At 56.9% G+C, this 136,808-nt stretch overlaps 2 protein-coding genes and 1 pseudogene across 4 annotated transcripts in view; 1 reads left to right on the top strand and 2 right to left on the bottom strand.

The window, feature by feature from the left end:
- CHRNA7 (cholinergic receptor nicotinic alpha 7 subunit) overlaps positions 1-32,690 on the bottom strand; it is a 43,051-nt gene extending 10,361 nt beyond the window's left edge. The window contains exons 1-4 of one of the 3 annotated variants that reach the window (XM_036232068.1): positions 30,344-32,690; positions 29,537-29,676; positions 10,230-10,274; positions 5,500-5,609 (exon numbers count right to left, since the gene is read on the bottom strand). In XM_036232068.1, coding sequence (XP_036087961.1) covers positions 5,500-5,609; positions 10,230-10,274; positions 29,537-29,545 — 164 coding nt within the window. In that variant the 5' untranslated portion in view covers positions 29,546-29,676; positions 30,344-32,690. Of the gene's footprint in view, positions 1-5,499; positions 5,610-10,229; positions 10,275-14,632; positions 17,519-29,536; positions 29,677-29,844; positions 29,910-30,343 lie in introns of those variants that run through there. The other 2 variants (XM_016154870.2, XM_036232069.1) reach the window with 2 other exon arrangements.
- A 4,388-nt stretch (positions 32,691-37,078) lies between these two features.
- Positions 37,079-37,197, bottom strand: LOC118611664 (annotated as a pseudogene).
- A 28,003-nt stretch (positions 37,198-65,200) lies between these two features.
- OTUD7A (OTU deubiquitinase 7A) lies at positions 65,201-129,377 on the top strand. Its single transcript, XM_036232067.1, is given in 14 exon segments — positions 65,201-65,238; positions 92,384-92,477; positions 93,970-94,124; positions 107,397-107,579; positions 107,865-108,083; positions 112,369-112,470; positions 114,030-114,157; positions 114,618-114,730; positions 116,757-116,884; positions 117,516-117,665; positions 125,681-125,795; positions 125,910-125,994; positions 127,955-128,922; positions 128,924-129,377. Coding segments are annotated over 12 exon segments (2,796 nt in total). The 5' UTR covers positions 65,201-65,238; positions 92,384-92,477; positions 93,970-93,973.
- The last annotated feature ends 7,431 nt before the right edge of the window (positions 129,378-136,808 follow it).

The following is a 136,808-nucleotide window of genomic DNA, read 5'->3' as shown; positions in this document are numbered from 1 at the left end:
GAACTGCCCCCTTCCTCACCCGCCAGGCCCAGCCGGTGTCTGCAGATGGCCAGCGACGTGCCCACGAGTACGCCTTTCAAACTCAGGCCGAGTGGTCCTAGCCCCCACCCTGACGGACCCCTGACGGGGCCCCCATGCTCCAGGACACTGCCCGCCTGCCCTGACCACCGGAGCCACGGGCCAGGCGAAGGCCGTCCTTAGGGCCCCCGAGCCGAAACTCTTCCAATGAGCTGATCCCGAGCCTCCTGACCCTGCCCTGTCCATCCCTGTCCCCGGAAACCACGACATTGGCCCGTGCCCACACCCCCTCCTGCCCCCCCCCAAGCCCCAGCCCTGCCGGCCACTTCCCCAGGGGGCTCAGCATGGAGCTGACACTTCCTGTTTCTAGGCAGCCATGAGTGACAAATGTCCTCCTTCATGATGGTCACCTCTGTGCCTCGTGCCTCGCCATAGTTGATTAATGCAAATCCTGGGGCCCTTAAAACAGCCTTATACATTAATTAAAGAAACAATTTCTGCAGAACATGGAGACAGCCACTCCCGGCTCTGGCGCCAGAGAGTAGAGCTCCCTCATCTCGGCACCGAGGGGGCCTCCGGCGAGGTCTCCCCACTGCCCCAGAGCCCGAAGCAGCCTCTTCCCTTCCCGAGGGGCTTCAGATGGAAAAGCCAGACGCGGGACAGTTGAGAACAGCCTTTGGCACAGGAGCCACCGTCAGGGACGGACGCAGAGACATCCAAGAAGGCACAGTCCAGGGGAGGGACAAAGAATGACTTCCCAGACAAGTGACAGCCTCGCGCACACTCGGGAGGATCGCGCGTGGCGAACACAGGAGGAGAGACGGAAGTTAGGACAGGATTTAGGGGAGAGAGTTTTCCTTGAGCGCCGAGGGCCTCGGACGCGGGCCAGGGCAGGGCTGGGGACGGGGAGCGGAGACGGTGACCCGGGAGGTCACGCGGGGGAGGCTGCTCGAGCCGAGGGGACCGCTCGAGTGGGCGGGAACGCATTCGCAAGAGCATCAGGTCCTCACAGAGCTGGATCCCACCGGTCAAGGTCATGGATCAGCCCCAGGAGAGCGAGGGCGAAAGTCAGAAAGAAGAAATGGACATTTGGACTAAACTCGAAGACCGAGAAAAGGGATTTTCTGTTGCTGTCGTTTTTAACAACTAAATCTTGTTTCATTCGTTTTTTTAATTTTTGTTTTTGCTACAGCTGGCGTCCGATGCTGTTTTAGCTTCAGGTGTATGGCACGGCGGTTAGACATCCACGGAACTCACGACGAGATCACCCCGACCAGCCCGGCCCCCACCTGGCGCCACACACACTTGTTACGCTGTTGTCGGCTGTATTTCTCGTGCTGCGCTCCACACCCCCGTCGCTGTTTTTATGGCTGGCGATTTGCACATCCCGATGCTTCCCCCAGAAAAGGAATGTTCATGGCGAGCTGCACGGAGGGCCTGGAGAAGGCGGGGGGAGGGCAGGGCAGGACAGCGGGGTGTCTGGGGGACGCAGGGTGGGTGCAGAGAAGGCGCGACAAGCCGGAGAGCTGATAGGTTCAGGACGGACACGCAGATTTAAAAACCTCACAATAATAATGATAATAATAAAAGGCGACCAGAGACCGCGGGGGGGGAAAAACTGTCCAAGAAAGTCAGAGTCTGACTATGGAACAAAAACGGGAAGAGGCTTAAAGGGAGAAGGAAGCCGGGGAGACCGAAGCCGTCACTAAACGATAGTCCTTCGCAGCGAGGAAACACACGGTCGCCGCTCCAGACGCATCAATGCAGGAGGCGGCGGCGGGCTCAGGACACGAGCATCCCCCACGCGCAGGCGGCCTGCGCCCCGCCGTCTCCACGCGCCCCACTGCAAACAGCCCCTGGCGCCGCCGAGCACCTGGAAATGAGGCCTCACTGAGCTCACTGCGGACCACGCGGCGGCTCGGAAGCCGGGTTCTCTGGAGCCCCGAGGTTCCGTGGGGCGCAAGCGTCTGATTCCACCGTTGTCCTCCCCCCGCATTTTGAAAATTCTGACAAAAGTCCAGACACGCTCAAATGACTGTCGACAACTTTGCATCGCCTCAGGGACCATCAACATATTAATCCGTGTGGCCTGATAACGTCCTTTCTTGGGTGAGAATTCGACGGAAACATCTCTTGCCGTGACCGTGCGTAGATTTGCACATCTTACGGACGAGTCGCCCCGTGAGGCTGCCGTTCTTCACTGTCCTTCTAAACATTCTGTGTCAGAGCCCAGCTTCCCGGCACGGAACCTCCACCCGGCGGCCCCTGGTCCCGGCCCCTGCAGCGGCGAGGCAGCATGCGCGACACCGTCCCTGGTGGGTTTTGTCGTTTCCCCCAAATCCCTCCGTGTCGCCGGACACGGAGCCTCGTTTGGTGAGCACGTGTCCTGTTGGGGGCCCGTGTCTCTGGTCTTCCTCGCTGTCTGGCCCCCCTGTTCTCTCTCGGAGTAGTGGCGGCTGGATTCTGGAGCCTGGTGGCTCCGTCTCTGCAGCTGACATGGTCACCTTCTGCTTTCCCGCTTCACAGCTGGGCCCCTCCGTGCTCAGCGGGGAGCCGAGTGGGGGTGGCTCACAGAGATGAGTCAGCAGTCCTGCTCAGGGGTGGGACCAGACCCTGCCTGGGGCCCTCGGGGTGGAGAAGAAGGCGAAGTGTAAGCCCAGACCTCCAGGTCAACCTGTGCCCTGCGGGCTCGGCCGGCTTGTGCCGCCATTGATGTCTGAAATCACAGTTGGCACCCCACAAGGACTGGGCCCTTGTGACCAGGCCACCACTTCCTCCCAGGCCCCTGTTCTAGCCTTACTACTCAGGGACTTCCTCACTTCCGTTTAGGGGCAGGTGTGCGATCAGGCCACGCCCTCTGCTGGGGACCCGCCCACCTGGTACCCCTGTGGGGGTTCTGGAGCCTGACCAGATGCCCTCACCTCCTGACCACCTCACTATAAGCATAGGGCCTGCACTCCAAAGACTGGGGTTAAATACCTCTCCTCTCCACGGTCACTTTTCCGTGGCTGAGGTCTTATTGTCCTTGTCACCCCATCAGGGTAGGTGGGGCTGGCCCAGATCTCCCTCGTGCCGGCCGCTCCCCTGTGCACAGCTGGCCGGATGGGGGCTGAGGCGGCTGCGGGGGAGGACCTGAGGGGCCATGTGCCCATGCCACCCGGAGCCCTGGGCGTGCACGGGCGCCTCCAGGGTTCCGCGGCACCCACACGGCCCCCTCCCGAGTCCTGGCGGCGGCGTGGCCGCGTGTGGCCCACGGGGAGTTACCCAGACTCAGTGTTTTGACATCAGGACCCTTTTTCAAACAAACCTCGTCTCTGATGGCCGAAACGGGTGAAGTGGTATCAGAACACGTTTCTTGTTAAGTGTTTACGTGTCTAGCATTTATGCAGAAGATCAATTTCCTAATGGGAAGGAACCCAAAACGGCCATAAGGTGCAGTAAGGTTCGGATCTGGGTGACGGGTGACAGTGTTACTGTTTTGTCACCCTCACTTTTCCGTTTGGGTCACCGGATTCCGAAATCACTGAGTCCCAGGGGTAAGCCGCTGCCAACGGTAACGGATTTTTACCTTGTTTTTTACCCATTTGTCTCGTGATCTCCAGAGTCTCCTCAATTAAAGTGATCCAATTACGTGGAGGAAGAGCTTGGAGAAGGTTTTTATTTTTTCCTTCCCAGAATTGAATCACGGATCTAGCAGATGCTCAGTCTTTATGATAAACACAGAAATCGGACGAGAAGAACCCCAGGCTTAAAACGAGCAAACCCGAGCCCAGGAGAGGGGCACCCGCCAGGAGCGAGAGGCGGGTGCCCCTCTCTGCGGGACGCTCGGGGCCTCGGTGGGGCCGCGAGTCCGGCTGAGGTCCGAGGTCCGAGGCGGGGCGCGAGTGAGCGCCTGTGGCGGGCGGGGCGGAGCGTCCTCACCGAGGCTGCCCACAGCTCTGCGGCGTGAAGCGGACGGCGCAGAACGGGACGCTTCACCGTCGGCTCCCGGACATGGGTGGGGTCAGCTCCGAGGGCAGCTCACCAGCGACGAAGGACAACATGGGACAAACGGGCGCTACCCCGGGGCCGGCTGGACAGGACGAGTCCGCCTCGGCCCTGCCCCTCCCCCAGCCCTGACCGTGACCTTCCCGGTCCGCCTGGGCCCTTCCTCGGCGTGGGCAGCTCTGCTCTGTCTCCTTGTCCCCAGGTGCCCTGGGGCATCAGGGCCGCCTTCTCCTCCCTCCACCCTGGGCCCTTGTCTCCTCTGACCCTGAAATGTGGTAAAGGGGGTCTTCTGGGGTCCCGACGCTCAGTCCCCAAGGCGCCGTCGAGCTGGGGGATGCCCGCCCCGCGGTGAGAAGGCTCACGGAGAAACCGCACCTGCCCAGACCTCGGCCGTGGACCTGCGGCCTCCGGGGGAAACGAATTTCCCGGAGAAAATGAACTTTCGTTATTGAAGTCACCCGGCCTGCGGTCACGGTCGGTGGGGACACTTTCTCTGACGTTGACATGTTGCAAAGCTCAGTTGTCGGAGTGAATTTAAGAAGCCGAAGAGTGTCAGTAAATTAGAAGGGGGCACGTTGCTAGAGGCAGGCCCGTCGATTCCGATTAAACGCGGTCACCGGCCAGGCGACAAACGTGGACGCGGGGAGAGGGGACGCGGGGAGAGGGATGGGGATGGGCCCGCTCTCCGGGCGCAGGTCCGGGGGGGCGGGTCGCCACGGGACCGCGGAGGCCGGCGGCCCGCGGCCGCACCGTGCCCGGGGTCGGGAGACATGCGGGGCGCCAGCGGCCGCCGTCACGACGCAGGGACCCCCTTTCCGTACCGTTTACCGCGCTCTGCGCCTTGGCGCAGGGACGCTCGTTTCCTCACGCGGCTGCGCAGTCCGGCAAAGCGTTTCCGCGCTGCTCGCAGGTGACCCTCGCCGGACACCGGCCTCTCGGGCCTCTGCGAGTCACACAGCCTGGGGTGATGACCTCGGGGAGGGACGACGCCGCCCGCATCCCTCCCGTCCTGCACGCGGCCCGCGTGACGCGCCCGCGAGCCCAGCTCCAGGCGCCGGTCCTCACGCCGCAGCTCCGCCCCCGCCCACGCACGAGGGGGCCGGGTCCGAACCGCGGGCTGCAGCCCCCTCCCACGGCCGGCAGCTCCCCCCACGGCGGCGCGGCCGTAACTGCCGCCACCCAGGGACAAAGGTCCTGCCGCGCGCCAGGAGGCCTCGGCCGCAGTCCGCACCGCACTGCTGAGCTCCGGCGTGGGTGCCCCAGGGCAGCGTGTGCTGCGGGAGCCTGTGTGCCCGGTGGGGGACGCCTGCGGGGGGCGCAGAGCCTCCCGGAGAGGCCTGGCCGCTCACGCAGCCTCGTGGGGAGCGACGGTCCCGCAGCGCCGACCACGCGGCCCGCACGCCCACCGGATGGACCCGCGGCGACGCTCGGTTAACCGCGGCAGGAGGAAAGCCGCCGCCCCCTCCCCCCCCCCCCGCCGTCCCACGCGCTCACCTGTTGTAGAGAAGGATGTCCGGCTTCCAGATCTGGCCGTCCGGGAAGCGCACGGTCTTCACGCCCGGGTACTCCGACACGTTCCACTGCAGGTAGTGGTCTGTCCAGTACTGAAAGACACACGGACGCGTCAGCGGCTGACGTCGCCCGCACGCGGGCACCGGGCATGCTCACAGCCAGACAGAGTCCCGGACCTCTATGCACACAATCGAGTGCTATCTGCGAGACAGAAAGCGGCTGGGAACGTGACACTCCCTCTCCACGTGACCACAGACAGCGTGGAAACTGCACTTAAGTTCACGCTGTCACCGGCCGCCCTCGGAGGTGGCGCTGAGGTTAACTCCCATCCAGGGCGAGCTCTCCCTCCCTCGGCAGACAGTTCACGTCCTCGCCAAATGAATAAATGTGTTCCTTTCAAAATCTTCTATGAGGACACTTTGTAAAAATAAATTTACTTATTTCCATCGAAATAGGGACCAGGCTGAAGAAGGCAGACCAGGTTTCTGAGGGGACACCTCAGAAACAGCTGCGGGCCTGCTAGGGGCTGGAATCCCCTTTTCACGGGGCAGTAGCGCTGCCGACGCCACGGCCCCACACACGCCCACGCTTGGCCCTGGCCGGACACGCTGAGCCCAGACACGCGCGTTTACACCGAGCGAGGCCAGAATCTGCTTCCCTCGCTCGCCAGCCTCAGCATGACCTGAGACTCAACGAGTCTGGTGCAAAGTTACGAAACCAACATCAAGGAGGAAAAATACGAGTTCGCATTCGGAGCTGCAGAGATCGGGGAGTTGCAGCCGCGATGCCCGGTCCTGAAAGGGCGGGAGAGGGCCGGCCAGCCCCCGGAAAGCCTGCCCAGCCTGCCCAGCCTGCGGCGGACACGGGGGCCGGCTGTCCGGGGAGGGGGCAGCGCCAGGAAGGGCCGGCTGTCCGGGGAGCTGTGCAGAAATGCCCGCCGCCTCCCGCAGTGTGTCGGCTCCTCGAACCCGGCACGAGCCCGGCCCAGCGCCTGCCCCCCCCCGCGAGCTCTCGTCTCTCCCTCTGGATGCCTGTCTGGGCTGGTACCTGATAATCACAGAGCTCGTCACTGTCATTATCACCTGCTGATCAGAGCCGAGCTGCAGGGAAGGCAGGAGTGGCAAGCGCACGTCCCCGTGCCGGCTGAGGAGGCCAGGCCCCGGCCTCTCCTGGTGGCAGGACACCCCCCGTCATTCCCCAGCTCCTCCTGTCGCCCCCCCGACTCGGGCACTAGCTCAGCAGCATGCACTCGAGGGCCTGGACCCCGGCCATTGTGCGGGCTCCGTGTCGCGCATGTACCTTGATCACCAGACTCAGGATGTCATACGGTGACTATTCTGTCATATGATTGCTATTCAATAGATTGGGGCGCAGAGATCTCAGGGGAGGGGGCGCGGTGGGAAACTCGGACTCTGAGGTCAGCTGGATGGAACTGTGGGTGGCCTGGGTACTCCGTCTGCAGCTGGCATCCGAAGTGGGGGGGCAGTCCCATGGGATCCAATGCTCGCTCTGATGGTGTCAGGGTAGAACTGAATGCTTGGCCACCCAGCCAGTGTCCGGAGAATCGGAGAACTGACTGTCGGTCAAGGTGAAGGACACCGGGAATTGGGAGTGACGAGTCCATACATACACATGTTCTGACAATTCTTCCAGTCGACTATTTTGATCCCAGAGGAAGGGGGGCTCCTCCTTCCCCCTGCTTCCCCCGACTTTGTCCCCCCACACTGCGACTTAATGAGAAACATCTCCCTTAACCATGGGTGGCTGTCACGGCCCCAAGCCAGCCAGGGGCTGGCTTATCTGTGGGCAGGATGTGGCTTTGGTATGTGCCAAAGACGAAGTGATAAAGAGCCCAGAAACAAACATGGTTTACGATCTAACGTCCACCGTGAGCTGTTAGGCTCATCATTACAATGAGGAGGAAGCAAATAGAGAATAAATAGAAGACGGATGGGAAACCAGGAGCCAGAACTAAGTGGCTCAGTCGTCCCTTCAGAGACTGAAATGGCTTCTGCCGTTTCTTCTCACAGATTGTCAGGTCACGTCTGACAGGTCTCCGGAAATAAAAAAAAAAAACTGGCCGGCAGAGAGAAGCCACCGCCTGCTCCCTCCCGGGCCCGCAGCGGTGAACAGATCGGCCGCCGCCGCCGCCGCCGCCGCCGCCTCCTCCTCCTCCTCCTCCTCCTCCTCCTCCTCCTCCTCCTCCTCCTCCTCCGGGCTGAGCAACTGCGAAGCCAGAGGGCGGGAAACGAAAGCAATAAACCGCACGTCAGAAGAGTTTACTTTTTTCCCTTTCTGAGTCTTCTATGTTAAATGCATAGAAAAATCTATTATTCGCAGAATATCGACCCCAGGTTTTAAAATACCCTGGAGTGAAGATTATGGGGATTCAGATTTTCGGGAATGTAGCAGCGTGGAACTCTGGGAGAGAAAATCCAATTTCCCGGGGCTGCCTGTCCCCACCCTGTCTGCGCGGCCCTGTCCCTCGGGACTCCGGCCTGTTAGGCTTCGAGATGGAGCCACGCTTGTGCCTGCCCATTAGTCGGCCTGGCTCAGGCGGCTGGTCGCCATGGCAACCACAAAGAGCAGGGACCACGGTGGCCACTGTCTTATAAATGGCCCTGGGGCAGCTTCCGCGTCCTGCCGTGGTGACATCTGAGGTCCCCGGGTCCAGGCTGTGGCCGCGGCAGAAATGCTGGGGCCCTCTGGATGGACAGACGCACTTGGCGGGGCAGAGGTTTTGATCAGAGAGCCACCAAGGTCTGTTCCACACCCAAGATGCTTATGATTCTTTGAAATTCAGCCAGGAGCCGGTGGTGCAGCCGCCACCCGGCCTCACGAGGACACGTGTGCGTCCCATATGGTGGGCACTTGTGCGGGTGTGGGTTACTGACGCCACCCCTGCGAACGCCTCGGCCCCTGACCTTCGTGCCGGGGGGCTCCGGGGCTGCCCTTCACCGCCTTCCGCTTGCGCGAAGCTGAGGGGTCCCCTACCTGCCAACGCCACTGTCCACGCCACCCACCGTGGCGGTCAGGCCGCCAGAGCCCGCTGCAGGTCCCACGTGGGTGCCAGCGGCGGGAGTCACGGCGGGGTCGGGGGCTTTTGGTCTGAGCAGAGGAGAGGGGGGCGCGAGTCGGTGGGCACGGCGTGAGGGTCGGATCTGCCTCGTGAAGATGCCGCTCTGCCTCCTGCCGCGGAAAGCGCTGGGAAGTGTCTGCTTTAGTATTCATCACGGTAGGTTCCGCGAGGGGTCTCATGCGGGGCTCAGGTTCCCGCTGGGACCAGCCGCCGATGGCGTGGAGTGAATCCGTCTCCCGCCCCTCCACCTCACCTGTGTACCTGTGTTCCCCGTGGAGCCCACCTGCCCGAGGCAGCCCGGGCGCCAGCACCGGCCCCACGAAGACAGCTCTGTCACCTCCACGCTTCCCCGGGGCAGGCGCCCAAGAGCCGGACAAACGGACCAATCAAAACACTGTGCGAATTATGTCACAAAGACTTTTAAAGATGAAGTGGGATTTAATTCTCCCCTTTCAACGAAATTAAAGGGAAAACTAATCAAGTTGTCAGCTCATACGCTTCGGTGAAAATTATACCATTTTTGGCATGTGATCTGGAAGAGGTTCAAGGAACTGAATAATATCGTTGCCGTGACAAAGTGTCTTTCATTATGAACTGTACATATTACTAGGTCTATTTTTAAAAGTGATGGAATGGGTGAAATCTCTAATTACTCAGTTCCAGTGATAGGAAAGTCATCTATGAACGCAGAAATGACTTTAAAATAAACTCCCGTCTTTGGTGGAGAAATGAATTTCTAATTCCACGTTTAACAATTACTTATGAAAATTTGCAATTAGCGTCAACCTTGATGAATTAGGCACCAATAATCGTGATCTTAAGTTAATGCAGAAGAGAAAACGTAACGGTTACTTTCTGCAGGAATAATTTCTATGCAAATATTTACACTGGAGAAAACCAAAAACCAGGACAGAAGGATTAATCAGACACTTCCAAACATAAAACCGCGTCGCGTTAGGGTAAAATCCTGTGGAAAATGTGAAAAGAAAGGAAAAGAGACCGTGTGAACCAGCAATAGCTCACGAGGTGCTTGTTTGTACTTCTTGAATGACGAGAGTGACATTCTGTGTTATTTAAAGAGATTCCATTTAAAAGAGAGACCCACGGTTTTGTTTTAAAATGTCAATATTTGTAATTTGATGGGAGTGGCAACATTTGCAACTAGTTTAAATGCAGGTTAGAATTTTCTACTAAAAACGCACAAGGGGGAAGAATACGGCATTGCAAAATGCTTGCAGGGGTCAGCAGAGCAGGGAGTGTGAGGACCCCCGGCTCAGGCCTGTCAGGAGGGCACGGGGGGCGGGGCAGGGGGGCCTGAGTCCGGGGGCCAGTGACCTTGCAGACTGCGGGCGCCTGAAGGCGGCCCTGTCTCATTATGACTTGTCTCACACGAAGAGCTTTAGAAATTTCCCAAAATCACCGTCTTGAAACGCGGGCGTGCACGGACCCTCGCAGAATACAATGCCACGCGCCGGAGGGAGGGACTTGCTCCCTCACTGCTGGCGTTGGTGGAGTCAAGGACAACGTCCTGGCCTTCGTCACGGGACCTCCGCTGTCCCCACACTTGAAGCACGCGCATCGCGAGGCAGAGCGGGGCCACCCGGGGGTGAGGACTGCCACCGCGTCTACTTACCATTTGCAGCCAAATGTTGGTGGTTAGAACTTGATTCTTCTCATCCTTTAAAGGAAGACAAAAAAAAAATCATAAATATGGTTTCCACAGGGGAACAATCCCGCGAGCGTCTAAGAACCCGCGCGTGGGGTTGTGGGGAGGTTACAACGCGCCGAGCCTCCCAAACACACCTGGCCCGCCACCCCCCACCCCCGAGCAACACTTTTCTGCTCGTTACAAAGAAATGCCATTTATTACAGAAGCTGACAGAGATGGAGAAACAGAAGAAAACGAAAACCCTGTAACCCCACCGTCCAGAGACGCCCCCTGCCCCTGCTTTAGCTCATCCTCCTTTCTATTTAAAAAAATAACAATTTATACACTTAAAAAATGAAATTGGGTCCAAGGTCCAATTTTTTAAAGTTAAATTCATTACCAGAATGAATTTTTAAATGAATATAAATGTTCGACACTTCCCACCCGCGGAAGAGAGAGCGTGGCTGTAGCAGCCGCCGGGCCACACGCTGCTGAGTGGTCCATGTTCTTACTGGTCCCTGCGCGTCCGCCCACCTTTTCCCTCATCCTCTATCTACCAGGCAGCACACCTTGACACACACCTGTCCAGGTAAATTCTGTCCACGTGAGCAAACAAGGGTGAAATGCAAGGCGACCTGATGAAGGAGTCATTCGAACTTGGATCTCATTCAAGGCCCCCTGTCTCCACGTCTGCGACCTGCCCACGTGTCGGACACAGCCAGGCCGGGCCCCCGTGCTCCTGCCAGGGAGCTCAGGATGGTCCCCCGACTGTGGCCTTTGCAACAGAGATGTGGCCAGTGTTTTATCATGTCTAGTCAAACCCAGCATGGCCGAGCAAAAGCCAGCCCACGCGGAGACGAACAGGCGAGCTCTGAGCAAACACTTGTCCAGAGAACGCTGTCACTCAGCATCTAGTGCTCGAGGGCCACCGGGAGGACTGTAAATGACCAGTGACACCCCCTCGGGGAGGCAGCGTTTATGAACGACCTCGCGCGGCGGTGCCCAGGGGCGGAGACCAAGACTCCGCCGGGAGCTGCCGACCGGGTTGGCCAAGGCCAGGCAGAGAGGACGGGACATCTGCGGGGGCGTGGCTGAGGCCAGGCATGCAAACGAGGCCCGCGTGCGGCTTCTCATTAAAGTAAAAACGCGTGAAATGTGCAAGGAGTCGGCAGAGACTTTGACGTATCGATGCACCTGCTCCAGCCGCTCGCAGCCCGGGCACTTGTGAGAGGTGACACTGGAAGGTGTGTGTGTGTGGCGGGGGGTGGCTATGGATCCCGCAGAGAGGCTGGGGCTGCCCGTGGAGGGGCAGCGGACGAAGCCCCGGGGGTCCCAGGCCTGCGGCTGTGTCCATGAACAGCCGCCCATTTGGCAACAGGAAGAATACAGCCCATTTTGCAAAATAAGACGAGCTGGGGTTTCTGATGGAAAAAGTCGACACTAACACATCTCTGTCCTTTTTACCGAGCAAACAGCCACGACAGAGCCACACGCCTGAATCGCACGGGTCCTCCGGTGCCGGTTCCAGTGACACTGCCAATATTACTAGAAAGCACCAAAAAACCCTTCTGGGACGTAATTCTGTTGCCTCGACTTGTTAAGGAGTTGCTGTTTTTAATGGATTTAGCTCCGAGGAGGCGGGTTTCTCCCTTAATTGCGTCGGAGTCTTCATCGTCTTAAGAAAGGCTTCTGTGGTTTGGGAGTTGGGCCACCGCCGATCTAATTAAACGCCTTTCTTCTTCCCCGCCTTCCAAACCGACACCTCATTAGAGGGAAGCGGGGTTTCTGTGGACACGGCACGTGGGACCTCAGCATGGCACCGCGAACTGTAAGCAACAGCCAGCAGCAGCCAGCCCCGGCCCGGGAGTGTCCCGAGGCCGGGCGCAGGGGACTCGGGGGCCGGGCGCAGGGGACTCGGGGGCCGGGCGCAGGGGACTCGGGGGCCGGGCGCAGGGGACTCGGGGGCCGGGCGCAGGGGACTCGGGGCCGGGCGCAGGGGACTCGGGGGCCGGGCGCAGGAGACTCGGGGGCCGGGCGCAGGGGACTCGGGGCCGGGCGCAGGGGACTCGGGGGCCGGGCCTACAGAACCAGCAGACAGGTCTCCCACCCACTCTCTGGCTGAGTCTCGAAGCTGTCTCCGTCTGCACCATGCCGAGGTACCCCACATTCTTGTCACCCCTGTGGACAGTGTGTCCCCTCCCCCTGCAAATTCATGTGCTGAAACCCTAGTCCCCAGCTGACAGTGTTAGCAGGTGGTGTCAGGAGGGTGGAGATCCCCGATGGGCTCAGAGCTGTCACAGAGACCCCAGAGGCCCATGGTCCCTTCTGCGTGTGAGGACGCAGCCGGCGGACAGCCACCCATGAACCCGAAAGCCGGGCCTCAGGAGACTCCACACCTGCCAGCGCCTCGATCTCGGACCCGCCCCCAGGACCGTGAGACGCAAACGTGCGTTAAGCCCCCGCGTCAGGAGCAGACTCCAAAACAGACATTGTCCCTGCGCTCGTGGAATATGACACGTGGGCGGGGGGCGTAACACCTGTTTCAACGACGATACACCTGTGACCACGAATGGCGACAGTGTCACAGATGAAGGGGCCAGGGCACCTGCAGACACGACAGGAAGCCGGACCTTGCTGGGGGACAAGGGCGGAGTCCAGAGGTGACCCTTCGCTCTTACAGCCTGCGACCCCGAAGCGCGGGGCGGGGGACAGGGGGCGGTCAGCATCATGCCCGCCGCGCACCGCGCATCCCTCGAGACCCACCTGTCTGCCCAGCAGCCCGGCCTCAAAAAGGACCTGGCGACCGGGCCCGCGAGCTGCAAACCTAGCGGACAGCGCGGCTGCGGGGCACCGACCCCTCCGCGCCCGCCACGGGGACCGCGGGTGTCCTGCGCCTGCGCGGTCGGCGGCGGCCGCGACGCGGCGCCCACGGCGCCCTGGCACCTCCCCGCAGGGGCCCTGCTGCCCACGCGCACCCACGGAGCCTGCGTCCTGAGCGGGTGTTCTCCGAGAGGGCCCGGGCATTCAGCCGCGGGCCAGGCCTGCACCCCGCTGCCCCGGGGGAGTCGGGGGGCTGCGGACCCCTTGCATTTGTGGGGTGCGAGTGCGTCTGCAGCACCCCGTGTCCCTGTGGCCTTGGTGAGAGACCTCCGGGCAGCGCGCACGGGCGCCCGCTGCCACTGCCCACGGTCCGTTCAGGGACAAACCCCGCGTCCTCACCCAGGAAGGACGATGCGGTCTGTCGCACCGAACTGTCCTTCGCCGACGACGCCAAAGCCACCAGCCCCCGCGCTGCACCGAGCTGGTCTGAGGCCACGAGGCCGCTCCCTCCGCGGGCGGGACGGCGCACGGGCGCTGCGGCTCTTCGGGGGGCCAGGCCGCTGCAAACCTGGCCCTGCAGCCTCTGAGTAACCAGGTGCACCCCAACGGCAGCACACGGTGCGGGGCCCAGCACAGGCTTCAGGGATTCCAGACCTCTGGGCCACATCTGCGCTGCCCCCACCCAGCAGAGCCCACGCACGGAGACCCCCGGGGCTCCCCTCCGCTCCCCCTGGTCAGGCACCCCATGTCTGCACGGGAAATGGGAGCTAGCCGCCGCCCCCACCTCCTAGTGGGGTGCCAGTGGCTGCCCCTGTACGGTTGTTGACACACAGGCTGTCCCCCAAGACCAGCACCCCTCCTGGGGTCACACGGGAGGAGACACGGCTGCTAGAGAACCACAGAGGGCCGGGGAGGCACAGCGCCCCAAAGCCAGCACGTCGGATGCTGTCCCGTGTTTTTAAGGTGTCCCCTTCGTAATATTATTCACCCTTAGAAAAGAGAGAAATGCCATTGACTGCAGCACGGACCGGCAGGACATTACGCTCGGGGCACCAAGCCAGACACAGACGGTCCAGGATGCGAGAGTCCACCTGTACGAAGGACCTAAAATGACCGGACTCGTAGGAGCAGCGCAGAAGCGGTCACCAGGGCGGGGGTGGGGGTGGGGCTGGAGGGGGGAATGGGCGGAGCTAGCCCAAGGGCACAGAATTTCGGCTCTGGGAGAGACAGGTCCCCGGGGCAGTGAGCCCACAGTTCATACCGTGCATGGTGCACTTAAAAATGTGCTAAAAGGCTGGATCTCTGGTTGTGTTCTTATCACACAAATGATAATAACAGTGATATTAACAGTAATAAAGAGGCCAGGAGGAAACTTCTGGACGTGATGGCCAAGTTCAATGCACAGATTGTGCCCAGGGTTTTAAACTCATCAAGTTGTATGTACTAAATACCTATGGCTTTCTCTGTTCATCAGACCGCAATAAAGTGTTTTTATTATATTTTTTTAAGTATGCTTTGATTTAAGTGGCCACGCCTTCAAAAATCAATCTCCCGGTATGGTCATGCACCTGCTTTAGGAGGTGACTCCCCTGACGATGTATAACGTGCTGGCTTGCATTTCCACAGCCATTATTCTTCCGGAAGTCCTAGGGTGACATTATTCAGCATTATCTTCAGAGGCCTCTGTACTTTTTCTTTGCTTTTTTTTTTGTAGATGCTGAAAAGAAATAGACAGCAATAGATCTAACTGCACCTATGTTCTTGTTCGCGGAGAAAATTGCTGGATGATATAAATCCATACCGGTGGAGCACTCTGTAATTTATAACAAGAATTACTCCTTTTATCTCATTTGGTCTTTGTACCAATCACACTTCTGTCCCGGTTTTACAGGATAATATATGGAGAGTCTGTGACTTTCCCCTGAGTCAGCGAAATATCAGGTGTGACGAAAGACTCCTATCCAGAATACGAAATAAATTCCCACAAATCAATAAGAAAAAAGCATAGAAAAATGAGCAAAAGATGAAGACGCACATGCTTTTCACCAGCGAGGGCGGCGGCGAACGGCCTCTCACTATCATCACGTGGCTAAACCTTCAGCAGTTTGCATTTTTCTACATGAGCTGCACAGACAACCGCCCCTAGCGGAGGTGACCCCACTGTTTTCACTCAGTCTCGGGGAGACGGGAGAACCCCCACATTTATCCCTATGCGTCTCGGTTCTGTGGACATTTTGTGGGCAGCGCGTATCACCTTTGCAGTCGGGGGGAGGGGGCACGAAAAAGCGTCACACTGCTGGCCCCGGGTCGCACGGCTCAGCGTGACAGCCGAGATGGGACAGCCCTGATCTCTCCCGCTCGACACCTGTGTGTGAGCCACGCGGCGACTCCGCCCCCAAGGCCGGAAGTGACCACTCTGGTTCCAGTTCCGGCTGTGAGGCGCGGACGACTTCGCGGTGCGGCTCGGGGACCCCAGCATTCCCGAGCTACTTTTGCAGGATCGGTGAAGTCAGAGCATTTTTCAAAATCGTTAGGAGTCGGGAGCCTGTGCCACGGTCGCTTCCTCGTGGGCGTTTGGCTGAGCTTTGCCAAGGCCACAGGACATGTATCAGCAGCAGAAGCCACGGGGAGGGGGGGGAGAGCGGGGGACCCCGCTGCCCTGCGTTAAGCTGGGGGTTCGGAAGATCCGCAGAAATGTAAAACGAGGCCGCCCTTCTCGCCAGATTTGTTTTGCCTGGGGAAATATTTATTTTATCAAATGTTATTTATGCTAACACGGTTTATTAGAATTTCACATGAATTAATAGACTTCAAAATATTTCCTTGGGTTTTATTTCTAACCCAGTAAATATTGATATATATAACCCATGTACAAAAAGAAATCAAGGGGACCCTCAGTAATTCATGAGAGTAAAGTGTGGGAGCTGCTGGCGTCTGGAGTGGCATTCCAGCCCCTCCCTGGCTGTCACACCCCAAGGCTGGGCCCTCCTGGGGTGCAGTGCCCTGCTGCCCCGTTCTCCTCCGGGGCCTGTGTCCCAGGGGTACACCGCGAGACACCTGATGTCACCGGCGGCTCTGGGCTCTGCTACTCAGGAGCTGCGGACTTGGGTCACGGAGCTTTCCGGAGACTCAGTTTCCTTGTTTATAAAAAGGGGCTGATCACGACCTCTCCAGAACGACGAAAGAACCTAAAATGTAACAAACTTCTCCACCTTTCAATGACCAGAAACAAGTTCCTCCAATACCAAAAAAAATACAAAAGACTTAGAGAGTTGAGCCAAACTGGCCACCTCCCTCCACCTGCCCCCGCCTGCTCTCAGGACGGGCCCGTAATTATGCTGGTTTTATTCTCACTGAAATCCAGGCTGGGAAGGTCTGCTGTTCTCAGTGGGGTTCACCGCTGCCCTGAGGGGCCCGAGCAAGCAGATGTGTCTCTTCCTAAAGAGCCAGGCCTGCCTTCGAGCTTCGGGACCTGGCCCTGGCCCCTGGCCCGCAGCCGGCACGACCCCACCTAAGACACGTCTTAACACCTGGTGGGCAGCTGGCCCCCCGGGAAGTCTGCCTGCCTGGTGAGCAGGGACTCTGTGTCTCCGGGCTTAGGACCTTGCTCCAGGCAATGCCGACTGATTTTCTTGCCCTCAAGAAGCCCACTGCCCAGGGCCATACTTCAGGGGACAGGGCCCCTGGCCAAGCTGCTCCAGGTGCCTGTGTGTGTGGGTCTAAGAGGATCCCCAGGGAAGTGACTGACCCCTGCGTTGACCTTGTGGCCATTTGTCCCTACTGGGTGGACCCCATCCCCAGCATGACCCTGTTCTCCCCAGGGAAGGGACAGGGGTTCAAGAGCACACCTTTAACCTGTCCACCCTTGGAAGAAGCAGCGCCTCCCCGTCTCCCCTGAATGACACATTTGGATGACAAGGCCTGAGAAGCGGAGGTGAGTGGATCCTGAAAGAGGAAAAAGCCACCTCGACTTAGCAGAGCTGGAAAGTGGGGTGCAGGGCAGACTAAGGGGGAGAAGGACTCTGGTCACTCCAGGGGAACCGCGAATCCAGTTTGGTCTAAACCCTCCCGGACAGACACAGTAAATGTCCCTTTGTGCTTAAGCCATCGACCTCACTGCATCCATGCGGCACGTGACTTACATCATCCGACTGTCTGCACCCCGGACCCCTAAACTGTGCCCATGTGACATGAAGGCACACTGTGTCAGCATCGATGAACTCTGTTGGAACCTGGGTGGCAGTGTGTCCCCTAAAGAGACTGAGGTCCCCTAAAGACATGAGCCGGAGGTAAGGGGACCCCAACAGAGCCCTGCCACACAGGCGGGTCCAAAAGGCCAGCGGGAACGGAAGGGAATGAGACCCCCAAACGGAAGACAGGAGCAGGATGCGAAAACCTTTCCTGTCGTCACACGAAGCTTCTAACATTCCCACCAGCACTGCGGATAACCTGGTTCACCATGTTAAGAAAAAATAAATAAAGACCATATATCAGGAAGGAACGACATAAAAATAATTTATCACCATCGGAGCGCAGAAAATTAAAATTATGAGTAGACGCGCCCTCATAAGCAAGATGGAAAAAATCTGGAGTGAGTGATGCATGCGCGTAGTGTGGCTACGAGAGAACGAATGAATAAATATTTTAAAAACTGCAGAAGCAAAAGAAAGGAATGCTAGCAGACAGACAGACTGAAATGCAAAGCAGAGTCTGGAATTACGACCTCGCATTACGGACATGCTTGCCATGAGCTCTTGATAACTTAATAAAGCCTGGGATCAAATTAGGCATGATTTCAAAAACAAGACTAAAAAGTAATCAAATGAAGTGAAAGGAGACTGCACAGCTAAACAAATAAACTTAATCAAAACAGCACTATCACATGGCTGATAAATTAGACACAGCCAAGAACAAAACAGACCCGGCTGAAAATCGAGTTCGGACATGCAGGCCAGGCATGAGGTAATCGTGCTGTGCGCGTAGGAAGAGCACCAAGAGATTAAGTCACTTAGGGAGGCGGCCGGAGGGTCAAACCATGGAGGCACCACCGGAGCTGAAATGGGGGACGAGAGGGGCCTGGTGTCCCAGGATGCCGCAGAGCAGACCGACTTCCGGTGCCAGCAAAACAAGTCTCTGGAGCCCAGACGCGTCCCACTACCACACATCGGTACCTGCGGGCGGAAGTCAAACCATCGTCCTTTTAAGTGAAAACCCAATCTCGCAAGAAAGTAAGAGAGATCCTCAAAACAAGAAATCCAAGATGCGCCTGGGTCGTCTCAGAAAGGAAGCAAATGATCCGGGGGAAAAAAAAAATGCCCACAATGATGACGGGCCATCAAAGGGGACAGAAAGGAACTGGACGAGCACCCAGGAGCCAAAGCTGGAACGATTCACGAAGCAAAAGGAAAAAGTAGCACTGGATGACAACGCGGAGTAGAAAAAAACATCCATGCGTCTGGGCCGACGTACGTCAACGACCGAAGAAATAAAGGCACGGGAGAGGAAGGACAAATCTCTCACGCAGAGGAAATAGTTAATGTGGCTATTTCACCCTTCAAGGGCGGAGAACTACACTTCCGTTTCTTACGTGTGGGCTGCACGCGGTGCCTTAGTTCCCAAGAGCGAAGCCGCCGGCGTCCACTCCGCATCCGATACTGAGCACATTCTGACGTACCGCTCCACACGGCACGGCGAGGAGCCAAACAAACCGAATTCAGACTGTTCCCGGGCCTCCTCCCTTCTGCAAAAAGCCGTGAAGTGACTTGTGTCACAAGGCCACCGTGCCAACGGCCAGGGAGGACACTCCGAGCGCAAATCGGGAACGAAATTACTCTGAAACTTTTTCGTGACTCAGGCGACTAAACAGTTAGCATAAGGGTCCAGTAATTCGTTCCTTCACAAATTACCCCTTGTCACATAGCGTGGCAGGGACCGGCTCTCATCGTACACGCTGAGGTGGGCGGGAAGGAAGTGTCCGGTGCAGCAGGCCGTGGCGTTGAACCCTGTGCAACGGCTGCAGCCGAATCTGTCCACAGCACCCCCCCGCACCCCCTTCCACCCGCACTCAGCCCCCCACCTATGGACCTACGCAAATCTGCACTGAGTTTCAGATTCATCATCACCCAGAACAATCGGTTCACTTCCGAATAAGGGAAAGAGGCGTTTGCCCTCACTCGGATCCTTTGACGGTCAGGTTATTAGAGGATTAAGCTACGAAACTACGGAGGAGACCCAGGGAAAGGCGTGCCTGGCACAGTGCAATCGAGCTCCAGAACTCTGCGGCCTGCCAGAGTGACTCGTCCTCTTCCCCCTTCTCACCCCTCGAAGACACTTCCTGACCCCCGCCCCGTCCCGCCACACGCCAGCATGCTCACCCCACTTCTGCCCCCGGGGGAGCCCCTGCATGCCCACCTCCATAGTCCCGCCCCGAGGGGAAAGTCGCCCAGGCTCCCGCGTCGACGCGTCCCCGCGGCCGGCTGCACCGTGAGGGCGCGGGGGAGGGGCGGAGACAGCGGTGGCTCTCGCCATCCAAACGCAAGGCACTGAGCAGGAGTGAAAATCTCGCCAGTCAACTCACACAGAAAGTGGGAAGAAGCGTACTACGAAGGATGAGTGCGTGTGTGTGTGTGTGTGTGTGTGTGTGTGTGTGTGTGTGTCTATCACTGCTTCGGTGGGAAGGGGTAACGCGAGGCCCCCCAAAACGTACAAGTGAGGGGGAAAAGTGCCCGCTTGCCACTCGATGTGTTTGCCTCGTCTCATTTCACTGGATTAATCCTGACGCCAAATTCATAGATAATGCGCACAACAGTCAAATACTGCTACACTGTCACATTCTGGAATTTTCTTCCTCTGGGTGGAGTTTTCACCAAGGACTGTAGGGAATGATCGGCTTCCATAACAGTGGACCATTTCCTTAAATCTGCACTAAAACAAAGGTAAGTGCAAAATAAATAATAATAAACCCCATTATCTAGTAAGTATTTCAAAATGATAAAACCAAGAGCTGACGAGCAGACAGTGAGACGGGCAGATTCGAACGCCGTGAGTCAATGCATAAACTGTTACACACTTTCCTCAAAGCAACCTCTAAGTTACTTTTAAGTCAAGAAACTTGAAAAAATTATGAACGTTTCAGGCCACATCCACATCTAAGAAATGATCCTAAAGAGACAGCCAGATATCAGAATAGACATGGAAATCCAAAGATGTTGCTTATGATGCTCCTTACAGTGGCAACAACGTTCCATGTAAACAAACTAACTGCTCCACAATAGCTGTGGCATCCCCATAAAAGGGGTAACTATGTAATTACTAAACTGTTATCGACGGAATGCGACCCTGTGCAAAATACATTACAATACGAGGTGGGAGACAAGCACTGTTGTATCACAGCGTTCTCTGACTGTGCGAACGGTTATTTAAATCACATTCTGCGATGCTCAGGTTTCTCCTCCTGTTTGCAGGAAGACGACCGGATCGTCGCATCATGAGCTGCTCTCCGCTGTCTCCTGTCACGTCCAGCCTGCTCTAAGAGTCAGAAGCTACGCAGATGTCACGCTGACCTTGTGACACACGTCGCCGGAGGGCAGGTGACCAGGACTCGAGGCCGTCACCGATCTTTGGGGAATGGCTGGAAATGAAAGATGCAGGGCAGGGCCCCGTGCTTTACCGCCGGCTCCGTCAAGGCCGCGTGTGGGCCGACATTTTGGTACTAAGCAATGCCACAGCCCATAAGTTTTTCCATGTTGTGTACACATTAGATAACTGAAATGTTCACTTATGGGCAGACACAGGATAAAACGAACACGTCTTCCTGGCTCCCCGCGCCTCCCCCCTGGATGAGACCCCGCCTCTCTCACAGCGGGACAGGGTCCGTGACGCGTCATTTGCTTTCAGCAAGCCGAGAGAGAATTTCCCACTTGGAAACTCGTCTCACAGGTGGCATTCATTAACCGTGACAGCTGCGATGTCCGCCCCCTTCGTCACCGCCACCTGCAGCTGGGAGAGGCCGGCGCCTTCCTCTACCCCCCGACTCTGAGCCAGGAGCCGGCCCCACGACTAGGCCCGTCTTCCTGCGGTGAGTTCTAGGCCATGATGCAGGATTCTGTACAATTCCGGATTTAATCTCACATTCGCACCAGTCAATTATTCTGGAGTTCTGGGACTTGCGAGTCCACAGCTTCTGCTGGAAGGTCAAGATCGGAACCTTAGCAAGCATATTATACAATGTTTTCCAAGAAAATTTAAAAACCCGAGAAGGAGAGGTACGAGTCAGAGGCACATGTGTGTGCGTGTTCATACACACACAAGTATGCACACGGACGCACTGTTTTGCAATAGTTTCAGATTTTTTTGTTGTTGCTAAAACAGTTTATAGCTGATGTTGACTGCAAATAAGGAAATTACTGGAATAAAGGTCATGGGAATTGCAATGAGAAGGCTCCACGTGACTCCTGTCTCCTCTGAGGAAAACACAGGCTAATCCCAGTGATTTTGAAAGGGAACAGAGGTTTTCACTGGCTTCCCTCCATGACAAGACTATATCTCTTCCCTTAACAGCATGTCAGGGACGATACAGGAGCTCGGAGAGAAATGAACACTTTGGGGAATAGTTTTGGGGGTAGACTTGAAAGGCAACATTTACAAGAAAGATTCCTCGGGTAAAAGTGCCCATAATCTTCAGTCTATAAAACTAAAAGAATTGTGCACATCCCAGAGCTATAAAGAGTTCTGAGAAGAAGGCGACTTCCCCACCGTAAATCTGGATCGATTGTAAAGGTGTGTTGTAAACACATTTTAATTTAGCAATTCGGTCCTGCCGTCGGCAGTGATGGACGAGGTCACTCTCGCCGGCCCTGCACTGAGTACAATTAGGAAAGCTGGAGAAATGTGACAGACACGTGCCCGAAGGCATCAGAGGACTGAGGGGTGATGTGGGGTTGCAGAGCCAAGACTCAGGAGGGGAGGGAGTGCTGGAGGGGGTGCCAGGATTTGGGGCCACTTTTCCAGAAATCTGGTGGATCCTAAAGCAACATTGAAGAGGCCAAAGGTTTAAGCAGATCCCGACAGACTCGGAAGCCAGGCGTCAGAAAAGGGGTTCAGGGTCCACGGACAAAGGCCTCTAGTCAACTGTCACCATTTGCAGCCTAGAATGTAAATGCAAAAGTCAGGAACAGGGACCACAGCCCATCTCGACTCAACTACCCACTCACTGGATTACAGTGACTGAACATCAAACGTTTCCAAACATCTTCTAAAATAAACACTGGACTAGGGATGGAATCGGCCGTGATGATGAGAGTTGCATAACAGTGGAGAAGGAATACAATTTTATTTTAAAACTTTTATTCGTTTGCAACTTCACCCATTTGTGCCATTTTGAAATTAATGCCTCTAATTAGTGTTTTAAGGCTCCATAAGGCTTTTATACCGTTTCAATATTTAAATATTTCTCTGCATATCCTACAAACATGGAGAAAAGATAATATGAACTTCACCAGGATGGCTCGTGTGAGGTGATTTGGGCGACTTTTTTCCTCCCTCAGTCTTTTTTGTTGTTGTTTAATTTGGTTTGTAGTCAGTCTTAAGAAATAATAATTCTACAAACATCATTAGGATAACTGCTTAATTGAACCTTGGGCTTTCTCATACACTGTGTTCAAGGCGTGTGATTTTTACAGCTAATATTTGATAACATTAACTTAGAGTTGTAGCCTTTTAGACAGTGGCCAGTGACTGTAAAGTCCTGTCTGATGAACCTGAGTGGAAGGCTCCATTTAAGATTTCATACTGGGCCGTCGGTCTCCACGACCACGCCTGTCACCTGCAGTGACAAACCCAAAGGCACGGGCACTTGCTTCTCCTGCCTTGTAACGAAAGCTTCTAAAAAGGTGAACCCACAACCTGGAAAGCACCCCAAATCCTTCACGCGCAATGGCGCGTTTTACATTTGCATATGTGTGTGTTGATTCACATTATTCATTTTAAATGCTTTGCCTTCCGGATATGCTTTCATAACTGTGTCCATTTGTCTTATGCAAATCAGCACCGAGAATGGCCTTTCCATGCGTATGTACAGCAGGATGACTAAATGGCACGAATAAAGGAGAAATATTGTGGCAACTGTTGCCAGATTAGAACCTGACATCTGCAACACTGCGCAATGATCTCGTACATGTTATCTCATTCCCAGCCCATGAAATAAATGAATAATCACCATAAATCAAAGTATGTGTTTAGAAATAAGTTAACATATTTGTCTGTGTAGCCACGTGAAGCTTACGTACGCAGCTGTCTATCAAAATGTCCTAGAATCTGTCCTTTTCTGCACATGCTCATCGTGGCCATTCTGGGTCCCACCTCCTTGTCCCTGCCTACGCTAATCCATCTCCCCCACACTGCCCAAGCATCCTCTGTCTAAACACAGACCTATTTACATTCCTCTTATGCTTGAAACCGCACCCAAAACCCCCACTCTCCACCCCCTGCTCCCCGAGACGCCGGCAGAATAACGAGAACAGACCGCGGCAGGTAAAGCAATACTTTGAAGATACATGTTTTGTCTTCAAAGTGTGTGCACGTTTTTGTTTTTTTCATTCTAACTTATAATTTGTTGGATTTAATACAAATATCATGGTTTGGAATTGTTTGCATGTCCAGGAAAATGGGCGATGGCAAGCTGACCTTGCAGCCTCACAAAGCCCCTGGCACACGGCACCCTCCTGTCCTCGGAGACTCCCAGACGAGGGCTCAGGGCACAACCAACACTCCGCAGAGACCCGCAAGACACCTCACACTCCACGCCGCTCCTGCCCCTGAACTCACCCCCCGAGTTCACCTCCTCCCCAAAACTGGCCGATCCTTCGTCTTGCACGGTGTGTTCCTAGAACCCAACTCTCATGTTCTATAAAGAAAAGGTAGTATTTTGGCCCACGCCACATCCCTCTTTTAGAGATTCTCAACCAACAGAAGCACATTCAGGGACCCGCACCCAAAATCAGCTGGGAGCCGGCGTGCCTCGGCACACACCTTGGTGAAGGTGAGCTGACCTCTGCCACACCTCCTGCCACACCTCACCCTGTTCCTGCCCCTTGGAAAGCTATCGCTGCTTTCTCAAGCTGGCAGTCTCCTACTCATCTTTAAAAATACAACTTTGAAACCATTCCCAGCCAGCCCCACTGGAAATAGATATTTTCTCTCGCGTGCATCTGTAGCATTTTGCATGGCTATTGAAGCTGAATGACACACGGCGCAATCCTGGGTTTACGGGTCAGCCCCCCCCCACCCCAGCCAGGACGTGAGCTTTAAAAGGAGAAACGGTCCCTTCTGCATGTGTGAACTCCCGGGGTCTAGCCAAGTGCACGAGCCAAGCGCAAATACGAGCGGAATGAGCTGATGAAAGAGAAAGGCTCCCTCAGGAAGATGGAATGCGCGGCACGGCTCGCCATCACCTCCCCATCGAGAAATCTCTGCTGGCAAAAAAAGGGAGCAGTAGGAAGCCTGGGGGTGGGGCGAAGACGAGGCCTGTGAAACAGCCCAGTCGGAACCGGCTGGGGCAAAGGCCCTCCTGGAACTGAATTTGTGAAGAGCCTGGTGCCAGCAGGCGCGTCACGTGCCCCGGCTGGGCGCCTCTGTCCATGGTGCTGAGAAACGCAGGCCGCTTTTACACCAGGCGGGGCCCAGTCCCGCCCGAGCGCAGGGCTTGCGCATGTCACTGTCTCTGATGCAGAGACTCTCTCTCCACCCAGGAACTCAGGGCAGCCGCATGCTCTCAGTCACAGCACAGTTTAAACAAACCGAGCCGACCTCGTCCTGCGAAACGAGACACCAACCGCGAAGGAGGCAGGAGAGGCCACTGACCTCCGCGGCAGCTGGGGGTGTTCCTTGCAGCCCGGGGGCAAGTGACCACACCTTTGTGGGCCTCCACCTCCCAACCTGAGAGCCAAGAAGCTACACAATTAACATGGAGCAAACCTGCAGCGAATCACCAACGTGCGGCAAGCACTTTCTCTCATTTAATCCTCTCGAAACCATGTGAAGTGGGTATTACCGTTCTCATTTTACACTTGAGCAAACAGGGTTTAGAAAAGCAAAGTAATTTGCTCAAGGCCATTTGACCGGCTTGAAGAATGGCCTGGCTGGGAAGTTCAAGGGCTGGCTTCATGGCTAGACCTACAGTGAGACCGAGACTTTCTGCCCGGCACGCCATAACCGCCGGCTGCCAATGGCGTTCACACGTCTTTCAGTCATACTGGATGTCGGTGACACACAGTGCTTGTGATTTGTCGCTTTTACATTTCCTAACTTTACCAAAAAGAATGTGTTTTCATGTGTTTGCAAATGTTTGTCTTTAATTTTTGCACCCTGTAACCCTACCTTATGCTTAAATTTCTCACAATAGCCCCAAACCTTCATATAACCTGGTTCCTTAAGGGTCTCTTACTAAGGTTGAGGTGACCGGCAAGAAGCTTGCAGCTTCTCGTGAGTGGTGTCACCCCTCCGACGGGCTGCTACAGCCTCAGGAAGGCTTGCCTCACTGGCTTGCTGCTCCCGCCCCTCGGCCGAGTGGCCGCTGCAGGCTCGCCGCCCCCCGCCCCCAGCCAGCTCAAGGACCACACCGCGAGGGGCAGCTGTGGGGCATGCACGAGGCGAGGCAGTCTGGCACGGCTGGGCCTGGGCAGGGTGGGTGGAGGCCATCGTTCCCACCGTAGCCTCTCCAGTCCCGGAGTGTGGGCTGGCTGCCTAGTCCTTGGTCACTGGGGGAAGGAGGGGGAGGCCATTTTTCATTTTGATGAAAATGACTACGGTCATGCGCCTGGCTTTATGGTCTCCCAAAGTCACCCTCATGTTCTTTAGGTCATCACAATGACCGATGTGTTGCTACCATGTCCACTTCATCCATCAGCGAAGTGCAGACTCAGGACGTTGAAAAAACTCACCCAAGACCAACCTTGCAGAAACGAGCTAAGCCAGAACCTACCGAGGCCCCCGAGTACAAATCCTGGGCTCCGTCGAGTGACAGAGAAGTTGCTCACACTCCTACCATGAAGTACCCGTACCCCAAACCCCCAGAGCCTGGGCACACCGCCATCTCTCCGACCTAGCTAGGCTCACTGCGAGAGCTTCTTCGGCCTCTCTCCCCTAACTCAAAATCTCCCTCCTTCCTCCCCCCCTGCAGTCTGAGCTCCGTGCACAGCGATTTTTTTACTCTTTTATAACCTGTGTGACAGCACATGCATTATTTTACCGTTTTCTTCCCATGATCACTTGTCCCCATCACCACGTACGCACTGGATATTTTAAAGCATAGTTCTACCTGTTCACATGTAACACAGGTGCCATGAGCTGTGTGGGACTGTTTTGTTTTGTTTACCAATTTTTTAGGATTCCACATATAAGTGAAATCATATAGTACTTGTCTTCATCTGCCTTATTGTGATTGGCATAATACCCACTAGGTCCACCTGCGTTGTCACAAGTGACAAGATTTTGTTCTTTTTTTATTGCTGAATAATGTTCCATGCTCCCTGTATGTATATATACATACATATATGTGTGTGTGTGTGTGTGTGTGTATTTCATTCTATTGATGGGCACTTAGGTTGCTTCCATATTTTGGCTTTTGCTAGTGATGCTGCAATGAACATAGGCATGCATATATATCTTTCTGGATTAGGGTGTGTATTTTCTGCAGATAACTACCCAGAAGTAGAATGGCTGGGTCACCAGGTAGTTCTATTTTTAATTTTTTGAGGAACCTCCAGACTGTTTTCCATGGTGGCTGCACCAATACGCAATCCCGCCGGCAGCGCACGAGGGCTCCCTTCTCTCCGCATCCTCACCCACACTTGTTGTGATTTACGGAGGGTGCCATTGCGACAGGTGTGAGGTGGTAGCTCATTGTGGTTTTAATTTGAATTTTCTTCTTGATGAGTGACTCGAGCATCTTTTCATATGTCTTCTGGCTATCTGCATGTTCTCTTGGGAGAAATGTCTATTCATGTCTTCTGCCCATTTTTTAATTGGATTATTTAGGATTTTTGGTGCAAGTTGTATGAGTTATTTATATAGCTTGGATACTAACCCCTCATGGGATGTATCATGGGTGGATACCTTCTCCCATTCAACAGGTTGTCTTTTGTTTTGTTGGTTACTTTCAATGCGAAAAAGCTTTTCGGCTTGAGGTTGTCCTGGTTTTGTTCGTTTGTTTGTTTGTTTCCCTTGCCCGAGGCAATGTATAAAAAATGATATTGCTAAGAACAATATCTACGAGTTTACAGCCTATGTTTGCTTCTGGGGGGTTTATAGTTTCAGGTCTAACATTTAAGTCTTTAACCTCTTTTGAGTTTGTTTTTGTATATGATGTAAGAAAGTGGTCTGATTTAATTTTTTTTTGTATGTATCTATCCAGTTTTGCCACCACCACCCATTAAAGAGACCATCTTTTCCCCATTGTATTTCCTTGCCTCCTTAATGGACCATATAAGCGGGGATTTATTTCTGGGCTCTTTATTCTATTCCATGGATCTGTGTGTGTTTTTATTCCATGCTTTTTTGATTATTATATCTTTATAACATAGTTCAAAATTAAGGATTGTGATACCTCCTACTTTGTTTTTTCTCAAGATTTCTTTGGCTACTTGGAGTCTTTTGTGGTTCTGTATAAAGTTGAGAATTAGTTGTTCTAATTCTGACAAGAATGCCATTGGTATTTTAGTGGGGATTGCGTTGAATCTGTATAGTACTTTAGGTAGTAGGGATATTTTAACAATATTAATCTCCAAACCATGGGCAAGGTGCAGCCTTCCATTTATCTGTGAATTCCTCGGCTTCTTTCTTCAGCCTCTCACAGTTTTTTTTACCTCTTTGGTTAAATTTATTCCTAGGTATTTTACACTTTCTGATGCACTTGTAAATGGGATTGTTTTCTTATTTTCTCCCTCAGATCGTTCATTATTGGTGTATAGAAACACAATGGATTTTTGTGTATTGATTTTGTGTCCTGCAAATTTACTGAGGTCCTTTATTAGTTCTAATAGTTTTTCGCGGGAGTCTTTAGGGCTTTCTATATACAGTATCATGACATCTGCAAATAATGAGCATTTTACTTCTTCCTTTCCCATTTGGATGCCTCCTGGTCCTCTGTCCTTTCGGGGTGCCCTGGCTTGGACTGACGGGCACTGCGAGGACACTGCAGGCCAGCGTCCCAGCCCTCGCCGGGGAGGTGGGGGGGTGTAAACAGTGGGGTTCGTGGCCCCTTCAAACCCCAGAGAACTCCCCCAGTCCCCGGCCTTCTCTGCACAGCCTGTCTGGTCTGTTGCAGAGAGGGTGGCCCGTGCAGAAGGGACCTGCCTGGGCCTCTACCTGCCCGGTAGGTGGGCAGCGCGGGAACTGGCGGAGCATGCGCTCTGGGCTCGTGGCGCAGGGCCTGTCGGGAGGGCCGCCCTGGGTCCCATCAGGGAGGCAGGTGCAGACGGAGGCAGGTGTGTGAGGGAGGCAGGCGGGGGCGCCAAGCCACTCAGCTGAGGACCCACAAGCTGCAGCAGATAGGCTCGAGCCCCCCGCGCCCCGAACCCCCCGTGCCCCGCACTGTGCACAGGGCACTCCGGCTCCGCAGGCTGGGGTCCCACGCCCAGCCTCCCCCGTTGGGGTCCTTCTGTGTTTGTGGCTGGAGCCGGTCACTTGACACCGGCTGTCCCCGGGAGGGATTGCTACCTCAGCAGGTGTGGATTTGACTTGCCCGTGGGCGGCGAGGGCAGCATCGCCGGGTGACCCCGTCTGGGGCGGCCTGGTCTGAAGCACCACGGCCTCGCGCCCCGCCATGCTGAACCCCTCGGGCGGCTCTCCGCACAAAGGCCTCGGAGCTGTGTCCCCCGCACACGTCTCCCGCATGTCCCTGAGCGGAAGCTGTCGCCTCGCACGGGCGACCCCCCAACCCATTCACACGCAACGAAGCGTTTGCGGAAGTGCCCGCGCGGCGTGAGCGACACGGCTGCGACACGCGTGTGCCAACCGACATGAGCCTGCGGGGCGCGCGAGGCGGCGACCCCGCGTGAGTCCGTGTCTCCCTGCTCGTGGCAGAGCACGCCCGCCCGAGCGGCCCTCGCCAGATGCCCGTCGTTGGAATGGGGGGTCCTCAGTGCTCGCAGCCAGCACCCCGTCCTGGGCGCCTCACTCAGCTGCGAAGCCCAGAGCCTGGCCCCAAGCTACGCACCGCCGGCCGCAGAAAACTCCAGAAATGACCAAAGTGACCCGGGACGTCCCCAGCACTGACAGCACGCGCGGGGCGGAAACGTGACCTCCCGCCGGGGACCCCGCTCCTACTGAGTGCCGGCTGGGGGTGCGGCCGCCCCGAGCTTCGCGGCTGAGGAGGTTCCCCGGCGCAGGTGGTCGGCAGGCGGGGAGGCTGAGGCGCGCGGCAGAGGGCGGGCGCCCCGGCCCGGGGCTCCCCGCGGGGACGCGCGGGGACTCACCACGTCCATGATCTGCAGGAGGCTCAGCGAGAAGTAGACGGTGAGCGGCTGCGTGTCGTTGGCCACCGGCCTCTCCAGCGGGTTGTAGTTCTTGACCAGCTCCCTGTACAGCTTCCTCTGGAACTCGCCTTGCCGGGTCGCTTCGGGGGACGAGAGCGGGCGCGCGGCTCAGGGGGGCCGGCGGCGGGGCGCCCCAGACCCGGCCCGCCAGCCCGGGGCGCGCGCCACCCTCCCGGGGCGCCCCCGAGGCCCCCCGCGCCGGGACCCCGCGGGGCAGCAGCGGGGCGCGCGCAGCCCCCCGGCGTTACCGTGCAGCAGCGACGCGGCCAGCGCCAGCCACAGCGCGCGGCGCATGCTGAGCCCGGACCGCGGCGGCCGGCGCGCCCGGCTCTCCGCGCTCCGCCGGGCCTGCGCCTGACGCCCGGGCGCCGCTCCCCGCGCGCCTTTAAGGAGCCGGCCGGGCGCGCGCCCCCGCCCCCCGCGCCCCCGCGCGGCGAGCCCCGCCCCCGCCCGGCCCGCCGGGGGGCCCCGGGCTCGGCCGCGGGGAGCGGCCGCGCGCGCTGCGAGTGGGCGGTGCGCCCGGCCCCGCCCCCGGCCCGGCCCCGCCCCCCGCGCCGCGCCTCCCGCCGCGCGGGCGCTGTCCACGTCCACGGCCGGCCGGGCTCTGCCGGTCCCTCCTGTCCTTTGTTCCCACTGCGCCCCCTCCTGCCCTCAGCGGCTGCGCCTGGCCATCGGGAGAATCCCGGGGCTCCCCCTCTTCCACGCGGGCGGCTGGGTGACAGCCACCAGGGCCCGGGCGGGACGGACCTGGGAGGAAGCAGGTGTTCTTTCCGCATCAGCATCCTGATCTCCGCAGGGTTGCGGACGGGCCAGGTTGGCCAGGAGGCGCCCTGCAGCAGGGAGAGAGCCGCAGAAGCGCGTGGTGGGGTCCCGGAGGAAGACGTCCTCTTTAGGTCTCACTTCTTCTTTAAAAAAGATTTGAAAGTTGACAGCCAGGCTGTCCCCGGGGGGCCAGCCAACACGGTAGTGAGATCCGGGCTCTTTGTGATCCTGGAGACAGTTTAGTGCCAAGGGGAGGCTCGGAAGGGACAGCCAGGCCAGCGAAGGGCCTGGGGCTCAGTCCGTCCTGGGTGTTGGGGTGGGGGCGTGGTTCTGGAAGAGGTGGGGAGCCAGCCTGCTGAGGAGGGGGCTTCGGGCCGGCGGGAAGCTCTGTCCCCTTTCTCCCAGCGAGCCTGGTGCAGACAGCGGGAGCAGCGGGGTCCTCGGGCGCAGGGAGAGGCACCCCTGTTCACCTTCCTTCAGCCCCCAGGTCACCTGAGCTGCACCAGCGGCTCAGCCCCTGGCAGAGGCAGCGCCCTCAGCTCTGAACTGCACGAGACACCAGAAACTGGGGGACCGCTCCCCCAAACCTGACTGCCTCTGAGTGTGCCTAGGAAATCAGGACCGGGCTTGGATGACTGAGCCTGTTACTTGATTTGGAAAAACGAACGTGACAGCGACGCAACGCACAGCTGCGGGCGCGGGCATGCGTAAACGGTCAGTTCCGGCCTCGGCAGCCGTGAGGGGCCCCTGGAAGAGCGAAGGAAGGATCCCCGCCGGGAGAAGGGCTCACAGACCCGGCGACAGCTGACCTAGGCACTCAGCCAGGGGAGGGGGCACCAGGGCAGTGTCCGCTGGCGAGCAGACAGCCGTGCTCGGAGCCTCGTCTGGCTGCTGGGGCGCACGCCATCTGTGACCGTCCGGGTACATGGGGAGCTGGCACGTGGGGAAGCAGTGAGCTCTGCGGCCTGGGCTGCGGGCAAAAAGAGAGTCAGAGAAGGCAGATGAAACCCCACAACAGAGGACAGGAAGCAAGGGACGCCGCCGCTGGAGGACTCGCTGGCCGCCACTCCTGCAGGTCACATGGCTATAGCACCTGCCCCTGTACCCCTTTCCTGAAGGTACCTTCCGATCACGAGGGGTGCAAGCCCACGCAGTTCACGCATGCTGAGCACGGTCATCGGGACCATGTTCCTGAACGCTAACGACTTCCTCATGTCCCTCGTACCCCATAATATCAGAAACTTCTAAATAAACCCATCTCCAGCGGGACAACAGGCCAATAGTATTTATTTATGACCCGTGTTCTGCAGGGCGCCTGGAGAACCTACAAACACAATCCACTCACTCTACAATTTAGAGCTGTCGCATGGCAAATAAATTGCAGTCTGAGTTGTGCCAGAAGGTAGGTCCGTGAGTGAGGCTGCACTCAGCCCCATCTGGGGACCCCGCTTGCCCGTTTGAAAAATGCAAGGAGTAGGGCGTTCTGGGAGTAAAGCTGATTGAGCTATTCCCAGTTTATTCCCAGCACAAAGAAATGATAAATAAAACAAGAGAAAATGCTCAGAAAGGCGGAAACCAGAAACAAATCCAGAGGAAGGTGCTCGTGAGCTGATGCTGCTGCTGCCGTAGGCCAGGAGGGGGTACAGGGGCCGACATGGGCCCCGCGGGTAGGAGTGTGAAATTTTAACACCCCCCAGGGAAGCAGCTGGGCCTGGAGCCTGTGCGAGGCGGGGCCTGGTAGAGAGGTACAATGTGAATCCGAGGCCTAGTAACCAACCCCCCTACTCCTGTGCAGGAGACCAGGAGCCCCTAACCATGGTCCAGGGAGCGTGATTTCTGTTTTGGTTCTGGGTAGGGGAGCATTCGTACGTTTAAAATCCCAAATGTGCTTGGGCTTCGGCATAAAGCCCAAATATCCACCGCCCGCACAGGTTAGAACTGAGAAATCCCTCTGGAGGGGGGCTGCCTCATGCGTACATGGGACTCGAGAAAGTTACCACCTGCAGGAAAACGGAGCCCAGCTGAAAAGCACAACACACCCAAGGAAACAGCCGTCGGTCCTACGGCCAAGAGGGAGGATGAACAGGAGAGTCAGTGCTCACGGTCTGAGCGAACAGGAGAATCAGAAAATCAAAACCCAGTGCGATTACAGTGTTCAGTTATCATTGGTCATGACAAGTAATGTTGGCTGCAGCCCCAACCTCAGGGAAGGGGAGTTGGGGAGCACAGTCTTCCCGGGGTGGCCTGGGGGAGAATGCGGAGCTAAGGGTGTCGGTGACCTGGCATTAGGGAAGTGAAAGCAGGAACTGACTGGAAACACAAGGGAAGAGAATCAAACAAAATAAAACAAGAGCCCCCAGGGGAAAAAAAATAAAAGCTGTAGCAATTAAAATGCGAAAAGGCCAGCCAGTGTGTGGAAGGGCGGAGGAGATGCTTCAGGAAGAAAGGGCGGAAAACGTGCCCCGGGGAATGGCACAGGTGACAGCTGAGGCCATTGTGAGCAATGCGGCCGTGACTTCCTGAGCATACCTTCTGGGCCGTGATGGCCAAGCCCGCGTGCCAGCTTGGGTGTTCCGATGGGTGTCCCCACTGTCCTGGGTGTCCCTGCGTGGGCGTGTTTTTGCTGAGAATAGCATTTAAATCGGCGAACGGAGTGAACAGGTCGCCCTGTGTGGTGTGAGTGATGCTCATCCACCCGCTCGGCCGAAGGCCCCGCTGTGGGCCCTCCTGGTGCTCAGCCCTGGGACCGCCACCGCCCGCCGGCTCCCCGCGGCCAGCTTGCTGGGTCACCCTCGGATCTTGAAGCTTGCCGGCCTGCCATGATCACGTGAGCAGATTCCCTACAGTAAGTCTCCTTACATATATGTTTATTATAAGGGATCCGCTCACGCGATTATAGATATGTACAAAAATAACGTGGGTACTCACACGTGAGCCGTGCGGGTCGTATGCGCAGCTGACGTGACTGTGACTCTGTAGAGATGTGGACATGAGCGTGGGCACGGATCTGTATATGGACGTGGCTATGGACACAGGTGTGCACGTTTCCGGTCACTTCTGCTTGTGTGGCGATCCCTGCTGGGTCCTAGAATGCGCAGGTGTGCGTCTGTAGTAGACACGGTCGCTTTGCTAACCATCTGTTCTGGTGACCAGTGACCCAGGTGCGTTGCGTCCTCACCCCCCTCCCCGTCTCTGATTTAACGTCAGACGTGCGTGCTTGTGGGTAATTTGATCTCCCCGTGGCTTTGAATGTGCATCTCCTTGATGACGAAGGAAGTCGGACAGCTTCTTCATATGGTTATTGGTATTGGGCATATCCTTTTCTCATGAAATGATTTTCAAGATTTTTGCCCATCTTTTCTGTCTTTTTCTTAATGCATTTTTTGTTCAGGACAAGAGTCCTTTCTCAGGCATATGGATTGTACATTTTTTTGCAATTCTGTGGCTTCCTGTTGACTCTCTTAATGGTATGTTTCGAGAAACAGATGTTCTGAGCCTTAGCGTGATCCAGTTTGCCAGCCTTTCCAATCGCAGTGTACGCCGTCTCTGTCCTGTTTCAGGTTTCTCTGCCTCATGGCCCGAGGCCGTGAAGACACCATTCTGTGTTTTCTTCCGCCTGGAGACTTTTCACACCTCCCACTTAACTGCCGGGTGTGCGCTCAAGTGCGGTAGGAACAGAGTCATTGTTTCATGTTGATATTCATTGTTGACCCCATTTGATGAAAACGTGACCTTTTTTCTCCCTGTGACCTCTGTGCATCAGATGACGCAGTCCAGGTGGCTTGTCCTGGCACGAACATCACACCTTCTTCACCACTGTAATAAGAAAATGGACTTTGATTTGGTGGTGTGCTCCAGAAAATATATACAAGAAGCTGCATGGTAAAGAAGTTACGAGTCACGGTAATGTGACCTCATTTGGCTAGACAGTTCTGGAAGCCAGTCAAGTAGCTGTCGGCATTCATCTAAAAGACGTGGTCCATTTTTACAATGGAGCACTACTCAGCTATGAGAAAAGATGAAACGCTGCTATTTGCAACAATGTTGTTGGCTCTGGAGATTGTCATGCTAAGTGAAATGAGCCAGATGAGAAAAGTCAAGAACCATATGATCTCACTCATATGTGGGATATAAAAACTCAAAGCAACAAACAAACAAGATGGACAGAGACTCAGAAGCAGACAATAGCTTAGGGGTGACCAGAGGGAAGGGGGGAGGGGGAGGGGGAGAGGGGGAAGGGGGGTGTCACATACCGTCACGGAAGGAGATGTGACTTTGGGTGGTGATCACACAATGTGATGCGCAGTTGGCGTATTATTGAATTGCACATTTGAAACCTATATGATTTTATTAACGAATGTCATCCCGATACATTTAATAAAATGAAAAAGTAACATCGTAGTCATTCGAAATGTATCGTTTGTATCCTTTCATACCGTTCGTGGTTTTCTCGGCATACCCTTAATTGCACTTATATGTTTCTAAACTGGCCCTTATTTCTGGTGGAAATGTGAAATGACACAGCTACTCTAGAAAACGGTTTGGCCATTTCTTATAAAGCCGAACGTGTGATGCCCACGTGGTCCAGCGGTTGCGTTTATCCCAGAGAAACGAAAACTCACGTTCACACATCTATAGCAATTTTATTTTTAATAGCCCCAAACTGGAAACAACGCCACCATCCTTCAGTGGGTAAATGATTAAATAAACTCTGGTAAATCCCTTCGGAGGACAGCTACTCAGCGGTAATAAGGGACAGCCCAGGGACAGGTGCACAGGGAACTGAGTAGACCTCAGAGGAATCATGCCGAGTTTTGAAAAGCCGACCCCAAAAGGCTGCCTCCTATATTGTTCCATTTATAACTCGTGTATCCTTTAAATAGCCAAGTCATAGACATGGCGACCTGATTAGTGGGGGGGGGGGCAACAGGGGGCCGGTGGGTGTGGTCATAAAGGCGCCCCTTGAATGACCCTGGTGGTGGAGGAGCTGTTCTGTGTCTGGGTCGTGGCGGAGGCTGCGTGATGCTCACACGTGAGAAGATTGTGCAAGACTGAGGACACACGTACATAAATGTGCACAGACGCGTAAACCCGGCAGTGCCTGAACTCGGCAGGCGGGCTGTACCAACGTCTGAGATGTTGTTTGTAGTTTGTCAAGATGCTGCCTTTGGGGCAAACGGGTGATGGACACCCAGGGTCTCTCTGTATTATTTCTTGCAATGGCACGTGAGCATACTACTATCTCAAAATAAATAAAAAGTTCAATCAGAAAAACAGTCCCTAATAGAGTGATCCTCTTTCTACGCACAGACTTCTTTGTTGTTATTCTAAATATTTTACAGGATTTGATTCTCTTGTGAGTTAAACTTACTGTCTATTATGTTTTAAAAATAGTTATTACCGGTTTAAGAGAATGAAATTCACTTATATCTGGCGGTTTTACTACGTTCTCTTTGTTCTTATAGACTGTCTATTGAGTCTCTTTTCCTATGAGTTTTCCATTTAAACAGACATTGAACTTTTTTTAACGTTTTTAATAATACATCGAGATGATCATGTCGTCTTCGTACTGCATTCGTGTAGTAGATTACACTGGTGAGTTTTCTGGTAATGAAAGACTCTGACGTTGAACCTTTCCTGATGGCTTCTTTGCTTTTCTGGGGTAAACTCAAGGTAATCATCTCCTTCTGTTAATTTAAAAATACACTACTGTGTTTAATTAGTTAACTTTCCCCTTCTCATTTCTGAATGTGTGTCCATCCGTGAAAGTGTTCTGCCATTTTCTTTGTAATTTGCTGGCTCTGTCACGGTACCAAGGTTATTAAGTGCCTTCCTCTGAGGAGTCTGGAAGTTCGCGTCCAAGTCCCGTGTGCTCCAGCAGACCACGGGGGGCGGGAGGTACACGTTCCTTTGAAGTTCAGCAGCATTTACCTGTGTCACACCGTCACAGGCTGGAAGGGAGAATTTGGCCACCGTTTCAATATTTCTTACTGGTCTTTATCCTTTTTCTTTCTTCTGCCACCAAATTTAGTACCTCTAGTTTCTATCAGAAAATTTCTCACTTCACCTAGGTTTTTATACTTACTTAGTCCTGCATAGTTGTTCTTGTGAGACCGATCGACATGCTTGCATAAGAAAATCTGGGTTCCAAATACTTTTTCTTGGGGAAGGCAAAGGCGGAGTTTCTTGGCTGAGGTGATTTTCACGACTCGTCTTTTGCATTCTTCATCTTTCTGTCCACGTTGTTGTCACTGTCCCACATGGGTCTCAGACACTGGCGGGTAGTATCTTGGGGTTCCCTGTCGTTCATGGCCCCAGGTCTTTAGTGGGACCTTTCAATCCAGAGATCCATGCCCTAAAGTTCCACGATATCTAGGATTATTTCGCTGCGATCTGTGGTCTTTTCCTCGCCTGTTCTCATTTTTCAGTACTCTTAACTATTGGCGAGCCGGCCTTTCCAGGGAGCTCTCTGCCCCTCGCGGGACATTGCTTTGTGCTATGAACTTGAAGAATAAAAATAACTCCACTTTATTCTCCAGCTCATCTCCTGAATGCGTTTGTTTTCCCATCGTATTTCTATTTATTTACTTACTTATTTTGTATTACTTTTAATTTTATTATTATTATTATTATTTTTAGGTGAGGCAACCCTTGGTGGACCTCACAGATTGCAAGGACCTTGTCAGCTTTCAATCCCTTATTTATTTTTTTTATTTGTTACACCTACGGTACCTGGTCTTCCTAGGTGGTCTCCCATCCACATACTCACCAGGCCCGACCCTGCTTAGCTTATGAGATCGGACGGGGTCAGGCGCGTTCAGGGTGGCGTGGCCGTAGACCCATCATATTTTTAATTTCCTCTGCTACTGGCTTCGCTCCCCACAGGCACTGAGCTTCCTCTGGGTTGGTGACAGTGCCATTATTGGTCTCTTCCACTTTGCCGCTTTTAATAGTTTCTAACTTCTATTAGGTGATGTCATCTTATTTACTCTGATGCCGGTGGAACATTTTTAAAAATCCTCTAACGAAAAAGCCCTCTCGTCTATCTCTGTTAATTTCCCTTCATTTCATAGGCCATTTATTTGCATGTTTAGTATTTTTGGAAATAAACCAGAAAGTAGTCCATATAATAATCATCCTCCTTCTAATAGCCAGGTTTTCTTCTTGTAACCATCTTATTTGGGGACAATGGGAAAATCGGTTCTGGAAGTGCTCGCTAAGTACACAGAATCCGAACGTGAAGCGGAAGACGAGGGGACTGCCCCACCTGAAAACGACACACGGGGATCTGTAAGGGAGACGACCGGCCGCGCGCCCGGGGGCCCCGTCCGGAGGGGGCCACCTGCACACCGCGGGCGGCGGCGGCACGGCCATCAGCGGGGACGGGTTCGCCACTGTCATTTAGTAAATGCCGGGGGGCTTCGCAGCTCGGGGGCCGGCGTTCTGCAGAGGCAAAGCCAGGCAAGTGTAAGTCTCCAGTATCGTGACCCTGCAGACGACAGGGTTCGCCAGTATTCAAACGCCACCTCCGAGCAATTCTCTGATAGGGCGACCCTGGCCTTCTATCCCCGGCAAACGTAAATCCGCACCTGCAGGGGCCGTGCGAAGTGCGCACCCTGAGCCCCGCGCCCTGGACCCCACGCCTGGAGCTGGCCTGGGTACAAGCGCACGGACGGGGCTGAGCCGGGCGGCAGCATGTGGCTTCCAGGGCTTCTGCGGGAACTCGGGCCCGAAAGGCCAGCTCGTCGGAGGAGCGGCGGCTCCCGGACGGTTGCAGCTGAGACGAGCTGCCAGCTTGTCCTTTATAAACAGGGATGCGGCTCAGGCCGACGACGGCGCGGCCAAGCGTTTGGGCGGTGAGCACGGAACAAGGCTCGCGTGAGGGCGGCTGTCGCCGGGACGCAGGGAGCCTCGGGTTGCGGGCCTTGGGGGGGTCTTAGAGTGCTCGCTGCGGCAGATAACAAGGTGTTATAAAGCAAACGGAAACAAAATTGGTTCAGCGACACGCAGAGAAAAGCCAGAAGCCGACAAGGCGGGAAGACAGGCAGGACGCGGGCCGTGCCGGAGGTGGCCGGAGCTTGCCCCGCACCTCCCTGCTTTCTCGAGGGCTCTGCTGGACACCGTGTCCGGGGGACACACTGCGGGCCGGAGAAGCCCAGCACGCCCTTCTCCTGCCGTCTGTCCTGTGCGGGGCTGATGGCTGTGGTCAGCATGACGCCCGGGCAGGCCGTTACGCCAGGAGTGCAGGCTGGGGACGGCCAGGGAGCATGCAGGCTGTGCAGAACCGGGGGGAGGGGACCCCATTCCCTCCCCCATGCAATGTGCACATACGGTGTGTATGTTTGCGCATGGCCTGGACGGGCCAGAGGCGCAGGGGGGCGCGCCATGCTCCCCCTTCTTGCAGTGGGAAGGTCCCCAACACCTCAGCCCTAGCCCCTTCCCCTCTGGCCCCCGTCACATGGCACAAACAGAGGCAGGGGCCGTGGGCGGGGGACACAGAAGGGTCCCAGATGGGGACGCGCGGAGCTAAGGCCACCGCCGGCCCAGCGAGGCGCTTCGCCGTCCGCTAGCGGCAAGCACAGCGGTCCCTCAGGGCCAGGCACCCGGACGTGGTTGTGCATCCACCTGTCCCCCCATCCCCCACAAAGCCTGTCCCCTCTGCTTGTGGGGGCCGCGGTCTGCATCACCTCTGCGTTTGCTACCCCATCTCCACACCAAGGGGTCTATCGTGGGGCGCCTGTCCAGCTGAAGAGAAAGGGGTACACACGGCTCCCCCTGCAGAGAGAGAGTCCTGCCACCTGGTGGCTGCATCGGGAGCCGGTCACACTCGGCCGGCCCGAGACACCTGAGCCCTATGCCCGTTAGGAGAGGCGGACGCGGCAAACCGGCATCTCGGCGCCGTCCGTGGACGGGGCCAGTGGCTCCTGCCACCCCAGGGACTCGCACGGGGTACGCGCTGGCCCAGGGCGTTCTCGCAGACACAGGCCGCCTCGGGACCCGGAGGTGTGACGGGAAGCGGGGGTCACCACCCCCCGGGAGCCGCAGCATCTCCGCGCCCCACACAGCTGAGGGGCGACGCTGGAGAGGAGGCGTGAGGCGTGAGGCGTGATGCCGCCGCGGGCCAGGACCGGACGGCAGAGGCCTCCCCTGCGCCCGGGGCAGCCCCGCGCTCACGGCACATCACGCACGGGCCACACGCACTGCATCACACACACCGTAACACACGCACGGGCCGCACGCCCGGGCCACACGCACCGGGCATGAGAACCAAGCACGGCGGTAAGCACGGCGGAGCAGGCGACACCAGGCACACGGTGCTGGGGGCACGTGCCAGACCCCACGCCGGGCTCACGTTCACGGACACATGCTGGACAGACGCCGGGAACAGTGGGCAGGCAGAGTCGGATGCGGCGCCCGGTGCGCACGGTCGCACGCTCGGAGCCCGGCTCGCGCGCCCGCGCCGGCAGGAACACGTGCTGGGTGCAGACCCTGGAGCCCGACGCGGTGCCCGCGGCGGCCTTGAGAACCCCCGCGTGAGGAGAGAGGCTTCGCAGCCAGCTCAGGGCCCGCCGTGCCCTGGCCCCGTCTGCCCCGGGGCGGGCGTGGAGGGCGTGGTGGGCGTGCAGGTCACTCTGCTACTGCCGCGGCACCTGGGCCGTTCTGGCTGGACGTCTGTGTGTGGCCGGATGAGCGTTTACGTCATCAGACCCCTGGGAAGGGCACTTGCACTGTTCCCGTCACCGTCACAGAATTCTGGCGCGTGTGGACAGTTTATGTTTGCACACGGTGAGCTTGACCCGCATGGGTCCACGCACACGCAGAGTGTTCAGCACGTTTACTTTTCCCCGGTGAACACACTGGGAAACTCTCTGGCCCTCCCCTCCCTGGGTGAAGTGGCAGCTCGGTGGCCGCAGGGCCACCGCGAGGCTTCACTGGCCACGTGGGGTCCTCACACCTGACTCCGCGAGGCAGTGGCGGCCTGAGCAACCGCGTGGCATGTGCCCTGCTTCCTGTCGCGGGTACGGGGGACGCACCAGCCACCTGCAGTCGGTGGGGCATTTGGGGCGCCGTTCGCGGGCTCGGAGCGCCCGCCGGGCCTGCGTGGGTTTGGGGACGTCGCGGTCCCGCCTGCCGGGGCGCTGTGCATTCGCACGGGCAGCGCCGGAGTGCGGGGACCAGCGACGCCGCGGAGCCGCTCTGCACGTCCCGCGGGGGGCTCTGCGCGGCCCCAGCCCCTGGTCCCCGCCGTCACCGCGCCGGGCGGCGGACAGCGAGACGGCAGCTCCCGCCTTCGGCCACGCGGTGGCGCCACGAGGCCGCCGTCCGGCTCCGCGGGCGGAGACGCGGACCGGCCTCGCCCGGAGGTCCAGGGATGGAGCGGAGCAGACCCCGGGCCGCAGCTGCTGGACCCCGCGAGGGCGCGCCCCGCCCCCCAACCCCGGCAGCTCCGAGCGGCAGATGCGCGCCCGGCGCCCCACGCCCCAGCGACTTGCCCTTGGGGCGAAGTGACTGCGCCCCGCGCGGCACCCTGTCGCAGGCGCTCCCCGAGCCCAGGAACCGGGGCGCAGCGCCCCTCCGTCCCCAGCCCTGCGTCCGCCCCTGCGCGCCTGGGACGGGGGCGCGCCCACCCCGCGGCTCTCCCCGGGAGGCGCCGGCGTCCCGGGCGCGGGCTGCTCGGACCCTCACCGGCAGGTGGCCGCGGGGCCCCAGTCACCGCTCCGCGAGGTTCGGTGTTGCTGGGACGCGGCGCGGCCACCTGTCCAGTGACGGTCCGAGGGCTGTCACCTCCAGGACTGGCGGGTGGTCAGCGGGGACGGCGCGGGTGGGACAGCGGGGCAGCAAGCGCCCGAGCTCGCAGGTGACCCCCATCGGCCAGGCCCTGCCTCCCCGCCTGCTGCGGGAAAGGTGTGGGGCGCGCTGGCCCCGGCCCCGCCCACCTCGTCCTCGCACGGGGATGGGGGTCCCCTGTGCGTCCGCTCGGGCAGCTCATCGGCCATGGTGGCGTCTGCACCTGAGCCCTCCTGGCGCGCGGGGAGCCTCCGGCACGCGGTGACCGCACGGCCCCGCAACCCCAGGCCTCAGTCCAGCCAGCTTGGGTCAAACCCCGCCTGTCACTTACGAGCTAAGTGTTCAGGAGGCTAGCTCGCGCCTCCTGTCCGGTGTCCACGTCTGTGAAGTCCATAGCTCGCGTTGAGAGGGGGTGGGGGGGCGGGGAGGGCGGCGTCGCAGGCCTGGAGCGCTCAGTGCGGGGCCCACGCAGGCGGGGTGTGCTGGCCACGCTCAGCGCTCAGCGACAGGTAAACAAACGCTCTGGTCAGTTAATCCCAGGGGTTTTGTTGTAAATGGAGCTCCTGAATCGATTTTGGTCACTTTTGTTTTCCTTAAAAAACGAGTCCCTATTGATTCTTCAAATGGATTAAAATAAAGCTTACGGATATATGAATTTCATGCACCGCCTCTGGATTCGTAGTAGCCAGATTTCCTTCCTTTCTCTGTTCTGTTTGTTTTTCAATACAGAAAGCTGAGTTTATTCTTTTTCATTAAATTTATTGGGGCAACCTTGGTTAATAAAATGATACAGGTGTCAAGCGTACGGGTCTATAATACGTGGCATGTGTGTTGCGTGGTGTGTGGTCACAACCCAGCCAAACCTCCTTCCGTCACCATCCGCCTGACCCCGACCCCGACCCCTGACCCCGACCCCGACCCCGACCCCTGGTCACCACTGGCCTGTTGTCCAAGTCCAGGAGGTTTGGTCTGTCTTGTTCATGTTTTGCTTTCGGGTTTATATCCCACATGTGAGTGACTTCACGTGTTCTCAACTTTTCCTGGGACCGCGGGGGAAACGCGACCTGCTGCGTCCCCCCAGAAGCGGGAGCCTGCGCCCCACAGCTCTGCACGGGGCCCCATCTTCACTCGGTTCGACATCCTCCTTGATTTCTGCGGACGCTGCCTTTTTGAGCCATGGGCGAGTTCGAAGTGCAGGGTGCCGTTTCCAAGCGTTGGGAGATTTCCCTGTCATTTTCTGTTACTGATTCCTCGTTTGAACCCACTCTGGCTGTGGACCAGGCTGCGTGATTTCAGTTATTTACATTCGCTGGAGTTCATCGAATGGCTCAGGCGGTGGGTCATGCTGGTAAATGTTCCGTAGGAGCCTTGGAAGCATGTGTGCTGTGCTGTTCAGGGTGGGGCGCCCCCCACGTGTTGGGTGGGTGGGGCGCCCCCCACATGCTGTCAGACCGTGGGGTTGTGTTGTTGAGAGAGGGGCGTTGCCGCCCCCAACCATGACTGTTCGTTTCTCCTTTCCAGTCGATGTTTTTTCTTAGCACATGTCGAAACTCCTTTGTTTGCGACCGACGCATTTAGGATCGCTACGCATTCTCGATAGATCGATCCCCTCATCGCTATGTAATGTGCCTCTCTGTCCCTGATATTCTCTATCTGAATGTGTTTCGTGTGATGATGGATCGACCTCCGGTCTCTTTTGATTAACGTTTGTACGTAATATGTTATTTCACTCCTTTCGCTCTAACTATACCATTATGTTTGAAGTTTTTGGTAGCTGCTGTAGAGTTGGGTCATGTTTTATTTTTATTTTTTTTTTTTTTATTTTTTACCTTTTTAAATTTTTAGGCGAGGCAACCCTTGGTTGACCTCACAGGTTGCAAGGACCTTGTCAGCTTACAATCCCTTATTTTTTTTATTTTTTACACCTACTACACCTGCTCTTCCTAGGTGGTCTCCCACCCAAATACCCACCAGGCCTGACCCTGCTCAGCTTCTGAGGTCAGACAAGATTGGGCTTGTTCAGGGTGGCATAGCCATAGATGATTCGTGGTTTGAAAATCTACTCTATCAATCTTTTTTTTTATTTGTATATTTAGGTAATTTATATTTAATGCAATTACTGATATCTAGGGCTTAAGTCTGTCAATTTATTTTATTTCCTATTTATTCTCTCTGGTTTCCTTCTCTGTTTTATTTTTCCTGCCTTCCCATGGCTCACTTGAACGTTTTTAGAATTCCACGTTGATGTATCTTTATTTTTTGAGTGTCTCTCTTTGTACAGATTATTGCTTGGATACTACATCGCCATGTAGACGTCTTTCTGGCAAAGGGGAGACATCGATGATGGGCGCATGTGCCCCCAGCCGTTGCGGCGAGGCGGTGGGCTGGTGTTCTAACCGTTACCGTTATATCGACGGGCAGGATTTCACCAGCAGGCTGTCCTCCCCATTGGTGATGAAAATGCTTCCAGGTGACACTTAGCTTTCGTGCCGCGGACAACGTGCCGAGGCGCACACGCTCCGTACGCCTTCGGTGACTGCCGGCGTCCTGTTCCTGGCAACGCTGGGTGCCTTATTTCGTGTTCGATCGTGGAGCCCTTCCCCACGGCACCCCCTAGTCACGATGAAGCCCGAACTTAAGATTTCCATGTTCAAAATACCAAACTAATCAGAACCACATGGTTTCCATGGGAATTATCCCCATTAGTTCTCATGGAGCTTAAAAAAAATTAGCATAAAAACAATCTAATGCCGCAGCGAGCACTGGTCAACTGTGATGAGCCGGGTCTGAACACAGCACGTAAACTCTGCTGAAATCACACGAGCCGCACAGCACAGGCAGCCTTGTACCTTTAAACCACCCTCATGATGAAGACAAGTGGACCAAAAACTTAATTACCGAAACACTGGTTTTCTCAGTGAAGAGAGGAACCGATGCAATGTTTTTCTCATTCAAAGAAAGTCTGTATAAACGGCAAAGCGGGCATACCTCGTGAGCGCAGAAAGCATCTTCACGCCTTCTCTCCTTTCACTGATTTTCCTAAAACACGCAAGTGACTGGATATAATACGATGACAAATCAGAGGCTTCTCAAAAGAGTTTGAATTTTACAGAATGTCATGAGTCATCCTCTCGATTTTGTTAAAAATCAAACTGTTTTTCTTTTAAAAAAAAATGTGTGGGAAAAGAAGTCAACATCTGTCACTAGTAAAAAGCATCAGAAAAATAGAAGAGGAAAGATTGATTGAGCGGCATGACAAACCCGAACGTTAGAAACACACAGATATGGTGTCTGTTCTGTAAATCGCGTCCCGCGAAACGCAAACCACGAGACGTCCGAAGAAGAGCCAAGAGCGTGGACTAAAAGCACGGAACGCAGCACACAGATCCCTCGCGCTGTTTGTGGTCCGATGTGTGTTGCGGGGCGATGAAAAGTTGAGGGGAAGCCTGCAGACGTAAGGAAAATGTTTGCACACCCTGGGGTGGCTGCATCATAAACGAATCGAGAGAGCTAGAGATCCGGTTACGGATTCAGTGGTGACGAACCTCCACAAAGCCCGGTGGTTAAAGACAGTGAGCAGTGTGCATTCTGCTCGTGACCATGCGCTTTGGGGCGTGGCAGAGCAGCCCGTCCCTGCCCCGTGCCACACCGGCCGGTGCAGCTCCGAGGAGCCTGGAAGGGAGGCCGCCGTGAAGCCACTCCGGGCACGGCTCGGGAGTCGGCGATGGCTCGTGGTGCCTCCCCAGGTTCTGAAGCCACTAGGGAGCTGCAAAGCTTCTGCACCCCCGTCTTCTGCACCCGCGTCTCCTGGGGCCCCTTGCAGGCGAGGAGGCAGCGCTCTGAACAAGCCCCCTGGCTCTCCCCTGAGTCTCCCTCCAGGACGCAGAGTTCCGGGGGCCTGTGGTTTGCTGGCGCCCCACTGTGCCGCGAGAGCTGGACTCGTCCTCCTTCGGGGTGATGAGCCCTCCCGCTGCACGTCCTCTCCTCGTAGGCTGTGGTTCTTCACGCGTCTCTGCCCCGAGGAAAGGGAGCTCCTGGAACGCCGGCGGTGCGGCCTCCAGGCCTCTCCGGACACCTCGGTCAGCAAAGCAAACGTGGTGCCCAATAAGTGTCCTACGCGAGCAGATACCAGGTAACGGCGCAGAGGGAATGAAGACGGGAGGAGGAACGCGTGGACGCGGCCATCTGAAGAGTTCCCCACGAGGAAACCCGGCCCGCTCTGTCTGTCTGTCTGTCTGTCTGTCTCTCACACTCCCTCCCCTCCCCCATTGGTGACACCAGCTTGTTCTCTGTGTCCATGGATCTATTGCCGTTTCGCTTTGTTTATTCACTGGTTTTGTTTTTTCAGACTCCACACATACGTGGGATCATACGGCATCTGTCTCCCTCTGCCTGGCTTACTTCAAACTGGCATGATTTTTAGGATCGTCCACCCAGTCATCGACTCCTCGCCATTATGGGCCCCGCTTTACCTCTGGTCCACTGACATGTCCCCATCCTGACTTCTGCCACCGAGCTCTGCTCACCTCCACCCCCAGCCAGTTCTGCCGCGACGGCTCCTCGCTGAGCCTCCAGCTTCTGGTCTGAGGGGGATCTTTATAAAGCATAAATCTTATTGTTTTCCTTTCTCACTGAGATTCATCGATCGGCTTCCCTCGGGTCTCAGAACGAAGACTGAGCACCTCGCTGCGGCCCGCGAGGCCATTAGTGGCCTTACCCCCTCTCCGTCCATCTCTGTCTCCGACACCTCGTGCACTCCCCGCTCAGGCCATTCAGGACCTTCCGCGCTCAGTCCCTGGACCATGGCAAAGAATCGCCACAGATGCTGTGGCTTAATGGACTGTGGGTTTGTGCGCTCAGCCCAGGCGGCCAGGACGCCGGAGCCCTCGCCGCGGCAGGGCTGGTCACGTCCAGAGGCGCCGAGGCGGAATCCGCTCTGGCCGCGGGGAACCCCTGGCCTGTGGCCGCGCTGTTCTGCCTCACCCGCCCTCGCCCCTCCGCGTGCGTCTGTGGGTCTCCGTGTCCCCCCGCCAGATGAGGACACCGGGGGCTGGATTAAGGGCCCACGCTAACCCGGCAAGACCTCATCTTAGCGCATCTAACTACACCCGCCAGAGTCCTGTCCCCAACTCAGTGCATGCCCCGCGTTTCCGGCTGGGCGTGAATCTGGGGAGATACTCCTCAAACACCTAATATTGGGGTTCCCTCCGCTTTCAGTCATTCCCTTGCCACTCCTTTTGTCCTTCAGCTTTTCACCTACTGGTCTCTAGCTAGTCCTCGTCTTAGAGTGACTTTGCCTGCTTTGGTGATTAATTTCATGTCAATGTCGCTGGGCCATGAAATGCCCAAATGTGTGGTCAGGCCGTATCCGGCGTGTGCCTCGGAGCGTGTTTCTGGATGTGGTTAGCATTAGAGTCGTCGACTGAGTGAAGCAGGCTGCCCGCCTCCAGGTGGGTGGGCCTCGCCCAATCAGTCGAATGCCTGACTAGCACAAAAAGGCCCATCCCCCCTCTGGCGGAGAGGCAGAGCCTCCTGCTGGGCTGTCTCCAGCCAGGACACCAGTCTTTCTCCCGTGTTCAGATTCAAATGGAAACATTAGTGTTTGAAACTACACCGTCGGGGATCCTGGGTCTCCGGCTCACTGACTACGGATCTTCGTGCTTACAATTGTGTGAACCACCTTCTCATAATAAATCTAAATGTGGGTAGACGTAGCGAGAGATGTCATCTCCTCCTGGTTATGGTTCTCTGGAGAAACCTCGCTAGACCACCTGGGAAAACGTCCCCTACTCCCAAGAACTCCTTGGGTGTCCTTTCTGATAACAAAGCTGTCGGGGAGAAGTTACCGCTCTACGCTGTCACTCTGACTGTGGTCACCCAAGGCCCTACCCATAGTACTTTTTCATGGTCACTATTGTATCTTCAGTTGCCAGTATTTTCAGTACCCGCCCGACAAAAGTTTCCTTTTACAGATGAGTGCTCGAACATATGTTACAGCCTTCCCATCCCTCGTTTGTAAGAATTAAGAGAAAAAGCATTTACGAAATTGTGCAAAAACAGTCATGTTTGCAGGTTCTGTTGGTAGTAATGGAATAGGTAATTTTCTGACCGACGCTTCTGAAGAAAACTGTGAGATCTGGATAAAGCATACTGCGATCAGCTTGAGGCTCCTGCCCTGGTCAGAGAGCATGGACCTACTTTTTCTAGTTCCTTCCACCAAGTATGAGAAAAACCCTGGATGCCCGTGTCAGACAAATGTTAGACTCTGGAGGGCGGAGAAGAGGCAGGCGTGTTATGAACAGTGAGGCCTAAGCAGCAACACAGTTGTGAGTTCTCTGAAATTTCCTTAAGCATCATCTATCCGAGGCTCGGAGCTAAAGGAACCAGCAACCCAGAAACACCAAGGGGTTAAAAGAGAAAAAAAATGCACACCAATGTTCGTAGCAGCGTTATGCACTGGGCGATGTCAGCGGTGGCCCGCCTAGGGGGGCTAGAAACCCCGACTCCGTCAGCAGGATGGGGGAGCCCCTTCCACACCTGCGCGTTCACGCCTGCACCCGCCCGCTGCCCCAGGCGAGTCCCGCTACCCCTCCGCCGAGTGACGCCGCCATCTGAGATGGAAGGTCGACATAAGACCCGGCCTCTCATAATGTAGTACCCAAAATGTTTCCTTTTCAGTTAAAAAAACAGAATTAGACTAAGAATTGGGAAATTCGAGTGAAAAAAAAAGACAATCAGTAGATGCCAACACTCACATAATAGTTGTTAAGATTACCCGGCAAGGGTTTCAATGGAGGCCCTGTGAAAATGCTTCAGCGAGCAATGATAAACATGCTTGAAAGCAGGAAAAAAAGGAATTAGAGTATGTCGGCAAAGAAATAAAAGATTTAAAAGAGAACCGAATGACAGCTCAGAATACAAAAATACAACTACCAAATGAGAAAATCGAAACTCTCTCAGCACCAGAGAGAGGTGAACAGAAGAAAAAGATTAATGAACTTGAAGATGAACGTTGAAACTGACTCAATCTGAACAACAGAGGGAAAAAGACTATTAAAAAATGAGCACAGCTTCACAGAGTTGTGGGACTATCACACGGAACTAATATTTATGTCATCACAGCACTGAGAGGAGAAAAATGATGGAGGCGAAAAAGAATTCAAAGCATTATTGATGAAGACTTCCAAAATTTGGCAAAAGACATGTCAGATTCTAGAAGTTGCAGGAACCCCGATTGTTCAACTCAAAAGAAAAGCAAATCAAGATGCATCCTAGTCAGACAAAGACAAAAAATCTTGAAAGCAGCCAGAGAGAAACAACAAATTACCTGTAAGGGAAAAATAATTTGAATTACAGGAGATTTCTCATCACAAATATCGAAGGCCCAAAGGAAATGGGACAACATTTTTCAAGTGCAAAAAAAAAGTCAATCTAGAATTCTACATTCTGTGAAAATGGCTTTCAGAAATGAAGGGAAATTAAGATATTCTCAGATGAAGGAAATTTAAGAGAATTTTTCAAAGGCACACTTACCCTAAGAGAATGACTAAAGGAAGCTCTCTGAACAGAAACAAATAATAAAAGAAAAACCCTTGAGATCCCAGCAAGAAAGAACAACGGAAAGAGTTTAAAAACGGGTAAATATCATACACTTTTTCTCTCCTTGTGTTTCTAAGCCAGGTTTGACAGTTGAAGCAAAACTTATAACACTGTATCGCTGTCTTTTATGGTTATAAACGTACAGGAGGAAACAGCTAAGACCCCTGCGTGTGGGAAAGGCAGAGGCTAAGGACGCGTAAGGGGAGGCGGAGTGTGCACACTCACCCGGCAGCGGCTGGTGCGGGGCGTTGATGGCGGGGAGGCCGGGTGAGCAGGACGGACAGGGAATTTAGAGGAACACTCTGCTGTCCCACCAATGTTGCCGTGAACCCAAAATTCCTCTAAAAAAAAATAGTCCGTTGAAAGATTGCATGTGCCAGACCAACAGGAGCCTTGCCACCTGTCGGAGGCCGCGAGGACCTGCCCCAGGGAGGACACCGCGTCTGTCCAGTGGCGGCTGGAGCTACCCGTGTCTTACATCCGTAACTGGCTGACCTAAGAGTGTCCTTTCTTCTCTCCCATGCATCGCGGCACCGGCCACCGTCGACAGGTCCTGCTGGTCCTTGTGGATGCCACTTCCCACACCCTGCAATAGCAGAGCGCGTGCCCTCGCCAAGACGCACCCCCAGCTCCCGCCGGTGCTTTCTCCCAGTTCACCTCGGAAGGGACACGGCCATCAGCATCCCTCCCGCCCTTGGTGGTGGGGTGCACGTGCAGACCCCCGTTTTCAGAATCTGCTTCCCAGGACCGCTCTCCTACCACCGTTGGGGGCTGGGGGCCCCAAAACAGACGCGGAGGCGGGGCTCCCAATGACAGTGATTTGTGGAGATGCTGCTAGAAACAGGGCTTTCTACCAAGACGGGGCTGAGCAACTGTGGGACTCCAGGCAAAGCCCCAGAGCGTGTCTGAAGCTGGCCCCACCCGGCAACAGAGTCCATGACCGGAAGTGACCAGGCTCCTGTGACTTCCCTGCCCAGCGAGGCCCCAGCTTCCCGATGCCATGGCCACCTCTGCATCACGATGTTAGCAAGAATCCTGCCCAGAGGTTTAGTCAGAACACCCCCACCCCCACGCCTGGCCGCCCAGTGTCCATAACCCTTGGTGTGAGACGGGCTCATCGTCTCCCCCACTCCCCAGGCGACATCTGGCTACTGGCCCATCTTCAGCAAGACTCCCGCCCAGCGGGTTCGGCGGCCCCCTGGCCCTCGCGATCCGCTGGGAGCAACTTCCGGCCGCCGCCGCGCCCTGCGCCCCTCCGCGCTGCACGGCGGCCTGTCCGCTCGGAGCTGAGCCCAGTCGCCCCCTCACTGCGAAACGCCGCTGCAGCCGCCCCTGCGCCCCTGCCCGTCGTACCCCCCGACCACCTGCTGTGCCGTTTAACAAGTGTCGTGAGTATATGCCCTTCTGAGCAGGAGAACCTGGCGTGTGAGTCACACCCCATTGGTGCCCCACGCGGAGGTGTGCGGTGGCTCTCACGCACCCCACCTGTCCGCCCCGGCCCCGGCTGCGTGCGGTGCTGGGGGTGGGGGTCCGAGTCGGGGACCCGGGGCATCCTCTGAAGGAGCCCGGCAGGGTCTGCGGTCAGAGCAGAGGCACGCTGGTGACCGCAGGGGCCCGGTGGTGGCCGCAGGCCCCCCAGGGGTCTGAGCTGCAGAGGGGCCTCCGGCGCTGTGGGGCCCGCCCACGCCTGCGGGCGGCCCCCGTCAGAGCCAGGGCTGAGCCCGTGGAAGGCGGACCTCAACCTGTCACTGCGTCGTCCCCGGGGCCCGGCTGCGTAAGTGACCCACAGCGGGCTCAAGGGACGAGACGGTCCCACCCGACCGGCATCTGTCTGCAAAGCTCGGTCCCACCCGGCGCCTGTGGCCATGGTGGGGACAGCTGTGGGTCCGCGCGCCTGGTGCCGCCTCCTGGGCGGGGCTCACAGCCCGCGGGTTCCGTCTCATTAGCCGAGTCTTAGAGAAGTGTCGCAGGGCGGCCGAGTCACCCCACACCCCCCGCGGACGCTCTGGCTCTGCCCCCGCGTGTCGCGTGCTCCTCTCTGGCTGCCCGGCCACGGGCCACTTCGTCGTAACGGCTTTTCGCATGATCTGCCTCGTGCTCGCGGGGCGCGCGGACCCAGCTGAATTCCTGACGTCCACCCTGCCGCAGCCTGCGCAGGGGGCGACATCGCCCTCTCCACGGGGGACAAGCAGGTTCAGCCGGCGTCACCCCGCCCTCCACTGGCCTCCTCACCCGCGCGGCCGCCGAGGCCCCTCTGTCCCCACGGAGGACACTCAGGCGTCTCCGTCGTTTGCATGTAGCTGGTCACCGGACGTGCCCATGGCCCGTGCTCCTCAGGGCCAGTTCAGGGCGGCGCTGCTGCGCCTTTATTTCCCGTCCGCAGGCCGCGCCCCGCCAGGGCCCGGGCGCCCGAAGTCCGCAGCACAGGCCCCGCACTGCCGGGGAGCACGGCACGGGGCCACCGCGGGGGTGCGCGCCCGGGGCGCTGCTGGCGGCCAGGCCCCGCTGTCCCGTCCTCCCCGGTGAAATGCGTGCGCGGGTGTGAGCGGTGAGCGCCGCGAAGGGTTTATTCGGGGGCGGGGCTGGAGGACAGCTAGAGAACCCCTCTGGTACCCAGAATTGTGTCATTATTAAAAATTAAAAAAAAAATTAGCATCGCCACGGCTAGAACGCTTTTCCGTTCGTATTTCTGTCTCTCCATCAAGCCATCTGCCAGCGCGATTGCGCCGCGGTCTGCTGCCACCCACAGGCGCCCCCGCCGCGCCCCCACGCAGGCCCTGCGCTCGCCCTCAGGAGACAGCAGGTGAGCGGCCTGCAGCGACCCGTCCCCCTGTCTTCGTGACCACCTTTGAGGTCCTTTTCTTATCCGAAGCGAGGTGCTGGGGGCGCCTCACTGACCGCGTTGTTCGGTGGCTGCCGAGGACCCCGAGGACCCGCGGAGCGCCCCGGCCCCCGCTCGGCTGTCCGCCCACGCCGCCCGCCCCCGAGGACGGGCTGGGGGGCGCAGGGCCTCAGGCTCTACCTGGGGAGCAGGCCCCGCCCCTCCCCCTCCCCCCTCACTGGGTCACTGTGACAGAGTCTGTAGCCCTGGAAATTCCTCTCTGCAAGTTGCTATAGAAACCGGAGGGGCTTCGCGGGCTGTGGAGTGACTGTTCCCGGCTGGCGCAGCTGCACCCCCCAGGCCCCCGCGTTTCTCAGAGGACGGCCCTTGTGGGGAGGTGGGGAGGGGGGGGCGGGGAGGAAGCCACGCTGCTCCTTCTCTGTTTAACTCCAGCCTCGGGGAGAGAGGGGGTCCTTCCCGCAGTAGTCCTGCGGCCAGCGGAGAGGGCACAAGCCCCGCCGCCACCTCGGTTTAGAGCTAACGGACCCGAGACCCAGGTGTCCGCCAGGGTCCAGGGTGTGGAGAGGCCCACAGCCGAAGACGGCCGGAGGCCGGCATGCCACACTCCCGCAGCGCCCCATGGAGCGCAGGGAGGAGCCTGCCCTGCGGCGTGGACCCACACCGAGCCTCCTGCCTCCTGCGTCCCCTCCAGGGCCTGCTTCTTGCCCCGAGCCGCCTGGCTTCGCCAGCTCCAGACTCGTGGAGGTGCGCTGCGGCCAGGGGCAGGTCCCCTGCTTCCCTCCGGCAGCACAGCGCCTGGGGCGGAGACACACCACCTGAGCTCAGAGCCTGGCTCCGCCACGTTCTAGCTGTGTGGCCTCCGCGTCCCCTTCTACAGCGAGGTCATAGTGGTTTATGAGGTGGCCTTGAGGGGACAGGGAGGTGACGTGCACAGTCTTCACCCACACGGTAAAAGAGAACTTACGGGTCACACAGGCAGGAGGCCTGCAGAGCGAGGGCGGCCGAGCTCTCTCCTGGAACACGCAGCTTCATGCGTGTTCAGACCCTGCTGACATGTGCCCGCCCACCCGTGAGATCCGCAGGTCCTTGGGGCCCCGAGGACAGGGGCAGTGGTGGCCAGAATGGCTGAAACTCAGGGCGCTCGGGGTGCATGTTGACAAAAGACTGGATTTTCACAGGGTTGCCAATGAAACGTTCTCTTTTCACACAGTGCTTAAAATAAATCTTGCTGAAGGGAGGGTTTCGCAGAGGAGAAGTGACAGATATATCCTGTTCTACATAAGATGACTAATAGCCCACAAATGTTCCCAAGGAGCATAAGCTGGAGAATGTCAGAGACACGAAGGGCCCTGGAGACATGGGGGCCGCAAAGTTCCTTTCATCCGAACACGTGGCGAGTGCCCACTACGGGTGAGATTTTGTGCCGTGGATGGGTGGTCTCAGAGACGCACGCGAGAGATGGTCCCCGTGCCGTGGGCGTTACGGTGCACTTAGGGGTTAAGACACAGTGTATGTGACACTGGGCAGGGCGGTGGGAAGTACTAAGGGCCGCTGGCCACGGGCTCCTGGACGCTGGGGGTGGGGGGAGCCAGGAGGCTCATTCCGAAACCGTGCCCTGTAGCTGTGGGTTTCTGAGACTGAACGAGTCAGGGGCATATTGATGAGAGCCCAGGCTCTGTTCGAATCACGTTTGAAGAAAGAGAAAGGCTGTCTGACCACGATTTCAAATACTGAAAACCGAGGTTCAGAGAGACATTTGAAAAACAATATGTCATGGAAGATTGCATAGCCATGTCGTCGAGGAAGGTATCGGACCAAACGGGCAGCGCCCTGAGTAGCCTCCGTCTCTGAGTGTGACGCTCGAGGCAGAAGCAAGAACACACAGCAGACATGGAGCCGGGAGACTGGAGACCGGCCTGGCCGTTCGCTGCGCTCCCCTCACAGAGGCAGGACCCCGGGCCTTAGAGGACCGGTGGGTCGACGCACACGCTCTGGCCAACAGTGGCCGGCCACCGAGTGACGCTGACCCGTGAGAAACCAGGCTTACGAAGAAAAACAAGACTTTAGAAAAATTAGCAGGGGTATGTTCAGCTGCACGTGTGCTGGAGACCAAGCTAGAGAGTTCTCGCTTGTCCGAACAAGTGAGAAGACGGGCTCACCAAAGAATGCGTGAGACAGAAGCGGCGGCAGCAGTGGGGGGGGGCGGCAGTGGCGCCGGAACCCACAGCTGCCACAACATACGATCCGAGATGCTCAGTGTCCGACAAAAAACATGAGGAGACGTGCAAAGAAACAGGAAAGGGTTACCCAAACGCAGGTGAAAAGGGCTTCCCTGCAGGGGCCCAGGTGTTGGCCTGGGCAAAGACACCAAGCCAACGACAAAGAAACCACTGTGGCTTATCAAGTAGAGACTATAAATAAAGTTCCAGAAATTACATTATAAAACAACCTCAGGGCGGTGATTCCAGACTCGAAAAGTATAGTCGTTGAAATCAAAAATGCACTGGAGGGATTCGACAGCACATTCGAGCTGGCAGAATGAATAGTAAGAAACTTGAGGACATAGCAACAGACATTATCCAATCAGAAAAGCGGAGAGATTTATGAATTAACTGAACAAAGCCTTACAGAAGAAAAGGGGGCCTAAAAGTATTTGAGGGCACAGTAGCCCCAAACACCCCACATCGGATGTAAAGAAAGCGTGAACCTACGCATCCAAGTTTAACAGACTCCGGGTTAGATAAGCTCGAGAAATTACCCAGATAGATCATGATCCAACGGCTGAAAGAGAAAACCCTGACGGCGGGAGGGTGGCTCAGGGAGAGCAGGGAAACCGCGATCAGTAACACCTCGACTCGGGGGAGGAGGCGCGTCAGAAACAACCAGAAAGCAGCAGAAAGGCACATGCAAAGCCGCAAAGCGCTGAAATGAAAAGTCAATCAGGACGAACGGAAATAAAGACGTCCCCAGATAAACAATAACGAACGAGAAATAAAGACGTCCCCAGATCAACAACGACGGGGCTCATTTCTAAGACCTGCCTTTTAAGAAATACTAAAAATAAAACAATTCTTCAGGCCGGGAAGGAATTATGTCAGCGCGACTTGAATCCACACAGAGAAATGGAAGCGCTGGCAAGGGTAGTTAACAGGTAAATATAAATGACGGCATAAATGTGCTATTTCTTTTTTTTCTAATGTTATTGAAAACACATCTGTGTAAAAATAATACTTGAATTTTAACATACGTGTGTGTGTATGTAACATAAATGGTAATAACAGAGGAGGGGGCGGGAATGGGGCTGTATTGGGAAAAAATCCATATTTCACTCTTATTAAGTTATATGATTCTGAAGTAGATTGTGATGAATCAAGATGCATATTGAAATCTCCAGAAAAACCACTAAGAAAAGAACCCCTAAAAAGAGTAAAAATGACAATGCTGTGACGAAGGAATTAAAATGGAGCGAACGCCCTAGAGCGGCTGTGGCTGCTGAGGCCAGTGCTGGGGTAGGAACCTGTCACCTGTGACCGGCGGAGGCCCTCCGGGAGGGAGCGCGAGGCTCAAACCCTGCAGGAGAGCCCTGCGCCGCCACCAGTTTCACCTCCAGGAGGCTCACCTGAGTCCTCACAGTAAAAATCGAAAACTCCCCTCACCCACTTGGCAGAGGGAGGGGGAAAGTCACCATTCTGAAATATACGCAGAGCATTCCGTTCGTTTTAGCAAGGTCTGCCCTCAAGAGGAACCATTTTACAAGAGTCTAACCGACCTGGGGGGGAGGGGGAGGGAAAAACCCAACTCCAACTCCGTTCTCGCTAGCCATCCTGCCTCACCGCAGGGGGGCGGGAGGACTGAGAAGCATTTCTGAAGGTGGCACAGACTCACTCACTAAAAGACTGGCACCTGCTCAGAGGACTATAGACCATGTCCCTTTGCCCCACACCTTGCTACCAAATCAACGGGGCTTCTGTATGATGACGGGAACACAACGGAAACATTGCAGGGATCAGATATTATTTATAAAGAAGTCCCCAGGGGATCCAAAGGAAACAGAGAGGCACAAACGAGGACATCAGAAGAAATTTTAGTCTCCAACACTGCAACTATGGCAAACAGTAAATATAATCTAGTTCCTAGCCAGGTAAACGTCAAATCTCGCAACGAAGTCTGTTTACCTTGGTTTCTTTTATCTAGTACATCATGCCTGACTTTCGACCAAAATTACACAACATACTCAAAGACAAAAAAAAATAAACATAGTTTGATGAGACGGAGCAAACGACAGAACCTGATTTGGATGTTGAGATTTTGGAATTATCAGAATAAGAATTTAAAACAACCGTGATTAATATGCTAAAGGATACAATGAAAAAAGTGGGCAACATGCAAGAACAGATGGGTAATACAACCAGAGAGGCAGAAACCCCAAGAAAGAATCCAAAGGAAATGCTAGAAATAAAAACACCGTGACAGAAATAAGGAATGGTTTGATGGGCTCATCAACAGTCTGGACATGGCCAAGGAGAGAGTCGGCGAATTTTTGGAAATGTCAATAGAATCTTCCAAAACCAAAATTCAAACAGAAAAAAAAGAAAAAGGATGAAGTAGCATATCCCAGAACTGTTGGACAACAAAAGGTGTAGTATATGCATAACGGAAATACCAGAAAGAGAATAAAGAGAGAGAAAATGAAAATATTTGAGGTAATGACTGCCTTTTCTGAAATTTAAGGCAAATACCACACATTTGTCTTTAAATGCAAGCCGCAGAGCCAGAAGCTCAGAAAACACCATGCAGAATAAATACCAAAAAATCTGTACCTGGGCATATTGTATTCACACCGCAGTGAGAAAACAAAAGGAGAAAATCTTGAAAAGATATTTAAAAAGTTCTTACCTACAGAGGAGCAAGGATAAGAATTACATTAGACATCTGTTCAGAAACCAAGAAAATAAAAATAGAATAGAGTGAGCACTTAAAATGTTGGGGGTGGGGAGGATCAACCAAGGATTCTGTGTCCAGGAAAATTATCCTTAAAAAAAAAAAAAAAAAAAAGTGTAAAGACTTTCTCAGACAAGTGAAAATGGAGGGAATTTAAATTTATAGACCTGCCTTGACTTTATAGACCTGTTAAAAGAAGTTCTTCAGAGAGAAGGACAGGTTATAGGTGAGAAATTCTGAGCCAGACTAATAAAGGAAGCACCTAAGAGAAGGAATAAATGAGGTGAAATAACTAAGTGCTCACGATGGTTGAAACACTGGTTTTCGTGCATTCAGCTTGAATCCAGCCCTGCTAACCCAAGTCTCTTAATCTTCTAATGTATTATCTTTAGATGCTGTTGGGTTTTTATGCAACAAATAAACTCGTCTACAAACGGCATCAATTTTGTTTCTAATCCACATGACCCTTTTTCTTCTCTTACTATATTTGCTAAGATTTCTACACATCGTTAAACAGAAATGATCACAGTGGATTTTCTGGTTTTGTCCTGAATTTAGAGAAAATGCTTCCAAAATTTAGTCATGAAGTACAGTGCGTGCTGTCGTGTTTATTAGAAAATATTGTTACATAACATTAATTTTATTATAGACCATGATAAAATCTCTACTCTTATAATAAAATCTTACCAGGAACAACATTTTTTTTTCATATTTTAAGAACTATTAAAAAATAATTTTTTTTAGTCTTATCGTCTTTTACAGTCATCGCTTTTTTCGGTTTCGCTCATTCCTGGGATGAGCCCTCTATGTCAGGCTTTTTTCCCCACATTACTGGATCTAACCGAAATTAGTATTTTACCTTTGTCAGGTTTTGGCATTAAGGGGATAGTAATCTCATGATTCGAGTGTGTCACCTTCGCCTCTCTGGTCATTATTTATGATGTGATAGTTTTGTAAAACCCAGTCGGAACACCAAAAGCTTTGCGCTATTTCAGTGACAACGCAGGAAAGGTCTGGATTCGATTTCTTTTACGCTAATCGGACAATTCGCGGTTCCTATTTTTTTATTTTTATATCTTTTAGTGGCAAATTTGGTAATTTATATATTCTCTAGAAAATCATACATTGTCCTTTTTCAAGTGCAATGTTAAAATGTTATACTTAATTTTCTCTCGTAATTTTTAAATTACTGCTGTGTCTGAAGGCGTGGTGGCTAATTTTAAATGCTTATTGGACCTTCTTTCTCTCACTTGATTAACCTTTCCAGATGTGGCGTTTCTTACTCGTCCTTTGTGAGGGACCAGCTCTTGGCTTGGTGACCGTCTTGCTGACTTCTTTGCGACCTGCTGGTGCCTGCTTGAGTTTGGCTTCTTCCTTCTGCTTTCCGTGGGGTTATCTTCCTCTGACAGTCTGTTTTGAACACTTGATGAATAATGGCCATTCTTTCTTCTCTTCTGATGGGTGCAGTGCAAGCCGAATTCCCGTAGCATCCCTCAGGAATCGCTATGCAGCCCTTTACCATTTGCTAATAAATGTTTTATGATATCCATCGTGACCTCTCTACCTCTTGAATTATTCAGTGATGTGCTTTTTTATTTCCAAAGGAATCTGGCTTGTGGGCTATATTTTACCATTGATTTCTATATTGGAATAGTTATTGGGTACGATTGTGTTATCTATGTGAAGCAGATAACTCGCCATTCACGAAGTGGCCCTGGTGACTTGGTATCTCCCAGCCCCAGTAACTTCCGCGTGGTTGTCAGCTGGGTGCAGGGCTCTAGGCAGCCTCACTCGTTCAAGCTCGCAAGCAACGCTGTTCAGATGCTTTTACCCTCCACCAGTTGACAGCGAAACTCGTGTAGGACTGCTGGGCAGAAAGCCCAGCCTCGCCGGAAGGGGCTGAGAGTCTCCGTTTCATTAGCGAGCTGTCATTACGTTTTCCCTTCCTTCTTCAAGCATTTCCTTCAATACTTTGAACTTCTTTATAATAGTCGCTTTGATGTGTTTGCCAGCTCAGTCCCACACCTGGGCCACCGAGAAACAATTCCTTTTGACTGTGTTCTTGTGGGAAACTTTCCCGTCTCTTTGCAAGTATCCTAATTTTTGTGGAAAAGTGGATGTTCTATGTAATACATTGTACTAACCCCTGGAGTTGCTGATTCTATCTTACATTTTTTTTTTGTCTGAGTGACAAGCCACAGAGACTTGTCTGAATCAATTCTCTAGGTCCTGACCCTCAGTTTGTGCAGCCAGCGATGTCTCTACTCGATGCGGTGTTTGTTTGTTTGTTTGTTTGTTTGTTTGTTTGTTTCATTCTTGTTTTAATCTGAAAGCCTGGCTCCCTAAGGATGCCCCTAGGTTAGCATCACTGAGTGATCAGCCAAGCATGGGTCAGAAGTTTGAGCTTAAACACCTTGATTCAGAGAGCTGACGGGTCCGTGTTTGAGGTGGGGACAGATCCAGGCAGTTCACAGATCCGCCCTCGCTTTTCCTTCCTGTCTTTCAAGAACCCCGCTCAGCTAGAGTTGGGTGGCTATGCAGGGTCCTCTCTGGTCTCTCTCGAGCAAGCATGTGACCTTGAACTTTCTGCCCGCAGTAAGCGGGAGTTTATGGAGGCTCACAGCACTGCCTCGTGCCCCAAATCTCCGGCTGTCCTGCTGGCCTGCTGCTCGCCCCAGCCTTCTGTGTCACCGAGTAAGGTGATGGCCGAGGCTCTAGGAAAAGATCGTATAGCCACACGCTTGACTTTCCTCTGCAGCGCACATCCCGGCGGCGAATCTCCCCCTCCCACGGCTCCCGCCATCCAGATGGGCCGCAGGTTCCTCGAACCATCCCGTCCCGGGTGCTTCTCCCTGAACAGCTTGTCTTCGGCGTCTTTCTCCCTGTGCACACTCCACCGGGGGCAGCAGAGGAGAGCGGGCAGCACCTGCGGCACCTGGATGGGACAGCCCCTCGGCTGGGTGGCCGAGTGCGTCATTTCCAAGTTCTGTGGCAACATTCCCGAGCTGTCGCCAGCCGCGGGCTGCAAGTCCACATCCCCTGCAGGGACATGGCCATTCTCTGCGGGGACCGGCGGTCTCTCTACTGTGCCCTCCATGCCACGGCCTCTAGGAGCCCGCGACACCCGCATTTCCCACGGGAGTCTGTCCGGGCAGCCCAGCAAAATGCAGGGCAGCAAACGTTCTAATGTCAAAGTACCAAAAAAGAGAGAACATCTTGAAAGAAACCAGAACAAGGCTCGGGGTTGGGCTGCAGTTGGTCGTTGGTATAGGAAAAGGGGATGTTAAAAAGACAAAAATTATAGCCAAAATCATGTAAGCCAGAAGAGAGTGAAATAGTTAAAGGATCGAAGAGTTAAGAAAAAAAAAAAAAAGCCTAGCATTCTATACCCAGCAAAATTATCCTCCAAAAGGGAAGGAAAAATAAAAACTTGTTGAGGCATTTCACTATCAGACCTGCCCTTCGAGAAATGCTGATTTTCTTCAGACAAAAGGAAGATTGACATAGGTCAGAAACTGGGATCTGCGTAAAGAAAAGAAGTGTGTTGAAGGCGAAAATGAAGTAAAATAAGATATTTTGTCTTGATTGATATAAAATATAACTGTTTAAAGCAATAATAGTAATTGAAATGGATGACAGCAATGTCCCAGGAATGGACGTCTGTGAAGCTAAATGGTGTTATCTGAAGGTGGAAATAATTTAGTGAAAATTGTATATTGTCCACTCTTAGAACAACCACTAAAGCTGCTTAAGAGAAATACAATGATACTCTAAGAGAGAAGTTAAAGTAGAATAACATAAAATGCCCACTTAAACCAGAGAGGGCAGAAAAATAAACCATGGTCAACCAATGGGAAGTAGATACGAACGTGGTTGATAATAACCCAAATATATTATTAACCGTGTTAAATGTAAATTGTCTAAACATGTCAATTAAAAGATACCGCCAGGGTGAATGACAAAACAAGACCCAACTATATCTTGTCTGTGAGTAGACCGTACTAGTCCTAAAATCTCTGATTGGCTGAAAGTAAAGATATGTAGAAAGATAGAGCATGCTGGCCGTAATCAAAGGTCAACTGGAGAGGCTAAGTTGATTTTAGACAAAACAGACTTGAGAACAAGGAGAATAATCAGGGATAAAGGCGGGGACACTAGATCGTCAGAAAGAGGCCAATCCTCCGGGAGGGCAAAATAATCCTAAGCATGTTTGTGCCTGAAAACAGATCATCGGAATATGTGAGACAAAATACTGATACACCGAAAAAAGAAATGCGCTACTACAGTTAGAGACTTCAACGTCCCTCTTAAGCAGCTGACAGCTCCGGCAGGCAGAACAGCAGTGGGGAGACAGGTGACCCGTGATCAATCGCCTTTACCTAGCTGACGTTTATAGACCGCTCTCTCCAAGGACAGCCTGATGCACATTCTTCCCAAGCTCGCATGGAGCATTCACCAGTATAGACCACACTCTGGGCCGTGAAACGCATCGTATCAGATTAAGCAAGTAATATAAAGTCTGTTCTTAAAGCACAACCAAATTAACCTAGAAATCAAGAACAGAGAGATAGCTGGAAGTCCCAAATTATTTGGAAAACAAACAATACGTTTCTAAATGTATTTGGATCAAAGGGGAAGTATCGAGAGTAATTAAAATGGATTGAACTAAATGACAATGAAAATATAACACTCAAAATTTGTGGTATCCAGTGAAAACAATGCTTATAAAGGAAAATTATAGCATTAAATGAAAAAAAAAAGAAAAGCAATAAAAAACTTAGGCTTCCATCTTACTATACTAGAAAAAGACCAATTGAAGCCTAAAGCGACAAGAAGAAGAAAAAAATTAGAGAAGAAGCAAATGAAATTGAAAACCAGAAAACAGAAAATTAGCAAACCCAAAAGCTGGTTCTTTTATTTAAAAAGTCATTAAAATTGATAAAACTGTGTCGGGATAACCAATAAAAACAGATATTGGACACAATTTGTCAGTATCAGAAATGAAAGATTTATCCCTCCCCATTCCATAGACATTAAAAGAATAATTAAGAATTACGATGAACAGTTCCATACCCACAAATCTGGCTATTTAGAGGAAATGGACCAATTTCTTGAAAGACACAACTACAAAAATTTACACAAGAACAAAAAGATAACATAAGTAGGCCTTTGTCTACAAAGAAATTGAATCAATAATCAATATTCCAAAATAATCAGCAGGGAATGCCACCAACTTCTCCACGTCTCTCTCAGAGAACAGAAGCAGGGGGAATTCTTGCTGACTCGTTCCATGAGGCCAGTGGTACCCTAATGTCAAAATGAGAGAAAGCCACACGAGGAAGGAAAACGGGATCAATATCCGCCGTGAACGGAGATGCGAAAATCCTCCACAAAATGTTAGCGAATTGAGCCCAACAGCGTATAAGAAGAATCATTCTCAGTGATTGAGTGGGGTTTATCCCGGTTGCGCAAGATGGTTCGATGTCTGAAAATCAAACGAGAAATCCGTCACGTCAACTGGCTAAAGAAACAACATGATGCGATCATATCGATGGACGCAGGAAACTCATCTGACAAAATTCAACGCCCATTCATAATTCAAAAAATGAAAAACACTGTCAGCACACTGGGACTAGAGAGGAACGTGCTCGATTTGATAAAGAATATGTGCAAAAAGCCTACAGCTGTCGTCGTAGTTAATGCATGCATCTCCGTAAAATCAGGAACGAGCCAAGGATGCTCTCCTTTACTCGTAACCTCCATCACAGTGGAAGGCCCAGCTAGTTCAATTAGATAAGATGAGACAAAATAATAATAATAATAATGAGAAAAGATACACAGATCGGAAAGGAAGAATAAAACCACGTCTATTAGTGGGTGACAATACTGTAAATAGAAAAAGTCTCAAAAATATAGCAAATGTAGCAATGTCACAAGATACAAGGTTAATGCATAAGAGCTGTCTGCTTTCCTGTATTCTAGCAATCGAAATTAGAAATGGAAAAAATACCATATACAATAGCGTCAAAATAATAAAATACATATAAACCTAACGAAATATGTACAGGACTTCTTTGCAGAAACTATGAAACGGTACCAAAAAATTCAAAGAAGAATTCGTATTTACGGATTGGAGGACTCAATATTGTTAAGATGTCAGTTCTTCCAAATTTGATGTATAGATTCGATGGAATCCCAATCAAAATCTGAACAAGCTATTTTGTAGACATCTACAAACCAATTCTAAAGTTTATATGAAGAGGCGAGGCGAGAGATCTAGACTAGCCAGCAGAATACTGAAGAATAACAAACTTTAAGACTTGCTATAAAGCAACAGTAATCAAGGCAGTGTGATATTCAAAAAATAAACACATAGATCAATACAGCAGAAGAGAAAGCCCAGAAATAGACCCTCACAAATAGAGTCACCTGATCCTTGACAAAGAAGCAGAGGCAATTCAGTGGGAGAAAGGGTAGTTTTTTCCAACAAATGATACTGGAGCTGCTGAATGTACACATGCAAAAATAAACAAACAAACAAACAAAGGATCTTACTCCTCACAAATTTAAATAAAGAGAGATTATACACTTAAATGCAAGACGTAAAACTATAAAATTCTATAAAGAAAAAACATACATAAATCTATGTGACCTTGGTTTTAGTGATGTTTTTAGATACAATCCCAAAAGTATTTTCCATGGAAGAAAAAAATTGCTAATTTAGGCATTATTAAAATTGAAAACTTCTGCTCTGCAAAATACACCATTAAGAGAATAAAAAGATAAGCCTTACATTGGCAGAAAATATTTGCAAAATACATAGCATGTAAAGTATTTCTATCCTAAATATACAAAGAACTCTTAAAACTCAACAAGAAAACAAAAATACACATTTCGAAAATGGGCAAAAGACATGAACAGACACCTCGCCAAAGAAGATAAACAGATAGCAATATGGATGTGAAAAGATGCTCAATATTAATTTTCACTAGGGAATTGAAATGATATAAAGTATTACATCTATGAGAATGGTGTGTGTGTGTGTGTGTGTGTGTGTGTGTTCAAGTACCAAACGCTGGGAAGAATGCAGTAAAAGCAGACTCTCATGTTGCTGGCCATTATAAAAATGGTAGAGACTGGAAAACTGGAGGGGTCCTTTTAAGTTTGAACAACTTTTTCATAAGACCTAGCAATGGCGTTCCAAGGTTTCTGATAACTTTTGTCTACACAGAAGTCTGCATGCAAGTGTTTATAGATTATCTGTTCCCAATCGCCAAAAATCGGACGCCACCCAAGTAACCTTCCGTGAGTGAAGAGAGAGGGTGTGGGACAGAAACTGAGATTGTACCCTACAATAAAAGGGACTACTGACGCACGCGATGTAGAAGAATCACAGAGATATACTGGTGAGTGAATTGTCAGTTTCAAAATGTCGCATGTCACGTAATTACATGTATATGACATTCTGAAAAAGACAACAGCACGGCAGTGGACCGGCTCAGTGGTCACGCGGGGAAGTAACCGAGTGGGAGGGGGTGGCCGTCCCAGGGTGGGGGAGGGGTTCTGTGAGTGACACCTGCCGACTGCGCTGTGGCTGCGCGAATCCGAACAAGTGTTTAGAAACCACAGGACAGTACGTTTGAAAAGTCAGGTTTACCGCGTATTAATTTAAGAAGTCAAATAATATACTAGGTTTTATTAAATATATGTAATGTTTAAAACCACGCAAACGTCCTAAGCTAGGAGTAAAATAATGACTGTCGAGAAGTTCATGAGGATGGCATTAGTCACCTGTAATAAAACGTATTCTTTGGAGGAGGAGGGCGAAGTCCCACCAAAGGAGGATGCGAGCGTGGACAGAGAAGGGGGCAGTGGGGAGACATCCGCGAGGGGAGCCATCCAAAGCGGCGGCGAGGACAGCGAGGCATGGGCGACGGTAGCAGCGCCGAACCTGGAAGGCACAGGGCCCGGTTCTGGCTTGGATGGGCTGCGTGGGGCGCCCGGCCCGGCTTGCCGGGGGGCCGAGGCCGGGTGGGTGGGAGAAAGTTTGGGAGGCTCCGGAGCGAGGGGTGGACGCGGACAGCGCGCGGCGGGCAGCGCGTCCTGCAGCCCCGCAGGCAGGTGGCCGGGCCACCGCGGAGGGCGAGGCGGGCGCGGGGGCGCTGTGCGCTCTGCCGGAGCTCGGGGCGTCGGCGGGAGAGGCGCGCGCACGTCCGCGGGCGATCGTGGGGGACGGGGGCGCGCGCACGTCGCGGGGGGGGGCGCGGGGGCGGGGTGGGGCGAGGCGCGCGCACGTCGCGGGAGGGCGTGGGGACGAGGCGCGGGGCGGGGCGCGCGCGGCGCGGGGGGCGGGGCGCGCGCTCCCGGGCAGCGGGGCGGGGGTCCCGGGGGGCGGGGCGCGCGGCGGGGGCGGGGCGCGCCCGCAGCCGGTGACGTCAGGCGGGGCGCGCGCCGGGCGGCCGCGGGCGGAGCCGGGAGGCGGGCGCTGCGCGCGGCCGCGGGCGGAGCGGAGCTGCGCGAGGGGCGGAGCGGCGCGCGGGAGGAGGCGGGGGAGGAGAGGCCCCGGGACCGCGAGCGGCAGCTGGGGAGGGGGCCGCCGAGCCGGAGCGCGAGCGCCACAGCCGATCCGGTTTCCCTGGGAAGCGAGAGAAAATGGAAGCCGGGTAGCGGCGGCGGCGGCGGCGCTGCGGGCTGGCGAGCGGCGCTGCAGGTGAGACGGCGCTGTCCGCGGTGCTGCCGGCGGCGGCGGGGTCGGGCCGCGGCCGAGCCAGGTGCGCTGCCCGCGCGCGGGCGCCGGGTCGCTCCGGGTCCGCGGCGAGGCGGCTGGGCGCAGAAGCCGGGCGGGCCTGGGGCTGGGGCGCGGGGGGCGCGGGGGTCGGGGGCCGGGGACCCCGCGCGGGGCTGCCCGGCGCGTCTGCATTGCGGGCTCCGCTCCGGACCCCGCGCGCGCCGTGGCCACCGGCTCCGGCCCGGCGAGGCGCGCGGCTCCCGGGCAGGGCGCGGCGCTCCCGCGCGCTCGGGGCCGGCTTGTCCTCCGGCCGCGGAGCCGTCCGCACCGGAACGTGATGGCGGGCGTGGACGGAGCGGCGCCTCGCTCCGCGCGGACGCCCCGGGGGTCCCGCGGCGCCTGCGGACTCCCGGGCACGGCCGGGCGCCAGGACCGTGGCTGCGTGGGCCCCGCGGCCCGCGCGCGCCGCCCGCCCGCTCCGCCGGTCCGGCTGGGCGGCAGGCGAACCGTTCCCGCGACTTGGCTGTGAACCCGGAGGCCTCGTCTCCTCACTGGCGGAGAAAAATCGCATCTGCTGTGCTTTAAGTGCTCCTTTAAATTCGGGAAGCGTTGGTGATGTCACCGTTGACAAAACTTTCCTTCAGCGCTCAGCAGCGCCCGAGTGCGCCCTGCCGCCCGTGCAGCCCGCGGTCGCCTCGGAACCCGTGCGGCGCCGGCGACTTGCCTCTCTCTGCAAACTCGGCCACCTCGCTCGGCGCGGGCGGAAGTGGTTTTCGCTTCTAGTCGCTGGCTTGAGAATGAGCAGACCCGAGAGCGGCGGCACGGGAACTTGGTAGACCCCCTGGATCCGGGGATCGCTCGGTTCCTGGGAAGAGTCTTGTGTGACATTTCCATGCATTGTCTTTTTGGAGGAAAGGGAACCGTGACCCGAACAACATTTCGAGGATATCATGTTTGATGTGGCCGACAGTGTCTCCAAGAGGGGGACAGTGCGGCTTCAATCTCCACAGGCCTCGGTGGCTTCGCGCGAACCTGCGGGGCTCCTTCCTCCCTCCTGCACCGCCGCCCCTCCTCCGGGACATGTCCGCCCTGGGGACAGGGTGGCAGCTTCTGCGGGGACCTCCTTGCTCTTCATTTCCTTAGCATCTGCGCGTCCCACCGCCTCCGAGGCCAGCCAACACCCAGAGAGGGCGGAGGGACTGCAGAGGCACCCCGAGTCCTGGGGGGACGACTCCGGGACGTGCGAGCCCGGTGCCACCATCGTGCGTCCGCTCGTGCCAGCCGTCATGGGAAAAGTGAGCCGGTTCCCGAGACAGGCCGCCTGTCTGCTTCGGCCTGTCGCATCCGAAGGGCGCTCAGGAGGGGCAAAAGTATCAACGTTTTTGTATTTAATAATTAACGACTCCTCCTACTTGATGAAAACATGCTTACCTAAATTGTTAGTGTGTCAGGAACTTAATACCACCTCCACCCAAAAGTTAGAGTCTGGTCAGGAGCATGTGGCTTTTGAGCCCTGGATGGGTGTGGAGGAGGCTTGATCGGAGACCCTTGACTTGCATGGTGGCCATGGACAGAAGCCACTGCTTTATCGCGTCTTGCCAGGTGTGAGCCTCACCTGGATCCTGCGTGGCAGGTGTTTCCAAGGATGTCACCGCTGAGGCCCTAGGCCCCGCGCTGGCGGGGCGGGGAGGGGGGCGGGGGTGAAGACTCGGAACTCTCTGCTCTGGAGGGGCCCCACCCCTGACGCAGGTGCGTTCGCGGCGCCCCACCTCCCCCAGGTGCCGAGTTCGTTCACGAAGGCCAGGCCGGCGGGGGCGGGGAGTCCTGTGGCACAAGGCCCTCGCCGTGGGACTCTCCCGCTGGCTGCGTGACGCTCCTTTATAACTTCAGCTGCTGCGTTCGGCTGAGGTGTTCCCGTAACTGGAGTGCTCTCCTTAGTACGAAAGCGGGTTTTCAAGGCTCTGGGCTGTGAGCCCTTCAGACGCCGAGTCTGCGGGAGCTCCGGCCTCATGTGCATGCTTCCCTCGCTTGCAGTCCCGTGAAAATGTTCACCATGGTGGCTTTCACCCGACCCGCGGCAGCGCAGGTGTTTCCACTGCTCGTCTGGGTGGTCGTCACTCGTGTCCTCGAGCGTTTCACAGACGCTCGCCCTGAGGCCCCTCAAGCCCCCTTTTCACGCCGAGAGGCTCGTGTCTTCCGTTTCCGAGACGCTGCGGCCCCTGGCAGCCTAAGGTCATGCCTTCCAGCCTTGGCCCGGAGGATAAAGCTGAGTCAGCTGCCGCGGGGCCGGCAGGGGGCGCGCGGCCGCGCCTGCACCTGAGCCGCCGGGGAGGGTCTCCAGGTGGGGGAGCGCGCGCCCGTCTCCCCGGGGCTGGAGAGCGAGGGGGCGGGGGGGCGCGCGCGCGCGCCGCTGGAGCCGCCAGGCTGTGGCTTCCAGGACGCGGGCCTGCCGGGTGGGGCGGGACGTGCCCGAGGGGTCCGCGTCTCGGCTGAAAATCCGGCGCCCGCTCCCACCCGCCCCCGGGCCGCGGAGGGCGAGCGGGGCCCCGGGAGGCGGAGCCGGCCCGTAGGGCAGCGGCCTGGCACGGCCCGGGGCGCGGAGGCCCGCGGGGACAGCCCGCGGAAGTCCCCACCCCTGTACCGGCTTCTCTGGGGACCGACACCCGGGACTGTGTCAGCGGCACCGCCCGCCTTGCAGGCATTTCGGCCTTAGGGTGTCTCTGATGGAAAAAATCAAAGGTTTAACCTTCGGACGTTTCTTCGCCCGTGGAAAATAAAAAACGGGGAAAGAGGCAGCCGCGCTTTTCACTTCCCTGTACTTAGTGTGACTCCGAGCACGTGCGGGGTCATTCAATTCGGGGAGTTCCGGGGGGGGGGGCTGCGCCTCGCAGGGCCCCGGCTGGGCAGGTGAGGGCCTGCGCCGAGAACGGGGCGCGCGGCCCCGGCCTCGCCTGCAAATGGGACTGAGAAGCAGGCGGGTCCGTGTGCCGAGGAGCCCGCGTGCAGCCGGGAACGTCGCACCTCAAAGGGGGCGGACCTGCTCGGGAACTGCCCACGCGCTATGACCGCCACTTCTGTTTACTTCTCATTCCATCAAAAATGCATGTTTAAGTGATTGACTTCAAAGGGACAAACGAGGACCGCATGCTTTTCGGCCTTGTGCCGAACCAGGCCCTTCACTTGGACGAAGGTAAATGCTCCTGAGGGAAGTGCCACTGGATTTTAAAACAGCAGAGATGGCCGGATGCCGTTTTAGTACCCGCTGCCTTGGGGAGGCGCCTGGAGTCGGCGGTTTGCACGGGGATCTCTTGACCAGGTGCGGGGTGGGGTGGCGGCAGGAGACCCTCCCTCTCCTCCTTCCTCGGCCTCAGCGGGCCGCTTGGGACTAGGCTGGTCCCGGAAGGCATTAGTCTTCGTGGGGACAGGAGTGTTAGCCTCCCGTGTCCCCAGGGCCGGATCGGGGAGGGTCGCATGGTTCCACGAAGCCACGTCCTCGCTGTCCCCATTCCCTTCCGTCCACCCTGTCGCACCCTGGGGAGTCGGCGGTCCGTTTGTGCTCAGGCAAGTTCCAAACTCACCTCTCTTGGTTTAAGCAAGTAAGTCTTCAGTAAACTCATTTTCTGAATTCGAAGGGTTTTGAGTTTCTCCATCCAAGGATTTGTTTTCTGCTTGAGCCGAATTTGGTCTTACAGTTTTCCTTATAAATATAATGGAAGTCTGATGTCTGAATGCTTATTACATGAGTAAGATGCGGCACCAACTCTCGGGAAATGTAACGGGAGACCGTTGAGGTTCATTTCCTTTCCGCCCGGCGTTCATGCCGTCGCGTTGTTGGACCACTGCAGCTTCGTGTGGCGCTCAGGAGTGAACAGACCTCTCGCTCCGTGGCATTAGGCTGCGTGTCCGTCACTGAGACCAGAGAAGGCGGCTGTGGGGGACAGGGGCGTCTGACCCGGGCGACACCCACCAGCTGAGGCCTTGTCGTCTCTGAGAAAGCCCCCTCTGGGGCTGACACACGCGTGAGTTGCCCGGCGCGTCCGTGTGCTTCCGTGTGAGGAGTCGTCTGGGACGTGGGGTCTCCTGGTCCCTGCGTGAAGCTCGGGTAGGCCTGGCATGTCCTCATGTGGAAGGGACCTCACAATGCGCGGTGCCCTGGGGTGTGGCCGGTGGTCTTGGGGGTCAAAGCCCAGGGTTACAATCCGTTTCCCCACAGGTCCCCATCATTCCCGTAGGGATGATTTTAAGCCTGGAAGAAGTGTGTTACTGCAGTGTGGGCCACACGTTTGCACGTGTGATTCTTTGCGCCTTTAAAAAAGGTCGTTTGACATCCAAGACATACATGAACTTTGTCTTTTTAAAACGTGTGGATCGGAACATTTGTGGTTTAGGCTTCGAACAACATCATGCTGTCTCTTAAGGGAATTGCCCTGGACAGTAAAGATTAGTGAGACAAGCTGCCGCCGACCTGGCCGGGGTGGCCGGCCGTGTGACCTCGGGCACAGCTCCGGACGCTCGCGGGGGGGCAGGACACCGCCCGGCCCTCCCCAGGCTCTAGGGAGGGGCAGAGTGAACCCGTGCAGCGCGGCTTAAGCTCTAAGGAGCGACCAGTCGTCCCAGTGGATGGACTTGGAGTCGCAGGGTCCCGGCCTCTCCCAGTTACTAGACGGGTTTGGTGGTTTGCACTCATAACTCGGGATGCGACTTGGATGAGCTGCTTCCAGTTTGTGGAGGAGGAGGCCAGGGAGGAAGGGTGGATGGCCTTCCAGGGCGCAGTGACCCTGGCGGCGTGTCCAGAATCGTTGGCCCGCCCCCTCAACCCCGAAGGACGTCCCTGTGGACGAGTGGGCCGCAGACTCCCCAAGACCGGCTGTGACGCCCGTCTTGGTGCCGGTGGCCCCGTGGGCTCACTGGGCCGCTGGCTGGAGAACACGTTTGCTCTGCCCCACAGGCTGGTGGAATTAGGCCCTGACATGGACAGCTCAGGGGGGTGGGGCAGAGGAGGCGCCGGCTCTGCCATCCGCGTTAGCGAGGGCGGTGACAGTGGCCGACGTCCTGCCCGGTTCTGTGCCCGAGCCCCTGTGGTCGCTCTGTGCTTTGTCATGTCTGATGCCGTCCGCCCTTTGCGGACGCCGGGGCTCAGGGTGAAGGCCGGCGGCACATGCCGGGTCCGTGTGTGGTCGGGGTGCCCCCTCCCCAGACGAATGCATTTGCTCGGAGGGGCAGTGCTCCCCGATTCCTGCGTTGGAGTCAGCTGAGGCTCAGAGCGCGGCCTCTGTGAATCTGTCTCGGGTTTGCTGCCAAGTCCACAGGCTGAGGTCCGCTTGGTGGCTTTGCTCCCATGGCCACATGACCTGGCACCACCAGTCACGGCAAGGCCAGGCCGCACCTCCCAGAGGGCTCTGTCCCCCGCAGGGCCCAGCGCCGGGCAGCGGCCGGCCGGGTCCATCGCTGGCGGCGTCGGCGGTTTGTCCCTTACGCTCCCGTCCGCTCTCTCCCTAGTTCTGTCTCCCTTTTCCACAGTTTTTGGGGCTTTCGTAGAGAGCGTGGAGGAGTCATCGTTCACCAGGAGTGCGGTCTGGCGACGGTCGTGTGGGTCTGAGGGACTTTGCTGACAACTTTTGGGGACCCCTCGTGCTTTGAGAAAGAGAAACGGGTCCTGGCTTCCCATCGGGGCAGGGCCTCATTTGGCATCTGTGTTGTTGGGGTTCTTCTTCTAAGAAGGGTTGTTGTCTTGGTCCAAAACCTTCCTCACAAAGGCCCTTCTGTGCGGATGGATGAGCCATTGTTAGGGTTTTGGCGTCCCGAGCCCCCCAGGTGCCCCCCTCACAGACGCCGGTTCAGAAGGAGGTGACAGGTACCGTGCTGCACGTCTGGTCCTGGTCCAGGCCCGTCTGCCTCGGAGGCCTGGCCCTGCCGGGTCCTGGGCCTCAGAGATCCGTGTGGCCTTCAGATGCGAATCGGTAAAGCCAGGAATGGGCACCTCTTGCTCTAATGGATATTAAACGACGCCGTGATCCCTAAGTGGAGAGGCCACCGTCACCCATCGTGTGCGCTTTACCACCCTCGTCCGGTGTAAACTTCACGGCCACTGGTCAGGCAGGTGTTGCCATTCAGATGACCCGAGCGTGGGGCTCCCAGGTCACCGGTGGCCAGTGTCATGAGCACGGGCCGTCGCGCTGAGGACTCAGCCTCAGTGGTCAGCACTACCGTGGCGACCTTGAGTGCCCAGGCCGGGCGGGGCTTGGTGACCGTGATCGCCCAGGCCGCGCACATTCTCGTCCACACAGGGCCTCGGCGGTCCCTCCAGGAAAGTCAGGGAGCGGAGGCAGTCGATTGAGTAACGTGAAATCCGAGTCTTCACAATAAACGTCCTGGCGGCAGTATGGATTTTTCTGAACATTTATTCTCAATTAAGTATGGATTTTAACGTTTCCTCTTCGTGTGTGGTGTTTTCTGAAACCTGAGCATTCACCTGAAAAGCGTGTTTTCCAAAACCACGACGTCCATTAATGGAGAAACGTGGAGCAGGCGCACGCGGCCAGCCCCGCTGTGGGCTGCGGGAGCGTCCAGCGTCCCCTGCGGTGGCTTTGGCAGAGGCCACGGCTGACGGTTCGGGGCGGGGGGTGGGGGTGTGGCGAGCGCCGGGCTGGACTCGTGTGACGCCTGCTGCTCAGTACCGTCCCCGGGGTGCCTGCGACACGGGGCACGTTCCCTGCCGGGGGTTTCACTCTGTGCAAGTTCGTTCTCGTCTGACCACGTCGAAGAGCCAGTCACTTGTGTAGGAGCCGAACGCCCTCCACGGCGACCATCAGCGACCGGAACGGAGGGCTTCCAGGGCGTCGTTCGCGAGATCCTGAGCAACCAGGGGCTCCGGCAGGGTGTGGGTTGGGGTGCACGCCCCCCCCCCCAAAGCAATATGACAGCTTCTAGGGTCATTTTCTTCATGCCCTGTAAACACCAAATGTGTTATTCCCATGTTATGATTGATTCTCAGATATCTGCAATTTCCAACGAAGTTCACTTAAAATGCAGGTTAAAATATTCTCACTGACGGGCTCTTTTATTCACTCAAAAGACAGAAGCGAGAAATTTGATCGTTGCTAATATCTCTGGAATTCTGAGGATATTTAAATCTGGCCAGGTTTTAAAATTGTCAAAATGTTATTAATATAACGTTTTTCTGTTACCTATGCTTCATTGGTTAATCTGCACAAATACCTATTTGCTGAGAATCAGTCTTTTCATGCTTAGAACAAATATTTCCCTACAATTCCAATGTTATCATAGAAAGGGAAAAAATTCTCTGCCACCCTATTACAATTTGGGGGAGACGTTTCTGCAGCTATTAAACCCAGATGAAGATTTTTCAAATAGAAATCGCTTGTTTTGTAAATCTTTTCTGTTTCTTAACTTCAACACTTCACCGTGAAGAGATGGCTTCGGTCTCGTAACGGGGAGTCGTGCAGACTCTCACATGGCGTCTGCGGCGGCCGAACCCTGTGGGCATCGGTGCAGCGGGCTCGTCAGAGTCAGGGTTTTGTAGAGACTGAGCCCTGGGCCTCTCCGCCCCATGCCCCCACCGGGAACGTGGGGCTCCGTAAAATCAGCCCTCTTCGTCTTCCTCTGAGAAAGTATTGAGGATGTCGCCTCACGTCTGACAGGCTGTCGACTCTCAGAAAGAAAGGAAAGGACGCGGAGAAACTGGGACCCCTGTGCACGGCGGGCGGGAACATGAACCACGGCATGGTGGTCCCTCAAAAGAGTAAAACACGGAGTCCTGGCTGATGTAGCGTCTTTGCGGACCCGTACCCCAAAAGGCAGAGGGCAGGGGCGGCAAAAGGCATCTGCGTCCCATGTTCACAGCAGAACCAGTCGCGGAAGGTACAAAGGACCCGACATCTGGTGACAGGTGGGCGCGTGGGTGCACGGCGGGCGGGGCATTAACTTGGCAGGGGACAGATGCCGAGCCGGCCGCCCGGGGTGAGCCAGGGGCCCCGTGCTGCGAGCCGCGAACCCGTCGGAGCAGGGCAGAGGCTGCGCGACCCTCCCCAGCCAGACGCCCGGGACAGCCAGGCCCAGACGGGCTGGCCGCGGGGGGCGGTTTTGGGGGTTCCGTGCGTTCACTGGCTTGTCTTTCTTCCAGTGTTGTCACATGCCAGGTGCCCCCTTGCTGTTCCGGCCCCAGGCAGGCAGGCGGACCGCGTGGGCCGCCGTCCGCTGCGCCGCCGTGGAGATGGGGGGGTCCGCGACCCCACCGCGCACCCCTCGCGGCCGCCTCGGGGCCCACTCGGGGCCTTGGTCTTCTCCGTCCCCCTTGCGCACTGCGTGCTCTGAACACAGAGCACTTAGGGCCGCGCTAACCCCGGTGTACACAGATTACACCCAGCAGCACGGTCCATCTGCCAAGGGATTCGCTCTAGGATGATTTTCAAGTCGCGAGCATCTCCGGTCTATACCCAGCACCTGACTCCGGTTTTAAAAAACCTTTCCTTAACTTAATAGTATCAATTATTAAGGGGAAAATCCGACGCGTATTTTAGACTGCTCCCTTCTCTTTCCTGGCCTCACGAGGCCAGAAGGGAATATCTCTCTGTACCTTCTGAGAAAGGCATGCTGGATGCGTACCCCGCGTCCGGGCCCGAGGGGGGCGCCGCCTGCAGACTCCCGACGCAGGCGGGACGGGAGCTGAGGGTCGGAGCAGTGTCCCGGCCTCGGCAGGGCACGGCTCCCCCCCGGGGCTGGCTGGGGCCCACTCGGGAGCACGTGCCCCCCCGTCCGCGCTGCTGCCCAGCGGAGGAGCGTGGCCCAGGGTGTAAGCTGCCACTTGCCCTGCAAGCTGGGAACATGTGAGGGACAGTGCTCCCTGGCGAAGCCCCGGTCCTTTGGCAGCGAGAAGGGGTGGCCACCGTTCCCGGGGACGCTTCCTGTTCTCGTTCTCACAGATGCTCACAGGAGTCCTCGGGGGAGCACTGTCCCTTGTCCTTCTGGGCGAGGGCCTCAGCCTGTGCCCCCATCTCATACCCTGGTGCTGTTTCCGGAATGCGCCGGCCAGACCCCGGCCACGGCCCTTCCCAAAATAAACTCCCACGGAACACTCGTTCCCGGGGGCCTTGGCCGAAGGCCAGCATCAGGGGCCGGAAGTGCTAGACGCCGGGTAAACTAGGACACAGACCAGCCCGGCGACCTTGGGCTGGCTCCCGGCTGGCAGCTGGCCGCTCCTCCGCAGGGCAGGTGACGGCGCGCACCCTGGCCGCCCGGGGGCGGTGGCTGCGATGGGGAGACGCAGGGCAGGCGTGTGGCATCGCCACCCGTGGGCCCCAGGGCCAGGCCCGGCTTCCTGCGGCAGCGTGGGTCCACGGCCTTCCGCGCGGGCCCACTGCCTCTCCCGCTAAAACCGGACGGACGCCTGCAAATGACTGCTCCCCACCCCCGGCACCCCGCCGTCCTGGCAGTGGGCGTGCGGAGGGCCGTGGCCTTGCCGTGTGGCTTTGGGCGTCCCGGGCGCCTCTGATAGGGGGCTGAGAGCCAAGGTGGAGGAAGGCCGTCCTCCCCCTCGCAGCCAGCCAGGGACCCCCGCGTCCAGGCAGGCGGCTCAGGACGCAGGGTGTCCCCCAGCCCTGGCCGGGCGGGTGGCCACCCAGGGCTGCCGTGGCAGAGCGTGGCGTGTGGCGAGCGTGGCGTGTGGCAACTTGGCTGTGAGTGCGCTCGCACCTGCGAGGACCTGAGCCACTCGGGGACAGGGCTAAATGCACACGGTGTAGACAGCTCCACCTTCCATCCCGCTGCGGTGGGGACGTGCCAGCTGGCCGGGGTCCGGCAGGCTGCCCCACACCATGGTTAGCCCTCGGTGTGGCTCTCTGTGTTTGTGGCGCCTGGCACGGCCTTGGGGGAGGTGCCGGGGCTGGTGTGAGTGGGGGTGGCGCGTCCCAGCTCTCCCGCCCTCTGCACGGGGCTGGCAGGTTTCGGGGGGTGGGGGGGGGGGCGAGGGCTGCACCATCAGCCCGCAGCCCAGAGTGCGCTGACCATGAAGACGGGTGCAGCCTGAGCCGGGGGCCCTGAGTGAGTCCGAGCAGCCGGGCTCGGCCGGAGAGGCGAGAGGCGTGGAGCGGAGCTCACCCTGGTGTCTGACACGGGTGTCCGGGGCCTGCGGGCGCCCGAGGGGGCCCCATGCGCATGGCCGGGGGCTCCAGGGGACCAGACGGAAGCGAGGCAGGGCCACCTGTGGACACGGTGGATGTCACAGGGTCAGCAGAGAGCTCAGCCACCCATTCCTCGGGGGGCTTAGAGGGCTCAGACACCCCAGGCCCTGCCCGCAGCTGTGAGCTGGGGGGGCATCGCCTCCCCAGCTGCTCTCAAAGGGACGGGAGGGGCTTAAGCTCTGATGGCTCTGGGGACATGGCGGCCCGCCCTGGGGGGTGGGGGGAGGCAGGGCTCAGCCCAGCTTGTGCAATTGGGACGTGGGCCTCGGGGGCCCATGAGGGCCGGAGACACCTTCAGGGCTGACAGGTGCACCCCAGCAGTGGCGGGCCGTGGGGACTGGGGGGGTGCGCTGGCTGCTCTGTCCCCACTGGCCACATCACTGTGACTCTGAACAAGTGGTGGCCCGGTGGCCCCACTGAGCCCCGGTGGCACCAGCCTGGAGGAAGACAGTGAGCTTGAGGCCCCGCATCCCTCGGCCACCCCAGCACGGAGTGGGGTACGCGGCCTGGGCCACAAAACCCCGGGGCACAGGTGCCCCAGCCTCCCCTCGCCACCGGGGTGTTACCTGCCTGACCAAGCCTGAGACAGCAGCGTGGCCCCTGGGCTCTTCATCTGAGAAGAGCAGTGTGCCGAGCTGTGACACGAGCCAGGTCATTTCCACGCTCCACGTGAAGCTAGGTATAGCCACACACGCATGCACACACACACTCATACACTCACACACATGCACACACATGCGCACACTCAGACATGCGCACACAAATGTGCGCACACACGCACACATGCACGCACGCACGCGCACCCCGCCGGCTCCGTTTCTCGGGAGCCCCCGTGGCCGCGCGCCCTGCTCTGACCGCTCCCGCACCGTGCACGCTCCCCACGCCGCAGCTTGGCCGTCCACGGTGAGGACGAGGCGCCACCCGCATGGTAATGTCACGAGCGTTTCGGGCGACCGGAGTGTTCGTCCAGGTGCCCAGCTCGGAGGGTCTGGGCCGCCAGGTGCGAGGGAGGCACTTCGCGCCACTGAGCACAGTCGCAGGCTTCTCTGTGGGTACACTCCCACGCAGAGGGGAGACGGGCCCGGAGAGGTGACAGCGTGCTCCGGGCCGCTCAGCCCTGCTGTCGCCCCGGCGGCCGGGACGGAGAGCCGCACAGCCCCGCGGCCTGTCCCCCACGGGGAGGATGCTCAGGGACTCGCCCGGCAGGACACGGGACTGACCGGAACCCAGCTCGGCCCCCGCTCGGCAGGGCCGGCGACAGCGTGCAGGCCGCGGCTGCCGGCCACACGCTCCCTGCGTTCCCATGCCACCCCCCCGCCCCGTGCGCTCTCCCGGCGGACCTCATCAGAGCGTCATAGACACGGCCCCCAAGGCCGTCTCTCCGGTATCGGGGTGACCGGAACCAATGAGGGCGCGGGTGTCTGAGCCGGGTTTTATGCGGCTGCTTCTAACCCGGAAGTTCCCGTGTCACTATGTGGGGTCGCTGCCCCGAGCACCTCCTCTTGACAACCTTCCTGACACTTGCCAGCTCTCTTGGCCCCTTGGAAGGTCCTCGGAGCAGAAACCCAGCACTTTAGTACCTCGGCCGTGTCCTGCACGTCCCACGGCCTGTGCCTGAGGTCGCGTGGCGGGAGGGGAGAGGGAGGGAGCAGCAGCGAGCGTCCTCGCCAGGGGCCACGCCCCTGCGGCCATGGTCCCCGTGGCCAGAGCGAAGGGTCCCCTCCCGTCAGAGCCGTGGCTTCGCTCCCAGAGGCCACTGCCAGCGCTCCCGTCACTGCCGAGCCAGACCCCACTACTCGGTTTTCACTGTTACTCAGAGAAATTCTTTTTGTCGCTATATAATTCATGCAGCATAAAATTCACCCATTTAAAGTGTGTAGCTTGTTGGTTTTTAGATTCTTCACCGATCTGTGTAACCAGCAGCACAATTCAATTGTAGATCATTTCTTCAGCCCCCAAAAGAAATCCCAGACCTCTTAGCGGTCACTCCCCACTTGCCCAGTAACTACTAATTTGTTTTTTTGTTTTTATAAATTTACCTGTTCTGGACATTTCATGCAAACGGAACCACATACTGTCTTATCTTGCATGACCAGCTCATTGCGCTTAGAAGAACGTTTCCGACGTCCGTGCGTGTCGAAGCGTGAATCGGCCCTCCCCTCTTGCTGCCGGCACCGTCTCGCTGTATCGATGCACCACGCATCTGTTAATCCGATGGTGACGGTTGGGCGGTTCTGCTCTTTGGCTGCTACGAACGACACTGCTAGGAAAGCTCACAGCGCGTTGTTTTTGTGTCCCTCGGCCGTGTAGCGAAGCGCCGGATCACTGGGGGTCCGCGGGGCCGCTTCCCCGGGCGGCCACGTCGTGGGTCCCCCACCAGCGGCGTGCAGGGCTCCAGCTCCGCGCGGCCTTTTCGAACACTCGCTCTCATCTGTCTTTTTAATACGGACGCCCGGTGACGTGCGAGGTGGTGCCTCATTGTGGTGTTGGTCTGCAGGTCCCTGATGGCGAGTCTTTTCACGTGCTTGGCGACTATTTGTGTGTTCTTGGGGACAGCATCTATTCAAACCTCTCACTCTTTTTACTGGTTATTTCTCTTTCTTTCGAGTCGCGAGGATCATTTATATATTTTAGACGTTAAGTCACTCATCAGATACATGATTCGTAAATGTGTTCTCTCATTCTTTTCCCATTCTTTATGGTATCCTTTGAATGAAAAACATTTTTTAACTCTCATGAAGTACAAATCGTTTCCTCTTCGGCGTGGGGCCGACCAGCACGCTGGTGATCGTCTTTATCCGGGCCGTTCTCCACGGTTCACGCATGTCCAGATAGATGTAAGAGGACGCGGCCACACCGGAGTTTTCGAATTTTACGGCACGAGCTTTAGGGCCCCTCGGTCCGTTTTGATAATTTACCAAGCTTAAAAGGAAGCGAAACCCCACACTCTGGATTTGCGTAAAATAAAAATCTAGGTCATTTGTTTTCGTGGGTCCCGTCGACAGACCTCAAACCGCTTGGCAGGGTGCATGTCTGCCACTGTCTCGGGTGAGTGTCTGGCGTTGCTTTGGGGTCGGGCACGTTGGTGACCCCGGCCAGGGTCGCCTGGGGCCGGCCGCACTGGCAGGAGCTGTGGGACAGCCTTGACTTGGGGAAGGCTCACAGCATTCCACAGAGCCGCAGGTCTGCCTCATTAAATTCGGCTTTATCATGTAAAACAACATTTTGCCCAGACGACAGGGACCCGAATCGACATTCTGTGGCGCCGTGGGGTTTGTGCCTCGGGGCAGCGATGGTGCCCTCGAGGCTCGTCTTCGCGGCTCAGTCCTGGGCGGGCCAGTCCCACCCAGGGGGCCGGTGCCCGGGCTCCGTCCTGCATCCTCGGTCAGTCCCCCCGTCTCGTGCTCGTGCGCGTCCCCGAGGTCATTCGAGGTCGTGCGGCAGGTGTCCTCCGCGTCCCGGCGGCGGCAGGGGCGGCCGCACCAGGAGCGGCACGGGCCAGGTCTGGCCGCAGCGCCTGCCCCGCACCCGGCCACTGCGTCGTCACCGGCGTCGTCTCGTTTCATGTCCTCGGCGCCCCCGCAAGGAAGGCGCCACTTTCAACCTGGACCCACAGAAGTGGAGGCTGAGCAGCTCGCCTTCAGCACAAAGCGATGAGACCCCCGGCCGTGCGTATCTGCTCCAGCCGCAAGTCTGGAGATCCAGCACCGGGGACGGTGCCTGCAGGGGCCGCACTGGGCGGGTCCCGGTGCGGGGTGACGCCGCAGCGAGGCGGGCTCCGTGCTGCGTAGCGACAGGGCAGAGGGCGAAGCACCTGCATGAGGCGTGCGCCTCCGTCTCAAAACTCGGGCTGCTCCCGAGATGACCTGGCGGACGAGGGTGGCTTCCTGCCGTCACTCCGGCGGCCCGGGATGCCGTGGTGGCCTCCCTGTACCCGGCACGCAGTCTCCACCGCCCCCCGTCCATGCCCGTCGGGCGTGAATGCTGGTGCCACACAGGCCCCGTCGAAATCTCAAACGCTGGTGAAGATGAACCCTCCTCGACAGACTGGTTTATCTCGCGTTGGATGTTCCAGATCATTCCTGAACTCGGGCTGGTTCGGGATTAGGGAGAGTCGAGCGTGCGTGTGCGTGGGGCCCAGTGGGGTCTGGGGCGTCCGCATTGTCAGACGGGACCAAGAGGCGGGAACGGGGGCGCCTGCTTCCGCCGCTGTGGCCATGGTGGCTCTGAGGCCACGGGGGGCGTACTCACGAGGACAGCCACCTTCGGTAGCTGATCCGCAGCTCCCCCCGAGACCACAGCGGCTCCCCCACGGCCTGAGAGGCACCCCAGGGGTGAGGGGGGCTTAGGCAAGGCCTGGGTTATCCCCACTCTTGTTTGCCCTGGAAATTTCTGTTCCCACTTTGACGGGTGACGAGGGAGACAAGATAATGATGAAAAGTGCTCATGAAAAAGCAAACCGCAGGAAGAGAGAGATAACCTCTGAAAGGGGGTCGCCTGTGTTTAAAAAAAAAAAAAAAAAAGGGCCCCGGAGGCCCCAGGAGGCCCTTGGTCAGAGGTCTGCAGGTGGCGGCAGGTGGCTCGGGCCCTCACACGGGCACAGCCAGCTTCGCGGCCAGCAAAAGCGGGCAGGACACGGGGACCCCGCACAGTCCCCACCAGGAGTGAGGCCTGGGGTCCCCAGCCTTATGCTCCTTCCCCCCCACCCCGAGCCCTGACTTCCGATGGTACCTGTCACTGCAGCCCCTGGACCGGGCCAGAGGTCTCGCAGCGACGGGCAGTGCTGGGCGGACGGCGCTGGTCACCACGCCCCCGGCCGCCCTGCACCTGGCTGTCAGCCGGGCGCCGGTGACCCGCGGACGGACCTAGCCCTCACGGCAGAGACCAAGCACACGGCGGAGACCGAGCCCGAAGACAGAGGGTGTCGAATGAAGTGCCATCCTCAGCCGGGCAGTGAAGACCGGCCGTGATGCTGGGGACGTCACGGTGTTGGGTCTCCCCTAAACGGCGCCCCATGTCTGGGGGTGGTTTGCGAGGAGACCCCCCTGCAGCTTCTGCCCGCGGGGCCCTGCACACCTGCAGGTGGAGGAAGACCCCATCCCGCCCACGGCCCCCTGGCGTCGGGCCATCTCAGGCCATTGGGCCATCTTGGGCCATCGGGCCATCGCCGGGCCATCGGGCCATCGCCGGGCCATCAGGCCGGAAGCAGGCGGAGAGGCCGCTTCTCACTCCGCCCTCCCTGCTGTGACTTCTCCTCACACTCCGCGTCATCGTTGAGCCTTGTTCTTCGTGGTGACTCATTGCCACTGGATTTCGTTTCTTTTACTCACGTTTGAACATGTAGCTGTGGAGAATGAGGGGACGTCTCTGGAAGTGTGTTCGGGGTAGTGGGACGAACCCGCGAACTCTCCCCCCGCCCTCCTCCCCTGCGCCCTGCGCTTGACTTGCCGCTGTTCCAGCCTCGCGCGTGGTTCTGAAGCGAATGCTGTGAGTCACCGGGAGGTGCGCGTCGCAGCTCCTGACCGAGCGGGATTCGCTGGCGACCCGTCCGGCCCGGCTGTGGCGTGCCCAGGGCCCGTGGTCAGTGTGGCTCCGCCCTTCCGAGCCTTTGTGGGCAATATATGCTTTACGTCCCGAAACGCGATCAGTATTTTGCAAATGTTCCGTGTGCTACGGACACTCGGTGTTCTTCGAGCCTTGGGAGTGTCATCCTACGTGGCCTGTAGGTGAGGGGTGTCAGGGGTCTGCCTAAATCTTTTACGTCCGACTTCGTCGTTATAAAGCGATTCTCTTCGTCACTGGTCAGTAGCGCCTTTAACCTCAAAGTCTGTCCGGCGGCCTTCTGTGGCTTCGGCTCTGCGGAGGGGCCTCCTGTCCGCCCTTGTGACTCTCCCTCTGTATGCTCACATCGTGGGTGCCCCCTGCGAACGGCGTATTTTTGAACTTTGGATCCAGTCTGCCGACTGTTGCTTTCAACGAGAGCATCTGGCGTCTTTACGTTTAATTTAATCGGCGCGGCCTGAGCTGAGCCCGCCCGTCTCCTCCTTCCTTGCGCTCCGAGTCCGGGCCCCTCCCCTCGCGTTTGTTGTCTCCTGGATGCGTTTAAAATCAACTGGTTTAACTGCGGGGACACTTCAGCTGCCTGCCGCCTGGCCTGGCCCAGGCCCACACCCCTTCCTCTGGGGAAGGCGGTGGCCTCCTGACTCATCTCCTTCCTCCCACTCCCCACCCTCCCCCGGCCATCTGCTCAGAAAGCAGCAGCCAGAGGCAGCCTCTCGCCGCGTGGGCTCCCTCCGGCTGCGCCTCGCGGAAGGCGGGCCGTGAGCGCCTTGGTGCTCAGGGGGCCCTCGGGGACCAGGCCCACCGGGCCTGCTTCCCGCTCACGTGGGATGCTCTCGCCGGCCGCACACCCGGCCGGCTGGCTCGTCTCCCCCACGGCCCCGCTCCAGAATCACGGCCCCAGCGAGGCCCGCGGCAGCCACCCCACAAACACGACGAGTCCCCAGGCTCGCCCCCGCCCCCCTCCTGCCCTGCCCCTGTTCAGGTCTGCCTTCCCCGGGGCCCTTGGTCGCCTCTGTCCCCCACATGGTGCTGGCGGTCTGGTTCTCTGCCTCTGCTGGGAGGGAGGCATGAGGGGTCCCCCTGTCCGTCCCCCCATCTGTCCGCCTGTCCGTCCCGCCTGTCTGTCCGCCTGTCCGTCCTGCTTGTCTGTCCGCCTGTCCATCCCGCCTGTCCGTCCCGCCTGTCTGTCCGCCTGTCCGTCCCCCCGTCTGTCCGCCTGTCCATCCCGCCTGTCCATCCCGCCTGTCCGGTCATAGACATGTCTCGACACCCTCTGATCGGGCCGGAGCAGCAGGCGGCACCTGGAGTCTCAGTGACCACACGGGGAGCCGCCTTTCCTGGAGCTCGTTTGGAAGTGCGTGCCCTGTGGGCACGGTGACTCCCTGCGGCCATTGGGACCCCCGGGAAGGCGCAGAGTGACATTCGGGCCGGTGTGGGACGGGATCCAGGGCAGAGGTGCAGACAGGGAGAGCAGCGAGCTGGGAACGAGGCCTGGGCCAGGGGCTCCTGCGGGCCGAGGGAGGCGGAGCCAACATCGGGGGTGGGGGGGGCAGGAGACAGGGCAAGAAGCTCGGGCTCAGGGCTGGGCCGGCGCGGGGGCGTGTGGGGAGACGCGGGAGCCGCGAGCCGGGCGCGGCCGGCGTGGGAGCCGCTCACGGTGCAGGGCGGGCGACGCGATCCTGGCTGTCCCCCAAACCCAGGGGGCGTCGTGTGCGCAGGTGGACGTCAGGCCGAAGCCCCCGCCCCCGTGTCACTAAGTGGGGGGCGGGGCGGAGCGGCGGACCCGGGTGGCGTCCGCTGTGTCCTGAGTGAGCCGGGGCACCCCTCGTGCCGGCATCTGGGGCCGGGCCGGGGCGTCGGGCCCTACCGCCCTCCTCCGCGTCTCGCGGTCCCTGGCGGTTTTAACTCCCTCCACCCCCCCCATGGACCTGTGTCAGGGCTTCTAAGCTGAAGTTCCTTCAGTGCAGCCCTGGTGCCAGCAGGGGCGTTGAGGTTCGGCCACAGGCACGGGAGGAACCGAGGCGGAGCAGTGTGGCGCCCACAGGCCCTGGAGGAGGCACACGCGGCCCCCGAGGGGCCCCACGGGCGGCCGGGCAGGGCGCAGGCAGAGTGAGCGGGCCGGGGCTCACGCCAGCATTGGGGTCTGTGGGGTGGTGCCGCGGGGTCCGGCCGGGGCCAACAGCGGGGCTTTGGGGAGCTCCAGGGGCTCGTCCGGGGGATTGCACAGGGGGACCGTTCATTGCAAAGCCTCTGGGGACATCGCGTCGGTAACGCGCATCTGCCTGTGACTCTGAGGGCCGTTTTGAGGGGCTGGTGGCAGTTTAAGGCCCCCGAAGGCCACTCGGCCAAACAAAACGGGTGTGGAAGCAGCCACGCCCTGTCGTAGCTCAGCTAAGCACTCCAGGACGGGCCGACGCGGGTGAGTGGGGACACGTGTCCTTGTCCCCCAGCGGCTGGCACAGCACTGCTGTGACACGCTCGCCTCACGCACATGGCGGGAGCCAGGAGCTGCCCCTGGGCGGCCACATAGCGGTCCCGAGAGCAGACGCTCTGCCTGCAGGGAGGCCCCCAGCCCGGCCCCGGTGGGCTCGAGTTCAAATCTAAGGGCTTCACCCAGGTGGGCCCGGCCTTGTCTGTCCCTGTGGGCTGTGCCGGGGTGCCAGCCGCGGCGACGGGTCGGGGCGTCCCCCGCTCCGCTCTCTGCAGCCTCTCGCGGTCCTTCCCACCCCGCAGTGGCCCGTGTCCCCCCCCCAACCTCGGTCCCTCATCATCCTTCTCTGCAGCACCCCCTGGGTCGTGCCCACCAAATGGCCGTGGCCTCGGGGCCCGGGGTGCTGCCCACGAACCAGCGCACCCCATCTGCACCCTGGCCGCAGCAGCTGTGAAACTGCTCGCAGGGAAAGCCGCCTTCACACGCAGCCCCCGGGAGCCCCCGCCGCCCCGAGGGCCTCTGTCGGAGCCGGAGGCCGAGGGTTCTCTCTGTGCCCCGGACCCGGCTCACCCGTCAGATGTGCAGCCGGCGACTCCCACATATCTGCCCCTCGCCCCTCGCTTCTCCTCCTTAACGGGTCTTTCACAGAGAAAAAGGTGTTCGTTTTATCGAAGTCTAATTTACTGTTCATTTTGCTTTCATCGGATGTCACCAAACCCTACGTCCCCAAAACTTTCTCCTGGTTTTTTCTTCGGAACGTTGTGCAGGTTTCTGTTGTATGTGTAAATCTATGATCCGTTCGATCTAGTTTTTGCGTAAAATACGAGGTTGAGGTTTTACTTGTTTTGTTTGGGGTTGTTCGCTCATCCCCAATTTGCAAGAGGTTTCCGTTTGTTGAAAAGCCTGTCCTTCCCCCACGGAATTATTTACCACAAAGCCAGCACAGGCCCCGTGCAAGGCCAGTGTTCAGGTTCGTGAAGCTCTGCGTTGGTTTAATGCCTTTACTGAATTTTAAGAGCAGTTAAAGTGGCAAGTTTTGCTTTGCACATATATATTTCCCATAGTTTTTAAACCGAGTGGGTGTGAAGTGGCCCCTGACGCATTTTTCTGACGCTGGTGACATCGAGTGTGTTTCCGTCTGTGGGTCTTCGGGACAACGGCTGCTCAGATCCCGCAACCGTTTTTTCACGTGAGTTTTGGGGGTTTTGCTCAGTTGCAGGAGTTCTTAACGAATTCTGGGTATTGATCCCTCATCAGACGCACAATTTGAAAGCATTTTCCTCCCGTTCCGCGGTTGCCTTTTTACTCTGTCGTTTGAGTCCACTGATGCACAGAAGTTTTTAATCTGGGCGAAGTCCGACTTCTCAGTATTTTTTCTCTTGTTGGCTGTACATTTAGTATCATACCCAAGAAATCATTGCAAATCCAATGTCATGAGGCTCTTTTCTCTATGTTTCCTTCTCGGAGTTTTGTAATTTAAGCCCTCGCGTTGAGGTCTGATTCGCGTTGAGTTAATTTTTTACCTGGTGTAAGGGAAAAGTTCACCTTTATTCTTTCGCACGTGGATGTCCACTTTTCCCTGCAGCAGGAGTTGGAAGACCCCACCGACCGGTCTGGGCACGTACCCGAGGTGTATTTCTGGACTCCGTTCTGTCCCACGGGTCTACACGTCCACACCATGCTGTTTACAGCACGGTCGCTTTGCGGTACATTTCAGCACCAGGAAGTGTGAGACCTTCAACTGTGTTCTTCATTTGCAAGATTGTTTTGACTGTTGATCCTTATTCTTTCCCGTTTAGTATCTTCTTATTTCTGTTCGAGAATACAGCAAATCTATTGTCTACAAAGCATTTTGACAGAACCATGCAAAGATTCCCTCTAGTGATATAAAAAAATTCAATAAAGGAGAAACCAGAGAGATGTAAATTACGTGCAATTAATTAACAAACATTAAAACACAGTCACATATTGTAATTATTAATAACATAGCGACAAAGCTTAAGGCAAAGAAATGATTCCCAAGGAAGCAGAAGCATGAAAATTAAAAGCAATTTAGGATATTTTTAAACGATTTCAACAAAATGTAGCAGGAGTGTAGGAAGGGAAGGGAATTACATTGAAATAATGGTCTTTTCCTGCTCAGAAATGAGAGGTTATATGTGTTAATTAATTCTGGATTTGGATTTAAAAAAATGAATGTGTATGCGTGTGTTACAAACTTAAGGGAAGTACAAGAAAATATAAGAGATATAACTTCCAAAAATATTACGAGAAAAATAACACCAATCAAGTCAGTAAACGACAGTAAAGAAAACAAACCAAAAAAATTAAGCGGAAAACACTAAATAAGACAATGGGAAAGTTCCCGACGTTCCAATCACCCCTTCCCCCTACTCCCACCCCCAAAGTAGAACACGTTAAACTCCCCAAACCACAGACACACCCTCTGAAACTGAGTGAAGAACGAAATATTATCCATGAGGTATTCGGTGAGACACAGCTGAAATAAGACAACCTACAGAGGTAAAAATCTAAAGGCGTAGACGAAACGGTAACAAGCGATATTACAAAAAAAAAAAAAAAAAAAAAAAAGCATAATTCGAGGGGGGAGGGACAGTCGAGGTGGGAAGGTGCAGGGAAGACCAAAACATCTTATGCCAATCAAGGGTAGAAGCCACGTGAAGAGCCGACAGCGAGGCGTGCGCTCGCGGAGATGCGTGAGTCGCCTGTCGGAGGCCGAGCCGGCGGGGGCCCGGAGGCCGAGGTTTTGTGGGACCCGACGGACAGGCCTGCCACCCTCCTCCGGGGCTCGCCCGACGGGTGTGTGATGCAGACGGGGTGCTCACTCTGCACCCGGAGTCTGGCCGCAGCCTCGCGGGAAGTCGGGTCCCCAAACCCCACACGGTGCCGTGTGGTCTGCGTGGGTGACGGACCTGAGCGACTCCCCTCCCCCTCCCGTCAGGCCGGTCCTGCTAGCCTCCAAGCACCGAGGCTTCTGCACCTGCAGGAAAACCCACATGCAGGTGAGTGCGTGGATGCTGTTTGTGGCACCGCCACCCTCCACACACACGGGGGACCACGTGCCTGGACCTCGGGGCCCATCCAGACTCAGGGTGCTGTTGTGACACCCCGACCCCACTGTGGAGCATGGAGCACCCCGTCAGGCCAAGGCGTGCTCATCAGCCTGACCTCTGGGGTCCTGGGGACCACACTGGGCCAGGGCCAGTGCACCAGGCTCCCAGGGTTCTGGCATGGGCCCAGGCCCACACCGCTGTCTCACGGGGCATCAGGGGCCAGGGCCTGGTTGTGAGCCCCGCCGGGGGCCGCCATACGCCTGTCCCGGACTCCAGCGTGCCTGGGCTCCTGACCCCTTGCTGTGACAGTCCCCTCTAAAGCGACGCAGGGGACCGTCACCATCACTCCTGACCTGCCTCGTGGTGCCGGCAGCTACTAAAACTTAAACAGTGGGGTTGTGTGCGGGGGAAGGAGACCATCTCAAGACCATCTCAAGTTCATGCTGAATACCGAAAATCGCTCTGAAATTTGAAATAGTAACATTGAAATGTTAGAGCATAGGAAAATTGCTTCTTATTAATTGCACCATGAGATGCATCTTTTACTGTGTTAGAATTCACATTTAGAATAATAAACATTATACTGAAAACGAACACGACAGTGGCAAATGGCCAACAAGTGATTTGATTGACACCGGTGCAGGATTTACTAAGCGACGCTGCCCTCTGTTGCTATCGCGAAAGGTTTTTAAAGTGTTACGAGAGTCGTCTCAGCAAAACGAGTCTCAGCCTCTTCAAATATTTCCAACTGTAGTGTTTCCTTTTAGCCACTGCCCCCAGAGGCAACTGTTTTCTCCTTGACATAGCCTACTGACGGTCCCTTTGCTTTATGACCCTTGAGCAAACGTTTTCATTTACTTTTTTACCTACTTTTTATTTTGATAAACTTCAGCTCTACAGAAAAATGGATAGTGAACACCCGCATATTCTTCACAGATTTGCCAGTTGTCTATCCATGTGGACACACGCACTCATGCACACACGCGCACAGATGATAAACACGCGTTCGGGTGTGTTACGTCTGCGTGCATTCAGTTTTTTCCTCTGAATCATTCGCAAGTGAGCTGCAGGCGTCATGACATGCTTTGGCATACCTCTCCTCAGTTCATCGGCTCTCTTCTTCAAAACTGAATACTGATTTATGTAAAGAATAGTTTTTATATGTAACGATTGCATAATTCCACACTATTACTGTTTCCATTCAAGTCAATACATTTGACAGTGATACATTTGGCATCGATACATTTGACATGGATCCGATACACAGCCCCATTCACACACCCCTGCATGTCCCCGGAGTAGCTTTCATTGCCATTCCCCGGCACGCGCTGAATTTGCTCGGTCTCCTTCAGCGGAACCCCAAACTCTGCCTTTTTGCTGTCGCCTTCGTGGGGTTGACAGATTTGGAGAATCTAAGCCATTTGCGTTGTGGAGCTTCTCGCAGTCTGGGTGTGTCTGTTTCTCATACTCAGATTCAGGCGACCATTTCTGGGCCACGGCGTCATCGTGACCTGGTGCAGGTGACAAGTTCGTGCACCTGGCGAAGTCGGTTTCTGCCGGAGGTCCTCTGTTGTCGCACGCTCTTCCCAGGCGTCACGTGCACGCTTTCCTAAAGCACCTGTCAGTCAGCGCTCTCCTCGCACCTGTCGGCTCTCTCCTCGGAAGCCCCCAGTCCTGCCCGCTGGCCGCACGGAGGGTCTTGACCTGGGGTCCCCGTGCCCACCAGCTCTCCTGCTCCTGTCCACTGCCCCACCCCCCGGTGTCCACCCAGCATGCAAAGCTCTCTTTCCATCCGTCCTAAATTCTCCTCAAGCATGCATCGTACTCCGCCCTGCCAGGCAGAAGGAACTGTTCCTTTCTGATAGTCTGATGATTTTTCTTTTAAGCAACCTTACAGTGTTTATTCTAGTCTGAGAATTGTGGTTATTTTCACGTCCGCCCATCACAGTGTAGTAGGAACTGGGTTTAATTCTTTGATCTTCACTTTCTTTGTTCACTCAGCAGATTTAGTTAGCATCTGTTACATCGCCAATCGATTGTGGTGAGGTTAAGACAGATAAAGTATGAACCCTCCAGGGAGAGGGAGGGAGGCAGGCAGGTCAGGGGCAGCAGCCCAGGACCTACACACAGGCCTCCGAGTGTCCCTCTCATGTCATGATGACAGAGGGAGGCCATGGAAAGGGTCCGACCCATTCGGTCCTTTTCACTCAGTAGAAAAGGCTTCTTTTCCCAGGAAAAGAATAAAATAATGACAATAATCTGGTGACGCTGGTTAACAAAACCTGATGTTTCAGCTGTACATTTTAACAGTAAGGCATATATCTATTTACATTGCATGTTCACCTCCCATTGTGAGATTTCTTTCTGTCACCACATATTGGACCCCTTTACCCCGTCTCCCTCCATCCTCCCCCTCCCCCCTCCCCTCTGGTAACCACTAGTCTGTGGTCCATGTCCCTGAGTTTCTGTTTGTTTGTCTTGTTCATTTGGTGCTTTTAGGTTTATATCTCACATGTAAGTGATATCATGTGATTTTCAACTTCTTCTATCTGGCTTATTTCGCTTAGCACGATTATCTTGAGGTCCAACTCAATAACAACAACAACAAAAAAAAACAAATGATCCAATCAAATAATGGGCAGAAGACCTGAACAGACACTTCTCCCCAGAGGACATACACATGGCCAGCAAATATATGAAAAGATGCTCGGCATGGCTAGCTATTAGGGAAATGCAAACCAACGCCCTTTTTAATGAGAGTACCGAGTGATGCTTTTATTAAAATCAGCAAAGCTGCACTGGTACCTCGTTGTCACCTGACAGCCACAGTTTGCAGGAGGCTGCACTCTTGGTGGCGTAATTCTGCCGGTCTGCAGCTGTGGGGGTTCCCCAGGTGACATCTGAAGCCGGCCTCACACCTGGAGGTCGAGAAGGCAGGTTTAATACTCCAGGGTACGAGGCTCATCCTGGGCGGCCGCAGGAACACACGTGTCTGCCTTGCTCGTCAGAATCTTAAAAGTCTACACAGAGGCTTTGTCCACATCCGGCCACACATCTGGGCCACATGGTCCCAGCAGCACCTCGCTCTCCGCAGGCCACGCCCTTGACGCTGCTGCCCGTGAGGGGATAGTGGGCAGCGAACAGCCTGAGGATCCGCTTGTCCGGGTCCAGCCACCGGGTCATCTGGAAGTCGCGTCCTCTCTGTGACCTCCTCCAGCAGCATGCTGTGGTGCTTGACACACGCGTGACATGCGTCCACCGTTACGGTGCCGTGCAGGATAGTGTCTCTGCTCTCGAAGTCCTCTGTGCTCAGCCTAGCCGTCCCTCCCCCTCACCGTAAACTTTTTATTTGCAATTGCAAGGAAAAAGACACCAAAAGCAAAGGAAAAAGACAAATAAAAACCAGCGGAATTATTTTCAGTCTATATCACAGAAGAAGGGTTATTATCCCTAAAATATAATAAGCTACTAATGGCACAGAAAGTAAAGGCCAAAAATCATATTTAAAGGGGAGAAAAGGACGAGAGAATTAGACATCACACAGAGATGAAATGACAATGGTTCTTAGCCATAATAGAAGATGCTCAGTTTTATTCTTCATAAGAGAAATGAATGCAAATTAAAACTATAGTGAGACTGTTTCTGACCTATGAGATTGCCAAAATCCAAAAGTTTGACAATGTACTTCGTAGGTCAGATTGTGGCAAAACAGCCATTTCTCCCCATTGCCAAGGGCAGCGAAAATCAGCACAGCCTGTAAGGCTGGGCCTTTGATCCAGCCCCACCTCCGGGAATCCGCCCTGAAAGACCGCACTGCAGGTCTTTTTCGCTCCTTTCTGGAGCCCTGGAGCAGTGGCCGGGCCCTGTGGGTGGGCATTCATGCTGCCTGCCGTCTCCCGTCTCCCGTTACAGGTGGCCTAATGATCGCGCGCAGGAGGCCTCGGACCCCGGTGCAGAGTGGCACGCGGGAGTGGCTGCAGAGGCAGGAAAGCGAGAAAGGGAGGAGCATCCGTAGCTCGTCATTTACCCCAGCAAGGCGAGCGACGACGTGAAGTTCTAAAGTCCACTGCACGTGAAAAAGGAGTCTGCGTCACCCAACTGAACCCAAAATGGCAGGGCAAGGAGGGGCATCGAGCAGAGAAGAAAGACTAGAATCAGACTTCTTTGAATATAGCTTGTGTTCGAGATATGACTTTAGAACGTTATAAATAGTTTATAAAATTATAAAGTAAAACGAACTCTAAAATTACAGTAAAATGACGCAAGTGAACCACAATGTGTTCCAGCGGGTAACACAGCCGCACGCGGGGACCTGTTCTCGTGACTTTTGAAAAAAGCACGGGAATTTGCCTGTTCATTTCACAGTGAGATGTACTAGGCCAGGGGGAATAAATACTGTACATAAACAAACAAACAAACTCATTCTGCTGATATTAGCGCTTTATTAGTATTCTGAGCCTCCTGGGCATGGATTATGGGTAAAGCCGAAAGGGCAGTTGCGAAATAGTCCATCATTCCACATACAACCACGATTGTATGTGCATAGAGAAATTCGTAATAACGGAGACGAGGCTAAGGGAAAACTCTGAAACTCTCCATTTGAATCAGAAATACTAGAATGAACTCAAGATGTATTTTGTCTTAAAACTAACATATTTCTTAGCTCTGTCCACTAAAAAATCCTGCAAGCAACAACTCGTTTCAGCAGCAGTACGTACACCAAGCACCCAGACTATGGTCTTGAAAACCTATTCTCACTAAGAAGATTCACGATTCTTTGGGAAACGGCCGAGTCCAAGTTCGGTGCAGGAAGTACACAAGACGAACGTGAGATGTCCTGTCACTCCTGAGAACAAGGACGCGGTCAGTGGTGCAGGGTCGAGGCTGCTGGATTCCGGACCCAGAAACTAACGTCGGGAGGCTCTGCCTTGGCCAGAATTAGGACAATTTGATCATCCAGAGACAATAACTGCATCTTTATTGGTTGGATCAAAACGCATTGAATACATTTAAATTCATGAGTACAAAGTGACGCCCCAAAAAGGAAGGAGATTAACCGAGGGCTGTTAGAGGAAGCCCGTGGACCACCTCATCCAGGAAAACGATGAGTTGAAAAAGGATGAACACAGCGATTCGCTGGCTGCAGTCTGAACTGACCTGTAAACTGGCCGAGTTTCCCTTTAAATGAGTATCTCACCTCAATGACGGAGGACTGGAAGACTGTCCAGGTGTGCAACCTCACGTGCATGGTGGGGTCTGGACAGAGAACGGTGGCTGTCACGTCTACCAGCCAGGCAGGCACATGCCACCTGAGGGAAGGACAGCATGACCTACAAGGTGGATTCACCCAAAACCGAACCTGGGTTCGGTCAAACGTCCACATCCAGCCACCGATTTATAGGGAATTCAGAGGACAGAGGGGCACGTTACTCGATGCTGCAGGAGGGAGAGCCCACTGGTGGGTGGTGGTGATGGTCATACAACGATGTGGATGCACTTAGTGCCACCAAATCGTATGCTTAAAAATGGTTAAAAGGGTAAATTTCAGATGTGTATATATTATCACAATAAAAAACAGGTGAGATTAAATGTATCAATATGGTGTTTAGCGGTGAGGTTGCGAACAGCTTTGTACTGTGACCGGGTACTCGCTGAAATGTTCGTCTAAAATGAGGGCAGTGGAGAGAACCCCCTCGCAGAAGCCCCCAGATGCAGGAGCTTACGGCGGGCTAGCCAGCAGGCGCCTGCGGGGTCCAGGAGGCAGGGCTGTGCCGGGGGGGGGGGGTGCGGGCGCCAGAGGCAGCATCTCGGGCGAGAAGAAGCAAGGCCTTCATGCTCGTGTTCTCTGGTTTATCCCCCAGGTGGACGTGACACAAGAAGTGACTCTGCCGGCCAAGGCCCCCGTGCACAGCGGGAAGGAAAGACGCTTCTCCTCATCGGTGCCATATCCATCAGGTCCAGTATTTTTCTCATTTTCTAGCCACAAGCACTCATTTGCACATGACAGCCACACGAAAGACGGTGCATTGGCAGTGACTGGCTCAGGTCTCAGACCCCCTTCCTCCCCACCCGACCCCAGCTCCATGCAAAAGCGACCAGAGAATATATAAGTGAATGAGCGAGGCTGTGGTCCAGTGTTGTTTTACATGTAAATGAGCAGGTGTGGCTGCATTCCAATACAGCTTTGTATGCAAATGAATGGGCGTTTACATGCAAATGCCCACATTACATACAAATGGCCACATTCCTGTGCAGACTTGTATGTAAATGAACAGGTGTGGCCACATTCCCATGCAGATTTGTATGCAAATAAATGGGTGTGGCTACATTCCTCTGCAGCTTTGTATGTAAATGAGTGGGTGTGGCTACATTCCAGTACAGCTTTGTATGTAAATGAATGGCATGGCTGCATTGCAGCAGTGTTTTATATGTAAATGAATAGATGCGGCTGCATTATAGCATAGCTTTATATGTAAATGAATGGCATGGCTGCACTGCAGCACAGGTTTATATGTAAATGAACGGGCGTGACTGCATTATAGCATTGCTTTATATGTAAATGAATGGCATGGCTGCATTGCAGCACAGGTTTATATGTAAATGAATGGGCGTGGCTGCATTCCTGTACAACTCTATTTACCAAAATAGGCAGTGGACCACTCTGGGCCCATGGGCCATAATTTGCTGACACCTTGTCTTTGCAAACGCAGGGACATATTTGCAGTTTTCCAGCCATGACCAGTTATCCACCAGTGGTCCAGCGATGGTTCACTGGTGTGTCACCCTCACATGCCACGTGCTGGCCGCTTCTCCCTGGCCCCTGGCTGGGACTGCCTGTGGTCACGCTGCGGGATGCCCACTGTGTCCTCCTAACTGGGATTGTCGTGCCGAGAACAGCTGACTTCTTCATGAACTTTGTTGGATGTGGCACTGTGATGGTGATGATTCCTGGAGAGATGGCAGATAGTGTCACAGCCCTCAGAGCCCAGGGAGGGGTGCGAGCTGAAGGCGCGGGCAGGCTCGCAGGCAGGGCGAGCTGGGACAGAGCGAGCTACACAATTGCTTTGTGGGTGTTACACGTCTGCACAACTTGGAAGAGGGCTAGAGATCTAGAAGCTTCTCACTAATCTCTCTGAGTGCACTTGGTGTTTGATTTTTAGGATGCAGTCTAGTCTTCTTTCTAGTCACTTGTCATCAGAACTGACAGAATGTAAGGCCGGAAGCACTGGACTTGGCAATGTCTCCTTCTCTCATACAGCACGTACAGAGGGATGAACTTGAGTTTGACTTTTAATATTTAATGTTTTACATGAAGAATCAGGCAGTTGTATCAAACTAGCCAAAACTATGTCACAGCAGGAAATGGTCCCTTCCCTCCAGTGAGTGTCCACGTGTGTTCCCAAGTACATGGCCACGGCAGTCACCATGCTTCTCTCTTCTCCTGCAGGTGGATGGTTTCTAGCCTGCTCCCCAACCCCTCCTCTGCTCGGAGCTGGGCGGCCCTCCTACATGATCACATGACTCTTGATATGGACGCAGTCCTGTCAGACTTTGTTCGGTCCACGGGGGCAGAACCTGGTCTGGCCAGAGATCTGCTGGAAGGTAAGCCAGCTCCTCACCCTCAGGTCCCCCTCTCAGCCTAACTCCCTGCCCGCCCGGTGACGAAAGATTTCTCTTACCTGACAAGGGCAGCACATCTAAAAGAAGGTGATAACGATGCAATTATTTTTGTTATCTTGACTTCATTCTGGGTATGGAATAAATCACTCAGCTCTATAGCAAACATGCAGAAGGCATTAGCTCAGTTTTGCTTTGCATTAAAGCTTCTAGATAATGAGTCAAAATTTATCAGGAATTACTTTTTTAAAAGAAAATATATTCACTAGAGCAGAAATTATGGAATATTCCAGAAAACACTTTCAGTGGAGACCTAAGCTTCTTGTCTCTCCCTTAGCTGAGACAGAAATACTTTAAGACAAAGTTTTTGGTTAAAAAACAAACAAACCCACGCCTTCTAGCCAGTAAAATTGGTGGTAATAATTCACAAGCTCGAAGGCAAAATTCTTCCTTGACCTTTTAGAGAAGGTGTCATTTGCTACATAGTCCATACATAGAATGATTCCAGATATTTATTCAGTTATAATCACAATAGACTAACAGGTAAGGTTTAATTTCTGTCCCATTCTCCAAAATGGATTCACTTCGTATGTTTTTAAATTTTTCGTATGTAGTGGGGTAGAGAAGAGGAAGAATGGCTGGCCCTGTTTTTCTTCCAATCTGTGAAATCAGTCTAGCCATAATCTTAGGCCTTTTTTAGTTTTCTTGTAAACATTTTACAGTTTTTAGAATACATGTTATGGTTTGTTAGCTTTGTATTTATGGGACTTTTTTTGACTATTACGAATGGTATTTTTTTAAATTTCAGTTTCTAATTGTCCATTGCTAGGATAGAGAAATATAAATGATTTTTGTGCGTTGCCCTTATACCTTGCCATCTTGCTAAAGTCAATTAATTACTTGTTGTCGGATGTGTGTATGCACGCTCGCCTTCATGCATGCGTGCGTGCACATGCGTGTGTGTGTGTGTGTTCCTTGGGATTTTCTGCATAGATGACCATGTTTTCTGTGAACGTGGAGAGTTTTGTTCTCTGGTTTGATTTTCCTGACTCGCCACGTTAGCTGGGACTCCCTGTGAGAGGCCAGATGGGAGGGGGCCTCGTTTGTGGTCGCGGGGCCGGTGCTCAGACTCCTAGTCCTGGTTTGCTGAGCGTTTTATGGTGAATACGTGTCAGGTTTTTTCAGATGCGTTTTCTAAGTCAGTCAGTATAAGCAAGTCCGTTGATACATATCTTCTTTAAACTGCTAATATAATAGATTACATTGACTGCTTTTGAATAATAAATCAGTCTCCTGCCATATTTATTTACGGATTTTTCTGCTCCACATTTTTCTCCTCTCCTCTGGGACTCACGAGACGGGTTCCAGAGTATGTTTTTGTCCTGTAGGATGCTACAGCTACATTCACCTTCTTCAGCCTGTTTTCTGTCTGTTCAGAAGGATTTCTGTTGATCTGTTTATAAACGTACTGACCCATCTTCTGGCACCTTTAGTCCGTTGCAGAGCCCATCCAGTGAGTTTTGGTCTTTATGGGGGGAGGAGGTTGAGGGTTTTTTTTATTTCTAACATTTCCACTTGATTCTTTACACCTTTTGTTTTTTCACTGAGACTTTCTATAGTTTTCAAGAGTGTTCTCTCTTACTTGCTGGAAAATATTTCTAATAATGCTTTAAAGTGTTCGTCAGGTGATTCTGAGGTCAATTTTATCCTAGCATTGCTATCAAGATTTCTCTGTTTGTTGGTTTTGATTTGGGGTTGTTTTATTTGTTTGTTTTTTGTTTTTTGTATGCTGAGTAAATTTGGATCGTGTCCTAGACATTTTGAGTACGATGTTTTGAGACTGACTGAGGTTTGTCTTATGGCAAATATCATTATTTTTGTTCTAGAAGGTAATTGCCCTGTCTGAGCTCAGACCACAAGTTCAAAGTTCCCTAAAACTTCCGTAGACGCTGGTCCCAAGGCCCAGTCTTAAGAAATGCTATGTGGCTGTGCCGCACACGTGTACCACCTAGTGGCCAGTCGGGGACCTGGGCCTTGGCCTGTCCCATGCTTCACGACCCAAAGTCTCCACACCATGTAGGGTCAAACCCACACGTGCGGCTCAGGGCTCAGCCCGGCGGTCCGCAAGCAACCGAGGGATGCTTCGCCGACCTCTTGCCTCTCCGTACTGTCCCCAGTGGCTCTGGACTCTGCTTGGCCAGTCTCGCAGCAAGCACATGGGGTCTCCGTGGACCCCGCCCCACTGCACCTGATTTCACTGCCCACCTCGGAGCTGAGTGGTCAGAATCCAGAGAGAGGAGCGGTGGGGTTCACCTTGGGGGCCACAGCGCCTGTCAGAGAGGACATGTCCCCTGCCTCCCCGTTTCGATTTCCTGCCATCCCTTACTGCTGTCACAGAACCACTTGGGGTCTGAGGCACCAGAGACCTGAAAAGTTACTTTTAAAGAAAAAAAGGGTAGATAAGGTACACTTGCACCCCCCCACCCTGAACGGCCGGGCCCCCCTCCTGATCCCCGGGCTCGAGCGAGGGCTGCGTCCACCTCAGAGGCCGGGCCGGGCTTTGGGCCACACCGGGAGCACGGCACAGGCGTGGGAGGCCACGGCGCATTCAGCGGGGACCTTCCTCTGCGGTCTGCCTGCCCTCGTTCACTCTCCGAGTCCCCAGGGCCGTTCCCACACCTCCTGCCCAGGTGTCACAGCTGCTTCTGGGATGGGAGATGGGGTGGGACATCCTTGCTCCATCGTGCCCAGAACTGGGCCCCGCCCTCTGCTTTGATGAGTGGGAGGTCTGTGGTCACACGCATATAGTGGCCCTTTAAGTTGTAAGCATCACTTGGGTCGAGAGTTTTCTAAAAGCTAGAGTTTTGGAGAATGAAACCTTTTTATTGTGACCTTTCCAAGGGTAAACCATCGCAGCGATGGCAGAAGCCAGGTGAGTGGTGCGTGGGCCCCCTCTGCACTCTTTTATTTTTAGCTTTTTGTGAGTGTTTTTAATTAATTTCTCTCACAATACAAAGCAAAACGCACACACATAATGGTGAGAAGCACAGCTCAGCGAGGGAGGCCAGTGAGGAGACGGAGCCTGGGTTGGTAACGATCCTGACAAGAGGCAGGACGGGGACAGCAGGACACAGAGAGGCAGAGACGGCGCGGGAACGCGGAGCCGCCTCCCGGGGCGCAGGTGTGCCCTCACCCGGCTGCCTGCCTCCTTCACGCGCACCCTTTGCATGTCGGCAGAGCGGTCCTCCTGAACAAGCTTGATGACTCCAAATCCTGTGACGTCCCCCAGAATCACCTGCTGCACGCGGCACTCAGGTCCCTGTGGCATCTGGTCCTGGCCCCCCGCACGCCGTCACCACCCTGTCCTCAGACACGCCACCCCCGTGCCGCGCTTAGGCGCCCTTGTCATGCTGCCCCCCCACACACACACTCCGTCTCATCCTCAAAGTTCTGCCCCTCCTCCGAGCTGGATCGTGAGCCTCACGGTGTCCCCCCAACATCGACACAGGCTAGTCCCACAGTGGCATGGTTGGGCTGCTGGGGACACGGCAGTGAGTAACCAAACAAAACCCTCATCCTCGCGGAGACAGACGATAACCAGCCTAAGTAGGTTTTGTAGTACCTCAGTTGTTAGCACTACAGAGAAAATTATACCACAGGGAGGAGGAAGGGGACATGGGTGTGACTTTAAATTGGGGCTGGCGGAGCAGGCCTCACTAGTTAAAAAATGGAATCTGAGCGAGACCCAGGGCATCAGACAGGGAGCCATGTGGCTGTCCGGGGAGAGAAGTTTCTAGGAAGAGTGGGAATCACTCAGTCGCTCACTGCCATCCCTCAAAACTTGGTAGATTCTACTGTAACACATATCCGATCGTTGTTTATTTTATAATTAATCATGTACGTATTTTCCCCATTTAATCGGAAGTTCTCAGAAGCAAGACAACGACAGCGGCATGCGCGGGGATCGTGACCCGCCGCACACTGAGCATGCTGCCGCTCACCCACGCAGTGAATGAGAAAATGCTAGACTTCCCATTTTACAGGCAAGAACACCAAGGCCAAGCAGATTCCCTGACATTCCACACAGAACACAGCGGCGTGAGCATTTGACCCCAACAGTGTCACTGAACGCCAGGCTCCTTCTGCAAAGCCATGTCACGGACCAGTGATCGTCACTCTCACCGTCCTGGCTGTAGCGGCGCGTCTATGCCGTAGGCACTAGCATGGCAGTCGTTAATCACCAAAGGGCCGTTTATTAACCCATTTTACGATGTGGCTAATTACCTTTTCAAATGAAACATTACTTCAATGGACCACACACCGTTCAAAAGACAGAACTAGTAGCTAGCATCCGTGTGCCGACGGCGTCTTGGTTGGAAGGTTTTTGAGTGGGGGCCAAATACGTGAGTCATTTATAAAACGTCAGGTCCCTCCTCAAAGGAAAAGCACCCCTCGCGCTTTCAAGGTAATTGCGAATTTTAGGCCTTGTGGCTCCGCCGAGGTATTCTCACACATACACACACGTGGCTCACTTTTGTTGGTGCCCATGGGGAAAAATACTCCAATAAAGCAGCCGGTCGCACTTAAGAACATAAACCAGAAATGAGCATGTCACGTGTCCCTAATAGAATCGCCCACAATCTTTGAGAAATTGGCAAAATTAAGGAAAATGGTGCCAACTAAGTTAAAAAGCATTGTCCCCTGCCAAAAACAAAGACTCACGTGTGCGTGTGTGTGGCTGTCCGCGTCTCCCGGTTGCGGTGGCCCCTCGAGGGCTGATGCACTCCGGGCTGCTGGCGGGGACACCCGCTCCCTTCCGTCCCGGCCCCTGGGGTTGGAGTCTTGGGCTGGGACGTGGCAGCCGAGGCACCTCTGGTCCGGCTCGCACAGGCAGCAACTCCAGTCGTCTGCTGGTCACAGTGCTCGGAAATCCTGTTAGCGTTTCCTTTCAGCCTTTGGAAGCGTTCCCACGGTGTGGGGACAGATAGCAGCTGCTGAAGTGCAGGACTGCGTGGTGCCCCAGAGGGCACACCCCAGAAATGGGGGAGGAGATGGAGGTGACGAAGGCGCAGGAAGCAAGGATGGGTTCAGTAAGAGTGTGTCACACCGCCAGCAGCCAGCCCGGGGTCCCACGCACAGCAGGCAGACGGTGGCCCATGGGGCGTCTAACGGGATGATGAGAGGAAGTCGGGAGTGGTGGCAGAGGCTGCGGGTGCCAAAGGGCGTCTGCCTGGTGACCGGCCGGTGGCCACTGTGGACCAGGTCTTAGACACTCCAGAAACTGAGCCTGTTGGAATTAGAATGAGAAATAAGGGTGTCCCCAATCCCGACAGGCCAGGGACGCGTGGCCAGAGGCCTCTTCCCTGTGGTCCACCCTGAAGCCGTCCATGCACGTGGCACACGCCTGACGAGCAGGCTTGCCGCTCCTGCCGGCCCGTCTCGCGCTTCGACAGGTGCCGCGAGCGAGTCCCACGTCCTCTAGAGGGACCGAAGCCGCGCCCTGGCGACCGCGTCCTCAGCGGAAGCTGGAAGCTGGAGGAAGGTCTGACAGCCTCCGGCCAGCGCTGGAGCCATCTCGGCGGTGTGTTTAGATACTGACATGAACCCACTGGCGGCCGTCCTGGTCTCACTGACGGCTCTGCCAGGGGCCCGAACGATTAACGAAAATGATCAAAAAAGAGGCCTTCCCTCAGGCTCCGACCTCCGGCTCCTCCCGTCCGGGCCCCGGTCAGGAGCACGCCTTCGCGTTAGGCGGCGGGGTGTGTCCAAATACTCTTGTAAACAAGCCGAGGCCCAGCCGGACATGCGTGGTGAGTGTCCTTCCGTCAGGCTGGTCAATGAGGTGGAGCCGACTTCCCTCTTTTCCTGTCCGTTAGGGACGACTGTGACTCCAGGTGCCATCGCTGACCTATTTTATTGGCTTTGCTTAAAAGGATGTGTCATCTTGGCTGCTCGAGATTAAATGCTTCCTCTCTGGAAAGCCGGCCACTTGCTTCACAGAGTCCCTCCCAAGGGGTGTCCTCTGTTTCTGCGTCTGCCCAGTGGTGACGCGTCGGACGAGCGCGTGTACACGCCGTGCGCGGGCGGCACACAGGAGCCAGAGAGGGCGGTTACGGCACCCGTGCAGGCTGCAGCTTCCGCCTCATCCCTCTTTCGGGGACCCCACGGCCGACGTCGGCCGGGGAGAACCCGGCGCACCACGGATGTGGCTGGATCATGCCGGGCTCACCTTCCCGTTCTCGCGTCCCAGCGCCTGGAGAGCCAGTTTGTAGCGTCGCGGTGCGCGTGCGTCGTCGCGGTGCGCGTGCGTCGTCGCGGTGCGCGTGCGTCGTCGCGGTGCGCGTGCGTCGTCGCGGTGCGCGTGCGTCGTCGCGGTGTGCGTGCTGCGTCACAAGGTGGCGTGCTGCGTCACGGTGCGGCGTGCTGCGTCGCAGTGCGTCGTCGCGGTGTGCGTGCTGAGTCACAGGGTGGCGTGCTGCATCATGGTGCAGCGTGATGCATCGTGGTGCACGTGCTGCGTCACGATGCGTCGTCGCGGTGTGCGTGTTGCGTCACGGTGCGGCGTGCTGCGTCACGGTGCGGCGTGCTGCGTCGCGGTGCGCGTGCGTCGTCGCAGTGTGCGTGCTGCGTCGCAGTGTGGTGTGCTACGTCGCGGTGCGTTGTCGCGGTGTGCGTTTTGCGTCGCGGTGCATGTGTTTCGTCGCCGTGCGCCATGCTGCGTCGCGGTATGTTGTCACGGTGCACGTGTTGCGTCGCGGCGCACGTGTTGCGTCGCGGGGCGCCGTACTGCGTCGCCGTGCGCGTGCGTCACCGTGCGCCGTGGGCCTTCGTCGTCCTGATGACCGCTTCGACTGCTCTCCGCGGGTTGTCGTGAGGTGTGCGTGCTGTGTCACGGTGTGACAGCTGTCAGCGCGGCTCCCCCTTCCTCACGCATGGCTGATTTTGTTAATGACAGTGAGGCCGGGCAGGACAGATGCCACCGCTTTTCATTCTAAATTTGGACCAAGGGTGAATCATAGCAGACTAACAAGCGCAAATGTGTAAAACTACGTACTTGTCTATATTTGTATTTATAAAAGTGCTTGTTTATGGTTTGTTCTGAATTAATAGCTTTTGAAAATCAAATCTATTCTGAGTGACCAGCTTACATGTGACATGGTGCAAAACCCAATACAAAGTAAATCCAATAAGACATACAAAGTGTTTGCAACTTGGTACAAAAAAGTGACATTTTAAAGTTTCTTGCTAAAGTCTGACACACTTGGAAATGGAAAGAATTGAAAGCATGCAGCCTAATGAATTATAGAGGGCAGCCACGGCGGCCATCAAATCAGAACCTCTGGCTTCAGCAGCAGCCACAAGTCCCTGCCCCCCCCCCTCTCCTTGTCACCTGTCTGCTCCCCGAAGGTGATCACAGCCCTGGCTTCTAGCATCTTAGTTTCTCCTGTTCTCCGTACACGTGGAATCATACAGTATATATTCCATGGGTCCTTTTTGCATCTAGATGAGAGAGACAGAATTAGAGAGAAGAAAGTCTTGCCAGGCATATTGGTTAAGCCTTTTAAAAAAGTTTAGCTTTATTAATTCTCTTTATTGTTAGTTGCCTATTGTATTTAGTACCGGTTTTATCTTTCTAAACTCTTGATATACTTGGTTATAGATCTATCATCTTACTATTTCTTTTTTCTTTGTCTTATCTATTCTTCAATCCTTTTTTCCCTTTCTTCTGTTATCTTTTGGTTAAATTTGCTAATTTTAAAACTATTTTATATGGATACTTAAATCTGGGGCTGGCAAATTTCTGCAGAAGGACAGGTCGTATGAACGTTAAGTTTTGCAATCCACGTACAGTCTCTGTCGCATACTCTTTTTATGTTTAAAAATATAAAAGCTGGTCTTAGCTCGTGCACCATACAAAAAAACCAGGGGGGCCAGGATTGGTGTGCGGGCCAGTGACTTGCCAGCCCCCAGTGTAGAGTACTGATGTTCCGTTCATCCTCTTCTTGAATATTTATATTGAAGGCTGTACATTTCCATTAAATTCATAAGCATTGGAGGGTTTTCTGATTACCCTTTGTTACTGATTCTGTCAGACCCGCACCCAAGATAAGGTGAGCGTGAGCCCTGATGAAACAGCAAGCCAGCTCGGATCCGGTCTCTTATTTCTATAGACAGAGGAGGGAGGAGGAGCCAGGGGTCTGGAACCTTGTCCCACACCCGAAGGGGTGACACTGCCACACAGAGGCCACACGTCTGAGCACAGGGACACCCGTGGCCCAGCAGCCAGTTCCTGTCCTCACCGTCACCTGCCTGTCCCGTCAGCTTCTGAAGGCGCTTGGTTGAAATCTCCAACATGATTATGGACTTGTATGTTTTGCCTTTATTCTCAATCAGCCCTTGATTTATACGTTTTGAGGTTAAGTGCATTTAGTCTCTTCGTATCTTCCTGCTAAACTGATCCCTTTATTGTGACAAACCTTTCTTTATTAAAATTCTGGGGTTTTTTAGTCTACTTGTCTAACGGATTTCCACGTTAGCTTTCTTTTGGTTAGCGTTTGCACAATATATTTTTCTATCTTTTTGCCTCAACCTCTCTGACACCTTGTATTTAAGACGTAGCTCTTCTGGGCAGTATGTAATTAGGGTTGTTTTCTCAACGCAGTCAGGTCGTCTGCCTTTAATGTGGAGCACGCAGGGCACCCACGCTGGGTGTGGTAAGTGCATCTATTTGGTTAAAGAGCCAACATCTTACTGTTCCTTTTACATTTGACTTGCGTTGGTTTTTTTTTTTTTTTTTTTGGCCTGTTTTTCCTCGTTCTTGCCTTATTTTGTAAAAATTAAAAACTTTTACAATTTAATTTTCCCTCTGTAGTTTTGTAGCCTTACAGTCCTCTGCTATTTTTGGTAGTCGCTAAAGAGATTACAGCATGCATCCGTGACAATAGCGTGTCCTTTAAATTAGTACTTCTGCCCCACGTCAGTGAGTTCAGCACAGGACGTGTGATTCCGTACTGCAACTAGCCAGAGGCTTGCGTTGGCTTTTGAGAAAAGGAAAGGCTTTTACTTGTAAGTCGGCCGGCGGTAGACAGGAGGCAGGCTCGGCCTGCGGATCCGGGTGCCGGGGCTGTACGCTTTGGTGCCAGGTCTCGTTAGAAACCAGACGGGACCAGTCTGAGCCGGTTCTGCAGTGACATGACTGTCTCGCGTCATCATTTTTGCAGTCAAGGGAATTTCTCAAAACCGTACACGCTGCGTAGCGGCCTTTGTTTACATCTTACTAATCACGTGAGAAGATTCGGTGAATTTCGTTAGCCGTCTACATGCAGACCAACTGGTGTGACGTAGCTCCACACACGACCGGTACGCAGAAGTCACTTCCCGTGTCGGAGGCGTTGGATGTTTTCCCGGCTCTCTGCCTCCACGTGTGTTCGCGTGCGTGTGTCTGTACTGATTCCTCTAAATGCCCACCCCCTGCTGCACCATCTTGTCCCCGAGGCCAGAGCCAGCTGGCCAGGGCTTCGTAAGTGGAGATCGTAAAATAGCCAAGCAAAGTTTCTCACGAGCCCGTGGACCTGGAGCTGTCCGTGTGAGCCGGGGGCTGTTCTGCGTTCGTGCGGGGCTGGGCATGGCCGGCACAGGGCAGCCGTGACGGGAACGAGAGGGCACAAGGAGGTCCGGGGACTGCAGTAGATTTGGGGTGCAGGTCCTCGGTGCTCAGCTTTGTGGTGACCTCTGCCATGGGGACAGCATGCTGCGGGTCCTGCTGCCGCCTGGCGGTGGCATCTGTGGGTCCCCACTGCCGCAGCAGAGATAGTTCAGCGCTGGAAATGTGAGCCCTGTCCGTCACCACTCCCTGTCCACGTGCAGCCAGGCACCGTCTCCGAGGGGCTGGAGCAGGGCCTGGGGCTGTGAGGACAGCCCTGCCCCCAAGCACAGGCAGGCGGGCCCTTCCTTGCAGCGTGGGGCTGTGTCCCTGCTAGAGTTCCTTATGTAATCTTCAGAACGTTTGGCCTAAGGCATAGGTTAAGCCATTTCAGAAAACGAGCCTGAAAAAACAATTGATTGTTCTCCGCCTGCATCAGTGTGCTCCGCGCTCACAGGGCTGGGTGTCGGTGATGGGGGGCAAGCATGAAGGCGCCCCCAGGGGTCTCCTCTGCCAGGAAGCCCCGGGCACCAGCACGGCGTCTAGACTGCTTGTGTGAGTGGTCTTTTGGCATGCAGCCAGGCCTTGGGCTGACCCGGGGGCCCAGAGGAGCAGCTCGGGGTTCAAGGATAAGCGGTCCCGTGAGACTAAACGCACAGCCACAGTCACCACCGCATCTCTGTGTGTCCGGTGTGACCCCCACATTCTTCCCGATCCAGGGGTTCTGCGGCCTGTGGCCGCTGTAGATGGAGCCAAACTACTGGCTGCCTTCAGGAGCAGCGCGTGAGCACACGACAGGACACATGCACCGTGCGGCGTGTTCACGCATACCACTGTTCACCCTACACGCCCACACACGCCAAACACACCACACACGCCACACACGCTACACATCACACACAGCGCACGTGCAGGTACGTTACACACAGTTCACACGCATGCACACAGCACACACGTATTCCACGCACACTCATCTGAGCCCACGTGCAAAACCCGCGTGCCCAGTACGGCCCACGCTCACGCCACCTACGTGCACCGCCCCCGGCCACAGGCGGGCCTTGGCACAGCCCCTCCCCGTCCTCTCTGACCCCCCCACCCTGGGGCACGAGGTGGACAGCAGTGGCCTCACCCAGGCAGAAGAGGGAGGGGACCTCTACATGTTTCAGTCAGGACCGAGACCTCGAAGCATTTACATGTGCAAACACCTCGGCTTTACAAGTGTGTATAGCGAGACACCTGTAAACCTTGACCTTGACCTTCGGCTTCATATTGTATGTACAAACTGCTTCGATTAGGTTACACCCTACAATGTGAGAAAAAACCTGTGAAGCTTCTAGAAGGGCATGGCGGTGGGTGCGACCCCACGACCCTGGAGCTGGTGAATGTGTTCCAGAGAGGCCAAAAAGGGGCTCGCTGTGAAAGGAAAACAAACGGGAAGTCGACTTTCATTGAACTCCAAAATTTCCGTTCATCACGGCACCGATAAATATTAATACATCGGAAACACATATCCGACAAAATAGTTGTATCCTGAACATATAAACAACAACTGCAAGTTAATCATAAAAATAAAATAACCCCATAAAAAAATGAGCAGAAGACTTTTGAAAGGAAGGTACGCGAATGACGAGTAAGTACATGACAAGATTTTCCAATCCGTCAGCAGGGAAATGGAAATTAAGACTCAGTGAGGTATCACTGTGCGGCCACCGCAGTGGCTCAAGCTAAGAAGGCTGGCCATCCACACTGGCTGGAGGACGGAGGACAGATGTCGCCGTCGTCCGCTGCCGTGAGACAGCGAAACGATAAAACCACTTTGGAAAAGAGCTTGGTGGTTTCTTACAAAATTAGGGGTACGCTTTCGCCTCGATCCAGCAATTCTGCTGCTGGGTATTCACTGAACAAAAACGAAAACAAATGTCCACACCAGCCTGCGCTGGAGTGTTCGCGGCAGCTCTACTTAGAATCACCCAGATTTATAAAGCACCATGACACCCTCCAAAAGCGGCCGGACAGACCCACTGTCAGGTGTCCGTGCCACGGGATGCTGCTGGGGACGCAGACGGCAGAGCTGCCGAGGCGTGCTGCAGCGAGGTGGCTCTCAGGGACCCTAGCCCGGCAGGAAGGCCACACGCAGAGGGGACGTGTCGTGTGACTCCACCGAGACGGGCCGTGCGGTGAACGAGGCTCCGAATAGGCCGCGAGCCTGCCGCCCCCCGCCCCTGGCATGCAGACCCCGCCCTGGGCACTGCCACCAAGGGACCGGGCAGACGGAATCGGGGGGCCTGTCAGCGCTGACTGAGCAGGAGGGGTCCAGGGTCACCTGCGTGGGCCCCGCCGCCCCTTGGAAGTAAACAGAAGCGTCAGGGAGATGAGGGAGGGGAGGCGGGAGCAGTTCTCGGCGTGGCGGGGACACGCCACCCCTGCCGGCCTGAGGAGGAAGGGGACACAGGCCATGACAAGGCGGCCTTCAGGAGCCGACTGCCGCCTCTGCCGACGGCCCTCGAGGAAATGGGGCCCTGTGCTACGGCGCAGGGTGCTGAGTCTGGTCACCGCCGGATGGCCCCGGAAGCGGGGGCCCGGCTGGTGGGGGCCCCGGAAGTGGGTGCCCGGCTAGGGCCTGCATTCCTGTCAGCACCCGGACCTCGGCCTCGTACGACGCGCTGAGAAGCCAGCCAAGCCCGCCAGCCATCGGCCGTCCCAGGCAGGCGCCGTCTGAGGCCACTCTGTGTGTGACGGTTTGTCACGTAGCCGCAGCAGGAAACCTCTGCTGTGGAGGGACTGACCGCGAAGGGCGGGACAGCCTTCTGGGTGTGATGGGCCTGGGCCAGGCCCGGACCCCGGCGGCAGTGACGTCTGTGCACTTGGCAGAAGTCGTCACACTGAGCGTCCATCTGGGCCTTCGTTCCACTGTACAAACTGTACCGGGAAGCATCGTAAATTAAATGAAAGCCGTCAGGACTGTCCTTGTGCGGCTGCGTCTCTGCCGGTGGCCTCGTCCCTCTCAGAATAAACTGTGACGGCGGCACACGCCCTGCTGGCCGCCTCGCCCGGCGGGGCCACGGCGGCCACGGGCCCTCGGCCGGCCGGGCCTCGCTGCCCCAAGGACCGGCCCCGCTGTGCTCCAGCAGAGTCCCCTCCGCACGCCGCGGGACCTCGCGCCTTGTCGGGGAACCCGCGGCGCCAACGCCGGAGCAGCATGGCGCGGGCAGAAGCCCAGGGAGACGCGGGGCCATTCACATCCGCTTCTTGCAGAGCGTTTGGTCCCTTCCGAGAGGAGGCTCTACAGCTTGGCGGTTGAAAGGGGCGTGGCGGGGCGTCGAGTTTTGGCTTGTGTGTGTGTGTGCGTGTGCATGGGCGTGTGCGTGTGTGAATCTAAAGACCATCAGGCTGGAATCTAAAGACCACCATGCAGCAGGTGGGCACCCGTGGTGGGCAGGAAACTCTGCGCTGAGAGCCTGTGCCCGAGTCGTGCATCCCTTTGAAAACCAGGAGGTCTGGCGGGAAGCCCACTAGTGACAGCGCTCACGAAGCCCGGGTTCGCAGGCGTGTTTCCTGAACGGGCCGGCGTGCGTGCCCCAACACCGTACTCTCTTGCCGTTTCTGGTCCACAGGCAAAAACTGGGACCTGACAGCCGCCCTGAGCGACTATGAACAGCTCCGGCAAGTGCCCACAGCCAGCCTGCCGCACGTGTTCGCCGAGGGCCGGTGCCCCATGCAGCCCGAGCGGGAGCCGCCGCAGCCTGGACACGAGACGGAACGGCCCTGCCCGCCGAGGCCGGACGACATCGCCCAAGGTACGCGCGGTGGGGCCCGCGCAGGCCCTGGGGGGCCGGGGGTGCAGGACGGGCGAGGTCAGTGCCCCAGCTGCAGGCCGGCCCGGCACCCAGGGCTTCGCTCCTCACGCTGTGGTGCATGCACGCGTGTGCACGTGTGTCATACCTGACTTGTGTCTGTGTCACGTGTGTGTGCTGCAGGCGTGTGGCGTGCTGCAGGCGTGTCTGTGCTGCAGGCGTGTGTGCGTGCACGCCCCAGAGCCACGCTCACGCCCACACGGCTCCTGCCGTCCCCTCTGCCTGCAGAGAAGCGCCTCTCCCGGGGGATTTCCCACGCCAGCTCGGCCATCGTGTCTCTGGCGCGGTCCCACGTGGCGAGTGAGTGCAGCGCCGAGCAGTTCCCCCTGGAGATGCCGGTCTACACGTTCCAGCTGCCGGACCTGAGCGTGTACAGCGAGGACTTCAGGAGCTTCATCGAGCGGGACCTGATCGAGCAGGCCACCATGGTGGCCCTGGAGCAGGCAGGTGAGTCGCCCCCGGCCGGCCGGCTGCGTCCCGTAGACCCCGCTCACGTCAGAGCATGCTGCCCACCCGGGCGTGCTCAGTCAGAGCTCTGGGTGCTCGCCCAGCACCCCCTGAGGACGGGCTCCGCCCCGGGGGTGCAGCGAGAGGTCTCTGGAACGTTCTGTGATTCTTAAAGCCAGTCCCTCCCCCAAGAGGACTCTGCGGCTGCGCCTGCTCCTCGTCTCCCCATCCTGCTCCCCCAGATGTGCCCGGCGAGAGAGAAGACCCCGGGCTTTGAGGAAAAGGGGGACTGTCACTTCCCGAGGACACAGGCAAGTCCTGTGACCTCCTGAGCCTCTGTTTTCCCGTCTGCAAAGATGGGGGCAGAGCGGGGCGGCCTGCGGAAGCTCTGAGTGTCAAGTGCCCCGTTTCTGCGGAGCCGCCAGCGTCCTGCCCGCCCGGCCTTGCCAGCCGCGGGCAAGGAGACGTCAGTCCCGACACCCCTCCCCCCACGCGTTCTCTGACACCGATGGGGAAGCGGTTCGGGGACCGAGCCCGACGTCTCTCCCTAAACGACGAGTTCAAAACAAATGCTGGAAACGCACGTAGGTTCGTCCAGAGACGGAGCAAATACTGTGTCGCTCGTAGTCATTTGCACAATAAGTGTTCGCAAAATCACGTGTTGGGGGATTCCCAGACACGCGGTGGAGACCCCTGTGCCGTCCTGTCCACGGCGGCCCCTGCCACACACCTGCCCCGGAGGCCCCGCCGGCCGGCGTGGTCGGGGGCGCTGAGTGAGCCGGCTGCTTTCAAACCTGGGGCCGCGTCCCCAAAACGAAGCGGCAGCCCTTTGGGGCCGCCCCGGGCCGTCCCCCGGAGAAGCTGGGTCTCGATGCGCTCCTCTTCCCCTCCTCGGGGGGCACAGAGGGGCAGGGGGCCAGCGTCAGCACGGCGAGGCGCCACCTCTCAGTGGGCAGGACCCCCACACACCCAGGAAGTCTTTCCAGGCCTGAGGCCTGGAACTGTTTTTAACAGGGCCTGGCCCCTAAACATGGCTTCATTCATTCAAACTTCTTACGGGGAATTTATCATTTTCTAAACCTCACTCCGGCCCACACATCGGTCCCACTTAGAAGGTAACAAGTCACGACGCAACTTACTTAGGTGGCCGGGGGCGTGGGAGGTTTGATTGGCTTCCAGACCCCCACCCGGGTGACGGCATGCCTGGGCTGCGACCAGGGACGATGCCCGAGCCTCCCACGGCTTTGCAGATGTTGGCAGGAGACAGACCCCTGGGTTGCGGAAGAAGGGCGCTGTCCCATCCAGGGAGACCCACACCAGGGCGCTTTCCTTCATTCATGCGGAAGTCTGCAGTGACGATTCTAAAATACGAACATGACCCACGCCCCGCCGTCCCCCATGGAGCCAAGGCTGTCCCCTCCCCACCATCGCGGAGTGGACGGACCTTCACCATCGCAGGTCCTGCAACTTACCCTTTTTTCCAATCATCTCCTATTATTCACCTCTAATTCGTGAAAGTCAGCCACAAGAGGACAAAAACCAAACCGTGTAGCTAATCTGCATTGATGATGCGATCAAGTGATTTTTCTTATGTAAACTGTTTACATGATGCATTACACTAATTGATCGATTTTCATATTTTGAACCAGCCTCACATCCCTGTAATAAACCCCACTTGGTCATAGTGTATAATGTTATCTCTGCGTTGTTGGGTTCTATTTGTTGATATCTCGTTAATAATGCTGCATCATATTCATGAGAGGTATTTATTTCTCGGTACCTCTCTCTTTTTCGTGCTGTCTTTGTCTGGTTTTGGTATCGGGGCAATACTGGCTGTTTTCTGGAGGAGACAGTGTAGGATTGGTTGTGAGTGTATCTCTTCGTATTGCTTTTTAGTGGTCGTTCAAGGCAGTACATTATGCACACCTGTTTTATGAACGCCTGTGGTGCTGACATTTTACCACTTTTGATGAAGCATATAAACCTTACCTGCCCCGGACGCTCCTTTACCCTCCACCATTTGTAGATGTCTTAAACATTTATTCTGCATCCACTGAGACAGACGACGTTGTAAGTGTTGCTTCCACATTCAGACATAGTTTAGAAAACTCGGAGGGAGAAGCAAAGGCTGCCGTGCTCTCATATTTTTGCTCTCCTCACGTGCGATGCTCTGACATTCCTCCTCTTGTCGTCTCCTCTCTCAGGAACTTCTTCCAGCCTTTATTTTGAGTTATATCTACTGGTAACAAATCGTCTTTGTTTCAAACAAGTTTGTTTTGTTTTGTTTGAGAATGTGTCGGTTTCCCCTTTACTTCTTGAGGATATTTTTGTCGGACATACAAGTCTAGACTGACAATTCGTTTCTTTTACCACTTAACAAACACCATTCCACTTTCCTCCAACCTCCGGTTTCCAATAAGAAATTCGCTGTCATTATCATCTTTTCGGTGGTGTTCCTCTTTAGAAACTTTAGAGGTTTTTTTCTTTGACTTTAATTTTCAGACGTTTGGCTACGATGTGTTTTGGCATGAACTTCATGCCTTTTTCCTGTCTAGAGTTTGCTCCGGTTCTTGAATTCCTATATTTATAGGTGTTTGTGTTTGTTTGCAAAACTTGGGAAATTTTCGGTGATTATTTCTTTCAATAATTTACTCATCTCTATGCTATGTCTCCTGTTCTCTGGGGTCTGGTGACATGAACGTTAGCTAGCCCTTTTGTGACAGCAGTAGGTCTTGCTGAGATTCTGATCGTTTTGAGTCTGTTTTCTCTTTGTTTTTCAGATCAGATAATGTCTACACTCTACCGCTGCGCTCACAGATTCTTCTGTTCGCTCCATTCTGCTGTTGAGCAAAACTAGTTAAAACTAGTCTTCGTGTTTTTTAGTTCCAAGATTCTTATTTGGCTTTCCTCAGTATCTTTTTTTTTCCCCCTTTTCATCTTCTGTGTATGTGAGAGAGACTTCCTATTTCTTTGCTGACCTTTTCTCTATTTTTTATTTTGTCTCGAGCATGCTCGTAACTGCATCTGAAGCGTTTTTATGACATCTGCCTTGAAATCTCTGCCAGATCATTCTAACTCCCATGTCACCTCAGGGTTGGAATTCTTTGATTGTCTTTTCTCGTTTGGTTTGAGATCTTCCTGGTTCTTGGTATGACTAATTTTCACTTGAAAATCCTGCATACTGGGTATTCAGTCACACGATTCTGCGTCTTATTAAATCTTGTGTTTTAGCAGACTTGTGACATCGCTCGGCTAGGTGCGGGAGGCCGTTGACACATAACTGCCAGGCGGGGTGGGAGTACAGGCTCTCCGCTCTGCACCTGGTGAGGGGTGGGCTTCCTGGTGCTGCCGGGCAGGGTGGGGGACCCACGTGTCCTTCATTGACAGGGGGTGGGCTCCCCCTCGGTCCTGGCTCTGCACTCAGGCGGTGAAGGGACAGGTGGTGAGCGACTCACTTTAGCCTGGTGAGGATGGGAGCATCGTGCCCGCCTGGCCTTGGGTGGCAGCAGCTGTGATAGGTCTGCAGTTTATTCGGGGGCATTTGGCCAGAATGGGGCAGTTCTCATCGACGCATTTGCTGTCTCGCTGAGGAAGCCACGGCCTCCCTGGCATTCCGTCTTGGAAGAGCAGGATTCTTTTGGCCGCCATATCTACGGTGGGATTCATGTGGCCCAAGGAACTCGGGGGGCCGTGTCGTTGCCGGGGTCCCAGACGGCCTGACTTCCACCCACTGTTCCATCTTCCCGTTTTTAGACGTAACACCCAGGTGTTTTAGTCGTACACGTCAGAAATAACAGTATGTCCACTCTGTGTTCCCGAAGCCGGAGTCTCAAGGTGTGTCCACGAAGTTTACCGCGGCTGTACCTCCGCGGCTGTGATGGTGTTGACGTACGAGATTAAACGTAGACCACACCTTCAAAGGTGTGTGCACCGACAAGGGGGATGAACAGAGGTGACGTGAACAGAGGAACTGGGTTCGGAGAAATGACGAGAAATTTTATGTTTTGTGTAAAGCACACCCCCAAATTCAAGGGGTGGCAGCTTTGGTCTCGAGGATTCTGATCTGCTTGCTGATTGAGGAGAGGATTCGGCCACCTCTTACCTGGCAGAGGAGAGGTATCCATATTTTGTGGGTGAAGACGTAGCCGTATCATGCTCCCCCTTCCCCCTGGAGTCCTCTAAAGTCCACACCCCACCCCCCGCTGAGGTTTCTGCCTGCGCAGCGAGCTCGCTCGCCGTGGCCCCCGCCGGGCCGGGCCGGTCCTAAAGTGAGCTTCCGTTCCAGGTCGCCTGAACTGGTGGTCCACCGTGTGCACGAGCTGCAAACGCCTCCTTCCTCTGGCCACCACGGGGGACGGGAACTGCCTGCTGCACGCCGCCTCCCTGGGTGAGCTCCGCGGCGAGACCCCCGTGGAAATCCATGTCGGCGGCACCGGAGTCGGGCTGTGGGTAGAAACGTAGGGGGCAAGGAGACCCCCATTCGGCGAGAGACGCCCCAAAGGAGCTGCAACGGGGTGCGGGGGCTTGCCATGCCTGGGGGGGGGTCGCAGGAGGTGTCAGGTCTCTTGGTGCCCACGGCAGCCCCTGGTTACTGCAATCTCTGCTCTAAAGCAGAGGTCCCCAACCCCCGGGCTGCACACCAGTACCGGCCGTGGCCTGTCGGAGCCGGCCGCCCAGCAGGAGGTGAGCAGCTGGCGGGGAGCAAAGCCTCATCTGCACCTGCAGCCACTCCCCAGCCTCAGCTCCGCCTCAGGTCATCAGGCATCAGATGCTCATCGGAGCACTGGTCCCTCCTGCCACAAAGGGTGGGGACCGCTGCTCTGAAGGACACAAGGCCAGGTGGAGCCTTTAACATTCCTGGTCGGAGCCGTTTGGGCCTCTTTCAAAAGCTCTCCGAGGCTCCCACTGCGGTAGGAGCCACCCCTCACTGTCACCTCGTCCCTTCTGCCCGGCTCCAGCTGCCTTTCCCTCCCGCTGATTCTCCGGCAAGTCACGGGGTCCCCAAGGACGAGGACAGGCGCTGCCTGGCCTTCCCCTCCGCCTGGGAGGAGACCCAGCTCCCTCCCTCCCCCACTGGACTCCGCTCCGATGTCCCCTTCACGCCCAGGGTCACCCTTGGTGGCTCCGTCTCTCCTGCCACTACGTGCCCATTCGACGGCCGCCCCCTCCCCCCCCCCCGCCCTGTGGGCTCTGAGATTTTAGGGGCTCAGTCTGTACCGGTCACTGCCACGGGGCTTCCCAGCACCCAGAATGTGCCTCCCCCCACCATAAAGCAAGCACGGGATTAACTAGGTAGAGTGGATGGGACTCGGATGGACGGACGGACAGGCGGGTGGATGGACGGACCGACCGCCCCGCCGCTTCCCGCGGCCAGGGCCGTACCACTCGTGGCTGGGTCTCTGGACCACGTCCGCCCCCCTGAGCGCACACGCAGAGTGGCCAGTGTGTCCTCGTCCCCGCTCACCACCCAGCACGGCCGCAGCGCTGCGGAGAGGCCGCCCCGGGAAGCGGGCGCCGCCTCGGGCCCAGATGTGGGCAGCGGTGTCCGCTCCGCTCCTCAGGAGGCTGAGATGCCTGTAGCCACAGGCCGACCATAGGTGAAGCCAGGGGCCCTGCGTGAGGACATGTCACCAACTTGTCCCCATAGGCTCGCTCGCTCTCAAACGCAAGACCCAGTCCCTCAAAGCAAAGTTGAGACCGGGGTGGCTTGCCAGGGGTCCCAGAGAGGTAGCACCTGCTGTCACTCTCTTTCGCTAAGGAGGGGACGTGCTCCCTCATCACCCCTCGGGGACAGGCCACCCCGGGACAGAGATCACGCGTCTGCCGCTGGCTCGGGCCCGAGTGGGGCAGACGAGCAGCCTCTGGGCGAGCGACGGACGCGCAGGCCGAGTCGCCTCCTGACGAGTCCCCTCTCACGTCTCGTCCCTTCCTCTGCTCCCGTGGCAGGGATGTGGGGCTTCCACGACCGCGACCTGGTTCTGCGGAAAGTGCTGTACAGCATGATGCGGACGGGGGCGGAGCGGGAGGCGCTGAAGCGGAGGTGGCGCTGGCAGCAGACGCAGCAGAACAAGGAGGTGCGCGCCGCCCGCGGGGGGGGGGGGGCGGGGCCGGGCCTGGTGGGGGGGCGGGGAACCCGTGCAGGGGGGCGGGGCCGGGACCTGCGCAAGGGGGGGGCCGGGGGGGGTGGGGGGTGGTGCTGGGCCCTGGCCCTGGGGGCACCCGCCCCGTGCTGGGCAGCTGGAAGGTGGGGTGCAGCCGCAGGGGACGCCAGCCCCGCCCACCGCTTTGGCCCTTTGCAGTCCCACAGGCAGACCCCCCCCCTCCTATGGGAGTCGCCCCCCTCGCCTTCACACTGCCGCGGTCAGGCCTGGCACCGGGCGCCGGGAATGACCCGGTCACTGGGCGGACTCCCCGCAGCACTGAGATTAGAGATCGGGGTTCCGGAAAAACCTGTCCGTAGCAAACGGGGACAGCGGGTGACCACGAGCAGGCGCGCTCGGCCAGGCCGGCGCCCTGAGACGCCCCTCCGCGCAGTCAGGGCTGGTGTACACGGAGGAGGAGTGGGAGCGCGAGTGGACGGAGCTGCTGAAGCTGGCCTCCAGCGAGCCGCGCACGCACCTCGGCAAGAACGGGGGCTCGGCCGGCGGGTGAGTGCCCCCCTGCCCCCCAGGCCGCCCGGCCTCCCGGAGCAGCCTGGGAACTGGTGCCGGGGGCCACACGGCACCCCGAGGCGGGGGAGACGAACAACCTCTGCCCGCAAGCGTCAGACGCTGCACGAGGTGCGGAAGGGTGTGGGCATCGCGGGCGCCTTCGCGACACTCTGGAGGGGACACTGGCCGCCGCGCACTTCGCAGGCAGAGGACTGAGCTCACCGCCTGTGTCCCCGAGCTCCTGGGACCCCATGCACCCCGGTGCGGGCAGAGGCGGGGCAGGCACGCAGGCGCGCGAGCCCCCGCAGGCGGCACGCGGCTCCGCGGTCCTCCCCACGCACTTGTCCTGAACCCGCCAAGCCCTGGAGCCTGGCGAGGTTTCAGGGTCCCCGGCTAAATGTCTCATTGCTGACTTCAAGACGTCACTCTGAAGCCGTCACACGTGTTTGTGACAGAGAGGCTCTGCTGTCACGCACCCGCAGGGAGCGGCGTGCTCCTGCAGACGCAGGGCGAACGTGCGGGCGTGGGCGTGACCGTGCGGCCCAACCGGGCGGCGCGGCGTCTCAAAGGGCCGGCTTGAGCTTTGGCTCAGACTTTTTCGATGCTGAGGACCAAGTTGCCACCTACAGAAAAAGTCTCAGCCAAACATATGTGAGGGTGGAGCCCCCAGAAGGACTGGAAGCCCCCAGAGAGCAGGGCCCGGCCATCCCTCAGGCCCACGGACTGACCGCCCAGCGGCTGACCCCGCAGCCCCCAGCAGCCCAGCCTGGGCCTTCTGCATCCAGCCCTGCTCTCACGGCCCTTCCAGGACAGACTGAGACATGGACAGGGGACCCACAAACAATGCTTACAGGGCCCTTTTGTCACGTTAATGACGTCAGCACCAAAAGTCTAGGACAACGTGGTGAAGACTCGGTCCATTCCTGAGAACTCTGCTCCCCCCTGCCCCACGCCTCCCGAGCCCTGGCGTGTGTCTGGGGTGTGCCCTACTGTCCTTGTTGCCGTTTCGGGGTGATGGGCTTGCAGGGCAGCAAGTTTCTTTCAAATGGTTCGGGGGGGTAAAAAGTTACTTATGTTATATGGGCAACTTTCTGAGAGTTTTTGGTGGCTGCCAACTACTTTTTTTAAGTATTAAAATAGGTATATTGAATTACCAAAACCAATAAACCAAGACAAAAATAAATAGATGCAATGAGAAAAAGCTCCCTGGGTGGGGAGGGTGAATTCCAAGGACCCACAGGCTTTGTTCAGAAGTCACGAGCTTTGGCAGGCGGCGTGTGCATAGAGCCACGGCCCCAGGTCACCCGCCCCGTCTGCTGCCTCTGGCCCCACCGGCTCCCGCCCTCACAGGCCTCCCCCAGCGAGTCCTGGGTCCCCCCCACCCGTGTGCCCAGGAAAGAGCCCACGTCCCACTCGCCTCCCCATGCTGCCTCCCCCCAGGGGCGGGCCGGCTGTGGAGGGACATCAGGCCTGTGGCTTCTGCCCGAATGTTGGGGTCCAGAGCGGAGGTGGTTTGAGCAGCCGGGGCGCGGGCCGAGGCGGCTGCGCTGGGCCATCGGTGGCTCTGTCCCCTCCCGCTCTGGGGGCTGGAATTCCAGCAGCCTCCTCGCCGCTCCCTCCTGTCGGCATGTTTTCTAGAAAGCCCCAGGATCTCGGTATCCACGTGCCCGGCATGCCGCACCCTGGTGGCTAAGGCTTCAGTCTGAGTGCGGAAACCACAGGAAGTCTTCCTCCTCCCACTCCTGCTGGGTCCTTGTCACTCATGCCCAAGTACAGCCCCCCCACCCTGCCCCCCGCAGCCTGCCTCTGCCACCAGGAAGACCCTGTCTTGGTGGCCGGCAGCCATCACACTCGCCTCCTGAGACCCCCCGACCCAGGGTGGGGCTGGGGGCTGGGGGCGTGAGGTGGCCCCAGGTGGCTGTGATGTCCAGGGTCCACGGAGACAAGCACGGAGGGGAGGTGCTCCATCTCCACGCCGCCTTCCCGAGCAGCCCGGCGACGGGCCGCCCGCTTTGTCTCCTAGTGTGGACAACGCCGAGGACCCCGTGTACGAGAGCCTGGAGGAGTTCCACGTCTTCGTCCTGGCCCACATCCTGAGGCGACCCATCGTGGTCGTGGCGGACACGATGCTGAGGGACTCGGGCGGCGAAGGTAGGCCTGCTGGTGACCCCAGAAGCGCGGTGGTGACCCCGGAAGCGCGGCAGCCCAGCCGGGCGGGGGGCGGGGACGGAAGGACGGAGCTGCGGGAGGCCAGAGCCCTGCTCCGCGGTGCTGGAGACCACGTTTCTCCCCGTCCCTCCTCCCTGTGGGCATCTCCCACTGCCCCAGTGGCGAGAGGCTCAGCCGTTCATTCACCCTGTGTCACCAGCAGAAGCCTTGGGAAATCTGGCCAAGGGGGGCGGGGACTAAACTCAGGGACACGTGGCCCACAGGAGCCCAGAGTGCAGACAGCCCACCCTGCTGGCCACACGGCGCTGAATGGGGAAGCTGCAGGAAGCAGGAAGTCAGGGGGAGCCTGGGGGACAGGGCAGAGGGCCGCCTGTCATGTCCCCACAGACCACGAGCATCCACAGCCCTGTGCACACGCCTTGTCCTCAGCCCTCCCCACGAGCCCCGGGGCGGACACAACATCCGGGACCCGCAGAGCAGGGCACCGAGCCCCACAGGCCACGCAGGGGTCCCAGGCGCCGGGCTCAGGCCCCAGGGGGCCGGGCCCCACCTCAGGGTGGCGGGGGTGCCGTGTGTCTCCTCCACGCGCCCTCACCCGCGCTCGTGCCCGCAGCGTTCGCGCCCATCCCCTTCGGCGGCATCTACCTGCCCTTGGAGGTACCTGCCAACAGGTGCCACTGCTCGCCACTGGTTCTTGCCTACGATCAAGCACACTTCTCCGCCCTGGTGTCCATGGAGCAGAGGGACCAGCAGCGGGAGCAAGGTGAGCGGCGCCTGCGGCGGGGGGGCGGGCCGGGCACTGGGAGGGGGATTGGGCACGGAGGGGGGCGGGGTGGACAGGGTGTGGGGGGTCCCAGGGGTCGGGGCAGGCACGGGTGGGGGAGGGGGCACGGTTCGGGGGCGCAGAGGGGCGGGGCGGAAAGTGTGGGGCAGACACAGGCGGGGGAGGGGTAGCGGGGGCGGGCGTGGGGGGCGAGCGCAGAGGGGCGGGGCCACAGGGGCGGGGCAGGGGGGGAGGGGGCACTGTTAGTGGGGCGCGGGGTCCCCGCAGCCCCCTGGAACCTGGGAGCTTGCTGGGCAGTGACGGGCTTTGCGTGAAACGACCGTAGGTGCGCTAAGTGTCACCGTAACTTACACGAGAATGCGCAGCGGTCACCCCCCCTTCCCGCGCACGCGCACTCCGCGTGGTGTGAGTGACCGTGGCCGTAGACTCCGCAGGCGTGACGCCCGCCCCACCCCCGGTCCCTCCAGTGGCCAGTCAGCGACCACGGCCACTGCCGGCCTGCGCGGTGACGTTTCGGTGGCGCTCGGCTGCCCTGGCTCGCTGACCGCTGCCTGCCGCAGAGCGGTGGACAGCAGCCCAGACCACGGGGTTCGTGACCGAGGCCTTGACGGGCACAGGTGCGGGTCCTCGGTCAGCGCGTGGCGTGTGTGCTGTGGCCATGGTGGGTTCCGTTTGGGACGGTCGCTGTCTGCTCGCGTCAGCCGCCAACAGGTGTGTGACCAGCTGAGCGGAGGGGGAAGTTGCTTCTTTTTGCCACTTTGGTTTCTGGCTTGGACCGAGACTCCCCAAGGAGATGGACGGACGGGTGGGAGGGGCTGGTTTCAGGCCCCTGCCGTGGGGCGTGGCCCTGGACGTTGTGGTGACTTGTCACGTGGCCACGTGGGTCCTGGAGGAATGAGGTGCAGGGGCGCAGCCTGCGCTGATGGGACTGGCTGTCGGAGAAGGCGTGGGTCCCAGGGTGGCTGAGCGGGGTGCAGGCCTCCCGGGTGCCCCCGCGGAAGGCACAGCCCCCCCCCTCCGGCTTTGTGATGTTTTCGCGGTGGACACGGGTGCGGGCCGTGGCCGGCTCCTCTGGGTGCAGAGACGGGCGCAGGGTTCGCCTCTGGGGCCTGTGTGTCCTGGCCCTGGGGCTGCACTGTGACCCGTCCCACCTCAGGACGGGGCCAGGGTGCCACCTTCCACGCAAGGGGACGCGAAGCTCGTGGCTCCCGCGGGCTGGGCGAGGTCCCTGCGGGTGTCGGGGCCTCACCTGCCTGCAGAGAACACGCTGCTCTGGCTGCTTTTCATCTGACGTGTTCAAGGACATCAGCTCTTAATGATGCTATGACCATCGCGGAACAGTCCCTCCATGCACCGAAGTCCTCGGTGTCCTCCGGTAGCCTCTAGGAAACAGGGTTTCCTGTCCCTGAGCCAGGCCTGGGCCCCATCCTTGAGAACCGCTCCGCAGATAAGCCTTCCCGGCCACCACGGGCACTCGGCACCCGCCCCTGCCAAGGACCCGCCACAGGCGAAGCGGAGCAGACGCAGCGCGAGGTCACGGCCAGGGGAAGCCGCCCCCAGGCTCCCCAGGCACGTCCCCCACTTCTGGCCCTACAGTAGGGGCCTCCCTACCGTCCACACGGGGCAAGCTACTGCCAGCGTTCCTGGCCTCAAGCACGTGCTGTTCGTCCCCAAAGTCCCCTGTCTGAGCACATGGCCCCGTCCGAGCAGGCAGTGCCCACGAGGACCCTGGAGCGCCTCGTTCTTGAGGAGACATGGCATTGTCACGAACCACCAGGGCTGCCGCGGTCCTTCGCTGCTCCCCTGGAGCCCCAGAACGCAGCCCCTGAGGGGGTCCTGTCCGCAGAGGCCCCACAGCGGCGGGTGGGGGGCGAGAAGATGATGAGCAGGGGGAGGGGGCGTCCCGCCTTCTACCCAGGCCCCTGGGGACCGGACCAGGCTATCGTCTGTGACATCGTTGGTTCTTTTGTTAAAAGAATCATTTATTTAAATTAGCTTCAAGTACACAGTACATTGGTTAGACATCTGTGTAGTTCGGAAAACGATCCCCCCAATTGCTCCCTCCCTGCCCTGGCCCTCCACCTGGCCGACGTGTTAATGCTGACCGCATTCCCTCTGCCGCGCTCCCCATCCCCGTGGCCATCAGCTACTCGTTTGTACTTCTTTAACCCTTCGCCCCCTTCTCCCAGCCCCCCAAACCCTTCCCTGTCCATCACCAAATTATCCACTATATTTGTGAGTCTGTTTTTGCTTAGTTTTTTCTTCTTATTTCTTAGATTCTGCATGTAAGTGAAATCATATAATGTTTATCTTTTTCTGTCTGACTTAAATAACGCGAGGTCCATCAAAGCAATATCTTTTTCCATCCCCTTCCTTTTAGTCTGTGTGTGTCTTTTAATCTGAAGCGAGTCTCTTATATTCTTCTTCTTAAAGAACTACCTCCAATATTTCTTGTGATACTGGCTTAGTGGTGATAAATTCTTTCAGCTTTTTTTTTTTTTTTTTGGTCTGGGAAGCTCTTTATCTGTCCTTCAAATCTAAATGATAGCTTTGCTGGATAAAGTATCGTTGGTTGTAGATCCTGGGTCTTCATCCTGTCGAATATTTTTGCCAAGCCCTTCTGTCCTGCATAGTTTCTTTTGAGAAATCAGCTGCCAGTCTTATGGGTTTTCCCCTATAAGTAACTGTCTGTTTTTTCTCTTGCTGCTTTTAATATTCTTTCTCTGTATTTAACCTTTGGCATTTTAACTAGATGTGTCTTGGTGTGGGCCTCTTTGGATCCCTGACTTGGAATTCTCTGAGCTTCCTGGGGTTTTATGTCCATTGCCTTCACCAGGTTAGGGAAGTTTTTCATTATTTCTTCAAACAGCTGTTCAGCATCTTGATTTTCTTCAGTTATGCTGATCAGACGGATATTTGGATCCTCAATAGTGTCCCATATGCTCCTTCAATTATCTTTATAGTCTTGGCATCTTGTCTCTTGCCATTCTGCTGCGCGCCCCTGGCTTTCCCCTCCTCCAGATAGGGCACGTGATCCTTTTCTTTATTCACTTTGCTTATTCCATTTACTATGCTTCTCATCTCAGATAATGTATTCTTCGTTTCATACCGGTTCCCTTTCATAATTTCCATTTCCATTTTTATGTTTTTTTATCTCTTTGTTGTTGAAGAGCTCTACGCTTCCCAAAAGTTCACTGAGCACCTTTATAACCAGTGTTTTGAACTCTGCATCTGTTAGATTACTTGACTCCACTATATCTGGATCTCTGTTCTATTCTATCAAATCGTTTCTGCGTCTTTGTCTTCCCATTTTGGCTGCCTTTCCGTGTCCGTTTCTATGTACTAAGCAAAGCTCCTAATTCTCCCAGTCTTATTAGTGTGGACTTGTGTAGTAGGCGCCCTGTGGCACAGTCCTGAGAGGGGTCCAGCTGCAGGCCAAACTTAGCCCAAGCCCGTGCCCCTCCGGGGTCACCTGTTAAGATCCAACAAGCCATCCACAGATGCTGTTCTTATAGTTACCTCAAGAGGCCACCCTAGAAACTGAGGCCAGCTGCCTCCCGAGTGAGTCTCAGCAAGGAGCACCTGACTCGCCGAGGGCACACCTGGCAGTGGCTTGGGTGGGGCGGCGAGTTGCGGTAGGCGAGCTTTAGGGACTCCTCTGGGTGGAGCGTCCTCTGGGAGGCAGTTTGATGACGTCAGGGCAATGGCGGCGCAGCGGGAACACACAGGGCTCGAGGGCGACAAGCGGGACCCGCCAGCACTCTGTCCAGGGTGAGTCGTCTGGCGGCGGCCTTCACTCTGTGTCTCCCCGGAAGTCCCCGGCGCCCCCTGCGCGCAGCCGCATGGGCCCTGGTGCTCAGGGCAGTCAGGTCCCGGGCTGCGAGCATCCGCTCGGGGACGCGGGTCCTCTAAGAGGCGCCTGCGGCGGCCGCGGCCTCCGTCCCGGCCCCTGCAGCCAGGGCAGCCCCCTGTCCCCGCCTGCCCCGCCTTCTGCCGCGGCAGCGAGCTTTCTCGGATTTCTCCATAGTCGTACATTTCCCCATAGTTGCTCCTCTAGATCACAGGTGATTTTGTTTTGCGGCTGCTGCGCCTTGTTTCCATCACGGCTTCGATTCGGTCGCCGGAGGGATGAACAGAGCCTCTGTCATCCACGCCATTTTTTTCCAAAAACTGACATCATTGGTTCTTGACCCACAGCCCTCTCCAAGGGCCGCCAGGTGGCCGGAGCTGTGGGCGGGGCTTCGCGGGCACAGAGCTCCGCCCTCGGCTGTGCGCTCACCCGCCATTGGCTCATGCGGGACCCCAGGGACCATCAGTCCCGACCTGAGGCTCGGGGAAGAGCTGCGGGGGCGAGGAGGGTCTTTCGCGAGGGGCCCGGCAGCCGGAGCCGCGTGTCCTCCCCACTCCCGTGCCCCCTCCTCCCCGGACGCCCACGCCCCGCTCCTGGGCGGGCCCAGCCCCCGCCCCCGCCCCCACCTCATCGCACATGGGTCCGGAGTGCTCGGTTCTCCGTGCGTCCTCATGCGACCCCTTCACCCCCTCTTCCTCCCCCCCCCCTCTGGTCACCAGCACTTGTCTTCTGTATCCGCGAGTTCGTTTGTGGTCCCAGCTCGTTCGTTGGTCCTGTTTCGTACCCCACACGTGAGCCAACGCGAATGGCGCCTGTCCGTTTGTCTGACTGGTTTCCCTCCGCATCGTACTCTCTAGGTCCCTCCATGGTGTCGCAGCGGGCAGCATGTCACCCTTTGTGACGCCTGAGCAGGGGCCCCGTGTACGCATGCCCAATTTGAGCTTCTGTTCCTGTGCCCACTGGGGTCCCACGGAGAGGGGCCTGCAAGATGCGTGGACCCCGGTACCCACAGTCCCCAGGCTCCAAGTCTCACTCAGCCCCCAGCTTGTCAGCAGCTTCATGAATTCTCCTCCCGGGGCTCCGGCCGCGTCTGCCCAGCTTCCACGCACGTCCATCTCCTCGGAGGCACCTGTCCGTCCTCCGGTTTGGGGCCGGCCGGCCGCCATGACGTCAGCGCTCTGACGGCTGCGGGGAAAGCGGCAACATGCCGTCTGCCTGGCCGGACCTTGTAGTAAAGCTAGGACAAGGCCCTGGCGTTTTTGTGCCCCAAACAGAAAGCAGGGGTCTCCAGGCTGGGTGAGACGGCGTCTGTTAAAAGACAGGACAGGGCCTTTTCAAAGACAAGGGACATGTCTGCAGCCTTGCTTTGAAAGGCGCTTGCTGTTCGTGACATTTGCCAGCAGAGGGCAAGCGGCCACAGCACACGGCCTCTCACAGGGGTGAAGGCGGAAAGCAAATGTGTGCCGCGGGAGGCAGAGGCCCCCAAGCCACCGACGCCCGTGGAGCAGCCTGTCCTGGAGGGCTCCCTGTCGCGTGCAGCCGTGGGCGGGGTTCTCGGGCCTTGCGGCTCCAGCCACCCCACGTCCACAGCTGTCCCCTCTGCAGGGAAGACGCCTTCCATCAGCCCCTGGGTGCCTCGCTTGCTAGCGGGCATGTCCCTAGACCCTCACTCGGTGCCTGCACCCCGACTAGGATCCAGGCCGAGAGACTGCGGGACCCCCAGGTGGCCAAGCTGCAGCCCCAGCCGGTGACCCCGGACTTGCGCTGGGATGGGGGCGGCCAACTGCCAAGCATAGGAATCTCGGGAGCCCATGGCAGGGAGGCGAGGCCGGGGTGTGGGGCTCACCACCTTGGCCCCCGGCGTCTTCAGCCGTCGCCGCACTGGGGGGCAGTGTGCAGAGGGGGTCGCCCAGCTCCCACCACGTCCGCTCACGCCCCACGCCGTCGGCGGGGTCTGCGCAGATGCCTCCCATTGACACCTCCCCAGACGCAAGTCACCCGAGGTGCAGCCCCAGAAAGTGCTTCAAACAGATTATTATTCTAGAACAATCGTTGCCAGGTTTGCCTGCTTTTAAGAACAGCGGGGGATGTTTGTTTGAAATACAGTCCTTGGGTCCTTTTCCTGGACATACTGGCTGGCGGCCGGAGCGGGGGCTGGGACTGGCACCTTCACCAAAGCCGCCCTAGCAAGTGCCTCCCAGGGGCCTCTGCCGCCCGCCACCCTTCCCTGTGGGTGGGTGACTCGCGGGACCGAGGGAGGCCAGTCCTGAGCCAGTCCTGAGCCCTCCCTGGGGCCACCCTATGAGACTGACTGACTACCCTGCCGCCCAGCCCTGGGGAGGAAGGGCGTTCTTTGTGTCATGGCCGTGTCAAGGCCAGCCGAGCGCCCTGACCTCCCAGCCAGAGCTGGAGCTGCCCAGTCCCGGCTGGGCCAGAAGCGGAAAGCCCTGAGCCCGGCGCTGTTCCTGGCCGGCGGGGGGCGGGGCAGAGATGCGTGCTCGCGCCTTCCCTGAAGCAACACTGGAGGGCAGCAGTGAGCCACTCGCTCCGCTTTCTTACGGGGAAGTCAGCTGGTAACAGTGTTGTTTTGGGTTGTTTGCAAGGCAAGGTGGGGCAGGCCCGGGCAGGGGCGGGCCTGGGCCTCGCCGTCCTCAACAGCTCAGCTCTTGGCGTCCAAGGAAAGCAGCCTGTGGGAGGCACCCTGACCTGCGCCACGGCCAGGCAACAGCTGGCCACCACAAGGAGGGGACAGACACCGGATGCAGTGCCCCAGAGTGGGGCAGGGAACAGGCCTGTGACAGGGAGCCCCGGCTGGACGCCCACCCCCAGCCTCCCTCCCCAGCGGTGAGGGGCCGGCACACCTGCTTCCCAGGCCAGTGGGCGGCGGAGGCCCCCACACAGCCGATGTCACACGCCAGTGTGCACCAGGCTCCTGCCCCACACCCCCTGGAGGCCACCCCAGTGTTGGGACAGGCAGGCTCCCCACAGCAGCCAGGCACGCCCCGCCTCTCCCTGCAGCCAATGACAGGCAGGAAGGCTGGCGTGGCCACGTGGGGCCCAGGCGGGGAGGCAGCTGCTCAGAACGAGGAACTGGGGCCGCATTGCCCCTCTTCCTGCCGCTGGCCCCGGCACAGGCGTGGGTCGGGCCACTGGGGGGCGCCTCTCTCACGGGCCCGCAGAGGCACAGACACTCCCTACAGACCCCATACGGGCCTCACAGACCCCAGACAGGCCCCACAGACCGCAGGCAGGCCCCACAGACCCCAGGCGGGCCCCACAAACCCCAGACGGGCCCCACAAACCCCAGACGGGCCCCGCAGACTCCATATGGGCCCCGCAGACCCCAGACAGGCTTCGAAGACCCCAGACGGGCGGGGGGCAGCCCGCGGTGCCCAGCCTTTCTCAGGGCCCACAGCCGCCCAGGCGGCTGCTCCACCAGGAATGTTTGTGGTGGGTCAGTCCCTCCCCACAGGCTTCACTGCTGTCCCCACCCACATGTCACCTCCTCAGGAGGATCCCAGCCGGCCCTCAAAGGCTGGCCACCTTCCCACGGCCTGCTGTTCACTCACGGAGTGTTGGTCACCTGCCCCTCCTGGCCCCAGCTCAGGGTGTGAGCTTCCTGGGCCAGGGGCGCCTGGGGCCACGGAGCCCCCTGAGCTCCCTGCGCCCCCCCCACTCCCGAGCCCTGCACTGAGAGAGACCTGAATGAAGTGACACTGAGCAGAGCGGGCGGCCCCCGCTGGCCTCCCTGCACGCTGGGCCTTCTCTGGGAGTTGGGTGGAGGGCCAGGCCCCAGGCTACCCCGACCTTCAGGGCGACCTTGCACCGTGTGCTGAGTCTGGAGTCCTTCCCCAGCAGAGACAAGGTGATAAGAGCTCTTCCCTGCCCGTCCACAGACCCGAATCCTCAGCAGGGTCCAGACGATGCCTCCAGCTTTTCAAAGTCCGCAATAAATGTGAAATCTTTGAGGTGTCTGTAGGGTTTAGAGACCTGTGATCTCAACGCCCCTGCTGGCACCGGTGTGCCGTGGAGGTCACCACTGCTCGACTGAACCACGGAGACACCTGCCGTGGAGCCCCTTTGCTGTCCTCCCTGGGGGCTGCCCCGGGGCCGGCTGGCACGGCGTCTCTCTCCTCTGTTCCAGCCGTGATCCCCCTGACGGACTCGGAGCACAAGCTGCTGCCCCTGCACTTTGCGGTGGACCCCGGGAAGGACTGGGAGTGGGGGAAAGACGACAACGACAACGCCAGGCTGGCCCAGTAAGCCTCCGCCGCGCGCCCCTCCGCCGCGCGCTCCTCTGCCCGCTCCTGCCGCCTGGCCGCGAGCCCGCAGGCGCGGCGGGGGGCGCCTCACCCGTGCCCCTCTCTCGCCAGCCTGATCCTGTCCCTGGAGGCCAAGCTGAACCTTCTGCACAGCTACATGAACGTGACGTGGGTCCGGATACCCTCGGAGACCCGGGTGAGCCTCGCGTGCGCGCAGACCCGACGCGGCGGCCGGAGGTGGCCATGTGGCGGCAGGCCGGGCGCCTTCTAAATGCTGGGGCTCGGGCGCGGTTCAGCCGCCACCCAGCGCCCGCCCCCAGCGCGCCCTGGTACCCCGCCCCTGGCTTCCCGTGCGCACATGCGTGTCCAGGAGTGTCTGTGTGTGGCTGCGCGCTCCGGCCAGGGGCGTTTTGTCCCGTATTTCCTCCAGGAAAGGAATAAACACACCCACTCAAAAACAGTGTGGGCGACTCACAACACAGCGCTCTTTCCGCCGCCTCCGCGGGGGTCGGAACGCTGCGTGCGGGGCGCAGACGGCTCGTTATAGATGGTTCGCGGGTCCTGGGAAACGCCAGGGAGGCTGACGTGTGTCCCCAGCGCCCCTCTCTCCCTTCCCAGGGGCAAGGAACAGTCCCCTCCCCCAGGCAGGGTCTGCCTGTCCCTGCTTCCGCGCGCTGTGAGGAAGTATCTGATGTTTGTCAGCTCGGTAGTGCGTTCCAGGCATTTTAGGCGTCAAGGGTTTGTGATAACTTTGTTTAAAGCTTACAAATAACTGGTGGTCCGCAGACGTCAGCTTAGGCAGGAAGTGGGGCTCGTGCGAAAGGCAGTCAGGGCCCAGGACCTGCGGGCTCTGCTCGCGGCCCCGTCACACGTCAGCCTGGGGCTGTATCTCATCCCCGCGGGGGGCGGGAGGCAGGCACTGCTACCCCACTTTACCGATGGCATGAGAGACAGTCGGTGGCTGCCTGGCCCTAGAGGCCTGCCTCTGAACCCACACTGCCTGCCTGTCAGGCGCCCACGCTGCACCCCTGCGCTGCTGTGGGCGTGCCTTCCGGGCGCCCAGGTGGGGGTGACGACGCCACTCAGCGTCCAGTACCAGGAGGCGCTTGGCCGGGACACAGCTCAGCCTCACAATGCGTAGGGCCGCCTGCCAGGCCTCGGTGGCCCCACGCCAGAGGCAGGGCCGGAGCAGACAGCCCTGGAAGGGCCCTTCTGGCCCCGGGGCCCCTGAACCAGACCCAGGACTGGGTGGGGAGGGGAAGGAAGGCATGGGGGACTGGGAGGTGCTGAGGGCTGAGCGCACCCCACCCTTGCTTCGGGGTCCTTGGGGCCCCCAGGGCTTTACCCCTCTCTTGGACCTGCTTGGGGGGGGAACAAAAATAAAGTGGGGAACAGTGGTCCTCCAAGGCCCCTGCCCTGGAGGCCAGGAAAGCCCATGCCAGCTCGGGTCATGCCTGCTGCTGGCGAGGTCCCTGTCGGAACCCTCCCCTCCTCCAGAAGGGAGCCCCGAAAGATGGCAGGACAGCTGCCCGCTCTGCACCGGCTCCCGCCAACCAGCGGGCTGACAGTGGGCCTCGCCCCGCATCTTCACAAAGGTGCTTTCTCCCCACCGTCACCCCCAGCCCCCCTGGGGAGCCCTCTCCTGGGAAGAGTGACGTCTGTCTTGCTAAGCCGCGGTCCTATTTCAGAGTCCTCAGTTGTGCACTCCGCACGGCCAATCTGAGAAAGAACGCAGAGAGTAAAGTGAGCAGCCATCACTGAAGGGAGGGGGTGCTGTGTCCCAAGACCCAAAGAATGAGGTACTGGGGGTGAGGCGTCTGTCCCCTGCCTGAAGGCGCAGGTGGGACACCTTTGTAGGAGAGATGCCTGCAGATGCAGGTAAAGTGCTGTCCTCACCTGAAGGCCTCCACTGCTACAAAGACACCAGCCTAGTGCCCCTGTGTCCTCTCTCTGACCTGGCACAGAGGGTCTGGGGCTCTGAGCCAGGCCAGCCTCTGCGGCTTCCCCCCCACCCCCCCACCCCCCAGGGTTCCAGGCGACCAGGGAGACCATTGGGGTTGCAGGGGTTGCGGGGGCAGGCTCTGTCTTCATGGGTCCCGCATGGGGACAGCTCGTCCATAACCTCCTTCCTGCCCGCTGGTCCCTTTCCCCCGCAGGCCCCTCTGGCGCAGCCGGAGTCCCCGACGGCGTCCGCAGGGGAGGATGTGCAGTCCCTGGCCGACTCCCTGGACTCGGATCGCGACTCGGTGTGCAGCGATTCCAACGGCAAAAACGGCAAAAACGGCAAGGACAAGGACAAGGACAAGCAGCGCAAGGAGAAGGACAGGACCCGCGCGGACTCCGTGGCCAACAAGCTGGGTAGCTTCAGCAAGACGCTGGGAATCAAGCTCAAGAAAAACATGGGCGGCCTGGGCGGCCTGGTGCACGGCAAGATGGGCCGCGCCAACGCGGTGGGCGGCAAGAACGGCGACGCGCCCGAGCGCGCCAAGGACAAGAAGGCCAAGTCGCGCAAGGGCAGCAAGGAGGAGTCGGGCGCGTCGGCGAGCACGTCGCCGTCGGAGAAGACCACGCCGTCGCCCACGGACAGGGCGGCGGGCGCGTCGCCAGCGGACAGGGGCGGGGGCCCGCGCGGCGACGCCTGGAAGTACAGCACGGACGTGAAGCTGAGCCTGAACATCCTGCGCGCCGCCATGCAGGGCGAGCGCAAGTTCATCTTCGCGGGCCTGCTGCTCACCAGCCACCGGCACCAGTTCCACGAGGAGATGATCGGCTACTACCTGAGCAGCGCGCAGGAGCGGTTCAGCGCCGAGCAGGAGCAGCGGCGCCGCGACGCGGCCGCCGCCGCCGCCGCCGCCGCTGCTGCTGCCGCTGCCGCCGCCGCGGCAAAGCGGCCGGCGCGCAGGCCCGAGGCCGAAGGCGCGCCGGGCTCGGAGCGAGCCTCGCCGGGCCCGCCGGCCGCGCCGCCCACGCAGCTGGTGCTCAAGTTCAAGGGCCGCGCGAGCCCGGGGCCGGCCGCGGGTGCGCGAGCGGCGCGGGCGGCAGCAGCGGGCGGCGCGGCCTCCCCGGGCGCCGGCGGGGGCGCGCGGCGCGCGGGCGCCAGCGGACCGGCCCCGGGGCGCAGCCCCCCCCGGGCGCCAGAGCGTCATCCACGTGCAGGCGGCGGGCGCGCGGGACGAGGCGTGCGCGCCGGCCGTGGGCGCGCTGCGGCCGTGCGCCACCTACCCGCAGCAGAACCGCACGCTGTCCTCGCACAGCTACAGCCCGGCGCGCGCCGCCGCGCTGCGCACCGTCAACACGGTGGAGTCGCTGGCGCGCGCCGGGCCCGCCGCCGAGCCCAAGTCGCAGACCTACAGCGACGGCTTCGGCGCCGCGCGCGACAGCCTGGAGTTCGCCGACGCCGACGCGCCGGCCGCGCGCGCCCCCGCGGAGTGCGGCCGCGCGGGACCCGGCGCGGCGCAGCGCCGCTGCCAGCGCGACAACTGCGCCTTCTACGGGCGCGCCGAGACCGAGCACCTGTGCTCCTACTGCTACCGCGAGGAGCTGCGGCGGCGGCGCGAGGCGCGCGCGGCCCGGCCCTGAGTGCCGCGCGCCCGGCCGCCCGCAGGGCCGGCGACCCCCGTGTCAGTGCCGTGTGCGTGTCTGGTCAAACGTCCCTCCTGGTGCCTGAACCTGCACTGACGCCACTCAGGTAGTAGACGGATAGGAAACAAGTCATACTGTCGCCGGTGGGTGCGCTGGCTGGCCTCTGCCGCGTCCGCGGAAACTCAGCCATCGCGAGGGTATTTTTGTCCCCAAATAAAGAGATTTGCAGCCCTTTGTTTTTAGAAGGGAGTGTTTTACATGCCTTTTTTTTTTTCTTTTGGCTTTTTTTCTCCTAACCCAGCCACTGACCTCCTCCAGGCCGCGGTCACACGCGCGGTACCACCCCGGGCTGAGGAGCAGCGGCTCCGGCAGTGCGCGGTGGCCCTGCCCCGGTGAGCTCCGCCTGCCTCCCCTCCCGGGTGCCTGGAAGACAGGGGGCGCTCGGTCGTCTGCTGACACTCTGGCTGCCACTGCGGCTCCATTCCATAAGCAAAAGCTCCTCCCACAGCTCCCCCGCCCCCCTCCCACCCGAGCGACATCCACACTGCCATCCAAGCCGCAGGCATCGTAGCACGGGCACCGGACAAGCTACCTCGCAGGGCGCGGTGAGGGGTACTGGTCGCCCCGCTGCGGGGCGCTGCAGGTGACAGGAACTTTCTGCAAACACCCCGGGTCCAAAAAAAGCAAGGTACCGAATCACTCCTTGGAGTGGCCACCATATAAGCAAAGATGCCAGCCTGCTTATGTCTCCTTTGAAGACATTTCCGCAGTGGACTGTGCCAGATGGCCCATAGGGTGTGACCGTGGGTGCCCCAACAGAAAGGCGAGGAGTTGACACTTTGGTCGCCGTGGAAGCCCCCACTCGCCGCTCTGAAACCCAACTGCAGAGGGACACTGGCGAGGAAGCCACCCCACCCCACCAGGTACAGGGGGCCACCCCCACCGCCCTGCCCCCACACGGCAGGGGTCCGGGATGACCCCGCCTGTGGCTCCACCAGTGAGGGGGCAACCCTGTCCCTGAGCAGTCCCTTTTTTGGTGCCTCCTACATTTCTTGAGGAAAAATAATAATAATGTGTCCTTAGCTACCCCGTTTTGTGCAGCAATATGCAGCCTCTTCTTTCCAAGATTACCTCTGGAGGTGATGTTCTTAGCCAAGGACACGGGAGTTAAACCTGTCTCACGAGGGAGAACTCGTTTCCAAGAAAACAGAAGATGGGAGAAATCCTCGCGAGCGAAAAGAATGCCTCAAAACCTGCGAGAACTTCGGAGAACGTCTGCTAGCCCTAAGAAAGAGAAAGCACCCAGCCGGCTGTGGGTGTAACCTCAGGAAAGGCAGGAAGTAGGTCATCTCTTCATTGGAGCCAGCTTCTTCTCCAGAAAGGATGCTCTCCCGCCAGACACAAAGAGCAGCAAAAAAAAAAAAAAAAAAAAAAAGGGAGGGGATTTTTTTTTTACTTGTTTGAAGAATAATCGAATGTGATTCCTGTAAATTTTTTTGTTTTTAATTATTCCACCGCACGTGGAGTTTTCAGTAACTTATTCACGTTTTTTGCCTAAGTGGCTCCTTATATTGATCGGAGTTATTTATGAAATAGAATCTTTAAGACATTCTTTGGAAGTTTTACTTTTCACGCTGAACAATACTTTCGGTGTAGTGATTACTGACGTCACACCCCTGTAGTAGCGGGGTTTCTTTTGTTACTCGGAACGAAAAAGTCATTTTTAAAAAATCTCTCGTCGAGAGGGTTCATGGCAGCTTTTGGACCGGCTCTTCATGTCACGCTCTGTCACCCAGAGCTGTGACAGGAACTGCCACTTCGCCTGCACACACCTCGGTCTTGGAAGCTTCGACGCCTTCGAAATGCCTAATGGCACTGGACGCGAACACACAAAAGTCAAGGAGGCATAATGCCAGTTCTCGCTTTATTTTTTTTTTTAATTTTTTTAATGTGAAAACAGCCAATCAGAAATTTCCGAAACTGGCTATGCAAATATTATTACTTTCTCATGCTCTCTGCCAGGTTTTGTTTTATTTGAAAGGCAAGCAGAATAAAAATCGTCCACTGTAATAAGAGAGGAAAACCTTCCAAACCAGGCAGCGTCATTCACAAGTACTACCGGATAATGGTGACCTGGTCTGGCTCCTTGAATCTCAAAGTCACCTCGGCCCCACCCCCACCTGACAGATGTGCCATGAATGGGAGCCTGAGGTCCAGCCCCTGGCCACCTCACGGGCTCCTAGCCACGTGGGGACCCCGGGGTATCTGTGGGCTACGCCCTCATCTGACGAGAGACAACTTCATCCACCTCGCTCGCAAGCAGCCATGTCCCTGTGTGAGCGATCTGCAGCCATCCTTCCTCTAAACAGTGTCACAAGTAAGCGAGTTACTGCTCCGTTGAAGTCACCGGTCCAGTGCACCGACAGCACACTCCACGTGGCTCTGAAATGCCCCCAAACACCCTGAAATGCCCCAAAATGCTCATTAGACTCTGGTCCCTGGTCTGGGACCAAATTAGCTACAGGGCTGGGCAGGGACTAGTAGGTGCTGCTGTGTAGTTCACGTGTGGCCCAGAGGTCCCCAAATGTCCTTCTGGGACCTGGGGGCCTTTCGTGGAGTGGGGAAATGGAAGCAGGTAGGGGCACTGGGCAGAGGGACGGACGCCAGTCCCAAGTCTGGAAAGGCCGCGAGCCACCCTCGCCCGCGTCCGGGAGCGGAGGACCCGCCTGATCCCGCCCAGTGTCCCCTTCTGGGAAGGTTAGACGTCTCCAAAGTTCCGGAAGGATCCCAGGTACTTCTAAACCCCGTAATTTACTTCGCATTTCCTGCACACGTTACCTGAGTATATGCTATTTTTTAAAAAGAATATATTGTTAAAGGAAGGTGTTTCTCAGTGTATTGTCTGTAGATTTTATGCTGTTACGTTGAAATTTTACAAGCCGAGTTGAAACTGTACTATAGAAATTATTTTTATATTATTTTCAGAATATGCCACAGAGCAATATTTTGTGCCCTTCCGTGGCCACAGAGTTGTCCCCTGGGAGCGGGCGACGTGGGTGGGAAGGGGCCGTCCTGCCGGCCCTTGGTCTCAGTGCTTCGTGCTGTCCGTTCAAACGGCCCCCGCAGTGGGAGCGGGTGGGTGTCCTGCTCCCTCGCGGAGGAATGGCTCGGGTCGTTCCTGGGCTGGGTTCTGTACCTTTGCCCCCGGGGAATACTTCACGTTCGCCAAGTCACTTTGGGCTTTTCCTTACTCGGTGGCCCGAGGAGTTCCGAGAGGTTTGCACCTGCGCCCTTACGATTCCGCGTTTCCCGCAGCGACGCGGCTTGTCGCTTTGGTCGCTTAGTCAGGAGTCTGGTGACTGAGGACGACAGGACTGCAGCCCCGGGGTGCGCCCCTCCAAGGGGCTCTGGGGTGCGGGGTGTGAGGATGTGGCCCCCGCCCCTCCCTCAGCACCTACTAGCTTATTTTTCAAACTACTTTGCAAAAAGAAACTTAACCTACAAAATATATTTTACGTTAGTTAAGGAAAAAGGGCTGGACCCATCCGTGTGGGGTATTTGTGCAAGGGAGAAAAACAAAGGTTCTGCCGAAGCTGAGTGTGCGAGGTCCTCCTCCGAGCCGGCGGCACCGTCCCCCACGGTCGGGTCCCTTTTCGTTGTCACGGTGTGGCCGTCCCCAGTTCCGCAGCCGTCCGTCCTTTCCTTTCATTCAGCTTCTCCTTACAAATGAAGAAGGAACCGCACTTTGGTGGCTGAGGGACAGGGCCCAGGGGCAGCTGGCACTCCTGGCGCCAGGGATCAGGACCCCTTTTCCAAAAGCCTTAAAGAGGTGGCCTCTGGGGACCTCTGAGCACCGCCTTCTCCGTCCAATCTGACCGCAGACTCTCCTCTCCGCTGGGACTGGCCCGCCTCGAAGCGCTGTCCAGGGCAGGCCAGTCCCCGCTTCCCTCCTGGTCCTTCCTTGCCCACCCCGCCCCCACCCGCTTCACAGCCGGTCCGTTGGCACAGTGCGACTCAGGCCAGAGAGGCCACTGACGCTAAGGGCGCCGGGGAGCCCCGGGCTGCAAGCTTGGGGGGTTTCCATGAGGCCCAGAGCAGTGTGCACAGTGGTCCGTTAGCAGCTGGTCCCCAGGTCGAGAAGGGAGAGGCAGACCGGCGGCTGTGTGGACCCCTCCACGGTGACCGGGGTGCAGTCTGCCCGCCTGGGCTGACAGCCACACATCGCGGGGAGCACACGGAGCCTGTGTCTGCACACGCTGCTAGCGATGTTCCAGTGTCCGCTTATTTTGCAAAATAATACGTTGAAATTTGCTCTTTTACTGTTTCATTCTTGCAAAAACAAAAACAAAAAACAAAAACGCTCTGCTCACCCTAGTTTTGTATATACGAACTGACTGACACCTGCCGCTTACGCTTTTTATCCCTCCAAGAGAGCGTGTGCAGGTTGCACACACACGCGTGTCCGCACGCACGCCGCCACTGGCTGCTTAGCGCGCGGTGACGAGCACCTCGGGCTACGGCGAACACGGACCGAATCTGCCTCAGACCAAAGCGACCCGTCAGTGTAACCCGGACGCGCTAGCGAATCGGCAGGCGCATGGCTTTCAACGAAGCAGCAGCGAAGTCCTTCCGCGCCCCCGCCCCCGCCCCCCGGAACGCCCCCGCCCCCCCAGGGCCGCGGGGCTCACTGCCCGCTCCCCGCCACCCCCTGCGCGTCCCCCCGCGTGTCTCCGTCGCCATCCGAGTGCCGCACACGCGGATCACTGCTGTCATGCCTTCCGAGCTCCGGGGGGAAGTCAGCTCCGTGCGGACAGGCACTGGGTGCACATCTGTCGAAGGAAGTGACATCACTAGTCTGAGCCCCCAAAGTACCGGTTTCAGCTTTTAGCGCATCCAGATTCTACCCCCGTCCCCCGCTTGAGGGTTCGACTCCTCCAGCTGTGGGACACGTGGCCCCGCGTGGCGGTGAGCACACGCCCTGACTGCCCAGCCTGTGCAGGGAGCGTCTGGGATGACCCCAGGTGGGGGAAGGGGACAGCTTCCTCCAGGGCAGCCCCGGCGGCCGGGTGTGCGGTGACAGCCACCCGTCACGTCCCCCACGAGGCCACCCTGGCCCAGGACCGTTCTGGAGAACCTCATAGTAAGTCGGCCCCCAGGGGGCCGTGCCTTTCTAGAACAAACTCGAGTGGCACCAGGTGACCTGGCCCAGCGGAGGGGTCAGCGTGAAGGACCCATCCTCGTGTCCCCAAAAGCAGGCCCGCAGTGGCGGGGGGAGCGTGTCACGGACCGCCGGGGGCGGGTGACGTGGTTGGAAGCAGCAGGCCCCCTGGCCTCCCCTGAGGGCGCTGCTGGCTGGGCACAGGAGGGAAACAGCCTTGACCTCACAGAGCCAAACAACGCACCTCCTCACAGAGCCCGTGCCCGCCCCCGGGCGGCCCCGGACTGCCCGACCTTGCCGTTTACGTGCAGGTCCTCCGGCCAACCCGTTTTCCTCTAAGACTTGTTGGCAAACACTGTTACAAGCTTCTTATAGGACCTTCGTCCTGCTGCGGCCTGGCTCAAAGACTCTGTCTTCTTTAATCCCCTTCTGTGGCTTTTGCTGTCATTTCTCTGGGTGCCATATTCTAGGGTCCCTCACGGAGGGCGGGTGTGAAGTCACCCTCGAAACATTCCCTGTGCAGCCTCTCAGCGGACAGTGAGTGGGACCACACGTGTGTGTCCCTCTGCTGGAATTGCCAAATAAAAAACGTGTCCCCTTCACTGCCACCTGACAGGCTGGGGACGTGCTCCTGCCAGCACTCAGACGGACGACAGACGGCGCGTGTCGCACGCTTTTTTCCTGCTCGCATGGAGCGGGGTACACACACGAGTTGGCAGGGAGCAGTGGGACAGCTGGCCTCCGCTAAATCATGACCCAAACAAGCGAAGCCGCCGGGAGCGAGCGTGGCTGGAGGTGAGCCACGGCCGGGAGCCCAGGTCCGGCACGGGGTCGCCCCAGCCAGGGCCAAGGGGACTTGAGAGGCGCAGGGGGCCCGCGGGTCTGCAGAGCCATCGTGGCCCCGCCCCCCGGGGCTCCCTCTGAGCGTCCGCTTTGCTCCGCGGGCGGGGCCTCCGGCCCTGAGCGCCGGCCAATGTCCTTCCTCATTTCTCCCCTTTCTGTTTCTTCCGTTGGTTCATCGGACTGATTTGGGGGTGAAATACGTCCCTTGGTTCCCCGACTTACTCGATTCCCGTGGACGATGGCACGCAGGCAGAAGGGGTCACAGGCGCGGTCACCCTGACCGCGCGCGGTCCAGGCCCTTCGCAGCCCCAGGGCTGGTTCCGCGTCCGGCGAGCGTGCGGTCCCGCCGGCGGGTTCTCGGGGAGGGGACCGCGCCAGAGCTGTCTCTGGCCATCGGGGAATGGTCACTTTGTAAAGTATTCAAGCACTAAACCGATTTTTGCAATATGTAGTACACTTTGCTTTCATTTTGGAAAACTCCCAGTAACGATTACTGCACTTTTTATAGACCTGTATTTCATTTCTTTCTTTTATGAAAGATTATTTCAAGTAAAAAATAGCTCTATGACCCGTGTGACACGGCTTCTCCATTACTGGACACAGAGAGAAGCTTTGACGCCTACTAATAAAATCGACATGTTTGTAAAGCGCTGTCTGGCCGGTTATTTGGCGGGTCCGGTCCCATCTGGGGCAGGCGTGGTGACCGGAGGAAGGGGCTTCGGTCAGGCTCCGCCCACAGCAATTAAAAAAAAAAAAATGAAAAAAACAGCCTTTGTCGGAGGAGACGCGACGCAGACCCAGCCGTCCCTGTATCGTCCCATGGGAGGGCCGTGTCTCTCGTTTGTAACACGGTTGTGACACTTCCTGTCCGAAACGACAGATTCTTGTGCACAGGTATGGGTCAGGGGCCACGTGCACGGGAGGCCGGGAGCGGGCAGCACCGTTTACTGTGAATGTTCGTCCCCGCGTGTTTCTCTGTGGCCACCGAGGTGTCATCCTGGGCCACAGGCCTGGTGACAATCACGGCTGTGCGAGGCCTGTGCTGGGGACAGTGGCGGTGGTGACCGCCCGCCGTGTGCCGGACGCCCGCCCGAGGCGCCCTGGACAGCCTCGAGGCCCAGACATCAGTCTCGTTAGGAAGATGAGGAGGGTCCAGTCGAGGGGAGGGGCTGAGGGCCGAATCCGTCCCGTCCTGCTGACAGGGGGCGGGGAGGACAGCCCGGCTACCAGGGGGGAGAGGAAGGGTCCCCGCGGGGCCGGAGGGACTGGCCGGTGTGGCCTCGCCGCAGCCCAGGGCAGTGCCGGGCCCCGCATCCCCGCCCGTCCCAGCCCTGGTCCTTCTCTGCGTGTGACACTGTCCCACAGGAAGGTGCCGGCCGGCTGGACGGGGCAGAGGGTACCGGAGCCTGTGCGGCAGCGCCCCGAAG

This window comes from Rousettus aegyptiacus, unplaced genomic scaffold (assembly GCF_014176215.1).
Source record: "Rousettus aegyptiacus isolate mRouAeg1 unplaced genomic scaffold, mRouAeg1.p scaffold_m13_p_14, whole genome shotgun sequence".
In the NCBI taxonomy this organism is placed as follows: Eukaryota; Metazoa; Chordata; class Mammalia; order Chiroptera; family Pteropodidae; genus Rousettus; species Rousettus aegyptiacus.
This window is presented reverse-complemented; position numbering and strand designations above follow the sequence as displayed.